Source organism: Glycine max, chromosome 5 (genome assembly GCF_000004515.6).
Source record: "Glycine max cultivar Williams 82 chromosome 5, Glycine_max_v4.0, whole genome shotgun sequence".
NCBI lineage: Eukaryota > Viridiplantae > Streptophyta > Magnoliopsida > Fabales > Fabaceae > Glycine > Glycine max.
The window spans coordinates 32,433,484-32,545,755 of record NC_038241.2 but is presented as its reverse complement, the minus strand read 5'-3'; the positions used below and the strand labels follow the sequence as shown (position 1 = coordinate 32,545,755).

General features: G+C 33.2%; 9 protein-coding genes and 1 pseudogene across 21 annotated transcripts in view; 6 read left to right on the top strand and 4 right to left on the bottom strand.

Annotated features, from left to right (window-relative positions):
• Nucleotides 1-1,459: 1,459 nt before the first annotated feature.
• LOC100798355 (ATP-dependent zinc metalloprotease FTSH 2, chloroplastic) lies at nucleotides 1,460-5,016 on the top strand. The gene is made up of 5 exons (XM_003524762.5): nucleotides 1,460-1,644; nucleotides 2,017-3,207; nucleotides 3,279-3,592; nucleotides 3,807-4,047; nucleotides 4,507-5,016. Exons 2-5 carry the CDS (start codon nucleotides 2,017-2,019, stop codon nucleotides 4,846-4,848), a joined length of 2,088 nt encoding a protein of 695 aa, XP_003524810.1. The 5' UTR covers nucleotides 1,460-1,644; the 3' UTR covers nucleotides 4,849-5,016.
• A 1,196-nt stretch (nucleotides 5,017-6,212) lies between these two features.
• On the top strand, nucleotides 6,213-8,551 carry LOC100794977 (pentatricopeptide repeat-containing protein At2g41080-like; annotated as a pseudogene).
• A 1,186-nt stretch (nucleotides 8,552-9,737) lies between these two features.
• On the top strand, nucleotides 9,738-19,445 carry LOC100794454 (potassium transporter 10). Of its 6 annotated transcripts, none has more exons than XM_014775640.3 (10): nucleotides 9,738-10,041; nucleotides 10,223-10,297; nucleotides 10,423-10,737; nucleotides 11,456-11,696; nucleotides 12,234-12,479; nucleotides 14,122-14,172; nucleotides 14,300-14,560; nucleotides 14,674-14,841; nucleotides 15,730-15,984; nucleotides 18,302-19,445. In XM_014775640.3, exons 3-10 carry the CDS (start codon nucleotides 10,612-10,614, stop codon nucleotides 19,342-19,344), a joined length of 2,391 nt encoding a protein of 796 aa, XP_014631126.1. In that variant the 5' UTR covers nucleotides 9,738-10,041; nucleotides 10,223-10,297; nucleotides 10,423-10,611; the 3' UTR covers nucleotides 19,345-19,445. The 6 variants fall into 6 exon arrangements, with proteins under 6 accessions (XP_014631126.1, XP_014631125.1, XP_014631128.1 ...); XM_014775639.3 differs by having other exon boundaries at nucleotides 9,738-10,057; XM_041015459.1 differs by having other exon boundaries at nucleotides 9,739-10,041; nucleotides 11,471-11,696.
• A 6,303-nt stretch (nucleotides 19,446-25,748) lies between these two features.
• LOC102669129 (uncharacterized) lies at nucleotides 25,749-26,364 on the top strand. The gene has a single exon (XM_006580775.2). It carries the CDS (start codon nucleotides 25,749-25,751, stop codon nucleotides 26,115-26,117), a length of 369 nt encoding a protein of 122 aa, XP_006580838.1. The 3' UTR covers nucleotides 26,118-26,364.
• A 6,530-nt stretch (nucleotides 26,365-32,894) lies between these two features.
• LOC100793933 (protein CHROMATIN REMODELING 4) lies at nucleotides 32,895-59,617 on the bottom strand. 3 transcript variants are annotated; one of them, XM_006579986.4, is made up of 12 exons: nucleotides 58,981-59,617; nucleotides 58,231-58,282; nucleotides 56,433-56,682; nucleotides 49,009-49,110; nucleotides 48,108-48,872; nucleotides 44,548-44,655; nucleotides 41,656-44,430; nucleotides 40,733-40,890; nucleotides 37,656-37,770; nucleotides 36,458-36,540; nucleotides 35,198-35,840; nucleotides 32,895-35,097 (listed from the first exon to the last, which is right to left on the bottom strand). In XM_006579986.4, the coding sequence occupies exons 3-12, from the start codon at nucleotides 56,664-56,666 to the stop codon at nucleotides 33,073-33,075; spliced, it is 7,008 nt and encodes a 2,335-aa protein (XP_006580049.1). In that variant the 5' UTR covers nucleotides 56,667-56,682; nucleotides 58,231-58,282; nucleotides 58,981-59,617; the 3' UTR covers nucleotides 32,895-33,072. The 3 variants fall into 3 exon arrangements, with proteins under 3 accessions (XP_006580049.1, XP_006580050.1, XP_003524120.2); XM_006579987.4 differs by having other exon boundaries at nucleotides 44,548-44,652; nucleotides 58,981-59,213; XM_003524072.5 differs by having other exon boundaries at nucleotides 58,231-58,279; nucleotides 58,981-59,213.
• An 8,481-nt stretch (nucleotides 59,618-68,098) lies between these two features.
• On the bottom strand, nucleotides 68,099-72,944 carry LOC100796746 (aspartate carbamoyltransferase 2, chloroplastic). Of its 2 annotated transcripts, none has more exons than XM_006579984.4 (6): nucleotides 72,794-72,944; nucleotides 71,450-72,004; nucleotides 71,233-71,372; nucleotides 69,183-69,356; nucleotides 68,603-68,839; nucleotides 68,099-68,518 (listed from the first exon to the last, which is right to left on the bottom strand). In XM_006579984.4, the coding sequence occupies exons 2-6, from the start codon at nucleotides 71,985-71,987 to the stop codon at nucleotides 68,411-68,413; spliced, it is 1,197 nt and encodes a 398-aa protein (XP_006580047.1). In that variant the 5' UTR covers nucleotides 71,988-72,004; nucleotides 72,794-72,944; the 3' UTR covers nucleotides 68,099-68,410. The 2 variants fall into 2 exon arrangements, with proteins under 2 accessions (XP_006580047.1, XP_040871392.1); XM_041015458.1 differs by lacking the exon at nucleotides 72,794-72,944 and adding an exon at nucleotides 72,608-72,733.
• A 5,974-nt stretch (nucleotides 72,945-78,918) lies between these two features.
• LOC100797824 (uncharacterized) lies at nucleotides 78,919-80,288 on the bottom strand. The gene has a single exon (XM_003524761.5). It carries the CDS (start codon nucleotides 80,120-80,122, stop codon nucleotides 79,160-79,162), a length of 963 nt encoding a protein of 320 aa, XP_003524809.1. The 5' UTR covers nucleotides 80,123-80,288; the 3' UTR covers nucleotides 78,919-79,159.
• A 523-nt stretch (nucleotides 80,289-80,811) lies between these two features.
• LOC100796217 (WD-40 repeat-containing protein MSI1) lies at nucleotides 80,812-84,866 on the top strand. Of its 3 annotated transcripts, none has more exons than XM_003524758.5 (7): nucleotides 80,812-80,962; nucleotides 81,161-81,220; nucleotides 81,671-82,481; nucleotides 82,582-82,734; nucleotides 83,370-83,494; nucleotides 83,585-83,680; nucleotides 84,403-84,866. In XM_003524758.5, the coding sequence occupies exons 3-7, from the start codon at nucleotides 81,810-81,812 to the stop codon at nucleotides 84,632-84,634; spliced, it is 1,278 nt and encodes a 425-aa protein (XP_003524806.1). In that variant the 5' UTR covers nucleotides 80,812-80,962; nucleotides 81,161-81,220; nucleotides 81,671-81,809; the 3' UTR covers nucleotides 84,635-84,866. The 3 variants fall into 3 exon arrangements, with proteins under 3 accessions (XP_003524806.1, XP_006580046.1, XP_014631124.1); XM_006579983.4 differs by having other exon boundaries at nucleotides 80,830-81,006; XM_014775638.3 differs by having other exon boundaries at nucleotides 80,830-81,009.
• A 1,917-nt stretch (nucleotides 84,867-86,783) lies between these two features.
• Nucleotides 86,784-94,347, bottom strand: LOC100795690 (glycerol-3-phosphate acyltransferase 9). 3 transcript variants are annotated; one of them, XM_006579981.4, is made up of 13 exons: nucleotides 94,146-94,347; nucleotides 93,693-93,861; nucleotides 93,401-93,458; nucleotides 92,226-92,344; nucleotides 91,568-91,667; nucleotides 90,546-90,641; nucleotides 90,349-90,445; nucleotides 88,450-88,537; nucleotides 88,282-88,378; nucleotides 88,052-88,137; nucleotides 87,835-87,954; nucleotides 87,626-87,724; nucleotides 86,784-87,025 (listed from the first exon to the last, which is right to left on the bottom strand). In XM_006579981.4, the coding sequence occupies exons 2-13, from the start codon at nucleotides 93,803-93,805 to the stop codon at nucleotides 86,977-86,979; spliced, it is 1,122 nt and encodes a 373-aa protein (XP_006580044.1). In that variant the 5' UTR covers nucleotides 93,806-93,861; nucleotides 94,146-94,347; the 3' UTR covers nucleotides 86,784-86,976. The 3 variants fall into 3 exon arrangements, with proteins under 3 accessions (XP_006580044.1, XP_003524805.1, XP_006580045.1); XM_003524757.5 differs by having other exon boundaries at nucleotides 93,693-93,815; nucleotides 94,146-94,345; XM_006579982.4 differs by lacking the exon at nucleotides 86,784-87,025 and adding an exon at nucleotides 87,165-87,502 and having other exon boundaries at nucleotides 93,693-93,815.
• Nucleotides 94,348-108,546: 14,199 nt separating this feature from the next.
• Nucleotides 108,547-112,272, top strand: part of LOC102661938 (uncharacterized) — a 6,316-nt gene continuing 2,590 nt past the window's right edge. The window contains exons 1-7 of the mRNA XM_041015293.1: nucleotides 108,547-108,806; nucleotides 109,368-109,535; nucleotides 109,610-109,714; nucleotides 111,330-111,381; nucleotides 111,472-111,645; nucleotides 111,784-111,890; nucleotides 112,216-112,272. The exon at nucleotides 112,216-112,272 is cut by the window's right edge and continues 275 nt beyond it. Of these exons, the coding sequence (XP_040871227.1) occupies nucleotides 108,547-108,806; nucleotides 109,368-109,535; nucleotides 109,610-109,714; nucleotides 111,330-111,381; nucleotides 111,472-111,645; nucleotides 111,784-111,890; nucleotides 112,216-112,272 (923 nt within the window). The remainder of the gene's footprint in view (nucleotides 108,807-109,367; nucleotides 109,536-109,609; nucleotides 109,715-111,329; nucleotides 111,382-111,471; nucleotides 111,646-111,783; nucleotides 111,891-112,215) is intronic.

Sequence of the window (112,272 nt, the reverse complement as noted above, 5' to 3'; positions counted from 1 at the left end):
CCACTCATGTTTCTGTTGATTAACAAATGTACTATTATGACTGACATGCTTTTATGAAATTTTATGTAATTTTCAAATTTGACCTTAAAACTTGCTTTATATGAATTAACTTTTTAAATTTTAATCCATTAGAATCCACTTATTGGTGAAAAGTTTAAATATTTTGTATAGGGACTTAAATTCTAAGCTTATTATTACTATTGTAAAAAAAAAAAAATATGTATTACACTTTTTTACTTTTACCTTTTTCTTTTTGATGTACAATAAATATAAAATTTTCTAAACAATGTCACAGAAGATACTTTAAAACATTATCCAAATGTCAATGAGCACCCTATTATTTATTCTTATTTAGGATTGGAATTTGACTCTTAAAAGAAGAAACATGTAGTAAAAGTAAAGGCAAAAAAAAAACAAAAAGTCCTGGGACAAACTTTAACTGTAGCATTAATCATTGTTAGTGAATATAGTTTTATGATTTATCTTCAAAAATTGTAACTCACAGCCATAAAATAATTGCAGTATATTGTCTAATTTGACGAAATCTTGATAAAAATAATAAAAAAATACAAAATATGCAAATATCATCTTATCACTAGAATGCGTGTTAAAATTAAGGTTAAATTAGTTTATTTTTCTTCTAATTTATTAGTTTAGTTTGATATGATTCTCTAATTTTTTTTGTTGGATTCAATTTGATTCTTTATTATTTTAAAAAAGTTCAAAGGGATAACTAGGTCAAAATTGAACTATTTATAAAAATTAGAGTAAAATTAAATTTGAAAAAAAAATTAAAAGAACAAACCGAATGAAAATAATAAATTAAAGCATCAACAAAACTAATTAAAATTAAACAAGCCATGGAAATTTAGCTACGTGTCATCATGAAATGACAATCAAAGTTGAAACCACATTCGTTAATTGTCAAAGATTTTTGAATGTTTATATGGCCAAATATTAACCAAATTCCGTGTGGATGACGTTGGACATTTCTTTAACGCGAACGTGCCTTTCTTCGGTGTAAACGCTTCTAATTATATTTTCCTTTGTTTTTTTATTTTTATTTTAAAAACTTGACAAAGTGATATAAAAAACTTATGTGATTTTTTCATAATCAATTGGATGCGATGTATAGACTCCGTGCACTGCTTCAATACTTGATTTATTAAATTTTAAATTTGAAGGTATACATATATATTTTAAACTAGTTGTGGGTCCATGCTAACAAGACGGATTATAAAAAAATAATGTGAAATTTTTATAAAAACAAAATTTTAAAAAATGACATTTCACTGTCTAGCACCCAGGAGCCAACACCTGAGCTGGACAGATTTTATAAATATATAGCCTAGTATTAAAATTAACTAAATAACTAACCAAAGTTAGACAGTGTTGATTTTTTATTTATTTTTGTAGAGAAGCAGTTAAACAGTGTTGATGAAAACTGAAAACCCAAGAATATCTCTTCATGTGAACTTGAGGGATGAATCAAACGTTAGGAAAACGCCACGTATGAGTCTCCCGAGCCAGAGCCACTCCTTCTAAAACCACACATTAACATCACCTTCCTATGCACCACCAATAAGCTCCAGACCTTCTAATTCTCTACTCTCTCACTTCTTTCTATCACATTTTACTTGCAAGGTATGTATGTGCATTTTTCTTTTTCTTTTCTTTTTTTTTTGTTGCATTTTTTCATGTCTTTAATGTTATGTCTATTCCTTGATTATTGTTTTAGTAACTTGATTGTTGGAGATGTTAATGTTGGACCCTTCAATCTAAAAGGCTAATATTTTAAGCATTATATATTTCCATCAATTGAATTGAGGCTTCCTAGTTCCTTCCGATTAGAGAAATTGTCGGCTTGATGCTTTTCAATCTAGAATTTTTCAAATGTTTAGAGTGTGTTTTCTCTGTTGATTTTTGTAATAAGAACTAAGAAATTACCTTACATTCACAACAACAGTATTTAAGAGCCCATGTTTTGGATTGGATTGGATACTCTTGTTGATGCAGATGGCAGCGTCATCAGCATGCCTTGTAGGGAATGGTTTATCTACACGGGGTAATAGAATAACTCTCAAGAAGGACTTCAATGGAAGATATCTCTACTCACCTTGGAGACTTTCATCATTGAACAATAAGGCATCAGAAGCATTTTCCATAAAGTCTTCCTTGGAGCAAAGGCAACAACAAGAAGGGAGAAGGGGGTTTCTAAAACTGTTGCTTGGAAATGTGGGAGTTGGTTTGCCTGCACTATTGGCAAGTGGCAAAGCTTATGCTGATGAACAAGGGGTTTCCTCCTCCAGAATGTCTTACTCCAGGTTTCTGGAGTATTTGGACAAGGACAGAGTTAAAAAAGTGGATCTGTATGACAATGGAAACACTGCTGTTGTTGAGGCTGTTTCTCCCGAGTTGGGGAATCGGTTGCAGTATGTTAGAGTTCAACTCCCTGGACTTAACCAAGAGCTCCTTCAGAAATTCAGGGAAAAGAATATTGACTTTGCAGCTCATAGTCCCCAAGAAGAGTCAGGTTCTCTTTTAGCTAACCTGATTGGGAATCTGGCTTTCCCTTTGATCTTGATTGGAGGATTGTTCCTTCTCTCGAGACGATCCGGAGGGATGGGAGGTCCTGGTGGGCCCGGATTTCCTCTTGCTTTTGGTCAATCCAAAGCCAAGTTTCAAATGGAACCGAACACCGGAGTGACATTTGATGATGTTGCTGGGGTGGATGAAGCCAAGCAGGACTTTATGGAGGTTGTGGAGTTTCTAAAGAAGCCTGAGAGGTTCACTGCTGTTGGGGCTCGCATACCGAAAGGAGTTCTTCTTGTTGGTCCTCCAGGAACTGGGAAGACACTGTTAGCCAAGGCTATTGCTGGTGAAGCTGGTGTTCCATTTTTCTCAATATCAGGTTCTGAGTTTGTTGAGATGTTTGTTGGTGTTGGTGCTTCTCGTGTTCGTGATTTGTTCAAGAAGGCCAAAGAGAATGCCCCTTGCATTGTCTTTGTTGATGAAATTGATGCTGTTGGAAGACAAAGAGGGACTGGAATTGGTGGTGGGAATGATGAAAGAGAGCAGACCCTCAACCAACTTTTGACAGAAATGGATGGGTTTGAGGGTAACACTGGTATCATTGTCGTTGCAGCAACTAACAGGGCTGACATTCTTGACTCTGCCTTATTGAGACCGGGTCGGTTTGATAGACAGGTATGATTATATTATGAAATGCCTCATGCTTTTGTGAATGAGTAAATTACTAAACATCATTGCTTTTTCAGGTGACAGTTGATGTTCCAGATATAAGGGGAAGGACTGAAATCCTAAAGGTTCATGCTAGCAACAAAAAGTTTGATGCTGATGTTTCTCTTGAAGTGATTGCGATGAGAACGCCTGGCTTTAGTGGAGCTGATCTTGCGAATCTCTTGAATGAAGCTGCTATATTAGCTGGTCGCCGGGGAAAGACAGGTATTTCATCTAAAGAAATCGATGATTCTATTGATAGGATTGTGGCTGGAATGGAAGGAACAGTTATGACAGATGGGAAGAGCAAAAGCTTAGTGGCATATCATGAAGTTGGGCATGCTATTTGTGGGTAAGAAATTTGGCTGTTGTTTTTGTGTTTAAGTAAATGTTTCAAGATTGCAATGGAAGCAATGTGTTTTGTCTTTATGGCTAATTATGTAACACTTAATATATGAGCTTAAGCAAGCAAAAGTACCACTGTTAAGTGGTAAAATTTAAAAAGCCGTTTCAGTAAACAATTCTCAAAAAGTTGTTCTAAAACATCTGTTTTTACTTGCTTGCAGAACTTTGACTCCTGGTCATGATGCTGTGCAAAAGGTAACACTAGTTCCTCGTGGTCAAGCTCGGGGTCTTACATGGTTCATTCCTAATGATGATCCAACTCTGATCTCCAAACAACAACTCTTTGCAAGAATTGTTGGAGGACTAGGTGGAAGGGCTGCAGAAGAAATTATTTTTGGTGAGCCTGAAGTTACAACTGGAGCAGCTGGTGATTTGCAGCAAATCACCGGTTTGGCAAAACAGGTATTGGTTAATTATGTGCTTTTGTGTTACAAAATATCTCCTTTTTCTTTATTTTATTTTTGTGTGGTGGAAAATGCCTAATATTTATGGTAATATTGTTGACTTATGTAATAATTACTTTAAATGTTATACCTATGATACTTTCAACAGTATAGAAATCTTCACTCTAACCATGCATTCAAATAAAGTGTATAGCAAAATTAATTTAAAAACTGATTTCATTTGGCAATATTTTGTCAGAACAATGGGAGTTATGTTGTTAGCTACTATTAATTGGTGAAACCTGCAAATAATACCGTCAGATGATTGATTTCTTGAATGCGTGAAACTTAAAACTTTGGCTTTATTTGAAAGAATGGTAATGTTCACTCTGAAGGATGAACTTTTAATTTTTCTTATAAAAAAATCTTTCCATTTAGCCTATGTTTCTTCAATAATTGTTAAATGATTCTCTTGCAGATGGTAACCACATTTGGAATGTCTGATATTGGTCCTTGGTCACTTATGGAAGCATCAGCACAAAGTGGGGATGTCATCATGAGAATGATGGCAAGGAACTCAATGTCAGAGAGACTTGCAGAAGACATCGATGCTGCCATCAAGAGGATCTCAGATGAAGCATATGAAATTGCACTAGACCATATAAGGAACAACCGTGAGGCGATTGACAAGATTGTCGAAGTCCTTCTGGAGAAGGAGACACTGACCGGAGATGAATTCCGTGCTATATTGTCTGAGTTTGCTGAAATTCCAGTTGAAAACCGTGTCCCTCCTTCAACTCCAGTACCAGCCACTGTTTGAATAGCCTATATGTAACATCTTTAATATGTATTATCTTAGAATACAGAATGCCCTCTACAGCCTGCTCCATATTTGTGAATGATTAAAGTTTCTACCTTACTTTTTCATTTTTGTAGTGTTGACAAATGACAACAGAGAGTATATATAAAAGAGAATTAAGTGTAAAAATTACTAGTTTCTTTACGTCTATAATACAGTGTAACTTTAATAAACCTTTAATTTTATGAGATGCATCGATTAATTTTTTTTTATCTGTAAGAATAAAAAATAAGCATTTGAGAGCTAGACCCCTTGGTAGATGCAATGTTTAGTTTAGAGTATGTGAAATGTGACCTTAGAGAAACTTCATCTGTAATATTAAGGATTTAAATCTTTAGTTGTCACTCTGAAGCCGGTTTGGTTACCTTTGCATCCATTTAACAGAATTCGTTAGAGTACTACCTTAGATTGGTTACATTTTGGGAAAATGTAAATTATATTAAACCCAAAATGATACAACAATAAACGGGGCATACCCCGCAGCTAGAGAAAATCAAAAGTCTCCCTAATACAAGAAGGCTTATATCAAGATGCTAAAACAAATGCAACAAGTGCGCTTGTCTATATATAAAAAACTTAATCTTGCTAATAACCTCTATTATAGAAAATTGATAATCTTTAAAAATCAGCAAAAATTGATAATCTTCAAAAATCAACTTATTTCTAGACAGACAGATGCAGTAGACCGTAATTGCTACAGTCAGAGTAATTTTCCTTGAACACCTGATGTGGATCTGCCCCTAATTAAAGAGTCAGTAATACGTTATAAATCACGAATGTGAATCCAAACTTGGAAAGATTGGTTACATTTTATTCTTATGTGTACTGGTTATCATTACCTTAATCCATTTAGAAGACATGTTCAGATCGAGTTTGTATGTTGGTTAAAGTACCAACGGAATAGGAGAAAAATAGAATATGTACCAAAAGAAATAAATATTATTTGTACAAAAAATTTGAAATAGAATATATTCATACATATTTCCATACACATAATTTCTATACCAATATAAATCCATTTACAAATTGTAGTTAGTTCTATCAAGACTTATGCATATTCTTATTCTTATTCTACTACCACCATACATACGTGAGGAGAGAAAGTGACGGGAAAAAAATACTTTCCAATTGAAGACAAATGCTTTGAGTACTCACTAAAAATAAAAGTTACTTCTTTTATACCGACCATAAAAAGAATAAATAGTCAAATTTATTATTAAATATGTGAAAAGCTATTAAATTGATTTTTAAAAGATAAAAAAAATTAAAATTTAATTTTAAATGTAAAAAAGTGTAACAAATTATTCTGTTAAACCGAACTCAACCCCATAAACACCCATTAGCTCATGTTTCATGCATGGGTAGGTTTGGTCTTTTTTCTGATGGCAAAGAAAAATTTGCCATCTTGTGTTCCAATGGGCACTTAAGAGAAGCGTTTGAAAGCTTTTTATCTGAGATATGGGCAAAACCCCGTTTGTTCTCAAACCTCCTCCAAGCATGCATTCCGTTAAAGTATGTTTCTTTGGGGAAACAGCTTCATTCCTTGATATTAACTTCTGGGTGTTCCTCAGACAAGTTCATTTCCAACCGCCTCCTCAACCTCTACTCAAAATTTGGGGAACTTCGAGCCGCTGTTGCACTATTTGATCGAATGCCAAGGAGGAACATTATGATCAAGGCCTGTCTTGAAATGGGAAATCTTCAGAGTGCCAAGCACCTGTTTGAGGAAATGCCCGAGAGAAATGTTGCCACATGGAATGCAATGGTCACGGAGTTGACCAAGTTTGAAATGAATGAAGAGTCTTTGCTCTTGTTTTCGAGAATGAGCGAGCTGGGTTTCATGCCGGATGAGTACTCAATAGGTTGCGTGCTCAGGGGATATGCACATTTGGGAGCTTTGTTGACAGGGCAACAGGTTCATGCCTATGTTATGAAATGTGGGTTTGAGTGTAATTTGGTTGTTGGATGCTCTTTAGCTCATATGTATATGAAAACTGGAAGCATGCATGATGGGAAGAGAGATATCAATTGGATGCCAGATTGTAATTTGGTTGCTTGGAATACACTTATGGTTGGAAAAGCTCAAAAAGGGTACTTTAAGGGAGTTATGGATCAATACTGTATGACGAAAATGGAAGGTTTTAGACCAGATAAGATTACTTTCGTGAGTGTGATCAGCTGATGTTCGGAGTTAGCCTTCCTTGGTCAAGGGAAGCAAATTCATGCTGAAGCAGTCAAAGCAGGAGCTATTTCTGAAGTTTCTGTAATTGGTTCATTGGTTAGTATGTACTCTAGATGTGGATGTTTGCAAGACTCTATCAAAGCATTTCTGGAATGCAAAGAGCGAGATGTTGTGTTGTGGAGCTCAATGATTGCTGCTTGTGGGTTTCACGGTCAAGGAGAGGAAGCAATCAAGCTTTTTAATCAGATGGAACGAGAAAATCTGCCTGGAAATGAGGTCACATTCTTGAGCTTGCTATATGCTTGTAGTAATTGTGGATTGAAGGACAAAGGACTCGATTTCTTTGATATGATGGTGAAAAAGTAATGAACTCAAGGCCAGACTAGAACATTACACTTGTGTGGTTGACCTACTAAGCAGGTCTGGTTGTTTGGAGGAGGCAGAGGCAATGATACGATCCATGCCTGTAAAAGCAGATGTAATTATATGGAAAACATTATTATCTGCATGTAAAATCCACAAGAATGCCGACATTGCAAGAAGGGTTGCTGAAGAAGTTCTTAGGATTGATCCTCAAGACTCGGTTACGTATGTTCTACTTGCCAACATTTATTCTTCAGCTAACAGATGGCAAAATGTTTCTGAGGTGAGGAGAGCCATGAAAGACAAGATGGTGAAGAAAGAACCAGGCATAAGTTGGGTAGAAGTAAGGAATCAGGTTCACCAGTTCCATATAGGTGATGAATGCCACCCAAAACACGTCGAGATTAATCAGTATCTGGAAGAATTAACTTCAGAAATGAAGAAGCGGGGCTATGTACCTGATACTAGCTACGTTTTGCATGACATGGACAATGAGGAAAAAGAACACAACTTGAGGCACCATAGTGAGAAATTGGCAATTGCTTTTGCTTTAATGAACACCCCAGAGGGAGTGCCAATAAGGGTGATGAAAAACTTGCGGGTTTGCAGTGACTGTCATGTTGCCATCAAGTACATATCAGAGATAAAAAATTTAGAAATTATTGTGCGAGATTCTAGCAGGTTTCACCATTTCGAAGGAAGATAAAAATAAAAATATAACTGAGTGATATGCACTAGAGATAATCTTTTTCCTCTGGAGAATTTCTTGCAAATTGGGTCAATCTAAGATGCAACTTTAATTGCAGCAGCATGTGCGTGGGAATTATTTGCATTAAGCCCACGGAGCATATTTAGCCTATCATTATATTTATTCTTGCCTACTCAATTATTTAAGGGCAATTACTTCCTGGCTTCTTGCACCTCCCTACTTGTTTCCTACTCTTATTTTGGAATGTAAAATTAGATTCTTCAATAGTCTTTTCAGAATGTAAAAATAGCCTCTCTCTCTCTCTCTCTCTCTCTCTCTTTTAATACACAACTTATTTAAGTTACTCATTTTTTTGGGAGTGGTTTGTTTTGTAAGCACTCTTTACTACAGTAAAATTGGAAAAAAAAATTATTTCCTCTTAAGTCATACAATGTGTACGGCACATTTAAACTTAGTTATGGATATATGTCTTTGTCATATGGCACGGGTAAAAAAGTAGTTGCGTCCACGTTAGCCATTGCTTTGATAAATTTCACTTTTTTTTTATCAGTTATATTGATACTACGAAGCATTTTTACTTTATTTTTCTCTTCATAATTTGGCCATTAAATTGAGAGATGTGGTTTGAAAGGTGTGAAAGTTAAATCGGAAATATGTTATTCTAGTGCAAGGTTTATAAATTCTAGAAGTTTTCAACTATAACAGCTAAACTTTTGTGGTGTGATTTTAAAAAAAATCAGAACTTTGTTTAATTATCTAATGGATACAATAAAGTGATATTTCGTGTTAAGGATGAATTCAAACTACATTTTAGGTTGCTCCAACCTAATTTAATCTCCTTTTTTTTAATAAAAAAACTATACATATTATTAATTACAAGACTACTTCTCTTAATAAATAACAGAACATATGTCATGTTTATATTAATACCATTTATTTAAAATATCATCAACTTTAGTTTTATATTTTAATTGTATGATTTACCTTATATTATATTATGTTTGTAAATCAGTTCCATTCCTACTTCATGTATTATTAAGTTATAGACTGAATTAAATTAAAAAAAGTAAATGTGCATTATTAAATTGTTGCTTGAATAAAAACCCAACTGAATGCGCCTTTTCAACACCCTTAATAAAAAAAAATGCATCAATAAATGTTCTGCATATGGTCCCTCCCTGCTTCTAGGGTGACGTTGCACATGATTAGACACCTATTATAAAAAGTTCCATTAGCAGTTACGATAAATTATGTATTGGATTCTAAGAATGATATGTATTGTAAAATATGTAACACGAGTAGTGTACTGTGGTTACATATACAACTCCACAACATGAAAATAGGTAGGAAATCTTTTCATCCAGCTTGGCCAATTATAGAACTTTTTTTTTTCCAATGTGTACCACAAATCTAATGGTTAATTTAATAACAGCATGGAGGACCCCCTAAAAAATAAAATAAACACTAAAATAAAATACTATACTAATAAGAAAATCGTGATAATAAAAGTAATACAAAAATAATAACTGAAAAAAAATAAAAAGTTACTCTTTGGGTCCCACATCCACATCTCTCTCCCTAGATTATAGTTTGGTTCTTCTCGATTTGTCCCTCTCTCTCTCTATCGCTCTGAGATTTTTTGTCTGCTAGCTTCCAAGAGAAAATAGTGCTCACATTCTTCTCATCTGTGTTTCAGTTCTGTTACGTTCTTCGTTTCCTGTGAAAACCTTGCATGTGTTCTTCTCATCTCTTAGTTTTCAACACTGAGCCTAGTTATGTGAAAATTCAGATGGGTTCTGGTTTTTAACCCCTGACTTGGAAGGAACCCAAAAAAAAAACGATTTTTTTGAGAACTCACTTTGGAACTTTCAGTGGCAAGTAGCAGATTATGCTACAAGAGGTGAGGCTTGCTTCAGGTAACACCTTCAAGCAAGAATTTTTCCTGTTTTTAATTAAGGGGTATGGTTGCATGGATTAAATTTGCGTTTTTGTGTTTCAAATTTGAGTGTTTTTTATTAGGGTATTTGGATGCTCAATATATATCTCTATTAATTTATGTTGTACTATGATTATCTATGTAGGCCTGGCAAAGTTTGACTCTTTTTATCCTAGTTTCTGATGATGTTTTTTGAGAGTGAGGCTGGATCAATATAAGGGTATAGATTTTGTGTTGATTTTTTGAAATTCGGTTGGACGAATTTTATTTTTTCTTTCTAATTATTATTTTTTTCATAGATAGCATGGACCTCAGTGAAATATTCAATTTTGCTTTCTTTTCCAGATATTTTTGGGTAGTTGGGATCCGTGGTTGCAATAGGCATGGATTTCAAGTGAGTTCAGATTGAAGGCCTGAAGGTTTTGCTTTGCTGTGTGTTTTTCTTAAGGGGTGGAGGAACTCTTGAAAAGGGAGATTATAAGGCTGCATAGCTGTTACTGCTTGGAACTTGCAAGTTATTGAACTAAGCTCAAAATGGGTTCGAGAGTAGATACTGATGAAGATAGTGATAACAGAGGTAGTATGTGGGATTTGGATCAGAAGCTTGACCAGCCTATGGATGAAGAGGCAGGAAGGCTCAGAAATATGTACAGAGAAAAAGTATGATGCCTCATCGCAACTTGGTTTTACAGTCTTTCTCTTTTTCTTGCTGAATTTGTTTTGTCATTACTGTTACTATTGAGGGAAAAAATGCAATTCATTAATTCTAATTATGGTTCTTAATTTGTACATAGATTAATTAATGTAGCTACTGTCAAATGTCACTCACTATTCGAAAAGATACTTGAAATTCAAGTTATGTAATCTATAGTTTTGATTTGCCTCTTCTTGTTTTTAATTTCAGCCCACTTAATTTGTATTCTTAGTTGCTAGCAGTGTCAAGGACTTCATTAGAACACAAATTGAACAAAAAGTAGGGCTTTCCTTTGAATCAAGAAAGATTCCCTGCTTTTAAATGCATTGTGGAGCATAGATTTGAAACAGCACAGGATTTAAAAAACAGTCTGCGACCGCAATTTCGACCTCAACATCAAGGTTTTTGGACTCTATACGGCCGCAATTGGGGCTGCACCGGCCACATTTGTCTGCAACATCAAGGATTGCGATAAAACTGCAACTGCAGCCACAACTGCAACTTGATACCTTATTAGTCTCATTTAAAAGATAAAAATACTTAAAGCAACTTGATACATAACTAGATGTCAATTTGACCAAGAAATTCAGCTCTTTCTGTGTTATACAAATTACAGAATATGGATGCATTAATAAGCTATTATGTAAGCTAAGGGATTTGGTATGTAATTCCTTGTTAATGCAGTTTTTACTTGTTCAGAAATCTTCAGCATTGTTGCTTCTGCGGCTAGCATTTCAGAGTCTTGGTGTGGTTTATGGAGACTTGGGCACTTCACCCTTGTATGTTTTCTACAATACATTTCCTAATGGAGTGAAAGATGAGGAGGATGTAATTGGAGCGCTTTCTTTGATTATCTACTCTCTTACCTTGGTGCCACTCCTCAAATATGTTTTTGTTGTATTAAGAGCAAATGACAATGGCCAAGGTATAGATTGTTTTTGTTAATTTTTGGTGTATATGTTTGAGATAGTTAACGTTGTACAAGGAAATACTTAGTACCATGTTGTAACTTTTCTAAGGGACAATCAGCTCCTTTAATCTGGTTTTAATGATATTTTCTGTCAATAAGATACCTACAGGATCCATTCTGTGTAGTAAATATTTGCATCCCATAATATTTGAGACATACAAATCTGAAATGAGACAGATATCTTAATACCAGAAAATATGCCCCTCTCTTCCTTTCCTGGGATATCTGCAGTATATTAGCATTCATAATTAAAATTCCTTATGAGTATATCAAATAAACAGTTTAGTACTGTAGAATGACAGTGTCTGATTTTTCACCATGTTTCTTGTTAATGATAAACTATCCAGTTTCCTTTCATAACTGTAAGTAAAATTCACAAGTTTATATATATATATATATATATATATATATATAGGTTGTATTAGATAGATATACTAGCTTCAGACTGCTGAGCTGCAATGAAGTTTTATCAAACTAACATTTCTGGAACAGGTGGAACATTTGCGCTTTATTCCTTGCTTTGCCGGCATGCAAAGATAAAAACCATTCCTAACCAGCATCGAACCGATGAAGACCTAACGACATATAGTCGGTCTACCTTCCATGAAAAATCTTTTGCTGCAAAAACCAAAAGATGGTTAGAGGAACAAGAATCTGCGAAAAGAGCCATTCTTATTCTTGTCCTTGTTGGCACCTGTATGGTTATTGGAGATGGGATTCTTACCCCGGCTATATCTGGTATGCCTTCTTTCTCAATCTGATCTTGTTTCCATTTTCTTAAAAATATTTTTATAAATTTTAACTTGCTTGCTGTTTACCAAACAAGTTATCTATCAATGCATGTGCTTCCGTATTATGTGTGCATATTTGTGCTGATTTACCAAACTGTGAAAGGTAATTACTAATTCATTTTATGGGATGATAGAAAAACACAATGATGAGGATATAAATTATTGGTAGATCGTAGAATGACCTTATATGCTACTTGTACCAACAGAGTCAGCAACAAAGATGTATTTAAAAATGAAGCTTGAGAGGGGCAAGGAATTCATGATATTAGTACACTACTTAGAAAACTTGTGTACTTTGTTACTTGGTTCATTACATCTTAGGAGTATGCCTTCCTTTTTGTTAGATGTATTGCTGATTGGCATGTGCCTAATCCAGTTTCCATGTAAGCTACAGCCATTCTAATATGTTTCCTGTATATTGTAATGTGCACAGAGTACTCTGCTCTATTCATCACTTTGGAGAACCATTTGTCATCTGTTTCTCACACCATATGTATACTTTAGAAAGGTCCTGGGAAAACTTAAATGGGTCTTTTATATGGATACAAATTCACTCAAAACCTGTAAGGTTGCGGACTTGCAGTATTTATTTTCTCTTGAAATACCATGCTGCAGCACAATGTTGTTAAACATGAGATTCTACCTAGGATCTGGAGGGGGTGTTGAAAACTTGTAACTCAGGGGTCATAATTGGGATCCTATGTTCCTACCTCCAAAGAAAATAACCTCTAAATCACAACATTAAACAAACTTAAATTGATAAATTATAGCAAAGTTATAAGATCCAAATAGTCAAATGCTATACATAACAAAACACACAATTCATAACACAACAGCTGTGAGTGAACAATCTAACTCACAAGGGAACAATCCGTTGCACTGAAATCATAGAACAATCCAAATCAGAAATGAGAGAACAAATTAAATCCCAAAGACTGAGCATGAGACTGTGAGAAGCAGTAGACTAGAGAGTGAGAATGACCTTCAGTTTACATGTTGCTACATCCAAAGGGAGGCACAATCGATGGCACAAGTGGCAGCATGGAGTGGAGGTCTGGTGGTTGTGAACAAAGGAGAGGTCCGGCAGTGCAGGATGAAAAGATTTGCAAATGGGTAGGGAACAAAGAAAGTCACAAATGGGTAGGAAAGGGCTTCATGAATGAGAAGAAAGGGACTCTGGAACTGGGTCATACAGATCCAACCTGGTTTTTTCAGCTTGCTCTGCCTTGCCGAGGATCGACTATCTCACAATTGCACGTGGAAGATCTCAATCCCACTCTGATCCTACCCACCGGCGATCCAGGCACGATTCAGCTTGCCCGGGTGTATTCGACTCATAGGATGTACGATCCTATGAGGTAAATCACAATTGTAATGCTGCAGGGCATTAGTCAGTCACTATTCATATTCCTATTTTTCTCAAACCAAATAAGCCCTAATTATTTCTTGGATCTTTTTCTGCTTATATTTTATGCATGTTGTTTGCTAAAGGCTGAGTTATTGTCTTTAACACACCTTTTTTCTTGAGTATTGTCTTTAACACATCTCCAGTTATTTCAAGAGATTCATAACCATATATTCTGTTGTAGTTTTATCAGCTGTTGGTGGCATCAAGGTAAATCAGCCTCGGATGAGTAGTGGTATGTTCCTACACTTGTAATAAGACATTTTTCTTCAATTTCTTCTGCTATGTGTGGAAGTATTTACTGTTTTAATTAATTTTAGGTTCATAGGTCTTGAAAAAGCTTCTTTCTTTCTGGGATACAGGTGTAGTAGTGCTGGTTGCTGTGGTAATATTAGTTGGGTTCTTCAGCATGCAACATTATGGCACAGATAGAGTTAGTTGGCTCTTTGCTCCAATTGTCCTTCTTTGGTTTCTCCTAATTGGAGGTATAGGTATATTTAACATCTGGAAGTATGGAAGCGGTGTTCTAAAAGCTTTTTCTCCGGTGTATATATATCGCTATTTTAGAAGAGGAGGAAAGGAAGGATGGACTTCCCTTGGTGGGATCATGCTCAGCATAACTGGTAAAATTTCTTATTGCTGTTGATTTCCTTCTTGTATTTCATAATCATTTGCAAATGAAGTGAATAGTTATTATTATTTTGTACTTGACATGTCTTGTAATGATTTTTTTCAGGGACAGAAGCTCTTTTTGCTGACCTAGCCCATTTTCCAGTCTCAGCTGTACAGCTTGCATTTACTCTAGTTGTGTTTCCTTGCCTTCTTTTAGCCTATTCTGGTCAAGCTGCTTACCTTATGAATAACTTGACCCATTCACAAGATGCTTTTTATCGTTCAATTCCAGGTCATTCATATTTTTCACTCTCTATTGAAATTGATTATGAAATTGTGGTTATTATTTGTGCAGATATGTAATTATTAGGAGAATATTTGTATTTTAGATAGTGATCTGTTTATTGGCCAAAATTTAGGAGTTCATTCCTTTTTAGTTTCTATTTTCTAGATTGACAGCTAGCTCTTTTGTATGTATATATTTTGATTGTTGATGATGGAATGAGGGTGTGATAGAAAATTATCCCGGAAAACCTCCGTTTCAAGAATATATTCTGATAGTCAGCAAGTATATTGCCACATTAAGAATAGAAAACGTGATGAATGTTTCTCTCTGTTTGTTTTTATTGATGCAATGTTTCTCTCTGTTCTTTTTCCCCCTCCTATTGTCAAATTTATGTTAACTAATTTATTATAATTCTCTTTCTATTCTTTACAATGCAATCATCCTTGCATTTTGCTAGACTGCATAATATATTTATCACTCCTTACCAGCTCAAATGAATTGAAGCTGATAATTCACATCCCTAAATGATAAATTCAAGCCTTAGTTATTGTGTGTGTACTGTGTATGTGTGTCATAAATAATGTTTTGGGCCTTTTTGTTCAAGTTAAGCTTTGGGATATACAGCCTAGTTCTCTCTGTGTTCTATCTCAAAGTGCACCCTCATTTACATATTTGCCTGAACTTCCATGGTATCTGTTTCTCTATGTTAAAGCCTGCATCCAGTTTGTTTGAATACTATCATTTTGACTTGTTTGTCTTACTGGTTAATTTTACATTTTATCCTTGGAGATAAACCTATTACAAGAATTGTCTATTTTTTTTGTTTGAATGATGCTGATTTGTTTCTTCATGTATTAGTTTATCATTAGATATTGATTCTCTATGGTTCTGCAGATAGAATATATTGGCCAGTATTTATTGTTGCAACATTGGCAGCCGTAGTTGCAAGCCAGGCTACAATAACTGCAACTTTTTCAATTATTAAGCAAGCCCTTGCTCTTGGATCTTTCCCTAGAGTTAAAGTTGTGTATACATCAAAGAAATTTCTTGGCCAGATATATGTTCCAGATATTAATTGGATCCTTATGATTCTTTGCATTGCTGTTACGGCTGGGTTCGAAAATCAAAACCAGATTGGAAATGCATATGGTAGGTTTTTCCCTTGTTGAATGTTAAGATAAATATTTCTTGCTTTTAAATATGCACATGATGTCATTTTTATTTTTTTTTAATTTTAGGCTTGATAAGAAGACAACTGAGAAACAATGATCTTAATGCCAAAATATCATGTGCAGTGTAAAACATCCTGCCTTCATCTGCATCTTTGCACTTTTGTAATAATTATAATAAAAGATTAAAACAAAAGTATTTTGTGATGATCCACATCATGCCATGTCTGAGGAAAGCACTCGATAAGCCTAGCTAAGTAAATTAGTTCTCTTTTTATTTGGTGAAAGTATTAGAAAGCAATTTCCTTTAGTAGCTTGCATCAACTAATAAGCACTAAACCTTGACCCTAACATTATATCCTACAACATCTATGCAGCTGCACATCCCATTTAAACATCTTGATATTGTCCAGCTGCCATGTATGTTTATTCATACACAAATGTCTAGCATACTATTTATGCTATGTTGCATCCCATTTAAATATCTTGATGTTTTTTGGTCCTATATGCATCCAATTTAAATATGCAAGATGGATAATGAGGGTGAGCCTTGGAGCAACAGAAAGGTTGCTGCATTGTGACCTGGAGGTCACAGGTTTAAGTCCTGGAAACAATCCTTCTGCTTTGTGTGGGGGGTTAAGGCTGCGTACATTTGCCCTCTCATACTAGGTGAGAGCCTTGTGCACTGGACTGCCCTTTATGTCTATTTGTTTGAAAATGTTAAATGCACAACAAACAATATGTTAGAGAAACAATTGAAAGAGAGAGAACTGTAAAATAGCCTATACTAAGATAAGGTCAAAGACACTGGTTATCATATTCATAAATTCCCTTGCAGCAGGTTCTTTGTAGCTCCTTTCTTAAGATGATTTCCGCTTTCTAGGGTCAAAACAAGCACAGAAATAAGCTTGATGTGTGCTCCCTATGCATGCTACGAACCATGATATGTTACTCACTGGGTCATACAAATTACAAACAGCTATCAAGAAATAGAGAATTGATAAGGCCAAAGGGAATTGACCACACCCACACAGAAAGAGTTAATTCATTCAGTTTTTTAAATTTGTTTTGTGATAAAGGGAATTACCAAATTAGAAATCTAAGGGTTCCATGTGGTGCTAGATCAAGATCTCATACCATGTTGGAGGGTATCAGAAGAGAGGGAGAATTGTAAAATGGAATTCATTATCACATATTGTCTCTCCGTGTTTATATTATATATGCATGGATTAGGATACATATATACTTGTACTTGATCCACCCTGTATCAAGATAATCCCCCAGTCAGTTTATTTTTCGTTAAATAGTAAAGGAAAATCTATTAGACAGAAAGAAAGGGAGACCACATGTAAAAGGAGGATAAGAAGTCCTATAAAACTATGTATGTAAAATACAGCAGATAAAAATAACAAAAACATGTAGCAAAATTGCTCAATCTCCATGTCTTAACTCAACAAGTATACACACGCACACACATGTATATAGAGAAGGGGGGGGGGGGGGGGGTATGTGAATATGGGGGCTAAATCTTAACCATTAGATCTATTTATCAGCATTTAAGATTAAAATAATCATGAACTTTTCTAAATGATCATGTGACTATTAAACAACTTTTAATCTTAACAATTCACATTGGGTTGTATGGTCAAGATTTACTCTTCTTATTTTCATATAAATAAACCTCTCACTAGATACATCATACATCCCTTGTATCTTTAGGGATTAGGTACCCACTTGGGTTTTAGAAGTATGTTAGCAAGTTATAACTTTGATTTTCTTAAAATACATCAAAGGTGTAATTTGCTAACATACTCCTAAAAAACAAGCAGTGTATGTTAGCACCCATGATTTCTAATATGCATCCACATGTTTTGTATATTAATTGGTTATAATTTTGATTTTCTTAAATACAGGTATAGCTTACTAACAAAAGTTGGATAGTAATCTTGAAACTTCTATAACAAAAGCTGAATAGTAATCTGGATGGTGGCAGCCTTATTTCAATGTTAAGAGAACATAAGCAACAAAATATTTTCCAATGAACAAATATGAGCTCTTAACAGATCGTTATGTTTGAGTAAATGCTTCAAAATAGCCCTATAACTATAATGTTCATTCCCCACCTTTTACATTTATATGTTTAAGCAGTACTACATTTGCATTTGTGTTTCAAAACAATACGTGGTTTAGGAAACTTTGTAATGCTCTTGGACATGTTTATTACTTCTGTTTTACAATGTCATCACAGCCTTTGTTTAAGCAGGTACTCAATTGTATGTTTATCGTTTTCATAACAGGTACTGCAGTTGTTATAGTCATGCTGGTTACAACGATCCTTATGATTTTAATCATGATACTAGTGTGGCGCTGCCATTGGATTCTCGTCCTCGTCTTCACTGGCTTATCATTGATTGTGGAATGCACATACTTCTCCTCAGTACTCTTCAAAGTTGATCAAGGTGGGTGGGTTCCACTTGCCATTGCTGGAGCATTTCTTATTATTATGTCTGTTTGGCATTACGGCACCGTGAAACGGTATGAGTTTGAAATGCATAGTAAGGTCTCAATGGCATGGATTCTTGGTCTTGGCCCAAGTTTAGGACTTGTTCGTGTCCCCGGAATTGGACTAGTCTACACAGAACTTGCAAGTGGAGTGCCCCACATTTTTTCTCATTTCATCACCAACCTACCAGCCATTCATTCCGTTGTTGTTTTTGTATGTGTGAAGTACCTTCCTGTCTACACAGTCCCAGAAGAAGAACGATTCCTTGTCAAGAGGATTGGACCTAAGAATTTCCACATCTTTCGATGTGTGGCACGGTATGGCTATAAAGATCTGCACAAGAAAGATGATGATTTTGAGAAAAAACTCTTTGAGAACCTTTTCACATTCGTTCGGCTTGAGTCTATGATGGAAGGATGTTCAGATTCAGATGAATACAGCTTATATGGACAGAAAATAGAGCATCCAAGAGATGGCCTTTTGCATAACAATGGAAGCACAGTTTCTTCCAATATGGATTTAACAATGTCCTCAGTAGATTCAATAGTACCAGTTAGATCACCGCATCACATGAATATTACTGTCAGGTCTTCTGGTCAAACAAGCAGCCAGACCGAAGTTGACGAATTTGAATTTTTGAATACCTGCAGGGATGCTGGGGTGGTTCACATACTAGGAAACACAGTTGTGAGGGCAAGGAGAGAATCAAGGTTCTACAAGAAAATAGCTGTTGATTATATTTATGCATTTCTTAGGAAGATATGCAGGGAAAATAGTGTAATCTTCAATGTCCCTCATGAGAGTCTCTTAAATGTTGGCCAGATTTTCTATGTATAGATAGCCCCATATCCTTGTGATTGCCATTTTTTGCAAAATGAGCTGAGTGTAGCACATGAACAACACTTAGCTTATGGTAATCAAGTGTTACAATTCGGAGATGTCTTAGAAGAATGGCTTTTTGGCAATTATCTCTTAAAAATTGAAAGTATTGCTCCCATATGGCTAAATAGATTTTCAACTCATCTTTATGTTATACTAAATCGTTTCACTCGTCTCCATTTTATGCTGCCTAGTTACTTAAGGTAAGGAACATGAATTTTTACGTAAACATTTAGCCCACCCATACAATTTTCGGGTTGTAGTGGTACCTCGTGGATTTAGTGAACACATCCCAAATTAGAGGTTAGGTAAGGTGAACAAACTCCAAACTATAGGAAAGTTTGGTATAAATTATAATAATTTTCCTAGTACAAACATGGGGTATAGTTTGTGGGGAATATAGGTATGCTTTTTGAAGTAGAGGGGGACAAGTTGAACAAACTCAAAACTATAGGTGAGTTAGGCACCAACCAACCTTTATTTTTTTTGTGTGGAATCTAAGTTGTTTCATGTGATGGGACAGTGGAGTGTATACTCTGATTTCTATTTTCTTTTTTCGTTTGAAATATTAAACCTATATTAGGGCACAGGGCATCACAAATGTTTGTGCATAACAAAATACCAAAGAGACATTCAATTTTCAGTTTTCACTTTCAGTGGTTGTAATTGCACGCGTAAACATTTGCAAATTTCCGGTAATAAAATGTATAATAAAAGTGGGTCTGTTTGAGTTTTAAAAGGAATAATTAATTCAGGGGTAACACAACCAGTTTATTTATTTTTATCAGCCAAAACAATATATTAATCATAAAGGGTATAAGATGTTCCCAAAGTTTACAAACAACAGAACAAGAAAAAGAATGCGCCTATGCAGCAGTAGTGGTTAAGTATTTGATCAATACCCTATAACCACGAATTAAACACAACCCAAATCAGTGGGGGTGTTGCTAAGTACATCATGTAAATACAAATTGTTGTACACCCAGCATAACTTGCACAACTAGTGGGGCGGATTCAAAAGCCCAGTTCTTATTTTCTTCTCTTCTCTTTGACTTTTCAGAATAAAAGAGGATTCTATTGACCCAAACAAAAAGGGATTTTAGTCTTTTAGATCCCTCCCCACCCTACCAAAAAAAAAAAATAAACATGATGTGAACAAGTGAATGGAAGACTAAAGTTAAAGGGACAAATATATTAAATTCCCTTTTTTTGAGGTGTATGGTATGTTTGGGAGTAGAGTTTCAAAGGAAAAGGGTGGGCCGGGGTGGGTAAAATTTTCATTTTTAAATTATATAAGTTATATATATATATATAAACCAAATATTAAGATATTAAGTTATGTTAATCTATCCTTTTTTGTTGAAAAAATATTAAATTAGGGAATGCTTATTAAACATAAAAATGCTGTCCTTCTTTTTCTTTTAAAATCTAATTTCCAACACACCATAAAGCAACTCTGAACATGAGCTAAAGCTCGTGAACATTCTGGCCATTTTCATGAATAAGAAAAATATGTAATTTGAAGGGTTCTTTTTATTGATAAATATTAATCGATAGTTTATTAGTTTTTGTTAAGACATTATAAGTTTAAATATTAACTTATCACCAGCAATAATTGGGTTATAAATGTTTTAACAAATTTTGAAATTAATACTATCAAAATCTTAGCAGGAATTTTTTTTTTATATAGAGGAGGAGTTAGTCTCTGAGAAATATTAAATTATCTCATAGGCATAGTTTTTTAATTAATTTATTGGTGACTAAAATTTGACCTGAAAGACTTAATTTAAAAGAGTCCAATTTAAAGTGACTTAAAATTTTTGGAGGAATTCCACTATTTAGATTTTCATTAAAATCTTCTAATCAAGTATTATTCTAATAATTCGAATTTGGTGTCAAAATTGTTTGAACCATAATAAATCAATCCTCGTTAGTGCACGTCTGCACCGTGCATGTTTGGTTTAACGCAAAAGAAAAGGTGTAAATAGTTTTGCAAACGTCATTTTGTTACAAAAGTCCGCATGAAACCCATACACAAAGATGCTCTTCATGTCATCTATGCTATTCCTTCAACTTTTTTTTCTCTTTCAAGTGATGAGTGTAGTATCTGACCCAAGTACGTGGGCATTGACGTTGAGGAAATGGACAAGTAGTGCCCTGCCCAGTTCTCTTTGTACTATTTTTTTTATAACCGTTATAAAGAGGACCTCCAGTCCATTTCTCACAACAGTCAACTCAAGGAAGATCTAGTTTGTGCATGAACTGCTAGGGATCAATTTAAAATAACATGAATCATATATATTCAATCTTAAATATCTTTTCACACAAAGAGTCTATCTTAATCGCTAAAGTATAGAGTCAAGCTTAAATACATATACATGGACCATAAAGATTTAAATTTAGTTATAAGGTTATTCTGTTACAAGTGCATCTTCTTACCTATCATGAACCATTAGGTTCATGCTTACATACCATGAATTATAAAGATTCAAGCTTAAATACCATGAATCACTAGAATTCAAACTTAAGTACCAAGCTTAGGTAATAGGTAGTTCTTAGAATAATTTTATATGCATGCATATTATAAATGCCCAAACATGTCATGAATCGTGACATTTTGTCATTTACATGTATATTTAATACTAGTCACACATTACATAACAGCTAGAGTCATTTACTCCATCTAAATTTTGTTGCAGACAATGTCTGATATGTATATGTACCGTACCATAGGCTGTGAAAGCCAAAAACTTCAAGGATGGCTATTATGTATGTACCGTACCATAGGCTATGAACTAAACAATGCAACCCTTTCAAACATGACTCAAAATTATGCACAGGATAAAAAAAAACTTCTTTACATAGCCACTAGACATGGAATTTAATTAGTAAAGTAAAAATGGGATTTTCTTTCTCAATTCAAACAAAACATCTTATAAGTACTCCCTCTATTCCTAATTATAAGATTCTTTCAATTAATTCACATCTTTTAAAAAAAGTAATTAATTTCATTAATCATATTAAATCTATCAATTATTTGTTTCTCATTAATATTTAGAAAGAGAATAATTAAATAATGATATGTAGGAAAAAAATAACTAATGCATGCATCTAAAAATTAGAAAAAAAATCTTATAAAAAGAGATACAAATTTCTGAAAAGTGTCATATAATTAAGGAAGGAGGGAGTAGATGAAAGCAAGAAGAAGATGGTTTTTCTAACTATCACCTTAATCACTTTAGGTCTTAAGTAAGGAGGGAGTAGATGAAAGCAAGAAGCATATGGTTTTTCTAGCTATCACCTTAATCACTTTAGATCTCCAAATTCTTTCTCATTTCTCTCTCGCGTTAATGATTCAATTCTCTCTCCCCCGGGCTCACTTGAAAAAATGTGTTTTGATGATGACAAATAAAAAAAATGAAAGAGCAATGGACATGCTATAAACATGTTCTTATTGGAATATTTTGTACCATGCATGATAATATCATGTGTTGTTATATTTTACTTAGCAATTATGCAATCTAAGATGTTGGATTATGAGTTTGGCCTAACTACGTTTTTCAAGTATGTAATCTTGGGTCGGATAGTTCAAGAACCAAGAGGGGGCACTAGAACAAGTTAATGATCTTAATTATGTGAGCTTGGTAAGAAGAATGATGATGAGAAGAACCAAGTATTTGGAAGATTGAAAAGAAGAATTTTAGAAGCCTAGATAACACCAAGAATCCTAAGGATGACATTGTCAAATTCATAATTTATAGTATGAATTTTTATATAGTTATTATAAAAATAATAAACTTTACATATTTACTGCTTACATTCCACCTAAGGATCCAATTCAGTTGATTGGTTGATTAGAATATGTGAATTATTATAAATTTTTACTACTTATTTTTAATTCTTATGAATAAAAATAAACTATTATCGTTCTTATATATAGGATCTTTTTAAATAACATTAAATTTATCAATAATTTATATTATTTTTAGAATTATTTTTCATTTTTCTTTCACTTAATTACTTTTCACCTAATTAATTAATACTTGGAAAGAAAATACTGTACATTCACTGTTCCTTTTTAATTGTGAAAATTTTGGAATATTTATATTTATATATGTCATTTTCAAATTTAAAATAACATTAAGTACTTTTTATTAATTATGTCCTCAATTTCTATCTAATTAATTTACACTATCACATTTGTTAATAGAACTGGAAAAAAAAGTTTTTTAAAAAAAACTCCATAGTTATTTTATTAGAATAAAAGAATTTGTTGTATCTCTCGGTATTGAAACCTTAAAATACAAATACAAAGGGTCTTATAAAAAAAATCCAACAATAAAATAAAAAATATTTTATAAATAAAAAGAAAGGTAGTAATTGTTTATAATTAAATTATAGTGTAAAACGTAATTATGCTATTATATTTATATATGTAATATTTATATGTATTTTTTTATCCTTATTATATGTAATTATTTATTCTTAATAATAGCGTTCAAATCTGCAATTTAATATGATCGTAGATATGGAGGGTTATTTAGCATTTTAAAAACCCATGCTCTAATCATTAACATCATTTAACTTTTTGGCTGCACATGCAATAATGATACACTGATCATAAAAGAGTAGAGTTGTCAAAGCTTGACCCTCCTATTAACAAAATAAATGTGCCCTGTAATGTAAAATAATGTTACCAAAACTGAATCTAAGACGCGAAAGGTCAAAAGAAAGATCTTCTATTATTTTAATACTCCGGTTTATTAAAAAATATTAATCCAAAACTTGGCAAAAAATAACTAAAACCTGGAAAAAAATTGATTTCGCCAAAGAAACTCAGCAAAAGAAAAGTTAAGGCGAAGAGTGGGACCCACTTCTATAGTTTTGCCTTCACGAGGCACTGTACTGACTGCAGTCAAATTGTCTCTGTACATTAACTAATAACCAAACTCACTGACTCGTATTAGGTTGATTGGAGTGTAACTGAGTTCATATATCCTAAATAAATTATCGAGTTTAAGTTTTCCAAATAAAAATACATAATTTAAAAAAAATCACTAAATATAGTTAATAATGCTTGATACTTATAACTAGATTTGAAAGAGAAAAAAAACTACGTAATACGAGGCTTTGGACCTGAAGGTGAACAAATAGCAAGGCTTAATTAGAGTCTAGAGGAAAAATTGTTAAACATGCCAACTTAGTGCATGTTTGTTTTTTAGTTTAGAGGTCTAAAAGTAAAATTGAAAAATATCTTGCTTAATTTTCAGTTGAACCTGATTTAAAACTGAGTTTTATTGTAATTATATTTTGAAACTTAGTTTGAAATTAATAGAAGTAAGAGGAGAGTTTTTATCCAAACGTTAGTTCCTAAACTGTAGTCCAAACATAGCCTTACCAAGGGAGTGGCCATGCTTCTCAGTTCTCACAACAAGGACTGCAAATTGCAATGCAATCACCACAACCAGGTTGTATAGCAAAGCACGTTTGGAGTTCGTTTCTAGGAACTGAATATCACGCCAGACATAGGACACACAAATCACATCAAATGTCAACATGTCAGTATATATATATAAAGTCAGACTAGAGAAGGAATTTTTCTAATTTATGTAAGAAATAACTATAATTAGGTTGTCCGGTTGATATGATTTTTCTCTTCATCAACTTGTTAGTATTTTGTTAATGAAAAAAAAAATTCATCCACAAATCAATCTTATATTTCTAATATATTTACAAGTATCGCATTCACTTTTATAAAAAAATAAGTACAATCATTAATATGTCTTACAAGTAATTAAAAATAGAAAATTTTAATAAGAAAATAATAATTCTATATTTTTTATAATTAACAAAAAAGATATATTTTTTTACTTTTTTATAGACCGGGGTAATATGATTTTTTTTTTTAACAAAATCATCAAACGCTACAATTTTTGTATAGTAAATCTATCCTAATTATAGTGATCACATGGTTGATGCAGACTGCAGTCAAGCAGTCGAGCCAACTTGTATATATAGTGATATTATTATTGTTGCTGCTATTACTTTTTATATTTTAGTTCACATCTATTAAAAGATTTCCACCAACATTATATATACATAAAATATTTTATGTAATCTTATTTTTTAATTTTTTTTTCTATATATATATGTAGGGTGAATATTTGTTAAGGTATATATATAAAGAATATTTTAAAATATAATATAATCATAAAAAAAGCGAATATCTAAGTTAATAAATTATATATATATATATATATATATATATATATATATATATATATATATATATATATATATATATATATATATATATATATATATATATATATATATATATATTCCTTTGCCATAAGTTACAAATGTGGCCTCTAAGGTCTCAAAAGAACAGCACCACCACAGTGAAGATGCAACATGAATCTGCCACCACCAATACCGTGGCAACAAAATCTCTGATCTCAACATGCCACTGTTGTTGTTTGGTGACAAAACTGATGACAAAGCTCAAGAGACGTGGCCGAACACTGCGACCAAAAAGTGCAAGTCGACAGGGTTCATTCCAATGCCGCTATGATCCATTGAGCTATTCCTTGAACTTTGACACCACTGGATGTGGCAGCTTAATGGATGAAGATTACTATAAGTTCTATGCTTTTTCTTCGAGGTTTCTGGCAAATCCAAGAACTCCATGCCCCATTGTTCAAGTACAAGGAACTCCCATTAACCAATAGCTAGCTAGAATCTCTTGTTTTTCTTTATTAAACAGTACTAGTTTCTTTTTTCTCGTTTTTTCCACAAAAATATTTGTGGGTTTCCCCTTCTACAAAGATGGGTATGAGGGAATCATCGATCTGCAAATTTTCATAGTGGAGGAATCTAATGTTTAAGAGCTTGTTGTACTGTATAACATATATGATGAATGATCCATTGTTAATTTTGTTTAGTTCTATATATACGAAGCAGCTTAGGTTTTGTAACTTTAAATATATTCACCAATTAATGATCAACAAGTTGTTAGTAATAATGTGTAAATCTGAATTTGGCCTGTTTCGTTAAGCAAGGACTTTAGATCAAGTCTTATAATAAAAAAAAAGTGATTACAAAAAAAATCTAATAAAAGTAATTAGTTAATATTTTTTAATAAAAATAATTATCAGTCAAATTAATGAATACTTTACATCAATATTTTAAGTATCCAAAAAAAATATTCACATGTAGTGTAGTCTTTTGACAAGCCTCATTTCAAGTGTTAATTTTCAAATTCGCAGTGTCGTCAAGATGGGCATGTTACTTATTCTCGTAAATCAATTAAAATGCACACAAATAAGTTAATGAATCTTTCTTTTTTAACAATGTTTAAAGGAGAAAAATTAAAAAAAAACTATTCAAAGAACAAGGCCTAGGACCTTGCGCCAAAAGATTATTTTAAATAGGATAAAAATATTAATAATATATTATGGATTTATTCGATTTGTAAGTTTGGAATAAAGTCAAACGATGTTAACGATTTTTGTCGTCAGTCAATATCTCAGAAAGCTTTTAATTTGCATAGAGCTCGTAATTAATTGATATAATTTTCTTATCAGCAAATTAATTTATATAATGTTGGCTAGCTCGGAGGATGATTTTTTCATATATAGTTACAATGTACCATTCTATATATTTAAAATGATACCATTCTATATATTGAGATGTTATACATAATATTATGTAACAAAAAATCGTGTTTTAATCATTGATTTACTCCTCTCGTGTATGTAAATATCTCATTTAAATTCTTCCACGGTTAACCAAATATTGGAATTCGTATCATTGGCTTGAAATGAAATACAAATAGCACTACTACTAGTCTACTACTATGCACAAGGTAAAATGGAAATGAGTCAAAAAGAAAGTCGCCAACGTCCAGTATAGGGATGTTCTACTAGGTTGAATGTGTGCACGGTAATGAATGTTATGTTACTACAGAAAGTAATATATTTGTCTACGTTAATATAAGATGTTTTAGAAAAAAAATATTTATTTTAAAATATATGATTTTATAAAATTAATGTTGCATTAAATTTTTTTTTCTAAGGTTAGTACATAAAAAGGATAAACTAATAAGAAAGATAAAAGATATATTTGAAAATTATCTAATTTTTCTTTAAAATTCAAATAAATTAATTATATTTTTTTGTGTAAAAATCTATAACATTATATATTTTGGAACGGAACGAGTGTTAAGTATTAGTAATTATTTTAAAACGAAAGTGTGAGAAAGTGCGATGAAGAGATGCTGTTTCTTGAAATGTAAGCAGCCATGTGCAGGTCAGCTACTTTCTCCGAGCATGCATAGGTTATTAGGGAAGTTATCAAACAAAATTCCGAAAATAATGGTCAACAAAATTAGCACCAGCAGACAAAGTCTGGGTTTAGCTAGCTATAAGACAGTTGTTAACTTCAATTGTTTTTTTTTTCTTCTTCTATATATATAATAGTACTACTACTCTAAAATTGATACAAATACAATAAAAAAAAATTTATACTAGTAACATAGTATTTTAGAGCAAAAGAAAAAGATAGGTAAAGAAGAGAAAAAATAAATCATAAATGATATAGTAGAAAGAGATTTATAAAAATGAAAAAATAAATTGCAAATATAACATTATTCTTTTTTTATATATCATGCATATTTTACATAAGATTAATTGTAAGTCAAGGTCAACAAGATGAACATTAACACCTATGGTTTAAGAGATACTCATTAATTATATAATTTGTATGTCTATTTAGTTTTCTAATCTTAATGATTCCATGCACAAAGATATAGGTGTGACAGCAAAATCCATAAGCTTCCAAACAATTACTTTAAAACTATTTTGAAGTTACGTATTGATCGTCGATCTGTTAATAAGTCCGTTCCTTAGATTTTAGAGCCGAGTTGGGGTGTATTTGATAAGTGTGCCTAATCCCATCACTGATATTTTTATACATGATTCACAGAAACTGGTAATTAGATTATTAGAAGTAGCACTTGACCACTTGCTTGTGCACTCCTTTAATTTCACTCTTCTGTGGCACTCAAAAAGATGGTTTTGCACAATGTGTTTGCTAGCTAATGGTGTCTGAAACGACAATAATAAATTGTCTGACAATTAGCTCTTCTCCACATTATCTCTTCTCAAGTGCTCAAAGTTCAAATCATATTCACATGCTATATGGCTAGCTTTTACATTGAGTTTGTATAGTAAATTGTCTTTCTTTATAAAAGTTAAAAATCTTTTTTTTTTTCTAGCAATTAGCTAGGGAGATCGTTAGTGGATGACGATATAAAATACAATTAATATGATTCTATTAGTTTCTATTTTTTATATCACTTCTGTGGCAAGTTGGAATTGGAAGAAAAGTTCATATCAATATATTCAATCAGTACAATGCATGGGTACGTAAAATTAGACGCCGATAGTTAATCACACTCAACTCGGAGGGAAAAGTGTACCCAATTGCTTTACATTTGTAAATTTGAACCAAAATTCTCCACATATTGGTAAACCATCACAATTTATATTTTATACCTGAATATGAAAGGAAGTCTAAACTAATGGTAAATCTTTCTAAGGATTTCATCAATCCATCTGAAAGCTCCTTCAGTGAGAATCCAACGACAACCCACCATCTCCAATGGTAGATTTTTTTTCGTGGGAACAATTTTTATCTGAAAATCTTTTAGCAAATAACATAAAAAATCTAATTAGAGATTCATATGTGAGGTCACAAATATCTCAGTATACCTCCCTATAGGTCACAAATTTACACCCTAATTGATGAAAATACAGATATATCCAATGATTCACAATTAATTTACTTGTGTTTGGTATTAAATTATCTACATTCTTGTGAACCCTTTTATGTAATTATTTTAACGCTAAAAAATAACGCAATAAACAAACATGTAATGTATGAATAGGGCGTATATAATTTATCACATGTTTAAAACCTGTAAGGATTAAAATAAAAGACAACAGAATTTATAAATATGAAAAAATACTACATAGGCATTGTATTATTTTTTATGTATGATCTATATATAATAATAATTAAGGTTTTAATCAATTAAAAATAATGTAATTTTTTTATTTATTTGAAAGAAATGAAAATATAATCATAAAATTATAAAAATTAACATATAAAACCCCAAAAATCATATTAATGAAATAAATTAATTAATTATAAAAATAAATAAATAGTTAAATATATATTTATAAAACTATATGAGATTTTAAAAGATTATTTATTATTACGGATCAAAATGTTATTATGAGAATAAAATAGTAAGTGCGCGTTTGGTTCACGTTAGAAATTAATTCTGAATGTTTAGTTTTTCTTTATTGAAGAATTCATAATTAATTTTGAGATCCAAATTTAGTAAATTTTTTGTTCATTCTTCTTAATTGTTCTCTCTGAGACTTTGCTTATTTTAGAAAACTTTTGAATATAAGTCTCGTTTGTGCTCGAGTTAGAAAGAAAAGCAGACCATGAATAATAGGAGTCACCAAATGACCAAGCACCAAAACGCGTATGATTCTTGGTCAGAGCTTCATACACAATTCCCATTAAAGTCTCACTTTAAGACAGAGTTGCCACTACATACCCATTGGAAAAGGCATGAATGACTCTTACACTTTTTTAATTGGGAGTCAGAAGAGAGAGATATCAATTTTGATCCCTCATCATCACTAATCTTCTATCTAATGCATTATTTCTTCATTCTGCTAAATGATGTTCAAATAACAAAGTCAAGCCAAGAAAATAGAAGTATGTACATGGATGCTGGAGTGGAGGATCCTTACTCCTTATCCAGTTATCCTCATATAAATCGTCTTACACAATTAAATGAAATTAAAACTAAATATAAAATTATTATCTTAAAATATAAAAATATCTATTCTTTTTACTAATAATTAGGAAAATTTATAGGAAAAAAAAGTGAGAATATAAACTAGAAGGGTACTAAGAATATAGTCTTTGATATATTTCTTTTAACATATTTTATATTATTGATTAAAATTCATTAAAAATTATAAAATTTTCAATAAACATTAAATACAAAGTGAATTAGTGAAACCTATAATATTTCTATAGAATTTCAAACTCTTTTCTATTGGTCAACTCAACCCAACTAATTTTTTTTCACATATTTTGCAGAAAACTCTCATAATTAGCTGAGTTTAAAACACATCCTTGAAGTATAAGTCATCTCATTGCAATCTTAGTTAAGTGTGTAATAATTAATTCTTCATAATCACAATCATATAGAAGAACTCAATTAATAGACAAATATAAGTTTAAGGATCTAATTGAAAAAAAGACTAAATTGTAATTGATCTCCTTTAACTTTTTATCTACAATTTTGATAATCTTTTTTTAGATTCAAGTCCATCTATTTTAAAAATTTATAATTTTGATCAAATTTTTAATTTTACATATGTTTTATCCCTGACCGGTGCATATGAAAAAATATTTATTTAAATATATCAACTTCTTAAATAAATTTTAATAACTCAAGAGATTAGTATTTGACACTCAACCAAGAGATACTCCTATTTGGTTGTAAATGATATATGTGATAATAATATAAATTGTATTGATCTACCTTAAAAAATATTGATTTATAATATATATACTTAAAAGATACATAAAAAAGTGAATAGTTTATTATTGTTAAACAATAATGTATAATAATTATTATATTTTTTTTGTTAAATTTATAATAAAATACTTTTATATACAGAAGTATAGTATTAATTTTTACACAAAAAAATAGTAACAATAATTTATCTATCAAACATGTATATTTCACATAATAATAATAATAATTGTTGTTGTATATTATATATCTTCTATTATAATAATTAGTTGTTGAAAACAGCCATTTATGTATCATGCTCATTTAATTTATTGGCAATTATTTTTTTACGGTATAAGTATAAATATTTATTATTATGGAAATTGCATAAAATTATTATATATTTCCTTTTTGTTCTATTTATAAGATATTTTTTAAAAAATGTCTCTTTTTATAAGACTTCATTTTAATTGCCTTGTACATTAATTAATTTTTTACTAAAATAATGAATTGTCTCTTTCGATCTCCTGTGGAGATTAGAGAATATAAATATGTTCCTAATAAATTTAAGGATAAAATTGAAAAAATATTATAATTATAGATAAATTTAATGTTAATAACTAATTTTCTTAATAAATATAGATGAGTCAAACTGACTTATAATTAGTGAAGAAAAAAAAATATTAGTGATATTTATATATTAATAGGTGGACCAAGTAATAAATGTCTGAATTCAAATATTCATTAATGACATGATTAAAATTCATTGTCATTTCTCCAATATCTCTAAATGAATGTGCATTTAAAATCTATTTTCTATTAAATGTATCATTCATTGATATAAAAAATGCATAAGTAAATCTATTATTTAAAAATTAAAGGCAAATGCTAACCAAAACCATGAGAGTATTGGTTGAGGAACTTAAAGTTGAAATACTTTTATTGGAAGGCAAAAAATTACGTTATTCATTCTTTATTTTTTTACGTTCTCTTATAATTTATATAATAAATATTTTTTATTTTAGTTCTTTAACCAAATGTTCTAAGGACACAAGTTAGTGAAACCCAAAATTAAACTACATAATTATACTTAGGTATATTCCATAAAAAAATATACATACACACAATAACAAATTAATAAATACATGAATTCACATTCATTTATTATATCATTAGAATTCATTATCGTTTCCCTAATATCTTTTAATCAATGTGTATTCAAAACTCATTTTCTATTAAATATACCATTCATTAATATAAAAAAATGTATAAATAAATACATTATTTAGAATTAAAATTCATAAATATACATAAATATAATAAATAAATGCATACTCATTTTGTCTCATAATAATCATCTTATAAGAAAAAAAAGTTCATCCCAAAATAATTATCATTGAAAATGAATTAATGATGATAAAGTTAATTTTCTAAAATTATTATTCTCTTTCATTCATTTAATAGTTTTTCTTAATTTATGTATTCAAATATTTTGCAATTTTATCTAGGAGATAAAAATTCAGAAAGCTTGTTAGTGACCCATTCATTCTATTAGAAAAGTCACAAATAACAAATTATCAATTTATCTACATCATCAGTCTTAAAGAAAATAATCTATATCATTAAATACAAAGTACAGTATATAATAAATTCACACGAACACTAATGGAACTGAATTCTTGGTAATCTGAAGATGGCTTGACGCCTTGATCTTCTAATTCCTGTTGTTGAATACAAGAACATTTACTATATATATCACTGCAGTACTATACTAACTAATGTTGCTTCCACCATGCTTTACAGTCCATACTAATACAAGTGCCATGCATATAATAACGAATTATTATATCTGATTCCAATTTGAAAAAATGCCATGCTAGACAAAGAGGACAACAAAAAATATCCAGCAAGCATATATTTCATTTCACTTGGAGAAAAAAACTTTACATGTTCTCAACAATCCTATATTTTTGCTAGTTCACTCACTGTCATACCTACAAAAATTCTAGCGCATTGATGAAAAGGCTTCAGCATCAAGAAAGAATATGGTTTCAATTTTTTTATCCAAAACACTACAGTTATGTTTCCTGATCTCTCACAGCATGGTCTGAGACAGTTCCTTCAGATGACACCTCCACTTCATCGGGCCGTTCAACCCGAGAGGGATCTGATTGAGTCTTGCTGGAATCTCCACTATCAAGGTCATGTACTTCTTGTTCTTGAGGTGGACACCAAATTTTTGGTGAGACCTGCCTAGGATTCTTATTTCTGAAGGCACCTTCGGAGTCTTTGAATTTGGCTCTGCCAACAGGCCTTGGCAATGGAAGCTTGCTGTCAAGAAAGTTTGAAGCACCAGTGATCGATGGAAGATGGGGGCCAGGAGCAACACATGATGCAACCAACTGGAGCACTTCAGGAGATGGAGACAGTCCTGAACTTGCTTTTTTTGAAGAGTGTGACGAGCTTGCCACTTTCAAATTTAGAGGAGGCAAGTTAAGGTCAGATTCAATCTGCTGAGTTCCTAGAGCTCCTGTATGAGAAAGTAGAGGCAATGATGGGCCCAATGGGAGTGAGCTTGAAGCACCGTTATCAACATGGTGGCTTCTGTGCAAATCCCTGCTGTTTCCAGCAAAATCTGGAAGACCCCGACTGAACTTGTGTGATCTTCTCTTCTTTTTCTTTTTGACACTACACCTCGGGTCCTTTGGTAGGGAGGGAGGTGGTCCAGGAATCACAAACGGGGGAATTGTAGGCTTATCTTCCCCGTATAACAGGCGAACTGATTGAGCAATGGCTGATACTGTGGGTGGCAGTTCAGGATCAGGAAGTTTGGCTGGGGAGCTCACAGCTTCTCGTAACCAATGGGGAAGCTTGTCTTTTGAAGTACTGCTTCCACCCACTTCCTCTCCTTTTGAGTGCAAAAGATCAGGTCTACTGGGGTTAGACAACAATCCAGAGCTAGTAGACTCACCATTTCCTACATTAACGCAATTATCACGCACATCATTGGATGATCCATCAAAAAGTACAGGCAACTTTCCACGCTTGGAATTTCCTTGGCCATCCTCCTTTTGATGTGCATCAATGCTGCCTGAGCAATTCAAGCCTAAAGAACCCAAAGTACTGGTTCCAAAAGAATTAAGCAGAAATGGTCTTTCAGTCAGTACACTGGAAGAAGTTCCTGGTCTATCAGTTGTTTCAGCAGGAGCACCTTCAGGAAATTTTGATCTGTTTTTATCATAACTCCAAGATGGAAGAGGTATAAAGTGATCATTTTGCAAACTAGGTCGGTCCAATGTACTAAAATGTGACAGACTAGATGCAGAATCACCTATCCCTAATTTCATGTCAGTCAGATGGTTTTGAAATTTTGGTGGCAAAAGAAATTTGCTCCCATGCAAGGCCCTTTCCATCATTCCATCAGAGATTGGAAAATGTGCCGATTTGGTAGATTTTGTTGTCTTGAATGATCTTTGTGCAGGAAAAGGTGGCCCCTGAAAGACCTTTACCTGCTCCTCTTCCCACCTCACTGATAAATCCTCAGATGTTTTGTACTTTGAAAACTTTAACTTGGGATCTCTGAGCATAGCATCCCAATTACCCCTTCCATGCCTACGAACACCAATCCAGAGGGAATCAAGTTCATCTTCAGACCACCCATCTGATCTTGACTTCTTTTTCAATAAATTACTTGATCCAGATCCAGTTCTCATCATTATGTTTTCAAGCACCTTCCTATGGTTTTCTGGGAAAGATGAGAATGTGGTTGGCCTTTGTCCTAAACCCAAAGTAGGGGGAACATCCCTGTCTTGCTGATTATATCTGAACAAATCTTCAGGGGGTATTTTGAAATTTGGCAACACTGGCATTGTTGGAAGGTCTTGCATAGATCCATTCAAAGATTCAAGTCTTCCTCCTATAGACAAACTGGGCAAGAGGTCCAGATGTGAATTTGGCATGCTCTTAGTTGTAAGAGGAAATCTGGCCAACAACCTTTCATCAAATGGCAGATTTGGCAAGGCCATCTTCTCCTGAAAATGAGAGAATCTAGCACCTGAATTTTCAAATGCATCAGATTCCTTTCCTTGCACAGACGGTGGAAACTGCAAAATAAATAAAGGAAAGGATACAAATCATAAGAACACATGTGTAAAGCCAACTACAATCGAAAATGAAATCCACAAATGTATTAAGAGAGCATACTGGAACAAATGGGAGACTGTTATCAGGGATGCTATTTTTGAAACTTGGTTGTAAATTTTCTGTTGATGCATCTGCCAGCTTGGTATTTGCTGCCACTTCCTTACTTCTGACCTCAGCATCCACGGAAGTCCCAGAACAAGGGGCAAGACTGAATGGAAACTCTTGTCTGGATCCATGTCTATGTCTCCAATTAAACTTCGAAATATTACTTTCCGATGAGTCTATTCGGTTAGCATTAGGAGCACAAAGTCCCAGTACAGGCAACAAATTGTTGGTGGGCATAGAGCTTGTCATGCTCAGACCCCCTTTAGGGTGACTTGGCAGAAAAATGTCAGGGAGAGAACGACCTAGATTACTGACAGAAGCATCAAAATGACTGTTCATTTTATGTTTTGAAAGCTTATCGATCCTTGATAAGGAGTCAGTGTTGCTATTCTTAGCTTCTGAAAGTTGTCTGTCCTGTAGGTTGATAGAAGGCCCCTCCTGAACTGAATGCATCGGTCCAGCCCCTAGATCCCCACCCATGGTAATGGCTGGAGAATGTGAAAGTAACTCATTACCTGGAAGTCCTTCAACAGGATTTGATTCTTTAATCGCTTTTATCCGGGCAAGTCGTTCCTTTTGCCGAGCACGGAGTTTACCACTGTTAAGCAATAGCAAGTGTAAATATTCAGCATTGAGGGCCCATTTAATTGTCAAGGCATACTAAATATACAGAATCTACCACTGCCAGAGACACAATATCTTGGTACATGAGTTCGAAAATTGCCAATTAAAATTTGAACCACAATTGAATAATCTCATCAGTACAGATAGAACTGAAGAGGGAATACCAATATAATATGTATAACTTAATTTGTTTAAAGGAAATTAATGCATGGATGTCCAAACTACCTTAAACAATTGATCAACAGCATGTAGGAATTGCTAAGAGATCTAGGTAAGTCATTTCAATAAGTTAAAATTAAAGTATCACAGGTTTATTTACATACATAACTACTTTACAGAAAAAAGAAGGAAAACAAACGAGGAGGAACTCCTTGACAATTTACCAGTGAAAGAAGCCAAGTATAACACCAAAAAGAAGTCATCATGACAAACCAACAGCACTGATGACAGATAGGCTCATTTCAAATATGTATTAAAAGGAGGGGAAAGAGGAATGATGAGAAGAGATTGGAAGATGAACATGTATACATCTCCCTTAACCGTATTTAAAAAACATGAAGTAATTCAGGAAGTTCGAAAAATAAATCATACTATTTTGCCTTGAAGGCCCGTCCTGCTGGTGTATATTCACGCTCAGGCTCTGGTTCTGGCTCTTTTTCCTCTTCACCACCACTCTGGTTGAACAAGCGCACCAATAGAAAACATTAACAAATAGACCAATAGAATTTCTAGAATTAAAATGAAGTTAAGCTTAAATACTGAAGCTAAAGTGGTAAAACAGCTGAACAAATATGAAAACTTTAATAATAAGCAAGTGACCCTAAATTGTGAACAGGAGCCTATTTACAGCCCTCCACACAAAAACCAACAACTAAACTAATACTGAGCTGAAAATAAACTGGGACAGGAATAGCCCTACACAAATAAAGAAAGAAAGTCCCAATTTACAAGAATAAAATCTCCATGTTAAATGCAGCACAACCATTCAACAATAATGCATGTTATTGTATGGGGTCACACGATTACACTGAAGAAATCAACAAACCAATTCCACCTTACCCTAGCTAAACACTCGAAGGGGCCAGAAATGCTTGAGAAAGTTGTGTGACATAGGTAGAGCTTTTTAACTTGGAAGGCATATATATAGAAAAATGTTATAGGTCCATGACTAATATCTTAAAAAAAATGATTTTACAAAGCCCAAAATAGTTTTTCCAAAGGCATTTGGTAGATCTATCCCAACCAGGATCACAGCGGGACAACGAAAAGAATATGAAAAACAGAGTCACCGCCATAGTTTATTAAGGGAAAACATACAGAAAAACTCTAAAAGAAGTCTTGAACCTAAATATGGATTTGGGAATTAGTTACGCGCAAGGAAAGAGCCACCCTATGACATCCATCATAAAGACGGTTACTGTTTAATCTAGCAGTTAAAACAAAATTTGTCTTTCCCTCTTGCTCATTAAGTTACTTACCAAACAATTTTTTTATTTGCATTTTATTTTTTAAAAAGAAACTATTTTTTATCTTATTTTAATCCTTTATTAATGAATTTCGGGGGACAGAGTTTAAAGTCTAAAACCCAACTTAACCAGTCTTTAAATTTGATTAGCTTATATATCTGATAAAAACACATGAGAGGATATTTTAAGATAGTATGAGAAACAAAACTTGGTCATCATCTTCTGCCAGTGATATTCAGAACCAAATACATAATACATAATTAAAAAATGTTGAGCATATTAACTAATAGGTTTTACTTGCGAACAGAAAGGAAGCAAACTACCTCATTCATTGTTTCACTTGGATGTGGAGCATATACTTCCCTATAAGAAACAGCTTTTCTCTGCCGCTTCCCTCGACCAAGAGCTGCTTCCTCCTCACTTTGATATTTCTCCCACCTACAAACCAAGGTATGACAAGAAAATTCAATCATATTAGTCATGCCACTTGATAGCTAACTATGCTGTCAAATGTATGGAAATATGAATTAAAAAAAATTGCTTTCATCACTTGTAAAGATAAGAATTATTCCCCAGGTTTTACTTAAAATATTCGAATTTTTAGAAAAGTGGTTTCTATTACTCATGCTCCTTTACCATCATATGCTCAAAAGAGTTCACTGATTGCTGCTTCAGTTCTTATAAATAAGTGTTAGTATGTTAGGATCGTAGCTAGGATTTGCATGGGTGTCTAAATCTTGTAGTTAGAATCTACACTGTCTGAAATTTTTGTATGCAAGAGTGACGTGCCCCTTCACATAATTAAGACCTAAGTGCAACTACTTCATGAGACTAAGGACCTGTTTGTTTAAGCTTTAAAAAAAAATTAAGCTATTTTTTTTTGGTTTTGTTACAATTATAAAAAAAATACTTGTGATTTTTAAAAGTAGCCATAATTATAGCAAGAAGCTACTCAAAACAGTCTTCAAAAATATCAGAAATCTGACCTTTTCAAGATTTTTTTTTTTTCAAAAGCCTTATCCCAGTAAGTGAGATCAGCTACATCACAGCGCCATTTGGCTCGATTATAAACCAAATCTTTAGAGATATTATTTACCACGAGACCTCTCTTCACAAATTCCTCCAATGTCTTTCTTAGTCTCCCCCTCCCCCTTTTCATAGGACTAAAAACCAAGCAATCTACTCTCCTCACATGGGCGTCTAGTGGTCTTCTTAGTAGATGTCTAAACCATCTTAACTGATTTTCTATTATCTTTTCTTCAATCAATGTCAAATCAATATCTCCAAGTATACAATCATTTCATATACATCCATCTTAACATTTTCATTTTTGTTATTCCCACCTTTTTCTCTTTTTTTTTTTTTTGCACAGCAAAAATCTGATATTATTAATAGATGATCAGCACTAGGTGTACTGAAATATATCAAAATATACAAGGCAGAAATCTGCCAGCCCCAATTACATGAGATTTAACCACAATAGGTGGATACCCATACAACAAAAAATTCCCACCTTTTTCTCTTGTTATCCCTTTAAAGCCCAACAGCCAGAGTATAGTCATGCGTATATCAATACAATAGAACTTCCCTTAAATAAACACAGTAAAAAAAATTAGAAGTGATTTTATAAAAAAAATAGTAATTTTTTCATGAAGATAGCTAAAACAAATGGGCTATAAGTGAGTCTCCTCCAGCTGTCAGTTAGTCATGACTGCTAAGTTTGTGGATAGTTAGTCAGAAAGTTGGTTAGTGTGCCAACAATAACTCCGCTGTCAGACTGTGTAAGAGAGCTAGTAAACCTCAGATGTATAAATACCTACATTTGTACTGAAACTATTCAGATATAATATCAAAAACACTTTACATCCTCAAATTCTCTCTAATATTTTCCATTTACTTTCTTGCATTTTGTGTTTCTATCTGGTTTAATTTGCTGCCTTTCACTCTTATATGGCATTAGATTGTTTTCTGGGCATGATGTTGCTGCTCAATCCATTCCATTCCACTTTTGATCCACCACCACCAGGGAAATCTTCTTCCTCTCCAATAATGTTCCCAAACACAACCTTTGTTTGACTAGACAATCACCATTTCTTGCTGCGAAAACAGCAAGTAGAAGCAGTGATTAAAGCTCACCGTCTTATTAGATTAATTGTATATCTGGAAATTCCACTGAAATTTGATGAGAATTGAGAATTAGGATGAGTCAGCAAAGCATGCATGCATGACCAAATGCTGTTCTCATAGTTGACATCCTCTCTTTCCAAATCAATGCTTACCTGAGTGGTTCACTGAGTTCATTCTTGGCAGGTATGGAAAGAAATCCATACCTATATTTAGTGCGTCAACAAGAAGTCCACAACACAGAAAGGCATGCATCCTATATAGAGTATCTCCTTTGAATCAAAGCCCTTGTTGATTCAATAATCTCAATCAGTGGTCTGGTGACACTCCATGATCACACTGATATATCCTTGAGGTATTACCTGAGGATATGAAGCTTTTGTCACCTCAGTCATCCATTTGGAATCTCACAATGTTCATGACATGGAACATTTGCTTCTTGACCATGAAGCAAAATTTCAAAAGCACAGGCAAAATACATTATCAATGTCCTCTCCCTCTGAATCTAGATCAAGGCAATCCTAAGGAATCTGTTTCAAATCAACATAACCAACACTCTGTGCACAGGACTAAGTACTAGTCAGCTTGCATTTTGACATTTGACTTTAGACAAAAATCACAAAAGGGATTTCATGTGAAGGACATGTTAAAATATATCCAATTCCTAGGTCTTCTTCCTTCCTTTAAGCAGTTACTAGACTCAGCAGTAGTAGCTAACTGACTCTTACAGATTCTGTTAAAGTCATAACAGACTAGAGCAGTTACAACAGTGAAAAACAGAATCTAATCAAACAGTAACTATTAGTTCTGCAACTACATGAGCATATCACAAACACCTAAAAATGTACCCATGTCTGATATATAAACTTCCTTAAAAAAAGCATGAACACATACATCCACAAAAAATATCTAAGCCTTATCCCATTATGCACGGTTGGCTAGATTAACAGAAACCTACACAAACAAGTAAAACAGTTCTATCAAAAAATTTGTTTATATTTCAGGTCATTTCAGACAAGGAGGGAGTGATCTACAGCAACATTGTCTGTGTGTAGGGTGCCCCCCACTTCCATCCTGGGGTGCTAATGGGCTTTTGTTTTTGGACAGAAGGCAGCTATCACCACTATGTTTCAAATTCTTAATGTCTCTTGAAATGATATTTTTATTCTTATTGAATAAGTACTTTATGCAGACAATAATCAGTAATTTCACAGAACTTGCATGTTAAAGTAATATATGACAAAAACAGAGGAGAAAACAAATAGAATCTACTTACCTCGCACGCAGTAGTTTGTCCCATTCATTTTCTTCATTGCCATTCACTGCATTATCCTCTTTCTTCTCAGAATTTTGTGTACACACATCATCAGTCCCATGAGGAGGAGATTCACCCACTACATGTTCTTCAGTTGGTTCGTCATTCCATTCAAGCGCCTAAGTAAGAAATTTTCAATCACAATAAGGGGCAGAGCACACTATATCTAACCGCGTGTAAGAGCACAAAGATACAATTTAAGAAAAAATAAAAGTGGAAACTTAATCATTCAATTAACATGATAGAATCAGAGTTTATGGGAGAAAGAAACTTATAGAAAAAGGGAAACCCAGTGCACAAGGCTCCCAACTAGTGGAGTTCGGGGAGGGTAGGTCTACACAGCCTTAACCCCCACAAGCGAAGAGACTGTTTACAGGATTTTAACCCATGACAACCAGGTCAAAAGGCAGCAACCTTACCATTTCACCAAGGCTCACCCTTAGAGAAAGAAACTTATATCATATTAAAAATAAATGGAACGAATTTCCTGAGGCACAAGGGGAACAGAGCATCAACAAATTCTTTGTTTAGATTGTTTACATATTAATCACAGAGGCAACTTCAAAGAACTACATATAGAACCAAGTACAGCCATTAATGACAGAACTGGAAAACTTAAATCATCATAAGCACACAAGCTACAAGACAGTTTCAAATAGCCAAGGTACCTAAGAAAGGAAAATAATAAAAGCCACAAGAGAAAGAAAAGGATAGGGGCATGGGGGTATGTCGTTGTCTAAACGCAAACAATCCAAACAAGATTCATGTATGTCACAAAAACACACCATATGACTAAGTTTATTGCCTTATTGGTAATATTCTAGCTTCTAGCAAAAGTTTAAAGAAACAATACTGTATCAACCAGAGTTAACCAATTACTTCACCTTCACTGAGCCCAGCATATCATTCTCAGAATCCCCTTCAGCATTATCAGTTGAACCATCTTGAAGGTTTGAACGATCAAGCAATTTTAAAATAGCATTTTCATCCCACAGAATCTTGCTGCTGCTATCAGTACACTTATCCTTGTATACATCTCCCAGACCACCAGTCCTCTTCCGATGCTTATGTTCTATATCTGCTACCGCCTCATCTTTGCTACTATTGTTATTTTCACTCGTGTCTTTCCCATTCAGTCCAGGAGAATCGTTGAAGAGTTCCTCAGTTCCCCATTTTAAAATATCTTCTACCTCTTTTTGAGATCCAGACTTATTTACAAAAAGCTGATCAAGCATCAATTTCTTCTTAGCAAGCTGCAAGATGCGCTCTTCAACGCTAGCACGAACCACAAGCCGGTATACCAAAAGTCTATTTGATTGTCCAATTCTGTGTGCTCGATTCATTGCTTGGATATCTGCATGGGGATTGAAATCAGAATCATAGATGATGACAGTGTCAGCAGTTGCCAAATTTATCCCAAGTCCACAAGAGCGAGTGGATAACAAGAAAACAAATCGACTTTTGTCTTGGTTAAAGCGTGCAATAGCTGACTGGCGATCAGCAACTGAAACAGATCCATCCACTCTCTCATACGTTTTAGGCCCAAATTCTATATTCAAATAGTCCTCCAGGATGTCAAGAAGCTTGGTCATTTGTGAGAAAATAAGAACTCTGTGACCTTCCTTGTGTAAAATCTTTAGCATAGAATGCAGAAGAGTCAACTTAGCTGAAGCCTTTATTCTCATTTCATGAAGGAACTCAACAGAACCAGATTCAGGCTCAGTTCCTGGTATGAGGTATGGATGATTACAGACCTTCCTCAATTGCATCACAATGTTCAGCATAGATTGTTGGGCAACCCCTTTCCCAATATTCCGCAATACTTGATAATTCTTTGTAAGCATTGCACGATAATATTCAGCTTGGATGGATGACAACTCAACAGGAACCATTCTTTCTGTCTTAGGGGGGATATTTTGCATGGCATCCTTTTTAAGTCTACGAAGCATGTGAGGAGCAACAAGTTTTTTCAATTCATCAACTTTCTCTGCAGTCGTAAGATCATTAAATTTCTCCTCAAATAAAGATAGAGAAGGAAATGATGCTGGCTGCAAGAAATTAAGCAAGTTGTACATCTCGCCAAGGTTGTTCTGGAGAGGGGTACCTGTCAACAGTACACGATGTTGAAAAGAGAATGTATTTAACAAGCTGAAAAGCTTACTTTCTGAATTCTTCAGTCGATGGCCCTCGTCAACAACAAGAACTTCCCAAGGAACTCCACGCAAATGAGAAGAATCAGCAAGAACCATTTCATATGTAGTTAAAAGCACATTAAATTTATAGGCTTCTGTTTTCTTATTCAATCCACTTGGATTATTTGCATGCCATTCATACTGGCGAATTATTGCTCTTGCTTTAGCACAGCCATGATATTCTACAACATTCACATTCGGAGCCCATAGTTCAAATTCAGCAAGCCAATTAGGCATTGTGGAAAGCGGTACCAAGACCAAGCAAGGAAGTGAAACTTTGAATTCAAAATACAATGATGAAATAAAAGCACAAGCAGATACTGTTTTCCCAAGCCCCATCTCATCAGCAAGTATCACATTTTTGGACTTATACCAGCATTTACGCAACCAGTTCAGTGCCTCAAGCTGATGGGGAAACAAAGAACCACCTTTTAGATCCTCAGGTTGCTCTGTAAGATTAAAAATATCATTTTGATGGTCATTGCTTTTCCTAGTTGAATTTTCCTTTGATGAATCCCTTTCAAGAGTGAGAGTTTCAAGCTTATTGAAAAGTGTAATCAAATGAGAAGAAATTTGAAGCACTGGTTCATCTAAACTTTCCCAAGTGCATTCATCATAAGGCAGTCCAGTCCATTTTATAAATGCTTCAGATGTTCCATGTTTGGAAGTTCGAAGGGCAAGCACCCGCTGAGGCTGCTTCCAATGCTCCTCACAAATATTAATTATTGTCATCCCATACTTTGCCTTGTAATTTTCTAGTTTTCTCTTTGCAAGAACTTTTAACTGGGATTCAGAAATCCAACTATTATGAATATGAGACTTTCCTACCCATTTAACTAAAAATTCATAGAAAACTTGCTCTCCATTTGGGCCTGCGCATTCAACTACGTTAGCATCCTGAGCTTTATCATCAATACAGCCACTCGTTCCCTTCTCTGCATTCATTTCTTTTTGTTTTGTTTCAAGAGAGAGATGTATTTCACAATTTTTTGGAATCTCACTGTTATCCTCACTTCTTAAAGCAACATTAATGATCTCCTCTGTCTCCACCTTGTCAGTTGGTTTTTCCAACTGTTCAGCAGATACAGCAGAATCATCCTGATCTTTACCATCCCCATCACAGGGACCTAAATCATCAGTGGCTTTACTCAATGAATCTACAGGATTTCCTTTCTTACTTTCTTTTGTTATTGATCTTCTGTATACATGAATCCCTTCCACTCTATCAGTGTTTTTCAGTATTCCTTCTTCATCAGAACTCTTGACATTTTGACGATCATCAATATGATTTTCAGTTGATTCAACATCCAAATCATTAGCACAAGCAGAATTCTCATCTAGTAGTCTGGACTGATTTTCTAATATTACCAGATCACCAGAAGGTGAGTCACCCACAACATTCAAGGACAAGTGACGTGATGAATTTGCATTCTCACCTTGAATTCGACACCCTAGAACCCGATCAACCTGTCAGAAGGATATCCAAGTACAGTAAGTCATGATAATCACATAAAAGATATCAGGGGAGGCATTTTCTTAAACAAAGAAATGTAAATCATCTGACAGCTCTTTCTAGATGGTTACCTGCAGAGACTCAACAATAGCACTGCCTTCATGCAACAAAGTTTTGTCCACACGGCTCTGTGCTTTATCAACTTCACTTGGGGTATCTTTCATTAGCTGAGAGACCTTCTGCATCCAGGCAAAAACAAATCATGCTTACAGTGTAATAAAAATGCAATAGCATCTCAACAACAACAACAAAGCCTTGTCCCACTAGGTATAGCATCTCAACAACAATAATAAATATATGCTAGATAGTATATTAATATAAATCAAGGATCTTATAGTAGGATTAATACATTGAAATAGCGAGTAACATGCCCTACCACACTATACTGTTCTGATACATTTTTTTTTTTGCTCAGCAAAAGTAAGTAGTATATATATAGCCTCGGCTGTTGGTTTTCTGGAAGATATTTTTTTTTTTTTTTTTTTTGCTCGGCAAACATAGATATGATATATTAATAATGAGTACCAGTGGTACTGAAAATACAGATTTTAGGGGCCAGCTGGTTCCTATGATATAGAAGGAAACAAAGCCAGCACCATAACACCCTGCTACCTAACCCATGCTACAAGAGTCCAGCCCCCAAACTCCCAAGCTAAGTATAGAAAGCTAGTGTTAGATTGGAAGACCATTGATTAAAGTGAACTGAAAAATCTTTCTCGTTGGACTTGAGCCAAGACCAAAGTAATAGCAGAGCATCATCCATAACTTTGCTGCTGTTGAAACCTTGATTTTGGAAGACTATTCTATTTCTTTGTTGCCAAATGGTCCACGTTACTGCAACCCACCAACATTTCCACCTTGTAGACTTTGTGGTCCCAGTAACCTGATGCCCATGCTGCATAAAGTGCTCCGCTGGGTGTTGAGGAAGTGCAGTGGCTATACCAATCCAAGATAGTGATTCCCACCATAAAGGTAGGATCTTACTGCAGTGAAAAAACAAGTGGGCAGCATCCTCCTCATGACTACTGCAGAATGGGCACGTCGTGTCATTCACCACCACTTGCCTCCTACTAAGGTTCAACTTTGTTGGTAATCTATCCTTAATTAGCCGCCATGCGAACACTGAAGCTTTAGGTGGAATTTTAAGATTCCAAAGTTCCTTAAGGTGGAATTGAACTAAACTTTTTCTGGAAGATATATCACACACTGCACTCCAACAATATGCAGCAGACAGCTGGGTATGGAAACCTGAATCCAATGGATACTATTCTTCTAAGAGCGCCTACATTCTGCTGCAAGGGAACTCAGAGGAGGGAAACATGGATGATACATTCAAGGAATTATAGAAGCTAAAGATCCCAGCTAAAGCATCAATTTTTGCTTGGAGGTTAATTAGAGATAGATTACCGACTAAGTCTAATCTGCGGAAAAGGCAAATTGATATAAATGACAGCCTGTGCCCTTTCTGCAGTATTAAGGAGGAAACTGCATCTCATCTCTTCTTTGAGTGCAGCAAAACACAGCATTTATGGTGGGAATCCCTATCATGGATTGGTACCTCGGGGGCCTACCCTATAAATCCAAGGATCCACTTTCTGCAGCACAACAATGGGATGAAAGGTGGGAAGAAATACAACAGGTGGAAGTGCTGGTGGGTTGCTCTAAATTGGTCTATTTGGCAGTATAGAAATAAGGTTATTTTCACGAATGCTCCATTCAATGGCAGTAAGTTGCTGGAAGATGCACTGTTTTTGGCATGGACATGGTTCAGAACAATGGAGGAAAATTTTACTATGCATTTCAACTTTTGGTCTAGCAATCTACCAGCTGGTTTTATGTAAACTAGGGTAACACCAGCTGTGTTTTTGTAATTTTTGCCGCTTTGTACTAGGCTAGTAAGCTCCTATCAGTCTGTATTCAGTCTGATATGAGGATTTACTAGCCTTACTTACATTCTCTTGTATTTTCGGTACCTCTGGTACTCTCTCTTATATCAATATATATTATTTTTGCTGACCAAAAAAAAATATAGATGAGTACCAGAGGTACTATAGATACAAATTGAAAATGGGTATACAGCAGGTTCTGAGTGCTAGACTAAACACCAAATATTAAGAACCTATCTGAACCCAAAGTAGGAATTATAAGTGCCCTGCACAAATTATTGATATTCCTGCAGCTACCAGCCTTTCCTAATTACAAAAAGCTTCTTTGAGATGAGTGGACCAGTGACTGAAGTGCAGTGTGAAATCCTTCTCCATAGCCTTAAGCTATGTCCATAGTAAGAATAGTGCATCAACCAGCACTTTACTTCCATCGAAGGTTTGGTTTTCAAAAACTGTCCCATTTCGATGCTTCCAAATGGTCCATGTTAGCAAACCTTGCAAAAACTCTGATACATATAAACCACACTATTGGCATTCCTAATCTAACCGAATGTATCAAACCTTGCATACTTTGAGAAACACTTATACCTCATTTTTCATCTTTTTCTGCAGACTGTAATACATCTAAAAAGAATTCTTACAAAACATGTCTAAACGCGACAATATTCAAAATTTCTCTCCTAGTAAAGGAAAACGTATTTTCAGTTTTACACAAATCATCTAATTCAATAGTTCTTTTCTGTATCCTAGTATTCAGCCAATAGCTAGATCACTGTAAGCCTGCACCATTATTTCTTATTTTCGTATTCATGTTTTACTATTTCCTAACTGTGAGCTTACAGAAGGCTAGGAGATGGGGACAATACATACATACATACATAGAAATGAAATGTAGGTTGTGAATTAGCAATTGAAATTAAATTTGAGGATTGAAGGTGAGTTATGCCATTTATGGACATTACAGTTGCAAAACACCACACATAAAAGACCTCTACTGTAGTCCATCTGAGTCACCGTAATTTAAGGCTACAATAATTAGACCCTTTATCATTTAGACATTACAAATGTATTTGAAATGAATTTCCAAGATATGTATAAACTGTAGAGAGCACTAAACCATTATGATAATTTAAAATAGTCATGCTTTAACGTAGTATACCATGGCCAGAATTGATGTCAAGAGAGACAAAAAAGGGCAATGCTTAAAGTCAACAATTTTTAAGAAAAAGTGGAAACTTGAAATTTTAATATCAATCAAATCAAATGCTAAGTTGGTAATAAATATACTAACATTTTGACTCCATAAGAAAGGACAATGCTTAAACTCAACAATTTTAAAGATAAATTGGAAATTTGAAATTTTATTAACAATCAAATCAAATGTTAAATTGGTAACAAATATACTAACATTTCGACTCCATAAGAAAGGACAATGCTTAAACTCAACAATTTTTAAGATAAAGTGGAAATTTGAAATTTTATTAACAATCAAATCAAATGTTAATTTGGTAATAAATATATAAACATTTTGACCCCATTAATAAAAATGTCAATATTATTATGCCAGGATTTAGTCATTGTAAATTTTAATAAAATGATATCTACATTTAAACTAACAAGTAAAATGAAGTATCTATTAGAAAATGCAATAACTACTTATCCAGAAGTAACAGGTTAAAGATAAAATGTTCCATTGGTTATTAAAAGTAAAAATAAAATAAGACATTAGAGAGCAGAACAAGTACCTCATCTTTTTGTTGGGCATTAGAATTCTTGTTCCCAACATCCTCTTTTGATACAGATGCAGAAATACTATGGGTTATAGACTTCTGCTTCTTGTGTACTTTGTTATTCCCAGACTTGGACTTTATAGAAGAAGGATTGACAATTTTTTTCCCCTTTTCAGTCTTTCGTTTCTTTTGACTAGTATTATCATTAACAACTTTATTCTTCCTTTTTCTCACTTCCTCTCCACTAGCAGCAATAGCAAGAACAAGTGTTTTCCTTAAAGGAATCTTATTGCAAGATAAATCAGTTTTTCCCTCCAGCTGTTCATCATTTGCTTCTAAACTAGTAATTTTAGAGAGCGGTTCATCTTCCTTGGCAGGTGAAGTTGACTTCCTGTCCATCGGGGATTCTGTTGATGCCAAGCTCAATTTTTTTTCATCAGCATTCACACCTGATGAAGTTCCTTCCATAGGACTCTCAAGAGATGGGTCAATAGGTTTGTTGCTACAAGTTTCATCAGCTGGGGAAGACAATAAATTCTTTCCAAAAAAATTGGCTCCCATGCTTGAAATAGGTTTTCCTTTGCTTGAGGACCTTTTCTTTGAAATAAGTTTAGTTCCAAAAACTTTTTCAAGGTTAAGTGAGCTAACTTGATCTTTTGATTTTGTAGTGACAATCTTTGTCCTTGCTCGTTTTGAAATGGGATCCAGGTGGTTTATGGGCATTCGTTGATCTTTTCCTTCAAAGCAACTTGGACATTGCCACTTCCCATTAGGGATGCGCTTCAAGAGACAAAATCCCAAATGATTGAAAGCAAAATCAGATAAAAAAAATCCCAAGAATCGTGACTTTGTAGTTGATAGATAGCCCAAGTCACCAAAAAATGAAAGCACAGCATAAAACCAGATTTGAACATACCTTAAGAGGAGGATCAAGACATTGTAAATGATAAGTGCGAGGACAACTGTCACAGCACAGTAAGTTGCCACCAACATCACAGATCACACATTCATAGTAATACTGAATCAGAAGTTTCATTATCTCAAGTTAGAGCAGCCAAGTGGAAATAATGAAGAAAAAAAATCCTAAACTGGAAGCATCCCAAAATATTGTTCTTAAAAATGAAGAAAAGAAGTATGAAGATTGAAGACAGAGGATAAGATATGCAGCTAGAAAATAAAACAAAAGACAAACAATATTATTGAGATCAATGAGATGACAATGTATAGAGTATACTTACTCGGTGTAACTCTTTCTTTTCTTTTAGTCATGCTGTTAGTCTAACTACAGTTGGTTAACATTAGTTAGGCAGTTAGTTAGGACAGCTGTCACTAACTAACTCAAGTTAGTTGACAGTTATAGTTATATAACTGCTATATAAACTGTATTGTACTAAGTTTCTCTTTCGGTTGAATACAATCAACAATTTCACCTCACTTTACTTTTCTGTAAATTTTCTTTCTTAGATTCTTTTATGGTAACAGAGCAAGTTTTCAATCCATAGTTTTTCTTTCATGGCTTCCACTTCTAACAATCCTCCTCCTCCTCCTCTGCCGCCAGTAAACAATGCAGTTCCGACAAATCATGCGAATCCGGTGAATGCAGACGCTGCTACGCAAGTCACCGCCACTTCTTCCACCACAATCATAAAAAATTTCTTGCACTCGATCTTGGAAAAACTCACAAATTCCAACTATTGGTTGTGGTGTCAATAGGTTGAGCCTGTGATCAAAGGACATCGCCTTCACTATCTCCTCACGAATCCACAAATTCCACCGCGATATGCATCTCTAGTGGATCACAATGCCAGAAACATCTCTTCTGAGTTTCTACTTTGGGAACAACAGGATGAACTCTTGCTATTGTCGCTTCAATCCACATTTTCCGGCAAAGTTCTTCCTAGACTTGTCGGTCGTAAGTCCTCTTAGCATCTCTCGGATAACTTCATTCCCACTTACAATCTATATTTGTGCGAAGAAGAAGCAGCTTCGTAATGATCTTCGTAATATTTTGCTGGATAATCATTCAATTTCTGAATATCTCCTTTGAGTCCAGACCTTGATCGATTCGCTTTCATATATTAGAGAATTAATTCCGACTAATGAACATGTTGACCTTATACTTGATGGACTTCCAAATGAATTTGAGTCACTAGTTATGTTAATTAGTTGTGGGTTTGAGCCTCTCACAATTGATGAAGTCGAAACTCTTCTTCTCGCTCATGAGACTCGCATTGAAAAGTCTCACAAGAAATTGATTGCTTCCATCAATCTCATTGAAGCTTCTAAACCTAATTTTAGCCCCAATTCCTGGGAGCGGATGTCCTCAATTTATAAAAAAACTGCAGAATCTCAATTTAAATAAATAATAATAGTTGGATTAAAATTAATGGTTAGGATAAATTTTAACAAAACTCACCGTTTCATTAAAGTTAGAAACAACTCTACAGCCCTAATTTCATTCCACTTTCCCAAACCAATTTGACGTAACAGGATAACTTAAAGAAGGTTGGCAACGAGCAATTGAAAGAAAACGTCATAACCTCGGTGTTGTAGTGGCTCCTGTGACCGAAAGCGAGACTCTACAAAGGTTAGTGGCAAAGGGTGAACAAGTTTGCGAAGAAGACGTGATAACCTTGATATCTTGGTGGCTCTAGCGACCAAAGAGTGTGACCGGCGGCGGTGACCAGAGAGCAAGAAAGGCAACGACAGAGAGCGACATCGACAAGACTCCACCACGAGACACCAACAGCGGCGACGAGAGAGTGACCAGAGGGCATGCCAAGCTTAAAACAATACATCTCGTAAAAACCTTGACTTTCTTTTGACATCGTAGTCACTATTCCACCACCTATGTTTTAGATGATCACTAGTACAGCACGATATAAATGGTGAAAAAGAAGAAACAAAGCATCCATGAGGTGGGAGATAGAGAAGGAACTCAATAAGCCATGTGTGCCCTTCAATTTCTTAGCTTGGAAGCCATAGTAAGATAGCGGGAAAGAAGTTGCAAAAGGAAGCAGTGTTTCGGTTCCAGGAGTGATGCATTTTTTTTTTTTATCAGCAAAGGTAAACTATATATTGATTGGAGTACCAGAGGTACTGAATAGTACATAAAAGGACCATACAAATGGTTCCACAATCAGACATTCATATTCTAAAAGGAGTGATGCATTTAATGTGAGTTAAAAAATATGTGAAGTAAAACTGTAAAAGTGAAACGGTGAGTTTTGTTAAAATTCATCCTAACCATTAATTTTAATCCAACAATTATTATTTATTTAAATTGAGATTCTTCAGTTTTTTATAAATTGAGGAGATCTGCTCCCCCAATTCCTCGCAGCAGGTATGTTCCAACACTACTCCAAAACCACAAGCCAATGCTGCTCAAGCTCAACACAATGCTGCTCAGAACAATGATTCGACCTACAATAACTACAATGGAGGTAATCGTTTCCTCAACAATGGCCGTGGAGGTGGCCACCATTTCTTTCGCGGTGGTCGCAATGGTGGTCGTGGCTATGGCAATGGCCGTGGGGATCATGGGGGTCGTGGTGGTAGATTCTCTAACATTCAGTGTCAAACATGTCATAAATATGGACATGAGGCTTCCTATTGTTATTACAGACATGACGATAACTATATCCCCACTCAACCAATGCCATATCCAAATCAGAATCAGTACTCCAACTCAAACCAAAATCCCAATCAACGTTGGTATTTTAACCAACACCCAAACCAATACCAAAATCAGTATCCAAACCAGTATCCTACTAATCAACATTCAAACCAATATCCCACAAAATCTTCCAATTTATATCCCTAATCAGCCTCCATATCAAGATGCTCCACCTCAATACAACAATCCACCACCACAAACTCATCTAACCAGTGCTCAGTCCTCTTCTTCACAAAATTGGTATCCAGATTCAGGTTCATCTCACCATGTCACAAGTTTCTCAGAATATTCAACAGACCACACCCTTTGAAGAATCAGATCAAATTATTATTGGTAATAATGGTCAGGGGTTAAACATTAATTCCTAAGGTGTAACCTCTTATAAATCTCCTTTTAACTCTTAAATTCATCTTGTTCTTAATAACCTGTTATTTGTTCCTTCTATGACCAAAAACTTGATGAGTGTCAGTCAGTTTTGTAAAGATAACTCTGTTTTTTGAGTTTCATTCTCAATTTTGCTTGGTCAAATCCCAGGTATCTAAAGAGGTCCTTCTTCAAGGGTTGGCTGGTGCTGATGGCCTTTTACCAATTCCCTAATTTGCTTCAGTCATCTAGACAGAAACTCAAGTCTCAGTTCACTGTCAATACCATTTCATCTGATGTTTCAGAACCCGTCTTCAGAGCATCTTCTTCAAATTCTGTTCACAATCTGTAAATAGAGTTAACAATGCTTCTGTTGTAGACAAGTTTCTAATAATTCTATTTCTTTTGCCACTTGGCATTCTAGATTAGGACATCCTACTGTTGATACTATGAAACTTGTATTCAAACTTTGTAATCTGCCTATTATCAATAAAACAGGTTCTGAATTTTATTCACATTGTTGCATTGCTAAATCCCATAGACTTCCATCCTCCCCTTCTCTTAGTGTCTATTCCACTCCTTTTGAACTTATCTATACTGATTTGTGGGGTCCTTCTCCCATTTTGTCCAGCACTGGTTACAGCAACAATTTCAACAGTTAGATGTCAATCATGCCATTTTAAATGGCATCCTTGAAGAGGATATTTACATGTCTCAACCTCCTGGTTTTGAAAACAGTAACAACCAACTTGTGTGCAAGCTGCACAAAGCCATCTATGGCATAAAACAAGCCCCTAGAGCTTGGTTGGACAAACTTAAGACTACTCTCCTTCAATACAATTTCAGGTCAAGCAAATGTGATCCTTCCTTACTCATCTACACTGAATACAGCACTGTGATCTATATGTTGGTATATGTTGATGACATAATTGTCACAGGCAACAATCCTACTTTCATTAAATCATTGGTTACTAAACTTAATTCTGAGTTTTCTCTAAAGGATTTAGGAAATTTGGATTATTTTTTGGGTATTGAAGTAAGACATCAGCCTAATGGTGCCCTCATTCTCGCTCAGTCCAAGTATATAAGGGACCTGTTGACTAAAACAAGGATGGATGAAGCTAATTCCATCTCCTTTCCCATGGTTGGTGGCTGCAAGTTAACCAAGTCCGGGTATGAGTCCTTTTCTGATCCCATCCTGTACAGATCTGTTGTGGGTGCTTTGCAGTATGCAACCATCACTCGACCTGAAATTAGTTTTCCTGTAAACAAGGTCTGTCAATTTATGTCTGATCCTACTGAACAACATTGGGCAGCAGTAAAGAGTATCCTAATATACTTGGCAGGCACTGTTAATTTTGGTTTAAGCTTTCTCCCTTCCTCTACTGGACCTCCATTTTCTCTACATTTGCTTGCGGGGGATATAGGAGTATACTTACTCAGTGTAACTCTTTCTTTTCTTTTAGTCATGCTGCTAGTCTAACTATAGTTGGTTAACATTAGTTAGGCAGTTAGTTAGGACAGCTGTCACTAACTAACTCAAATTAGTTGATGGTTACAGTTATGTAACTGCCATATAAACTGTATTATACCCAGTTTATCTTTGGGTTGAATACAATCAACAGTTTCTTTTACAATGACATCCAAATCCAATCTCAGATCCAAATCCAACAGTTTCATATATCCGAAAAGATATTTTACTAGAAGAGATTATGTTAGAATAACAGAACAAAGACAGAAAGGAAAATATTAATATTAGACTAGACAAATAAAGTAAAATCAGGAAAGCAAGCTGATTATGGCACTACATATTAATATTAGACAAAGACCCCTTTAAAGAACCCACTAGCTCAACTTCATAAAAAACAAGGACAATTTTTCCCAGATAAGAGGCAGCAGTATATATTTCTCCTTCAAATATTATTGCATTTCATTCCTACCATAAATACCAAATAAATGCATGCATTGCACATTAACACATACATCTTACACCAAATCTGCCAAGCTACCACACAATGCAAAAAGTGGCGGCTATTTGTATCAGGCATATGAGCAACATGATACAATCCTATAGAAATCAGAGAGTATGCCGAATTCTGCATATCTAGGTAGCACATTGATCTCATATTTATAATATAATTACAATCAATTAAGAAGCAATCAAGCAGCTGATTAGGATCTATTCAATAATTAATTAACAATGATGGTAACTACAGGCAACCATATATATATATATATATATACACATGCTATATACCTAGATCAGTAAGTCTAACATTCCTTTTCAAGCTAGAGCATATATATCGTATGTCCTAAGCTTGGTATCAGTAAAATCAACCCAAGGCCCTCTATGTGACTTGGCAAATAACTCTGCTAATTGGTTTCAGGTGGTGACACTGTAGGTTATATCCAGATCTTTATTTTTCTGATGTGAGACTTGACAATGGCGGAAGTAGCTCAGATGTGACACTGTAGGTTATATCAGATTTCAGTAACTCAGATGTGGCAACACAGCAGAGGTCCATTAGCAGTAATCTTCCAGTAGTTGAGTAATTTGAGGCAAGCAAACAAAATAGTTGGATCATTCTGAGAGAACAAAACACTCATGATGTGTGGGAAGAGGTCAATTCATGAGGCATAGGAGAAAGTAGCCAAACACTCATGAAAAAGAGAGAAAACAAGCTTAGCCACTTATTAACTGAGGAACAGAAACTCCAAACAGCTGCAGGTAGGGGCTAAAATTAAGGTTCCAGTGGCTAGAATTAGTGTACAGCTGATGAGAAAGTAAGAACCATCAGACAGTCACCATGAAAGAGAGCTCTACAGTATTGAGAACTCAGCAGTGGAATAGTGCAAGAGTATGTCACAAAGGATGGTATTGCTTTCATACCATATAAAAATTTAGAGTATGATGATGTGTATCTAGGCTGAACACTGATCTCTTATTTAGTATAATTGAAAATTAGAAATCAATAAATGAACTAATTATTAGCTGATTTGCAACCTATCAGTGACATGTTTACATCAACCATCAACGCTTTAGTTTTAGACATGCTAAATCTAACACTTCTTTTTTTAATTACAAGCAGAAATAATCTCATTGCTTACCCCTTCAGACATCGGAATGCCCCTCAATGGTGAAGTTGACACAGCAAACATGAGAACAAATGTAGCAAAAATAGTATAGACTCTCTAATTATTAGGAAATATTCAAATTCTCAAAAACAACACTCTCTGATTAGCCCAAGGCTTACAACCACTATTTCAGTAATAAAGCAGTGGTTACCAAAAGGAAAAAATAAATAAAAGGCTAATATAATCCTATGACATCCTAAATTGTAATAAAATCTAGCTCGCAAAAGGACAGCATAAATAAAAAGCTAGCATAATCCCATAATATCCTAAATTAAAATAAATAACCTAAAATAATGTGCTGGATATAGCCTAAATTATGCCTTAACCACTTTGACAACCCCACAATAAATTTCCTCCAAATATCTATATGTCCAGATTATTCTAGGTCAGAAATCATTTTCATTTAAATTGCATTAATAATACAAAATATTTGTTTCAAGTCGGTGATCCACAAAAGGCTTTCTATGGTTCTCTAATTGGGAGATGTGCAGCCATTCATTATCCCTTTATCCAATATCCATCTGCTAGATGTTTGCGGTATAGACTCTTTGATATTGTTGATAATGCAGGGTATGTATTGTCCATAAGGAAGAAATTTTGAGAACTTTCTCACATATTGTTTCAGGGATTTTGGGAGAAGTAAAGATGGAAAGGCTCATTGGAATGTGCTGTATATGCTATATTATTAGGTGCTTATGGACGGGGACAAATGCCACATTTTTAGGGACAACCATACTGGCTCTGTCCTCTTCAAAGAGCATTACTTCTAGATGGTTTGAATGTAACTATGTCAATTTCTGGTATTTCTTCTATTTTTTTCTATATTTTGTTCTTCTATCTACTTTTCAAGGATGTCTTGTCCTGACTGCTATACTCTTCCATTCTCATCAATAAAATTTCTATTCTAACAAAAAACATAAAAGACAACTTACATCACTCAAATTATCATAAGTAACTACCATGATATACATAATGACAATTCTACAGACCACCCTTTCTCTTCATAAGTTGGATTTCCGACGTTTCCATTGGAAAGGAAGTATTACAAACATGGAAATATAAAAGAATCTCATCCCATGTCACTTTTCTTATTTCCCCTCTTTTTATTAAAGAGCTTAGATAAGCTTGCATTATGTAATAAATTAGGCTCATAAAAGGTAACTCACCCCATCATTTCCTTTCTTCTTAGATGAAATTTGATCAGTAGCTACTTCGGTCTTTAGCACACGTTTAGCTGAAGCATTTCTAGAAGATTCAGATGTTAGTGAATTTTCTTCTTTACCATTGGATTGCTCTTTACCAGATGACTGATCTAGTCCTAAAGGAAGTTTTCTCCGCTTACGCTTTAAAACCCAGTTCCTGTTAAGCATTTTAGGTGCTGATGATTTGTTTTCTTTCATTGTTCATATATGCATCCTGCATTAGCAATCAACACTTCAACCATCAGCATGTCATGCGAAAAAATGAAAATTCAAAGAATTATAGCTTTTAAAACAGCACTAAACATGTCTGCCCATTAACACAAAACAATAACAGGAAAGTAGTACAAGTAAATAATGCGAAAGTAAAACAGAAAAAATGAACAAAAACTAAATATTGAAATAACGTTGGTAATCAATAGTGTGTCTCATAATATCTGTAACCAAAGTTCAACCATTATCAAAAAAGATTTTAGATGTGTACCCAACTAGAGAAAACATTCTTTTAATCCATTCAAAGTATAAACCATCATTGTATTTTTTTTCGGGGGATAAACAGAGAATTTATTAAGAAAGAAAGGAGAGATACAAATGCATGAGGATACAAAATCCTCAAAAACTGAAAACTACACCAAGAAAGAAGGAAAGAAACATCGAGACTAAGAACATGAAACATTTAGCACTACATGCCAATATCTCTAATGATCTTTCAAAGACATTCCGTTAAAGCATAACACCACAAAGAAGCTAACATGCATTCAATTTTTTTAAGAGATTCATGTAGTCCTCATTCTTTATTCACCATACCATAGACATTATTCATGATCACCTAATATCGCTCAACATGGAAAGCAGGCAAATTCGATTCAAAAGAGAATACGACACCACATTTCCTAATCAATCTCAGCAGGATTCAAAGTATCAAGTTTGCATTTCAAATTTTCAATCTATTCATCTTTCCGCAACTGCAATTACCAAAGACTGTATCTGATAAAGTATCCATCAGCTGGTTGGACAAAGTTTGTCCTCTTTGAAAACCAAACCAGCATAAAAAGAGCTTTTTGCCTCAAAAGGGAAGGCTTGATGATAGCTAAAGGGAAAGTCCAATACGTTAGTCTTGGGTTGAAGCTTCAGAACTCATGGTGATTCAATACATTTGCTAAAATATTTCTATGTAGTCCTATCTTTAGTTCACCATCGTTACAAGAATTCCATACTTCATTCATTTGAGGTGTGACTTATTCCAACATCTAATGAATTTGGAAAATCCAGCCTACTTAAGTCTTGAGATAGGTCTTAGGTAAATCTGAAACCTGAATGGTTGAAGTGAATAACAAGGTTGCTGTCAATAAAAAAAGTAATTTCTACCCGCTACTTGCTAAGGTAATGAGTCCTTTGGATGCAAAAATCAATTGCCTCATACAAAAAATTGTGAGAGTCTGTTTGGAAATCATGTTAACATCAGGTAGTAAGGTTTATCAAAGAATATGACAATCAAAAAAGTCAAGCAGTAGTTTCATGATGTAATAATGCAAAATCAAAGCAAATGAGATATTTCACTTAAAGAATGAACATTTACAACTACCTAACACAACAATCAAGCCTTTACACTTAAGAATGAACATTTCAGGACCAAACAGAATAACTCCCCCTCCGAGAAAAATATAAAACAAAAGCGAATTTGTCAGCATTTAACACTCAGAAATATTTGCATTTGGTACACAACATATCTTCGAGGATAGAATAACATGAATAACAGCATCACCTTGTATTATGGAAAGTTAGAAACGTAGAATCAATAGCCTGCACCAATCCTGCTGCAAAAATTAGCAAACGTTACTCCCCCATTTGCAACCACATTCATGTAAGCGAAAAAGACATCCAAGTATAAGACATGCCAGTTGCCCCTAAACATAAACAGCTAAACAATGATAAATTTCCTGAGATACTGTAGGATTCACAACTTTGTAGGCATACACATTCATTCCCCAATCAAAGCAAGATCAGATAATTCACATGAACATAGACAGACTACTAAGCAACACTCTCATGTAGAAGCTATTAAACACACCGAATCTACAGAAGCATACACAATCTCCATCAAAAAGAAAAAAGCAGCAGCATATATAATGAACAGAAAGTCAGTGTATGTTCCAGCACACCACAATCAACAATCAACATCCACAACCAACAACCGGTGAAGCATTCTGCAGATTCAACTAACACAAAAACCCTTAATCCCCCCCTCCCCCATCAAGGGACTAAATGACTCAGCTCAAAATCCAAGTAACAAATCATGCTCATTAAACCAACAAAATCCTTAAGCAGGAATCACAATCACAGAGCAAAGTAGGTTGAGAATCAACGGACTCACACACAACACAACACAAAACAAAAGACCCAAGTGAAATTGAACATGAACAACAAGAAGAGGCAAAAAACTAAAAACCCCAGAAGGCAAATTGCAGCTAAAACCGCAAAGGAAGAGGCGAAGGAGGGAAATTGACAAGCATACCAGCGTGGGCTATGGATCAAATAGAAGCAGGGAGAGGGATTGCATGAGAGGAATGGAAAAGGGGGAAAGAGGGTATGCAGAAAAGGGTATTAGGGCATGGATGCAAGGAGATGAGAGATACGAGGAGAGAGAGAGAGAGGGCAGACAAATGAATAAATAGAGAGAGAAAAAGAGATAGCTGTTGTTGTTTGTTGATGTTGTCATGTAGAGAGAGAAAGAAGTGGTAGAGAGAGAAAGACACACAAATACGGATTCGCCGGGGTCATAGGACGGGGTTACGCTCTGACATGGCAGGAGAGAGAGAGAGCCTTGTTGTTGTTGAAACCCCCCAAACCACTCTTCCACTCCAACCATGCCACGTGGCATCAGCACGAGCCTTTGCCTCTCCTCTTGTTCTTCTTGCACTCACTCTCCTTCTTCTTCTTCTTCTTCTTCTTCTTCTCCTCTCTTTCTCACAATCACAACTCAACTCAACTAGTTACCATCATTTCCATGCTTTTGCTTTCTCAAACGCACTTCTTCTCCTCATCACACCCGCCATCTATTTTGCTTCCCTGCTGCATCTGTTGTTCATGCGCTACCTCCATTTTTTTTTAAATATCCTTTAAACTTTTTTTATCATCGATCGGGTGAATCAATTCATGTCAAATTATTTTAGATTAATCGGTAGTCTCGTGTTGAAGTATTTGATACTTAAAAGAAAATTTTCGCTGCTAACAATTCTATCGGATTAGAAAAAAAAATTGCTTCTGAACCTAGAATATCACGTAAAATTGCGTCAATTATAAAGTCGCTGTTTTATTAATTTTTGTTAATGAAAATAGGAGTTTAATTACTATTTGCCGTGACAAGAATGAAGAATCTATTTCAAACAGTCAATTAATGCCTAATATGCTAAACGGCATTCAACTCCGAATTCAGTTTTAGAATCCAACAACTATTCGTGTTTACATTTTTCAACGTGATTTTTCGTCTAAATCCTTATGCGCGGTAACTGGTTTTACTGTTTGATGTAAATCACTTTATTACAAGATACCTTTTCTCCAGGCTAAATTTAAGATTCTGAGATGAATTTTACAAAATGCAATCTAATCAACACGTATTTAAGGTTTAATTTAATACAAGAAAAATTAAAAATAAGAGTTATGGCTTACTAAACATCCCACTAATAACAACTATTCATGTCAAGCAGTGAACTATAGGCAGAATCATGTAAACATTTTCATTTATTGCATTTATATTCTTCATAAAATCTATACACATAATGGATTTCACTGAGGAAAGATATAATGTATTAACGAAATATAGGATTTAATCTATTAGAAATATGTTAAATACAGAATTTACAAAATATATTAGAAATATGTTAAAGCCTTCTGAAAAGATATGTCTTCTTTCTAAAAAGATAAATCTAATAATTGTCAAAAAAAATCGTTTGACAATGAATAATAATGAAAGAAAAAATTTTAATGTACTAAAACTATTAAATTCGCGTGCCTTATTATGTTGATTTCCTTCTTAAATGATTTAATTTAAAATGTTATTAAATCAATAGTATATAAGTAATGAAATCAATGCTTAATTAATTTTTTCATTTAATTTTTATATCAATGCAAAAGAGATTTAGGAAATTTTGTAAAAAGGATAAGAAAATCATTAAATTTTGTCTTTTCTATTTTTATTTAGTGGGCTATTTATGGTAAGACCAAACGAAACAAAAACCCTTGTGGAACGGTATATAGAATTCACAAAAATATATTAGGAATATGTTTTAGATCCTTCCAAAAGATTTAATTAATAATTCTCAAAAATATATGTTGAAAAATGAATAATATTGAAAGCAAAAAGTTAAAAGTAGTAAAAAAATCTGAATTCGTGCCATATTATATTATTTTCCTTACTGAAAAAATTTGAGTATTATTAGATCAAACCAAGTAATGAAAATAACATTTGATTTTTTAATGAATTTTTTATTATAAATGCAAAAAGAAAATAGAGAAAAAATAATAAATAAATAGTAGTATTATATTATTAATGAAACGTTGTATAGCCGACACATGACAACAGCTGAACAGTTTTATGAAATTATTGATGAAAGAAAAAAAATTGAAAGTAGTATAAATATTAAATTCAAACCCTTATTAATTATATTGATCTTCTTCCTAAATAATTAAGAGTATTATTAAATAAATAATAATTAATAAATTAATTTTATTGATCTTCATCGTAAATAATTAAGAATATTATTAAATAAAGAATAATTAATTAATTGATACTTAAATATTTTTCATTTGATTTTTATTATCAATGCAAACAAAAATTAGGGAAAAAGAGAAAAAATATATACATTTTAAGCTTTTGTGTTCAACCATAACCACAATAAAAAATTTTGGTCATACATAGTCTCAAACAATATTAAAAAAATCAACAGCATCCAACACATATATATTTTCAATGAATACTTCTAAACTCTAATATTACAAAAAAAAACATTTTTTAAATCATTCACATAACCATTTAATATTCAAGAGCAAGGACATATATTTTCATGCTTTGGAATAAAAGTCTCAAATTTTTAAAGAGGATTTTCATCATAAACTTAAATCACCATCATTTTCAAACTAAAAACAAAGACCAAATGGGTCAAGAAACCAAAATAAGTCATAAAATAGTAGATCCGACATTTTTTAAGATGATTTCAGGGAATGTAAAAGTAAAAGATGTGACTAAGCTCTCTTATCCTTGAAGATCACAAACTTGGAAGCTTGAAGAAGTTGGTAAGTGTGAAAAATTAAAGCTTTTAGACTAATTTTTACTAATTCTGAAAACAGTGCTAACAAAACATATTTTTAAACATTCACATAATTGCTTAGTATTCAAGATCAAAATATATTTTTTTATGCTCAGGAATAAAAGTAAAACATGAAGTTTTAAACATTTAAGGATGATTTTCATCATAAATTCAAACTACCACCATTTTCAACTCAAGGACAGAAATCAAACTTGTTAAGAAACTATCATGAAAAAGTAGATCTGACATTTTAAGAGAGTTTTAATGGATGAAAAATAAAAGATAAAAGTAAGTTCATACACAGATCTCAAAGTTGGAAGCCTAGAGAGAGTGAAAATTTTAATCTTTGAGGTTAGCTTATGCCAAATTCAAAAAGGGTGTCAACCAAACATATTCTTCAACTTCCACAAACCCACTTAATACTCAAGATAAAAAAAAACATGCATTTTCATGCTTAGAAATAAAAATAAAAAACACAAAGTCTCAAGGTTTTAAGAAGGGTTTCCACCATAAACTCAAAATACCACCATTTTTGAACCAAGAACAACGGTCAAACTTGTGAAGAAACCAAAATAAGCCATAAAAACCAATAGGTCTAGCATTTTAAAAGGATTTTAGCATATAAAAAAGTGAATGATAGGGGTAAGCTCTCTTACTTTTAAAGATCTCAAAGTTGGAAGCTTGGAAAAGTTGGGAAATGTTGAAAAGTTCAAGCTTTTGGGCTAGCTTCCACCCAATCGGAAAATTGTGCCAACCAAAGGAGTTCCCATGAAGCAAAATCAAAGAGGTGAGTTAGGAAAAAAAATTGTTGGACAAAAAGAAGAAAAAACTATAAATAAAACTCACCAAAATGCTTAGAACCAAAAGATGACACGGGACAAGAAGACTTCGGTGAATGAAACACTTAATCTTTGATCTCTGTGGGCTTTAAAGTAGTAAAAAGAGAGGACAAAAGAGATGAAGACTTCGGTGGATGAATCACTTTATCCTTGATCTCTGTAGGGTTTAAAGGAGTAAAAGATGAGAAAAATTAAAGAAGAAAGGGATTGTTGCTCACAATTTTGTAAGGGCAAAAGGGGAAAATAAGAGTTGGCTTCTTTATCACATATGAGGTAGGAAACTTTATATATAAGTTAGGATTTTGAGGTTAGTTTTGTCATTAAAAAAATTATTTCCCCCACCTCATTTTCCAAAGGTACTTTGGAATAGCAAAGGGGAGGGATCTTTAATTTCTCACGAGTTCAAAATAACTGATGATGCCAAATAAATTGATAAGTGAATAAAATCATAGTTAACGAAAAAAATTACACGTGATTATTCTGTTAGATTTTCTAATGACGTGACAAGTCAATTTGCAATTATGTCATTAATTAACGTTGTTACTAAACAACAAAGATTAAAACCAAATAAAAAAAATAGCAAAGGGTGTATAAGGCACAATTCACAAAAAAAAAATGCAAAGGGTATAAGTAAAAGGGAAGGGTGTCCAATGTTATACATAGAAAAATAGGATTTTTTTGTAAGAATACAAAATGAAAAGATATTAGGTGTAATAAGAGAAAAACATAATAAGATGATGTGTAATTTACTATATTAATTTTCAATAGTCTCTCTCTTCACTATTTTAAAGGTGTGTTTCATATACTATCCTAACAAATAAGCAAAATAATTATCTCTTGACAATCTCAGGTTATAATTTTTCTATCTTTATTTAGAAAAAAAAATCATTTTGATTATCTAAAGAGTCTATCTCATTCAAACTACCATCATTTAACTTTATCTCCAAATTGAATTTGAACAATTTTTTAAAAGAAGTTGTCAATAGTTAAAAATAATACTAAATTATCCACATGGTCCCTTATACTTATTATAGTTGCACTTTGGTCCCTTAAATAATATCTTGTATAGCATGTTTCTCATGTTCAAAACATTGTTTTTAATTTTGGGGCACAATTTTAAACCTTTTTTTTATTGATTCTAAACATGAAACATGTCTTATTAGATTCACCTACATGAAAATTATGAAATCCAACTAATGTTAATTTGGATAAAAAAAAGGGACATAACACATGGTAACATTGTGTGAAAAATGAGTCCCACTCAATTTTTTTTGTTGATTTTGAAAGATTTTTCAATGTGAATGACAAAAAAATCCTTTGAAAACTATATTTAAAATGATATTTTATATGTTTTTAGATTTTAATAAATTATATCATCATCAAATAATAATAATAATAGTAGATAAAATATTCATGAGTTGTGGCAAATTCTAAATTGGAAAATATCAAAGAGTTAAATAAAAGAAAAAAAATTGACTTTTTTAAATTAATATTTTAGCTCATGCAATACATGAGCTTTGAGATATTTATTTGTCAAGTATGCAAACAAGTTTAAACATTCAAAAGTGAAAATGAATAATTTCATATCTTCAACGTGCCAAAAATGTTTTTATGAAAGTGAAATTTAACACGTTTATCAATGAAAGCATTCAAAAGTTTTTAGAAAACTAATGCACTCAATGTTTTACTTAGTAACATCCAACTCATGTTTTTTATAAAGTCATCCAACACGATCATAAAATCTAAGTTATTGTTTCTATGTGTTCATTACTTTATGGTTTTACATGAATTGTATAAGGATTGATCTTTTTCCTTCTATAAAACATAAGTTAAAATCCTTTTTAAAATGCTTTAATGTTTAAATATCTTAATGAAAAATGATATTTTTTTATTATACAAATACACTTTTAAACCAAAGCTAGTCAACTTATCAAGGAAAAGTACAAAAAAAAGAAAACAATAGAAAGAAAGATCAAATGAACAAATTTGCATGAGAGAAAAGAAACACATTTTTGGTACAAATTTATACAATTATTTTTTCTCTCTTCACTCTGAACAATATATACACACTTGAATAATGTAAAAACGATCTTATGCATTAAATGAAGCATTAAAACAAAAATTTGATTTGAAGTTCTATCTCACGACTAAAATTTTCTCAAGAGCCTATATAAAGGAGATCTAAAGATTTAGGAATTGTTGGTTAACATTTTGAACATTCTTGCATTATTCTTAAAGTATCTCTAGATGATTCTTTTACACAATCTTTTGCTTTCATATCATTTACTTAATTAGCAAAGTTCTATATTATGCTTAAACCTTCATATCCTTACTAAGTGAGTAAATCTTAGTAAATAAACTTGTATTTTGTTTGAAAAGCCTAGAAAAACCTAGTGTGAAAGAATACTTGGGTGTAAAGTGATATTGGGATAAGATCATGATTGTTTTTGCCTAAAGAGGTGTTAAATACTTGTTTGTAATTATTTTTGTGGGTAAAAATCCTTCTGAATCCAAGGATTAGATGTAATTTTAATTATTGAGTGAACAAGTATAAATTTGTGTTTTTTTCTTTTCCTCACATTTTTACAAAATATTGGATGTCTTTTTATATTCATATCTTGCTGAATGTATTTGATATGGTATTTTTATAAATGAAAGGTATATATTTATACACATAATTTAGTTTGAATTGAATTTCAAAATTATGTGTAAAAAGTTTAGTTTTCATTTTTTTTAACTCCTTGATATTTTTTTAATTCATAGTAATTCATAAATATTTTTATCCATTATTATTAGACGATGATAATAAATAATGAACATGTAAAACACATAAAGTTATTAGTTTAAATCTGAACGTTAAAGGAATCCTACGTTTTGGTCGAATTGCTTATGTGATTTTTTTCTTGTCTTTTTTTCCCTCTATTTAAATATGAGCTTTTAAATGTATTGGGTGGTTGACACTTTAGCTAAAGAGAGTAGGAGAGAAAATCTCGTTAAAAAGGATATAGAGGCTTCACTATAAAATCAAACGAAATAACAAATAACATTAATAGTGTATAAATTTTACAAATGTCAAGGGATCTAAGTTCGATTTTTACAAATAAAAAAAGTATAAATTTTACAAACATATATTAAAGCTTCATATAGTTTCATGTTGCTGGTTGATTCGATACCATACTTTTCAAGTAGAACTTGCCACATTGAGGAATAGCTAATGTTAGGATCAGTCATAATTAAGCTCTCAAGTTTCTGTGCAATCCATTTTGAGTTAGCATCAGAGTTCTTTGTAGTTCTGATACAAGTACGGCCAGAATAAAATTGTCGTAGTTGGAAAGATTCTTGTTTTACCCGAATCATTTTTTTACTACATTATACCTGAATCTATAAAAACATGCGAGTTAATAATTCATTGTTCAACAATATCAAATAGCCAAAATGGAAAAAATAGAGAAAGATAGAGTCTCAGAAACGTTAGGTAGATTGAAAATGGCCCATTTGTTATAAATCAAATGATAAAGTTCATGTGATTAGTTCACAAATGACCACTAATCTTTTCTACTATACCATAAATGATTGATTCCCATTATTGGAAGTTCTTGTGATTATCTTATCTAGTGCTGAATATGGAAGTATTATAAAAGCATATTTAAAAATTATTAAAGAAACAAAAAACTTAACTGCATAACATTATTAAATTTTAAAAGTGCTAGGCTGATTTACTAAATAAAATAACCAAAAACTTAACAGCATAACATTATTAAATTTTAAGACTATATTTTAAAAGAAAACTTATAAAATGAAAAGTATTTTTAGATTTTTTTATAAATTCAAATTTATTGTTTTTGACAAACATGTATAAATAAGCAATTGATTTCCACGAGTTCATAAGAAAATGGTGTTGATGTTTGGTTAGAAGAAAATAAGGATAAATGATTATTTTGATTTTTAAATGTGTAAATCAATAATAAAACTAACGATAATAATTAAATTAACACTAAATTATCACTTTTTTATATATATTTAGGAATTAAATAAAAAAATTTGTTGTCTTAAGAACTGAATTGTTATCAATTTACACATATATAGAATAAAATTATTATTTATCCAATAAAATAATTTGAAAGGTAGAAGAATTTACAAAAATTGGACTTGATAATTGATATTTTGTAAATCCAAAGAAGTTAGGATATAAGAGTTCTCCTTTATAAATGGTAACGTACTTCTTAATAAACAGAAACATAGTTGAACATAAGAAAGACGACAGTAAGATATAATAACCAGAGTTGATACATACACTCTGCCCTCCCTTGCATAAGCCACCGATTCACTTCTAAAATTCTGTTATGCTACTCCATTATTTGTCCTCTCTGTGACACCTACCTTTGTGATTTCCAAACAACATAATGAGGAAAAAAAAAATAAACATCACAAACATCATAAGTTCATAACTACTAAACTACACAAAATTTTAACATCTTCAACACACTTAGCCAAACATGTACTCATGTATATTTATGAAGAAATGAAGCCAATATCTTTTGGGGCATTGGGCAGCATTATATTTTATCCATTGCTCATCAACCCCATAAGCATTTGTTGATGCTAAAATATTATACTCAAGCACAACATATAAACAATGAGTTTATATAATTTATTTACATATTGTTTCATGATGAAATATTGTGAGCATAAGCAATGAGTTAACTAAGCTGATGAAATTTGATCATAACATCAAGTATAACAAAAAAAAAAAAATGTGGCATAGTGTAGTTGATTTATAAACATATATGTGATAGGCAGTTCTTGACAGACAAATATAATGTCACATCGAGCAAGCTGCTTGCAAACTCGACCTTCTTGTCCATTTCAAAATTCATCTCAGATTGTTTCTTTTTCAAGCTTTTAGGCATCATACAGTTCGAACTGACCAATCACTTATTGATGATGGTTGATACTATATATATATATATATATATCTTCTTCTTCTTCTTTTTTTAATTTCTTGTTCCTTTGTCAATTTTGGATGGCAGAATTGTCAAATGTCGACAGCCACCGTAAGCAATTCACTCGACTATTAACTGTTGGGTTCATTCTTGCCCTTGAGACAAGGGCTCTGTCTCAGGGAGCTGCGCATCTATTTGTTTTTTATTTTCTTGTATTGTACTTTTGAATGCATATAGCCATATAGAAGGTTTAAAACTAAACGAGAGAAGTAAAAAAAAGAGCTAAAGTGCAACTAAAGCGACTCAAGATATTTCACTCCAATATCAAGTTAAACTCTTAGTATAAAAATAAACGTACAGTTAAATATTCATTACATCTATTTTGTATTAATAGATAATTCAATTCATTTTTTTTAATCCTCTCACTGTCACCAACTAGTGTCATACTTTCGTTTCTAAGTAAATCTTAAACCATAATAATGAACAATAATTCTCTCTTTTTTGTCAAAAAAAAGAATAACTATTTTCATCTACTCAAGGCAGAGTTGAAGTAATAAGTAAGTTGAAGACAATCTTTTACAGTGGATATCAAAATGTAAAATTGGTAGTAAGCTGTCTAGAACATGCAATATAAATATTTTTGCTAATGTCTTGCTCCCCTTTTTTTCTCATTCTAACTACTATAACTTTATAAGATTAGAAAGTGCAATAAAAAACAAAAAGAGAAAATTTAAAAGAAAGGATAGGACAAGCAAAAGCATAAAAGAAGTTTTGATGTTCAGCATGATAAGACAATCAAAAGCAAAGGAAGTTTTGACGTTCAGCATCTTCCAAACGTTTTGAAGATGAATGCAGGTCTACCACCCAACAAGCAAGAGTTTCAATAGAGCCATCCGAATATATAGACCATATTTGGCCTGCCTAAAGTAAGCAGCCCTTGGATCAGCATCAACATCCACAGTGATCTGCATGAAATCAAGAAACAATGATGTAAATAAATTGTATAAACTCATTGCTTATGCTTACAACATTTGATATAGCATGCTTACTTCATCAAGTCTTGGAAGAGGGTGCATAACCACAGCATGTCTCTGCATCACATTGAGAATACCCTGATTCACAACGTACTTGCCTCTAGCCTTTTCATAAAGGTCGATTCTTTCGCCAAATCTTTCCTTTTGAATACGAGTTTGATAAACAACATCACACTCTGAGGCCACTTCTACTAAATCAGAAGATTCTTCCCACTCCACTCCCTTTGATGTCAAATAGTCTTTTATATCATCCTATGAATGTATAAATCAGTAATGAGAATTGAAGGTTGTGCCTTGTAGCAATACAAATTCTAAGGTTAGAAATAGCAATATATCTAGACTTATATGTCCAAATACATTGTGATTTTTCACCTCTTCCTATTTCAACGGCTTCTTGGAATGAAAATAGGAAGGTGGAAAGTGGAGAGATGGAATATGGAAATGTAGTTAGACTTATATGATATTCAAATACATTGCCATTTTATCTCTATGTATTTTCTACCTACCAATTTTCTTGTCATACCAAGCACAGTCCTAATTCCCAAACTCATTATCTTGTCATGATGAGTGAAAATCAGAATGTTCAACAATTTACCTTCATTTTTACCACATCAGGAGAGACAAAATAAATTTTCACATCCTTGAATTTAGCAAGCAAGTATGCCAATGAACGAACAGTCCTGCCATTAGCAAGGTCTCCCACAAGCCCAACTTTTATGCCATCAATCTTTCCAATCTCTCTTTGAATTGTATAGACATCTAAAAGTGCCTGAGTAGAGTTTGAAAAAAGTAGTAAAGCTTTGAACTCAACATATTACAGTAGCTGATAAATTATAGACTCTCACAAAATAATACAATACCTGAATCTGTACAAACATAAACAAAAGGTACTTAAAAACACTTAGACAAAAAGTCTATAAGTTCACAATAGTTCTAAAGTCTATAAACTCTAAACATAAGATTGACCAGGCTAGCAATTCAGTCCTCTGTATTATTAAAAGTAGGGCACATGACACTCACCTCATACTATGACACTCAACCTCAGTTTTCTGTCAACATTACATACCACCCCAATTAACTATGTTTTTTTATAGGCAGCTCAGTTGACTAAGTTGACTAATAGCACCCATAATTATGTTAATGAGAACATTCCCTTTATCTCGGATTTTATAATGATTAACACAAACATTTGACCAAGCTCAAACAATCATAGGGAGATGATTAAATGTGACTGGAGGAAGCATTCTTTGCTGTCCCTTTGTATTTGAATAGTTTATGAAAGGGGATGGGATCAAAATGCCAAGCATGGCAGAAACAAAAATATGTTCTGTGTATTAGACATGGACTGGGCTTAACTCGGCCTAAAAAACTAACTCAAGAGAGAAGGATTGTGCATGTTCTATTTCTTGACAATTGTTTCATATGCAGACTGGGAGTGTGTTCTGGTGTATATGGAGTGGATTTTTATAGGATGTACTGATGCTTGGAGGGTGGGGTTTCTTGGGATAATATGGTTGTGTCAGAAAAACATCATAGTATGCATCACAAGTCTTATGTTTGGGACTATATGGAGCAACAGCAATACCATTTTCAGTATATAGTTAAACAACATGCAAAGACTGTGCTAGTACTGATAGGTAATAGTGGCTGTCATCAAAGAAGCTGGAGTGTGCTGATGTGCAAAGGCTTATTAGTATCTACATGGTCAGTCATATATTATTGGCAGTGTTATCCTGACAGCACTTTCTGTGGCAGATAGCAGGCTAGAGCGTATCAATTTGGGGACATTTTCATGTGTTGAATTAGCTTGGTTAGCAGGGTCCATCAAAGTCCACTTGTGGTTTAGTTTGCAACTTTGCAGGTGTAGGAAATGTGAATAAGCATTCTTATACTTTGGGAATTTTGTTTTGTAACCAGACTATGGATTAGGAGGTGTGTCAAGGGGTGTCTATCCAGCAGTATTTTTTGGAGGATTAATTATAGGTTCTGGTTTTTGTACTTTTGGTAGTTAGGTGCAGGACACATCTTGTGCTGATTGCTACTCCGATTCAATAAAATTTCGTTTTGCATTTTTAAAAAAGTGAATGCAAACACAAAGACTAATTGCGGTATGAAACACGGACACCCCAGTTCCTTGCCGTGTCCGGTGTCCGACACGCGTCCGTGTCAGTGTCCGACACCGACACGACACCCGTACTACGTTCTATATTTTGGACATTACAAGTGTCCACGTGTCTGTGTCCGTGTTGTGTCCGGTGTCCGTGTCGGTGTCGATGCTTCATAGATTGTGGTTCACTTGTACAACCTAGACTCGGAGTCTCGTACTAATTTTTGAAGGCAAATCATTATGAAAGAACTGATCACACACCTCCAATAACTTTTCAGCAACATTTATTTAAAACAGAAGAACAAAAGGCATTGTTAATAGAAGTGAAAGTAGAACGGACTAGAAATTAGATGGATAACCCAAATCAGTATCATCTAGCAGAATAATCTATCCTATCCAATCTATTTGACATTCTCTCTGGAAATAACTGTTTTTCCCAAGAAACTCTCTCATGAAGTTGCCAAGAACAAAATAAATTGATTATCCCCCCCCCAAACTTTGGTTGCAACAGAATCCATCATGACTATTTTAGGCATACCTGAGTCGGATGTTGTCCAGGACCATCCCCTGCATTGATTATTGGAATGTCAGATGTAGCTGCAGCTCTTCTGGCAGCACCACTTTCAAAATGCCGCATCACAATTATATCAGAGTAACCCTCAATTGTTCTGATTGTATCTGCAAGCAAACTATAATGAGAAACCTTTTAGGAAAAAATCTACAGCAAACTGGAAAAGGAATTAAAGGGAATTCACCTTCAAGTGTCTCTCCTTTAGCTGCAGATGAAAATTCTCTCGCATTTTCAGTAGTTAAAACCTCTCCACCCAGTCTTCTCATGGCAGACTCAAATGAAAGTCTAGTTCTAGTAGAGGGCTCATAAAATAGGGTAGCCATTAGATAACCCTTTAAAAGCTGGTTATCAGGCGAATCCTTTTCAACATTCTCCATATCCTGTGCAACTTCAAAAATGGCACTGAGAATATCTCGATCAAACTGTTGAGCTTCAATAATATCATTTAGTTGAAATTTCTGCCCCACTGAAAAGGTAGGTGCACGTTCAGTTTTCAAAGCACGACAATGGAATGCATCTCTTCGATCCATTTGTTCCCATTTTGATGACATATTCATACTTAAAAATCTCGAATTAGGACAGCATACTTGTTTTAAATAATTAGGTTCCATATAGGAAATTTTGCTATGACAGCATACAAAATTTTGGGGGCACTTTGATGTCTTTGGAGCAAGCATCTCCCTATGCATTGAAGAGGAGAAAAGAGAAGAAGAAGCTGCCATTGCTGATAAAACCAAACCTAGATAAGCAAAAACCAGTTATCAGCCCACGACATAAACTATACCATTACCAACCCACACAAGTGCCAGCCATAACAAAATTATTCATACTCCATTCCAAATCTATTATTGTCTTTTAAGGGTGCTGCACATTGATTAAGAAATCATTAATCGATATCTCATTATCTATAGTTCTAGAGTGGAAGGGAGTAGTAGACTATTTCAGGCACCCCACGTGCCAGCTTGTAAAATTCTCCTCAAAACCATGAACTAATTTTGAAAACTATCAATCATTGTGTCCAAAAAGAAAAAAACTAATTACAAAAAAATCAGTACTGACAAAATTTAAATATTTCTTACGATTATTTGAGGTACCCCATATGGTTGATTACTTGATTACAAAATTCTCCCAAACAAAAGAAAATTGAAAACAAAACCAATTTTGAAAAGTATCATTGTTAGTGTCAAAAACAGGATCTCTTAACAACTAAACCGGAATTCAAATACAAATAAAATAACTAATATGGGAATAACCAACGAGAATCCAATGCACTTTTGAACAACCAGCACGTGATCAAGCATTCCGAGTTGTGCACAAGAAAGGAAGAGTATAAGAATTTTACATGGAAGAACCATCATCACTGAACACAAAGGATAGATCCATGAAACACACAGAAACGAGCCTTTAGCAAAACACCCACATTAAAAAATTCAAAATTTACAAAGCATGGAGAAAAAGAAAAGAGAGAGAGAGAGCAGAAAAAACAAGTGTGAAGGACAAAAAAATTGCACATAGATGCACTATATACCTGTGTTTTCAGTGGCAGTGCAGTTAGCTTAGAACAATTAGAGCTGGTGAAGAGATAAACATCTTCTCATAGGATGAAGATCAAAGGAGCTTTTGTAGCTTCTTTTTTAGGCAGCGAATAACTGACACAAGTGAAAAACTGGAGTATCAATACACAAAAGAAATCTGAGCCATTCAATATAGTATTTATTTAATGAATGGTTTAGATTACTTCATTGTTTTCAAAATTACAAATTGATATGTGCTCTATCTAAAAATATTTTCATATCAGTCCTTCCTTTCCATCTCTGTTTATTGCCCAGTTGCCTTCTTTAGCACTCACACATCACATCAACCAAATAAATAAATATTAATGAGTTATAAATTATAACTAAACCCACCAAAAAGGTGGGGTGTGGGTGTTAAGTTTCAAGTAAAAAAATATTATTTTTTTACTTTTTTATTTATTTAACTTTATGTTGAAGTAGGTTTTAGTCAAAATATAGATGCTTAGTTATTGTAGATAATATTGATTTTATCTTCAAATTTTGATTTTACTAAAATAATATGTAGTAGCTTTTGTGTCAAGTTAAATAATGGATACTAAATTTTAAAGTAAACTTACTTCCATGATAAAAAAAATATTTAAATATAAATCACTTTACTTCAAAATTAATTTTAATCAAAGTGATTTTTTTATAAAATCAAATTCATTCAAAAATTTAGTATATGTGTAGATTTTAGTTGGGAGAACTCAAAGTTATTTTTATTCTCAAACTTTATTTGTGCATTGAAATTCAGTATTGTGTATTGAAATTTTGTAAAAATACTTTCTCAACTTCTATCCAAAAATAACCGTAAATATTTTGATTACCCATTTTCAATATTAATTTCTACAAGGTTACTTCAAGTCTAATAAACAAACTATACGTGGTGGATAGTTTTTTTGTTTACTATCTCAGTTGAACAAAGCTAAAAAGCTTTTTGTAAGATTTTGATGCATCTTTATTACTTCTTGTTGCATTCTCATTGTGTCTGATGAATACAATCACTGGCATAAGGCGTGAGTCCAAGGCAGTTGTGATGGTTGCAGAGTTGAGAACTTGAGATGGAGTTTCTGCCAGCAATAACTCTATGCAAGCAACAACTTTATGAAAGAAAGGGGGATGAATGTTTCAAATATTAGATTTATATAATACCCTTTTTGTAAAATGTTGGACGGATTGAAAAACTAGATTTTAAAAGTTTTATAACCTGCAATAGAAGGTAGGATTGTGTGTTCTGTGTAGTACACAATTGTTGGATTTATGTACCTTGCCTTTTTGTGTACGGTACGTATCCATCATTTTGAGGTTAAGAATTAAAATTATTGAAAAATGTTTCTTATGGATTTAAATTGGCAACTGATGTAATTTGATTACCATATATGTGAATGTGATAATCTTTTGTAATAGAATTTTGGACGTATAATGCCATGTGCCAATCTTTCAGTTTCAGATGTGATTAAAAAAATAAAATAAAAAGGCCATATGTGAATTGTGATACTATGCCAATATCAACACCGAGAGCCTTACTTGCCTCCTTAAACGTAGTATTTGTTTTGGGTGAAATGTCAAAATTAATTTTTTACTGAGAGTGATTGATTTCATTTGACCGGGAAAGAGTAACCTCAATTTTGGCTTTGTGATAAAACAAAAAAAAATAAATCAATTATGAGGTAAAGAGTGTGTTCGATCGATTATGAGATATTAAAGACTAGGATTGGACTCCTCTAAAGTGCAGCACTTTAGAGATGTGAGTCTTTTATTTTATTAACAACTTAAATCGTTTCATGTCATTAAAAATTTCCAATTTGATATTTTACAAAAAAAAACACATTAAATTAAAATAAAAATTAAAAAATAAGAAACCACACGCATTACATCGAAGTTCTTGAGGAAACTACGTTCACCACTTACAACCTATGTTATACGATGTATGCTTCTGTTCCTGTGCTACAGGAACGAACGCTTCTTTGCATCTCCATACATACTGCACTGCACAAACACTTCCTTGCATCTCTGTTTCTGTTCTTGAAGAAACAAATCTTGTGTTCTCTGTTATGCAGGAGATCCTAGGTTAATTAACTTCTCTGCCCTCCTTATTTCAATAGAAATTAAAAAGTAAGACTATGGAGACTGAATTTGGTCATTTCAAGCATAAATATCTATACCTTATTCGAAATAATATTATTAATTATTTAGATAGAAAGCTAGAATTAAAATCCATTATAAATTAAGCAATATATAAAAAAATATTTGTTATCCACGGCTGAATTTTATTATCTAAGCTTTCTTTCTAAATATGCATAATGTAAATTCTATCAAATGTTTGGGATAAATTATTTTGAAGAAAAAAAAGTAACATTTTAAAAGTCGTAAAAATACAAGGAAAAAAAATAAGTCATATAAAATAATTTTACATAATCATCTAATTATAATGTGTAATAAATTTATTGATTATTTTAAAAGTCATATCAACGATAACTTATGATTAAATGATATTATAAAATTATTTTATTTTATTAGTACATAACAATTAAATTTTACATACATTTTTAAAAATAAGTTATGAAATATATTTTTAATAATAATTATAAAGTATTGTCCTGTTCTCATTATTTTCTTTTCTCTACTTTGTATATGCATATTGCACTAGTCTCGCAATTATCAAAAGTTATATTTCTTAGGTATAGATTACCATCCTTTTATCTTTATGAGTATATTTGATCATCTTACCTTTAATTTCTTTTAGGATATTTTGATACACATCAAGGTAGAACAACACAAAACAAACTTTGATCATCTTAATCATTTATTTCTTTCAGGGTACTTTGATACACATCAAGGCAGAACAACAAAACACAAACTTTTGAGTTATAAGACATCTTTTGGTTCCATATATTCTTTGGTGAATAATGAATAGTACAAGCAAAATAATGTATAATTTATCCTATTGTCCTTTTGAATATCAATAAAATTTATATTATGTTAATATAATTTATATTTATTATTGTAAAAATAAAATATAATTATTACTATAATAATATATATTATTAAAACATATATTAATAAAATATTATATATATATATATATGAGTACAACTCTTGTGATAATAATATCTTACGTGAAAACATGAAAATAACTAATAATAAATATTAGATCAAGATTAAAAATAGTATATGACTAAGATTAAAATATTTATAAATTAAAATTAAAATCTAATATAACCATCAAATTTATAAAAGATTCAACAAACGAAAATTAAATCTATAAAAATTATTCCATCAATTATCATTTCTTAAAAGATCCCAATTAAATTATTGTCATAATTGTCGTTGTCATTGTCACCACCTCCGTTGTTGACCATTGCCACCATGACCATCTTTGTTGCCCCTACTCGTTCCACCATTGTCTCCATGATCGTCGTTGTCATCATTGTTGTCAACCATCATCATTGACCACTACCACCATCATTGCTGTCGATTACTACCACCTTAGTCGTCATGACCTTCGTCGATTTTAAGACGTCATAATGGATATTTTTTATACATTTAATTTTTATTTTGTGAATCTTTTATAAATTTGATAGTTATATTAAATTTTAATTTGAATATATATATATATTTTAAATATTTTAATCTTATCCGCTTATTAGTTTTAATCTTGATCTGATGGATGTTATTAATTATTCTTATGTTCTCCCGTAAGAAAATATTCTCACAAGAATCAGATTATATATATATTTTCACTTTTTTAATTTGAAGTTAGCAACCAATCGTTCAAAAATAATAGAGAGTGGAGGAGCAGTTTTGAAATTAAAAACCATGAAAAAAGAATCCAACAGTAGAGGAGTGGTTTTAAGTCATAGTTCTACCTTATTTTGTTTTACAAGTATCATACACAACACTCAATTCTCATCAAATCAAAGAAAATTATTTTGAGCTGCAAAACTTTTCCTTAAAATATGTAATTATATTACATATTCCAGAGTCAAGACTTGAACATGAACTCAAAACCTTTAAACTCGAACTCAAAACTTGTAATTGAGCTGAAACAAATTGAAATCAATTGAACTCGGTAGTCTAATTCTACTTTAATTGGTTAACTTTATAATCCCAATTTGGTTTGTTCATTTTTATGATACAACGTGGTTCATAATCTATTCATACGTGGAACTGGGCTTCTGGCCCAATATATGTGGACCCAAATACAAGTCTTAGCTACATTTTTCAATAAGGATTGATAATCGTCACAATCACCAACAAGAGTTAGACAAGGGGCGAGTAAGAGATGTAGACATTACCCCTTTAAATTATATCCTCAGCATTAATGAGACCTCCATTATAAGGTAGTCATACTTACTAAGAACACATGACACAGACCTAGCAGAGCTAGGCTTTGAACTTAAGGCTTGGTAGGTTAGAGTCTGGTTTTAATATAAAGATTAATCAAGCAATCATGTTTTAACCCCTACTAAACTAGTAGTAGCGACTTAAGAAGAGGAAATTTTTATATCACTAGAACACTGCTAGCCCAATTACTTATTTTTTTTAGTTATCCAATAACTTTCTCAAATTCTTATATTGTCTTACCAAGCTAAATTACATGTTTTGATGATTCAGGTTCATTTTATATAACTTATCACAATATAATTTTGTGATATTATACATAAAATATGAAGTTATTAGTATAAGATGAGAGCAAAATGCGAGAAAATGAGATAGCAAAAAGTGGTCAGCTCAAAATACAAAACCAACAAAAGAATTCAAATCTGTGATTAGTAAAAACTTGAAAAAGTCATTAAATCAGTATATCAGCATTGCAGCACAGCAGAAGAGAGTATGCCACTGCCAAATTCCCAGCAACAGTTTGCAAAATATTTGAAGCACATTGAATCTGTCAAACATGGAAGAACCTACTACCATCTATATCATTCCCAAACAATCATGCAATTTTCTTGCTAGAGTTCTTGACTAAGGGGAAACAATTTAGGAAATGACAACAGTATGCTGAAACAAGCAAATAAATAATAAGTAATGTGGTCATGAAGATGAAATTCATCTAATATCTGGATACCGCTTCCATCGTAAATCTCATCCCCATCTATGCACTAAATACTTAAATATTCACACTACCTACTCGCAAATTATGTCTTCAGTACTACTGCTCTAACCAAAATGCTCCAAGCTTCTATGCAAACCGTAGTGCTTCTAAACCACACAATTGATTGACACAATAAAAAAGGCTGGCTAATAAGTAACAATGTTACTTCACACTTAGTCACTCACAGACATTCAAGTAAACAAAAAGCGATGCCCTGACTAATCAATCCCACTACGGCAGTTACCAAGGGATACTAATGATAGCAGATGTGGCTCAAGGCATAAGAAGACATAAACCACAAATCAAGATCAACAGTTTTGACCAGTTACCATTTAAACTTATGATATGTGGAAAGGTGGATTAAGATTTAAGATAGCAGAAGCGAATAATCCAAATAAAAATAACTTTGCATTTCATTAAAGAAGATTAAAGACATTATAAAAAAAACAAAGAAAGAAAACGTAAAACCAAGAATCAGTTGTTTTATTAGAATTCCAGCAGCTTCTCCCCCAACCCTCTCTCTTTCCCTCCCGATAGAATTGCCTTTGATGAAAGTAAAAAAAAGAGCCCCTCATTTAAGAGTCTTAGCTTTAAAGGCTAAACACTGAATACTCTGATTGCGTGCCTTTTCCCTATTAAGAGGGTCACTGAGCAAACTGATTTGCAAAGCATCACACAAACAGAAATTTTGATTATAAATATCTTCTAGTAACCAATCCCACCACAAACAATTTTACCTTGGACTACATTACACAAGCAATTTAACCTGGTAGTTATAAAAGTTGTTAAAACATATATTCAATCTACATCATTATGCAAAAGAAAAGAGCTTACGAAGGCAAACACCTATTTTGCTTTCAATTCAACAATAATTGAAGAACTTGTGTTTATGCGCCAACAATATGTCAATGCGACCATACCATAAACATGCAGAGGAATGAGCAAAACACTACTGAACCGAACCGAACCGAGCTGAGCTAGTGTCAAACAAGGATAATAGGATTGGTTCAACTTCACAAATTGCTTATTTAAAGCAACAAATGGAGACATCACTACTATTACTACTACACAAACACAAAAACTCTAAGTACTCAGCACACAATCTAATAGTGTCATTGATTAATTAGTCTCCCAACATTGTACACTATTCCATGAATTTTCCATTACACGACCACAACAACAACACAACAACAACAGAGAAACCAAACTTACAAACAGTAATTCCCGTGGCGTGCGTGTCGTGTCATACATCCAAATTCTCCATCTGAATGCTGCTCTTAAGAGGCACGTATTCTCCAAGGTACCCACCAAGATGATCATGCAACGCGCTCTTATCAATACCCTGATGATGATAACTCTTGCAAACATAGTAAAACACACTCTGCACCAACAACCCCACCAAGTTCACAATCACCAAAAGCCCCACAAGGAACCCTCCCACCACGATTCTGGTGAAAACCCCATAGTCCTCCCCACCGTGCACCACAACCACGCTGAAAACACCGGAGATAACCCCGCAGGCGACCAAATAGGCGGAGACGAGGACAGCGGCGAACCGGAGCCTGCCCTTGAGGAGGTGGTAGGACTTCTTCATGGCGGCGAGGCCGTAGACGGGCTCGAGGACGGAGACGACGGAGGCGAGGTGCCAGAGGGCGGTGATGTAGACGTGGGCGACTAAAAAGAGAGTGAGGACGATGAGGATAGCGAGGAAGAGGAGGAGGGAGTTGTCGGTGTCGATGGCGAGGATCATGAGGACCAAGGAGAGGAGGATGAGGGAGTTGTAGAGGATCATGAGGAGGGTGACCCATAGGAAGGTGAGGAAGAGGCGCTTGAAGACGCGGGGGATGGCGGAGAGGGTGGAGGAGAAGGAGACGGCCTTGGAGGTGTAGAGGGAGGCGACGGTGAAGACGGCGGCGGCGGTGGAGAGGAGGGAGAAGGCGAAGAGGAAGAGGAGGTAGAGGAACTGGATTAGAAGAAGGAGGGTCCACTCGTGGGAGGTTTGGGAAGGGTCGTTGAAAGGGGACTGCAGCTGGGAAATAAGGGGGTGCGTGAAGAGGGAATGAGCTAGAATCGCGAAGGAGAGGGGGAAGATGAGGCTGAGGGTAATGAGGTAAAATGTTTTCGGAGAACGCTTTGGGATTGAGATTGATTCTCGTAGGATGTCGGGGATGGTAAGGAATTGAAGCTCTTCTGGGGCAAGATCCATTTTCAGACTAAGAGGATGTGAGATGTGAGATGTGAGATGTGAGAGATTTCAGAGCAACCAAATTCTACATTACTCTATAAATAATATCACTTTTTTCTTTTTCTTTTTAAGCGCTCTGCTTAACCGATGCTGATTGTTGACCGCTCCACCACTCACTCTTGCTCTTCATTTATTCTCCTTCTTCTTCCCTCTTTCTTTTATAATTTAATTAAATGCGTGTTTTTATGTGAGATTGTACTAATCTTTTTTTTTTTAAAAAGGAAGGTGGTACTAATACTAGTAACTATAATGTGCTTATATTAATACTATACTAAACAATTAATATATAACAATGATAAAAATAAATCAACAAGTTAGATGACTAAATTTCTTATAGATGCATCTTATAAGTCATGAGATTATTTACTGTTTTGCATATACTCACGAAGTAACTTTTTTTATAAATATTAAAATTGTGTTTTTAAATAATTATTATTGATATTAAAATCATGTTTATTTTTCTTCTTTTTTTATTTTTAGACAAAATTATATGTTTATTCTAGTTCAAATAAACATTTAAAAAAGGACGTGTGGAGTGAGAGGAGGAGACGCAAAACCGACAATACAGCACAGGCCTGGATTTGGGCCGGCCTGAGAATTCGACCCGACCCATATAAAATTCTTACAATTTTAACTTATTACATTACATATGGTCTTAGTCCCAGTATTAAGTAGTGAGTAGTGAGAGAGGCGCGCACATCACCGGCACTTGTTTTCATTTTCAGTTCATCTTAGGGTTCAATTCTCAATATCCTCATTCCCCGTTCCCTCGCCTTTGCTTCCTAGTTCCTACTGTGACCTGTGAGTCTCCCCTTCCCGGCCTCGCCAACGGGAAATTCAACGGAGTTGTGTTTGCGAATCGCCTTTTATTATCTCATTTCTCTTGCCATTCACACACTTCTTCATTTTTGCGTTTCTCTTTTCTTACGCTCTTTTGCTTTCATTTTCATTTAAGCTAACCGCGTTTTTTTTCTTTTCTTTTCTTTTCGTTTTCCTCAGTTAATTCTCGTGTTTCTTCAGAGCGAGCCGAAGGACTTCAGCATCGGAGACCGAATCGTTGTGAGTTTTAATTTCAATGCTTCTTTGTTAGGTCAAATTGTTTTTAGGAATCTGAATCACATTGAGTCCCTCGTTGAATAACACTGCTTAATGTGATCTGGTTTAGGTGTGCGATCTAGTGTTCTGTCTTTAATTCTGCTTTCTATATAGATTTTATTTTATGTAGGCTACATGCAAATGATTATGGGCTTCTCATGTACTGGATTTTCTGCGACATTGCTTTATATTCAATGTTTTTTTTTGTTTGCGCATTTACGATACTTTTTTCCTCATCGTCTAAACCTGTTAGCTTATATTGGATGCTGATGATGATGCCAATGCTGAAAAACAGTGGGAGTAAACTTGTAGTTAATTAGTTACTAATTATGTCTATTTTTAATTCATGAGTGTCTTTACTGCATATGAATTTACGGTGCTAACTGAGTTTTATTTGTTTTTAATGTATTGCAGAGGGTGAGGGGAGTAAATAAACAGGGTGAACCGACTCAAGCCCCCATGTTGAACGGATAATTAGTTGCAATTGCAAAAGATTGTGATTGTTGGGATTGCAGAGAGAAGGGTGGTTAGTGTTAGAATAGATTGAGTGTGGATGGGGAAAGAGGAGGAGGAGATGAGGGGTGAGATTGAGGAACGACTGATAAATGAAGAGTACAAGATATGGAAGAAGAACAGTCCTTTCTTGTATGATCTGGTCATTATGCATGCCCTCGAGTGGCCTTCTCTCACTGTGGAGTGGCTTCCTGACCGCCACGAACCACCTGGCAAAGACTATTCCCTCCAGAAGGTCATCTTGGGCACCCACACTTCTGAGAATGAGCCCAATTACCTCATGCTGGCCCAAGTCCAACTCCCTCTTGATGATGCTGAGAATGATGCCCGCCACTATGACGATGATCGCCCCGACATTGGTGGCTTTGGCTGCGCCAATGGCAAGGTCCAGATCATCCAGCAGATCAACCATGAGGGTGAGGTTAACAGGGCTCGCTACATGCCCCAGAACCCTTTCATCATTGCCACCAAGACCGTTAGTGCTGAGGTTTATGTATTTGATTATAGCAAGCATCCCTCTAAGCCCCCTCTTGATGGTTTCTGTAACCCTGATTTAAGGCTTAGGGGTCATAACACTGAAGGCTATGGCTTGTCCTGGAGTAAGTTCAAGCAGGGCCACTTGCTTAGCGGTTCTGATGATGCTCAGATTTGCTTGTGGGATATTAATGGCACTCCCAAGAATAAGAGCCTAGAGGCAATGCAGATTTTTAAGGTTTGTAACCGCACCTCTTTCTGCTTTCCGGTTAGGTTAATCAGTGATTTTAATCTGTGGAAGATTTTTTTTTTTTTTTTTTTTTTTTGTGTGTGGCTAGGTTCATGAAGGTGTCGTGGAAGATGTGGCTTGGCATTTGAGGCATGAGTACTTGTTTGGTTCTGTTGGTGATGATCAATACTTACTTATATGGGACCTTCGAACGCCGGCTGCCAGCAAGCCTGTCCAATCTGTTGTTGCTCATCAAAGTGAGGTGTGTTGTTAATGCAATGAATTGGTAAATCTTTGTCGAAATTTGTATAACCTGTGGAGGAGTAACTTTCCTGTTTTATGATCTGCATGTGTTTGATATTAAACAAACTTCGCAGAGGGAATTGGAGTTACCAGTTTATATTTGGTCGTATCACCATTTACTTAATTTTTTTTTGAAATCTAACAAATTCATGAGAAAGTTTGACCTGTCTCACTAATCACAGATATTAAATCTAAAGGGTGTCATTTGTTTAACATTGATGACATATTGAAATCAAAGACTTAATTATGGGTGGTGATAGAAAATTCAATAAGCTAAACACATGAATTTCTAACTGTGGCCAAGATTAAAGAACTGGTCATTACTCCTCTCCAGTTGTATGTTGATACTATTTTACTTCTATGGCTTTTCTTTTTTTGTTTGCTTGGAGACCTTTTGAGCTTACTCAAATTTTCAGTCCAGTCTGTATGCTCTTGTAATGCTCTCCATTATGCTTTAGTTGCTTGTATCTTTTTAACTCTGGTATGTTCACCATATTTTGGTGGGTTTTCAATGTTTTAAAAATGCTAATACTCTTATACTCAATATCACACACTGATAAAAGCTTTTTTTTCCTTTCTTGGATATCTTGCCAGGTTAACTGCTTGGCTTTCAATCCCTTTAATGAATGGGTTGTTGCTACTGGTTCTACGGATAAAACTGTGAAATTGTTTGATCTGCGGAAGATCAATACTCCGCTGCACATCTTTGATTCTCACAAGTAAGATTCTCATAAGATTTTCAATAATTGCTGTATTTGTACTTATATTTAGCAGTTATTGATCTGGATTGCTGTTCTTTGGTCCAACAGGGAGGAGGTTTTCCAGGTTGGCTGGAATCCAAAGAATGAGACTATCTTGGCTTCTTGTTGTCTGGGTAGGAGACTCATGGTGTGGGATCTTAGCAGGTATTGCTTAATAAAAGCATTATCATCTCTGGAGTTTTTAGTGGATTTATTTCTTTTTGTTGTCCTGAAATGTATATTAAGTCATGGTACCCTAGTGGAATTGTTATAGGTGTTGATAAATCATAAAGCATATCAATGACACTTCCCCTAAAGTTCAAGTGCTTGCTATACTTTGTTCTATGGCATGTTTGATCCACTAAAATATCAGGGTAATGTTTTGGATGGGTTTGTACAATGTCTAAAGTTTGAGGTCTCAATCAATGGCTTTCACATCAGGGGATTTGTTAGGAATACTGAAATCTATTCCATGGTGTTACAGTTTAAGCCCTTGAGATAGTTGAATCCTTGGCATGCAGTCTAATCAATTCTTGTTTCTTTTGGGGGGAAAATGCTTGCTTAGAATTTAGGTTGCTTTTACATGCTGATTTGTTAAAATTTATCTGTGGATTTTTCATCTCTTCTGGCGAATGAGGTCACACTGCTTGAATGATAGCTCCCTCTCTTTCCAGCAAATTGGATAACAATTTCTCAGTCTGAACCCTTGGACTTAGTTATAGTACGGTTTTATTAGATATCAGGTCAGCTTTAGCTTGTAGCTCAAATGTTAAATGACTATTGAGGATTGATTAAAAAATACCTATAGTTGTTAAATCATATCATGATAAATCATAGATATTCCAAATGTTTGCCTTAATAACAGAGTTCACCCATTTTTTCTGCAGGATTGATGAAGAGCAGTCACCAGAAGATGCCGAAGATGGTCCACCAGAGTTGCTCTTTATTCATGGTGGTCATACAAGCAAAATATCTGACTTTTCCTGGAATCCATGTGAAGATTGGGTTGTTGCTAGTGTCGCTGAAGACAACATACTTCAAATATGGCAGATGGCAGAGAACATATACCACGACGAAGATGATCTGCCAGAAGAGTCAACAAAGGCAGCAGCATCCTAATGTAATTGATGGACATGATAATTAGTGTAGTGTTTAATTAATACAGGTTCAGTGTTGTGGACTCGGGGAGCTTTTTCCATATTTTAAATTCGTGCTATTACTTCGTTTTTCACCTTAGTTGTAGCTGTGTTTTTGTGAGGTATGAAATATGATTGCCTTCTCCAGTAGCATGCTGAACCACCGAGACCTAGTGTAACTTTCGATGCTAAAAGGTTTCCCATTTATCATGACTGACTGATAGTGTTCATAATCCATTCTAGTTACAGCTGTGTATTGTCCCAAAAAATTAAGTTTTTATTCCAGTTTTAAAAATTGCTTTACAAAATGCTTGCGAAAAATAAAACAGTAAAAGACTGAAATATTTTTTTAACTCAAGAATTTAATTGAAGATTTTGCGAAGTGAAATTAAAATGATTAAAATTTAAATTTTGTGGTATTAAAGTTTTTTTCCCCTTTTCTAATTGCAACTTGCAAATAGTTGGTGCGAGCCTCTGTTTTTTGTAAGACACTCAGATACCTGCTTATCCTTAGTCAAAGCCAAGTCAATCTTTCAAGCATATAGATTATTTCAATGAAATTAAACTGTTATTTGGTTGCATCAATTTATAAAAATAACTAAATGAAACTTGTGAAGTGCCAGCAATCAGGCAACTCGCGGTATCGCCACATATATAACCTCGAGGGATGTTGCTTCTTACACTTTCCGGATCCACTTTCTTTTTTACTTCTGGAATGACTAATCAAAAGAGAAAAAAAAAATAAAAATTCTGAAAAGAGTACAGGAAACTTGGGAAGAAGCAACAACCTAATCTTGAATACGTAAACATCAGTGATTGACAGGGTTTATGACGGAGCAAAAGGTTTGAGCTGATAAAATGCCATTCATTTTTTTTTTTAATTTGTACTGATGATTTAACATGAAATTTTACTATTTTGTCACATGCATAATTTGTCTATAACACTCGTTGTGTTTAATAACTTTTCAAATATTCACCTGTAAAATTCGTCCACACTAAAAAAACTTTGATTAACTGTCACGATTAAAACAAATTTATAAACTTTTGTTTTCTCCGTTTTAATCTTCTGGTTATTTTACATTATAACTACGTCAATCCTCGTGATTTTCTTAAAAGAATAAATAATAACAATTCAATCCTCATGAACCCATAATATTTTGCTCGCTAATAGAAAATTCAAATGTAGAAATTATGTATGCATCAATTTATCGTACATATTTCATACTTCTTATCCTCGCACATCCTTACTTAAGAGGGAACTTTGGGTAGAGAGAAACTTTTAGTTTCTTAAAAATCTTAGGCTGATAATCTGAATTTCACATATTTGATATTTATTTTTAAAAAATAATATTCTTGGAAAAAAAAATATTTCCTGAGAAGATTTTTTAAATATTTTTTCATAAAAACTTTTCCATGAGAGATAATTTTATTTTTGTTTAATTTTTTTACTACATTAAAAATATCATATTACTCTTGTTATATTAAAATAAATGATAAAAATATCATATAATTCTTTAGTTCCTAAAAAATTTATCTAAATATTTATAATGATCAACCAAACAAATTTTGTTTATTCACAAGATTCATGATTCTCGAGTATGAAAATGCCGCCCAAGTATCTTCGTTCTTTTTCATTCATTCTTTATCATTTATTTTATGGCTATGAAAATAATCTCTTTAGTGACATGCACAAACAATAACTAATCTCCTGAAAAAAAGACCTGAAAACAAGAATGAAGCATTGCAATAAAGGATCTTATTCTGATTGTAAGGTGAGTTATGTTAATTTATTTTACAACCATTTATTATTACAAAAGATATAATTAAAAACATTGTGTTATTGTATAAAAATTAAAGCATGAATTGTAATAATTAAACACAATTTAAATTAATTTTCTATTAGTCCGTTTTATTTAACTTGAAGAGCTTTGGGTTTGGAAAAGTTTAGGGTTAGATGTGTTTTTTATTAGTCATAACGAGTGCCTTAATTTAGAGTGGTTCTAGATTACGCAGTTGCTATGAACGAATTGGATGAACCAATTCGCATTAGTTTTTAAGGGCCTGCTACTGTAGGATTGGATAAATACTAAAATAGTAACAATTTGGATAGGCATATTGAGATTCAAATTGCCTTCACTGCAAAAAGTTTTCATGCCTAAAAATATATAGTTCCTGTCAGTTTGTCCATAAACAGAGCGCAACTAGTCATGGAAAATTTTATCAGGCAACCTCGTGTAAGATCTTTCATGTATATCATAATGGTAAGTAGTTGAGTACAAAAAGGGGTTGGAGAAAGGCATTATTGAAAAAGTAAGAAGGTATACATTATTTCTCCTCAAAGCGCCGCAGCACAGACTCAGCGAAGATTTGTTGCCTACAAAATGATTATGATAATCAACGAGGTAAGTAACATGATTCAAATTTCTCATGAATGGGAAATGTGTGAGCAAACCTAACATGGTGTATGACTGGTTTGGTTGGTACAAGAAAATTCTAGCACACAGAATTAATTGCAAAATTAAGAAGTTTTAAATTTTAATATTATATTTAACAAATCCTACACGGAAAAGTAGATACATGAAATGCTGCCAATGCTAAATTTCATGTATGACTAAGGGTGCGATTGATTTATGGAAATATTCTGTGTTTCAATTATTACACAAATGTCACTTAGTTTTCACTTAATTATGCTACCTAGTAACCTCCATTATATTCTAAAAGATTATACACCCCTTTTTTCCTTGAGAACAACGTGTTGCACTTTAGTCTATTTTTAATGTAAACGAACTTCTTAAGGACATTGTCTCTCTTCCTCTGCGATTCTCAACATCATTGGTAGCTACTCATAAACCTGTAGTACTATTGACTTCAGGACTTGGAACAAAAATAACTGACATGCATAATTTTAAATATAACACCTACGTCATAAAGACTATAAGATAACATAGTTGAGAGATTGGGAGATTGAACTTACTTTCCTTCTCTGTGCTTTGGACTAGGGCGAGAATACTTCAGATATCCATCCCAAGGAACCTTTTTAAGCCCAGCTCGATGTGAGATTATGTCTCTAACCCTACACCATTGAAATAATAGATACTGTTTCAATGCCTTAAAGCAAAATGTAGACATTATGTACATGCTATCACTGCATATTCCAAACAATCTTGGACAGAGATCTGTTACCTCTCTGCAAATTCAATGGGTGTCTCCCCTGGCTTCAAATTTTGTGGCTCCAAGTACCAAACATCACAAACTACAGCCCAAGATGTCATTAATTGCAAGAGATGAGTTGTGAATGATTGCCTGCAAATGTAGGAGATACAACAACTCTTATCCAGCAATATAAAAAAACAATGAATGAATAGAAACAGTAATTAACATGTAACAAGCATCTTCTTACTTTCGACTATTCCAAAAAGCATCTACGAAAATTTTGTTGTACTTGATTGCAACTGGGCAAATTGTGCAGCCAAGTTCAAACGCACCCTAAACATCATTAAAATTAGAAGAGGCTTCAATTTAAACTATCAGACAACAGGAATTAGAATACAAGTCAATGGAAAGCCTAATGTATAAATAAAAGTGTAAAACTCAGCATTTCACATAATGCAAATGCAAATGATCCTATACCTTCTTGAACATGACAGAGTAGTGATTATTTACACAAGTTCCTTCAGGAAATATAAGAAGAGGGTTGTTGTTAGCTCCCAGGACATGATCCCTCAATCTGAAATATGAAAAATCATGTAAGAATAAGATTTGAGGTATATACTTCCCAGCATTTTCAATTATACTTACTTCCTTGCCACAACTTCTCGATCCTTTGCCTCTGTACGGTTGAACCAGATACACCCTACACTCTCCAAAATGGTGCTCTGCAATAATCCTGTGATTGAAATGCAGAAATGCATCAGGCATAACTTGTAATTGTGAAGTGCCCATCAAACTTGAAGGAAGTAGAGCTGGATGATTAGAGAGTTTAGTAACAAATGCACAATGTACTACAATAGAAACATGCAGTAGCCCCTATTGAGAGGTGACAAAAAATGGTCTAGCATAATTAATTTGGCTGTGTGATGGAAGATAATTTAGATGAAATGGAAGATAATCTGATTAAAAGTGAATCCATGTACCTGTAGCCAACCCCAACTAGGGCCCCCTTTTTAAACTTTTAAAAGAAAATGATCTTACCTATCAACTAGTCATTTTCTCGACAATTTACCCCCACAGCTCTAAGATCGGAGTTCTTACACCAGTTGATAGAAACTGGATCGAAATTGTAGAGAGAAAAGCTTCTATTAACAGAAAGGTGTACAAATCATTCCCTAGACTTTTGAGAGGCCAGGATTCTCCCACAACAATCTGAATTCTCTCTCAAATCACAAGATAAAATCTCCCTCTCAACCCCTTTTCTTATTTATAGCCAACATGCCTTGTTTCTCCAATTATCTCAGTCCCCAACTAGCTAACTAACTAACTATGGTGGTTACCTATCACATGATCTCCCCTCATCCATTGTTACTAACCGCAATCAACTCTTTATGAGTAGTTTTTTGGAGGAACTGTTTCATAAGGCGAGTACCCAACGCCGGATAAGCACTGCTTATCATCATTAAACAAACTGGTAGACAAGGTGGTAAAAAGATGTTTGGAGGTTTGTTTGCCTTGCTTGACAGGTACAAAGCAAAGACTGGTCATTGCATTTAGCTTGGGCTGAATTTGGGTTCAATACTAATTACAATGTGTCCACTAAGATGTCTCCTTTCTGAGCCTTGTATGGGCAAGACCCTCCTTTATTATTGAAAGGAACCACAATAGCTTCCAAAATTAAGGAAGTTAATCAACTTGCTCAGCAACAAGACACCTAGCTGACAGAATTGTGCAAGAGTTTGCTTTGAGCACAAGAGCAAATGAAAAGGGTATGCTAACAAGAAACCTTGGAGATTGACCTCACCTTTCCTCAATTCCACCTTGAGGACAATGTGCCACTTATGGCTAGGCGTTCTATTGTTTCTCCAATACTAAGGTCTATGAGAAGAGAAATAAGAGAAGGAGTAAGGAAGGTATCCCATGTAACTAACTTGATGATTGTTATATAGTTTGTTGTGTAAATAACTAGAAGGCAGTTAGTAAGAGCTAGTTATCAGGTTATACAAACTATAAGAGTGGAGACTGGACAGTAAGGATCAGGAATATTGTAGGCATCAGTTTGGAAGGGGCCAGGTTTCTCAAAATAAAAATAGCTGGGCATTGTGTTTTCTGTAACTACTTCACTTAGTGAATAAGGAATCTCTCATCTCTCTGTTCTGTCAATCTTTCTCTTCTTTCTGCTATATTCTAATAGCAGTTCAATCAGTTCATCATGTACACCCTTCATCTAAATGACCATTTAAACTGCTCAATGGTAAAGGATGAAGTGCCTAATAACAAAAGGCATTAATCCTAAGTTTTTTTTATTGTTGTATATTTTGCACAATATTCACACTCTGACTTGAAAACAAGCTTTCATTTTGATAAGAGTTTGTTGTGTAAATATCGGAAGAAGAGTGCAATTGTGTTAGCACCATAATATTCTTAAAAACTAATTCACCCAGAGATGGTATGACACAAGCAAATAAAGATAATAAAAAAACTGTATTGATGATAAAGACAAGGCTTCTTGTGTATTTAAAGCCACACATAGCACTATAAACTTACCAACCCATCCAGGATGCTTCTGCATAATAACAGCAAATGCAGTCATCTGTTCTAAGATAATGAAATCAATCATGGAAGTATGATTGGCCACAAAAACCTGTTCAATAAAGGAAAATGCAGATTATTAATAAATAGCATTCACATTTTGATGGATATGTGAATAAGAACATGGAAGCATCAATATACATCAGACAAACCTGTTTTGGTCGGATACTAGGTCTTGGCCCATGGTACTTGACAACCCCAGTCCATGATGCAACAAAGAAACTGCACATCATCTCCACCAAACACCTCTGAAAGAAACGAGAATTGAGCAATTTAGAGTACCTTGGTTTGATGCAAGTCAGTATATTCAAGTTTCTATTCATCAAAGGGAAGGAAAATAGAAAGAGTAAATTAGAAGTTGTATACATCTCATGCCATGCACTCATCATCCGTCAATTAAGTAAATAGATATTTAAGAAATAAAGGGCAAAATAAATTATGTCCTCTAGCGAATTGGCCAAAATTTGTTGCATTCATCAAAGATGATAAAAATAACAGATTTTATCTACTTATATTTTTATTTTTCAACATGTTCTGATTCTTCCAGTTGTCTTCCCATTAAAGTTTTACACGTAATCATCCAACAATTTTTCTTTTTCCTATAGGGCCACTAGGCTGACCAGTAATTAGATTTTAAAAATCAGGTTCCTAGCGAAAATCCTTCAAATATGATAGTAAAATTAACAGAAGTTAAAAGGATAAAGCATATGACAAAAGCAATGCTTTTCATGATAGATGAGGCAACGTAAATTGACATCAGATAATAGGTGTTTAAAATTAAAACAAATGAAGTGAAGGCTTACTAAAACACTAAAATAAAAGTGGATTAACAGCAGTAGATCAATTCACACCAAGTCTCAAAACTCCTTCGTAGTGATAATAATAAGGAAACAGAATACAAACAATATGTATAACACAAACAATACCAAATATTTGGACATTATATGCCTTAGCGTTGGAAATATCATTAGCACATTACCAGAAGTTCATTTTGTGTTTTAAGATAAGCTAAATCAGAAACTTGAAGCCTCTCTTTTACTTTTTATGGACTTGGTTGAAAGTTCAAAGAAGTCTTAAAATAATGTTATAACAGATAGTAAAATTGCATACAACAGAAATCTATGTTAAAAAAATTTAACTGGCGGAAAATAGCAAGGATAATCTGAATTGATACTTCAATCTTTTTCCTCAAATCATCATTTCCTTTCAGGAGGGAGTGCACTGGAATGAAGGCTGAAAGAAATATAATCCATCCTAATGTCAACACTAGAATCCTGCAGAGTCAAATAGGACACATCAGATGGCCAGGAAAAGATTATAGTAAAGTATGACATTAACATGAGAAGCATAAAAGAGAGACTAATACGCCAAACACAAACATTACGTCTGAAATCACAAAATTTGAAAATTCATTTGATTTTCAAAAGGAGTTGCTTTGATTTTGAAATCTTTGTGATTTTAGTTGAGTACATGCAGAAATCTGCTCAAATTTGGTTGGATTTGATTTAAGTTTTAATTATTTAAATTGACAACATTGTTCTCATTATACTTTTGAGAGAGAAATCATATTATTTGAAGGTAAAAGAGAAAAATTATCAAGATAAAATGAATTTAATTCATTTTTAATGAGTTCCAAACATGGGGATCGGTTTCTAAATCAAATTGGTTCTATTTTTTAATGATTACAAACACGAGGAAAGGGAAATTTAGTTTAATTAAAACTAAAGTTCAAATAATATCCTAATAACTTTTTTTCTATGATTGAATGATTTCAGAAGTGCTATCACAACATGCATAACATGTAAGTATGTATAGAAAAGGAATAAGCTAACCTAATAGGGAACAAGATCAAATATCGAACCACCACTCCACAGCACCACAAAGGAAACAAATAAACATTCCAGTTCCAAGGTTCTGGAGGATTTGACTTGAAGCACCTTGTGAATGTATCCTATCCAACATAAAATTCAGAGTTAGTGAGCAAATTTGAAAGATATTTAAAAAAAAGATCATGCCTGATGGCTTCAGGCTTGGACAGAATATGGGAATAGCAAAGAAATATAAACATAAGAGATAAGACAGTTCAGTTCCTCTCTGTGCTGGATTGCTCTTGGGATTGGAAATTTTGGGATTGGTGTGAAATTGCCAATCATACCCACACGTTCGTGGGATCTGTGGGTTTTGATGTTCCAAATTTGTTTGATGCAGCTGGGTTCATGGGTCTGGTTTTGTGATCTGGGCTGAAAAACAAAACCTCATTTCATTCCCTCACTTGAACATCACTCTCTGCGTATTTGTACTCTCTAATCTATCCTGCTCCCTCACTTTCTGTTCTCCATGGCCTCTGCCTTCTGTTTCTGCATTCTAACTTCTGCCTTCATTGACCATCATCTGTGTCCTGTATTCTACATTCTGGACTCAATTTCTCTGTTCTCTCTGTATTCTGCCTTCAGTGTTTGTACAAAAAAAAAATGTCTTCAAATGCTAGTGCTAGTGGGGCTGGTGGCAAGTGGCAACAGTAATGAGGCTGTTGGTAGTGGACAGTTCTCTCTTCCAATTTTTGTGTTTTAGTACTTTCAGTTATGTTATAAAAAATTATTTTGTGACTTATTATGAGTTGTATGTTATGAATTTTCAATTTTAGTTAAATGTTGTGATTTGAATGTTATTTTTGTTATCTAGGTTATTTTCTATGCATATGAATGTGTTTAAAGTATAATTTTACATTTTCAGCAGGATCTTTCCATCCTTGTTATGATCCTGCAATTTACGACCTTCCATCCCCTTCCTGATCTCAAGTAGAATCTCAATTTTAACAACATCAAAAGACAGTCTATTGCGGCAGGTCAAGATTTAGTTTTAGAAAAGGATGAATTTATCCATCATGTTTGACCTTGAATTCTCTCAACAACAATTTCATCATCAGTGATTTTCTAAAAGATAGTAATTGACATAGTGATACCACAAAGCAGAAAAACTACAAATAAAGGCAAGGTCAAAAGCTCACATCTACAATGGCACGTGCTGCCTCAGATAGACTAGGAGAAATGTCTAGCAAATCACACCTGAAATATAGAAGTGGTAAATCTGAAAACTGCATTGTCAGGAGAGAAGGGGAAACATTTAAAATGACAACTAAGAAAACTGAAAACTCTTTTTGAAAAGAGTAATCAAACATGCCCTTAATCTCCATTCCTCAATTAGATAATGTAAATTAAAAAAAACTACTCCATTTTCACTGCCCCCTAATTTTCAGCATCTAAGCAAGACATGGAAATGGAAATGGAGGATAGACATACAGGCGGAGCTTGCCATGCCGTTCTTGTTGAACACTGGATCCAGAAGGCAGGTAATCTTCAATGTGAAGGTCCAATTCAGAACTCGACGATTTGAGTTTCCCAATGCCATTCATCCTTGTTACGCTACCACCACGACCAGAAAAGTGTGATTAAGTTAAACTTTTCGATCCTAAAATACGTATAGTGAAAAATTAACTGATTCAATACAAAATTACAAATATTTAAAGAGTTAACAGATTTCACCATTAGTAGTAGCAATTAATTAATTAATTGTATCATTGAATTTCATCAAATTGGTTCAATGCAATTAGATAAAAATAGAAAACCCTGACAACCGAAGAATCTAGGAAGCGTAACTGTAACAATGTACGAGATCGCATTGGTACCTGGGAGGAAATCCCAAGAAAGTGAAAATTAAAGGAAAAAAAAAAGTGACGAAGAGAAAGAGCTCACCGACGAGGGAATAGAAAACAGATTCAGGTGACGGAGAGGGTGAGCGATTGCATGGGAGGTTGCAGAAACCAACTCTAACAAGGAGAAAGAACGAAGAGTGGTGAACAAAGTGGCATGACTGTAATTTTCTGAATCGATTGAGGGTAATTTTGTCCCAACGAAAAATGGATTCATCCGAGTCGTTTGGGATATGTCTACCGCGCGTAATTGTTTTCTTGAGTGGTTCGCTGCTTTTTTCCCCAGTCAAGTGAAACAAGATTAACTTGGGAATTTAATTAGAATGTTTATTTTTATTGACGAATATTAAGAATATACTTATAATAAGATTAGTGATTTTTATAATAGTTATCATAAAAGTTACATTTTTCTTATAAAAAATATAAGTATTTTTTTAATTAATAAAATTTTGTTTATGAAAAAGACCAAATTATAATTTTTGATTTTTTAGTTGGATAAATTAGTAATTTTCATCCCTTAATTTTTAATGGTAAAATTGGGACATCTAATTTTACTAATTTGTGATTTTGGTATTTCAGTTATTTGCTATCGTTAATCTTCAAATGTTGATCACGTCATTTATGAGGAGGTACACTTATGTGTTTGTTATTAGTGAATAATTGTGATTAGAATGTTAATTAAGTTAAGTCTTAAATAGTTAAAAACTAGAGATAATGTTGCAGAGATTCTCTCCGACGTTGCAACTCTTATCTCACCGTTACTACCCACAACCCACGTCTCCATTGTTGCAGCACAATAACAAGTTGAAACCATTCAACCCATTTGCATATACAACCTTGAGTTCACGCAGTCCGTGGCTGAAGATCTTAAAATTACAATTTTTGCTCTGATTCATCAGTGATGAAGAGGGGCCTCAAGGGAGGTGAGGAAGCAGAGGAAGAAGGTTGCAGCCGTGAGGTTGGAGAGTGTCTCGAAGTCGTAGAAAAGGACCACCGGTGGCATCGACGGTGGCGAGCATATGGATCCATTGCACCAGTGGGTCACTTTACACATTTCATGTTCATTGCGGCTCACACGCAGAGCTTCTTTAACACCTCCAACGTTGTCACCAACGGCGCGAAGATAATCGCGATGCCGGTGGCAGCGACACGTCGACGGAGGCGGGGATGTTGTCATAAGAGGATATCACCAAGAAACACAAAAGAACCCGAGATCTGCAAGGGTTAAGGATGATTCTCATCCTCTCTATTAGCGCCGCCTCAACCTCCGTCGAACCCTAACCTTGTTTTCATTTTCTTCTTCTTCTTTGTCTTTGTTATAGCGGTGGTGGTTCATCACCGATGCCGAGAACGAGCAAGAGCATGATGACGCAGTCGACGGCGACCAGGCGCGGGGAAGGCTTCTAACCAATGCAAGACCCACTCAAATGAGTAGGGTCAACGTTTGGATAGTAATGGTCAACAATTGCAAGTAAAAAATTGCAAATTAGTAAAACTAGAGGGACTTAATTTTACCATTAAAAATAAAGGGAATGAAAATCTTCGATTTGTGTTAAATCTGAAAAATCAAAATCACAATTTAATTTAAAAAATTACATTTAGAGTTATTTTTGATTAGTTGGCATTGGAAAAAAATGTTTTATTAAAAATATATAAAGGTTAGATTTGAGATTGATTTGATTTCACTATAAAATTAAACTAGGAAAAAGAGAAAATAAAAGTATTTTTTGTTATTTAATCAATATTTTAAAATAATAACTTATGTAAGACTAGTGTAATCTTTTTTATTCTAATGTATAGTTTTAAAAATCAACTTGAATCAGTTGACTTAAATGGTTGAATCGAGAATCAGTTATCTAACTTGTCTGAGTCTCTTATTAGATTGAACAAACCATGCATCAATCAATCAACTCAGTTAATTCATATTGAAATAGCCAGCTTTGCAATTGAATCTTGCGCTTATATAATGTTTTTCACAATGATACACACACATCGGGACATATATTATGAAAATCTCTTATTCTTTTTTTTTAATAAATGAGAATGTCTTTATTACTAAGAATAAAAATGATTAATTTTAATTGTTAAATTAAAATACTTACTTAAAAATATATTAAACCTCATGTAATATTAAATTTTTAAAAGATTAACAGAATAAAATTAAATATCTAAAAAATAATAATTATCAAATTTTAAAATATCTTAATCATCACACCATTCTTTTAAGTGTTGTTAAACTATGATATCACAGTGTTGTTGTGGCAATAACTATTGCAACCATTTATACAATAAACCAACTAGTAAAGTTACTACTAGTTGGACAAAAAAGTTTCTAAGAATCACAATTTTACTCTTCATAATGTCTATTTTTGTTTGTTGATAAAACCATAATGCCGCTTTAAACCATTGAAAAAAAATAGATAAAATTATTGTTTTTTATTAATAGTTTTATCACAACTAATACAGCATGATGCCATTATTATCACACTCAATAAAAAAATAGCGTTTTCTTAAATTAAAATAATGCAATCTTTTAAATTACATATACTTCAATATTATAAATTAGGATTCTTAATTTATAGAGTAAGAAATCCACCTGATTGATTTAGTAGTGAGGGAGTTTGGATAATATAATTAAGTTTAATCTTCGTTGTTGTTACTATAATCCTACAAACTTAGAATAAAATTCATTTTCTCTTGTCTGCACTCTCTCAATTAAATATTAAATATTCTCAACCCCTCTCTCCTCTTTGAGAAATAATTTTTCATAGTGTTCTATTCAGGGAGATTTTGTAGATATTTCATTCTAAAAGAATGTCTTTTGAAACAATTGGAATTTTTTAAAGATCAGATACAATTACTAATTCATGATTTTGGATTCTACAATCATTTTTATAAAAATGTTTCTTTTATTTCACTTCGATGAAAGTTTTATTTTCTCAAAATTTATTCTAAATTTTGGCCTAATTCTTTTCTTCACGACTAACTAAAAAAAATATCTTTATCTCAAATTAACATTTTTTAATCTTTATATATTTATATATAATTTTTTTATTGTCTATCCATTTCAATTTAAAAATAATCTGATATCACATTTAAAATAATTTAAATATCAGTATTAATTAATTATAATTATACAGAAATAATGATTTATTTTATGCTATAAACAAACTAGTGAAATTTAATGCACAAGTTTCAGTGTAATTTTCACAATAATTTCGGTATAAATTACACGGAAGAGGGAAGGCATCTGCGCAGGGATGACCCGCCGACCGCGTGTGCCAGAATTGGGCCATGCTTCTTAACATTTTAACTCGATTTTAATTCAAAGACGGATCTTTTCTTTGATATTTCATTTTAATTTATAATATTGCGTGGCATACTCAAATAATATAAACATTTCCGCCTCATGACTCATGAGATGGATGAGGAACTGATCAATATAAAAAATAAATTAATTTGTTACGAAAAATTAGTATAATAACAAGTTCATATTTTTAATTTTTTTAAATTAATATAAAAAGAATTGTGCATGTTGATCATTTTTCATTTTTCTTCTTTAAAATTTAAAATTTAAAATTCAAAATTAATTATGTAATTTTTATAATTTTAAATGTTTTTATTTTTAATTTAACTTACCAAAATTCATTCATACAACAATTTATTTCATACAATGATATTTTTTCTTTTATTTCATGTCCGTTGCATCATCCATTACTTTGGCCTTTTTATCTTTTTCTCATTGTTGTATATTTTATTGTATAGATAACATTATTCTTTATAAAATCTCATTTTATGTTCGTTCTGCATTGACATAGGCTTCTCCTCTGCGTGGAAAAGAGTTAACGTGAATAGTAAAAATATCAAGAAAAGAAAATGCAAATACATAGAGGGCTTACAAGGCCACACCCCACGTATATACCAATTAATGGCTACAATTGATATTTTCACTATTTTGCTATCTCCGTGGCGCGTAATGTTCAATGTTCAAATATTTGACAATGAGAGTTTTCATCACGGTTTCTACGTATCAAAGACTAACTTGGTTGGTTGTAAAAAAAAAGACTAACTTCGTTATGAAGGCACTTAAACAAGGGGAATGCATGCCTATATCAATTACATGGCAAGGTTGGAATAGGTCTTGGTGCCAATATTTCACCGCAGATTTCTTCTTGTGCCACAAGCTACATATAAGTTCAATAGTACTTTACTTTTCTTTATTTTTCCTTCTTTTGTTCAGTCCAAATAACGTAAAAAGCAATGTAAATCCAATTAAAATGCTAGGTAATGTCAGCAACATTTCTAATGTAACTCGGCGAAATGTAATTACTAGCCACGTCTCTGCATGATGCGTTATAAATAGAGAACAATATTGCCATAGTTTTCATTCCAAGACATCGAAACAATTATATATATAGTACAAATCAATAGTATTTCACTGAGAAGATATATTTGCATTGCTTTAATTTATCAGAATGAGTTCCAACCCGAAAGACATCTCGAAGAGTTTGGGCGAGACGAGGCAGTCTCAGCAGTCTGCAAACAACAATGGTTCCAACCCGAAAGACATCTCGAAGAGTTTGGGCGAGACGAGGCAGTCTCAGCAGTCTGCAAACAACAATGGTTCCAACTCTAAAAATGGAAACAAGAAACAGACTCCTCAATCCGGCCTTGCCTATAGCAATAAGAATAAATGAAATGCCAACAACTGCATGCAAGGGGAAAAAGATTCAAACAAGGTAAAATAAATTAGAAACAACCCCTCAACACCACTTTCTTCCACTCACACTTTTTGTCAATTAAATTTCTATAATTTTTTTGTATTTTTTTTCTTTTTTACACATTTAAAGTTAAGTTTAATAGTTATGTATTAATGATGTAAAATATTTTTAAATTGTTGTTCAACCATAACTCTTCATTAATATAATTATAATAAAAATTAATAAACTTACCCTACATAGAATTGTGATTTAATCACAGGATAAAAAATTTATACTATTATTCTATAATTGTTTTTCTCTTTTAAAAGTTATATGTTACTAATAATACGTGAATCATAACATTTTTCTGTTCGCCACTAGACACTAGTTTGCAAAATCAGCCAGCTAGGAAATACAACTATTTCATTCGTTCTCACCTTTTTTTTTTTTTTTCATTTATTGTCACGGTTTTTGTATTCCTTATTCATTGTTTTGATTTTGTTGCAGGTGATCATGTGGAAGTGGGAACTGTGTATGAAGAACTTTTAGAGTAGCTGAGATTGTTATAGTCATTATTTGTTAATTTCTTTATATTAATTTGTTCGTTTCATATAAGCCTTTATAATTTACAATTTTTAGAGCTAGTACGTAGTAATATCCCATTTCCATGTAAATTTATAATAAAATCTAATAAATCTGAAACTTTTATATGTTATGTGCAAGCTCCTTGTGAATATATGAAAGGATCGGTAATTCACAAATAGCCTGTTAATTCCCACAGTTGGTTTTGCCTCCTTTTAGGTTTAATTAGTATACATAAAGATTAGTAATATACTCTCATTATTGGGTAAATATTAGGAAGATCTTATTAAAAGAAGAGTGAGATTTTTTCGTGGAACTTCTTCTTCGATCTTCAAATATAATTTCTGTAATTGTTAATATTTTTCTCATTTTTTTTTTGCTTACACATCTTTTTCATCATTAATGTAATTTAAATTTTTTTCATATTCGTTTTTGAAAAAAAATATTTTAGTCATTATAAATATATTTATTTTATTTTTCATTCTTAAATCATTTTAAATAACATTTTTCAATGTTAAAAATATTTTATTATAAAAACATTATCTAAAGTGCTTAAAACAAATACATTCTATAAAAACTAAAATAAAAAAATATTAAATTTGAGAGACAAAAAATATATTTAAATATTTATTTTATTGTTTAAAATATTATCTAAAATATTTTAAAAACATAAAAAATAAATATAATTTGTAAGAATTATAAAAAACAATTTAAAAAATAAAAAAATACTAAATTATAAAAATTAAAAAGATATTTAAATTTATTAACAAATAATATTTACCAATAAAAAAAATTGTGTCTACTCTTCACTTACCACATTTGTCTTGTCTTTTGCTGGTTGCTAGTATCTATTTACACCCACAATAGGGGAACCTGCCTTCATTATTCAATTAATGCATGGAACTTTCTAAGTGATTGATGGTAGTACACGTAGAAATTTCTACTATTTTTCATGTTTTACAAACTTTCAAATCCAAGGGGGTTTGTGTAAGATATCATATATATAATATATTTAGCTTGCTGCATAAGGAGATATCCGCGGTGAATGGGCACCAATTAAGCTTATCCCTACCTTTTCATGTAATTAATTAATTAATAGGTATACATGTTTATGTGATTTCAGATAACCAAGTTAGTCTCGAAAAAAAAAAGTTAGTCTCGAACATATAGAAACCGTGACGAAAACTCTCATCGTCAAAGTTTTGAACTTTGAATACGCACCATGGACACACAGCAAACAACCATTTTCTCCCCCTTCGATCCCCTTCTGCATTTGCATCTTCATTTCCTCTACACTTTTCACATTAATTAAGTCTTTCACGTAAGACATTAAGTCCCGTTAATATAGGCGTGTCACAATATTAGTGTCTTGTTTTTCTTCCTAATCCTAATTTTTTATAGTTTGGAATTTGGTTATAAAAAAATTACCAAGAGTCAGTCTCGTGCACGGATTTTTATGTGACAAAAAAGAGGGAAAAAAGAAGAAAAAAAGAGATAAAGAGAGTAAAATAAAATAAAATGTTAAAAAATTTAAAAAAATGTAAAATTATCCTGTTGTTGACACATGACAACAGCTGAATAAGTTAGTTTGAGCGAAACTGAAAATTTTCACTTTTGGATTTAAGTTTTGTGATCGTAAAAATATAATCGGAAAGGATAACATTTTAAAATACTTTAAAGTATATTTTTTAAAATTTAATTTACAAAATGTTTCCCAATGTAAAACGCGGTGACAAGCGGGGTCTAATTAGGTGGCTGCTACCCGGTCCTCCTTATTAAAGCTAGGCGGTGTGATTTCATAATTCATTATTAATTTTTTTATCATATAATTGATTATTATAGTCAACTGTATAATTATTATTTGTAGGTATCATTTTAAACATTGGCATTTAACTTTTAAAACTTAATTCTTATTTATTTTAATTTTGTGATATTCTTTATCAGTATTTTCCCAAGCTTCATTAAGTAAATCAATTTTATTCATTGTAAAACTTGTTGTGGTATCCATGAATTACATTTAAATAATAATTATGAAACTTGACGGATATATTATTTTCAGATATTTCATTTGACAGATACAGCTGAATTGAAATAAGGAATTATATTCGATGGCATTTTGGTCCTTTCAAAGCAGATCATCTCTACCTTTGCAGTTTTGGGTACAATTAATTATGTCCTGAAGTAAGGTTAATAAACTTATATCTCAAAAAGTAAAAGTAGATCATTTGCATTTGTAGTTTTGGCTACAATTGATCATGCTCTATTAATAAATATTGGTGTAGTTGGTATGAAATAAATTTGTATCCAAAGAGGTTGTATGTATGATTTTTACCGCCGCGGAGAGAATTTTGTTAATAAATAATATATAAGTATTCATTGATTTTTGAGATTTATTTTAATTGTGAAGAGTCTCTAAAATTTAACCCACTTAAATTTTCTTACTACAAAAAAATAAAACTGATCTGGAATGATTATGTGAGTTATATATATATATATATGTGTGTGTGAGATTTTAATTTGAAATCATAAGTTAAATTGGAATAATCTCAATATTTCATGTGCTCAATAATTTTCTTTCTAAGTGATAATATCTGAAATATTATTTTGCTAAATAACTATTTACTTGGATGTCTTTATTTTTTCAGTTTCAGTTCATATACATGATAAAAGTTAAGGTTTTTATCCTTGTCGATCGTTAACATCATTAAATATGGTGTTGTTAAAACTATTACAAAAACTTTTTGGCAATATAAAATTGCTGCAAAATTTTCATGAAGGTAAACTACAAAGAAAAATTATTATTACTAAGGTTTTTATCCTTGTCGATCGTTAACATCATTAAATATGGTGTTGTTAAAACTATTACAAAAACTTTTTGGCAATATAAAATTGCAGCAAAATTTTCATGCAGGTAAACTACAAAGAAAAATTATTATTACTGACGGAATATTTTCTGTTGAAAATATCTTAATTATTTACAGAATTTACCGACGGAAAGTATTTCATGCGAAAATGCTTGAATTTCTTACAAAATTTATCTACGGACAAATTTTTCATCAGAAAATATAAATTACCGATGAATTTTTATCCATTGATTTAATTCGGTCAGAAATTTAAATATTATTGACAAATTTTTTCAACAGAATATGTTTCCGCCAGAAATTAAAAATTGTACTCAAAATTAAAAGAACTCAACCCTAACGAGGGATTCAGATCCACCGTCGCATCCTGGTTCTACGCATTTCGACACCGCACAACAATTCTATGCGGATAACTTCTTTGCGCTTTAGGTATTATTTTGTTCTCCAATTGTTTCCATTTCTAAGGTGAAAAGGAAGAAAGGAAGAATGGAATGCTGAAATTTAAAATATGATTAATGATTTATAGGAATTATATTTGTATTAAACTTTACTTCTTCTGTGGAGACGAAAAAGAAGAAGAAGAGAAGGGTTTCACTCGAACTGTTAAGCTCCAAAAAGACGCTTTAGGTTTCACTCCAATTCCTCCTCTATTTCATTTCGTCATCTTATGTAGATCTAATCTCTCTCATCATTTTTTAAATACTTCCGTTTGTTCCTTCCTTCATCGTATTTGTGCATTCCATTAGATGTTGCAATACTCATTTCGGTTTATAATTTTAAGCCAGCACCGTCAAGCGTGCCCTAGAATTTTATTTTTTATTTTTGTTATTAACCTAGCAATTTTTTCAGAATTGAATTGCTCCTGCAATACTCATTTTGCCTTTTTCATCAATAAGGTTTTAAGTTTGTTTAATTTACTTTAACAAATTAGTTATGTACGTCTCTGTGTATTTAATCTGTAGAATATGATCTTTTGCTTTTGGACTTTCTGTATATCTTAATTGAAAGGAGCTTCAAAGTTTTATCATATATTCCTAGACATGCAATATTAATTACTTATTTATTATTGTTAGTTAAGAGTTCTTTTTCCTTATAACTACTAAGTTGTAAATGACACAAATTTAGTTATATATCTTGAAAGAACTTTGCTTTTAATGTCTGTTTGAGGGGTTCAAAACACAAAAACAAATTAAACACACTTTTTTAATATTCATAATTTATGATTGATTAATGATAAAAATAATTTTATATTATTATGCATAGTTACTAATTTTAACTAATAACAAAGTCAATATCATATAAAATGCTTAACATTATATTTTTTCGTACATGACATTTCTTCGTGATCAATAAATTAAACAAATACAATAAATTAACAAATACAATAAATTAACAAATGCACTGGCTGAGCTGATTTGTTCTCCGATCCCTAGATTGTACACTACTTTCATCCTTTTCACCTCCAACAAAGCTCCTAATTCCAACTTCATTATACATCAATCTGCAAGATTCGAATTGTTAAATGCTATAAGCAAGTATGTATATGAATAAATAATAATTAACCATTAATATTTATTGATAAAAAAACACGTATGTACATAAATCTATATAAGCAAGTATGTATATGAATAAATAATAATTAATCATTAATATTTATTGATAAAAAAAAAGCTCCAAAAATGTTTATTAATTTGGATTTGGTGTAAAGGGGTAATTGAGAATTATAACTAACCAGTCATGTAACAAACATGGTAGAATCATCTCCTAGTAAAAAACCTTTTGGATTGTGGGCAACTTGGTCCCAGAGGTTGGAGGTTTGGAGTTACTACCCTTAGGAGGTGGCCTTGTTGTAGGGGCAAGAACCTTCTGAATGGTTATCCCTCCAGTGCTGGGGGGTTTGGAGTTACTACTCTTAGGGGGTGGCCTTGTTGTGGGGGCAAGAACATTCTGAATGGTCATCTTTCGGGAATTCATTGTATAAGATGGCTAGCTAGCTAGCTGGTTCAAAATTGGTGTTGTTTTTTGTGTATATATGGATACAGATACTGCTTCTTGTTAGTTGATGAAACATGCCAATGTGGCTTGTATGTATTTATAAGAAAACATGCATACGCATGCCTTCATAGAGTTCAATTAATGCATGGAAGTTACGTAGCAAGCGATTGATATGGTAATATACATAGAAATTTCTGTTATTTCTCGTTTCAACTATTGAACTTATATGTAGCTTGTGGCACAAGAAGAAATCTGCGGTGAAATATTGGCACCAAGACCTATTCCAACCTTGCCATGTAATTGATATAGGCATGCATTCCCCTTGTTTAAGTGCCTTCATAACGAAGTTAGTCTTTTTTTTTACAACCAACCAAGTTAGTCTTTGATACGTAGAAACCGTGATGAAAACTCTCATTGTCAAATATTTGAACATTGAACATTACGCGCCACGGAGATAGCAAAATAGTGAAAATATCAATTGTAGCCATTAATTGGTATATACGTGGGGTGTGGCCTTGTAAGCCCTCTATGTATTTGCATTTTCTTTTCTTGATATTTTTACTATTCACGTTAACTCTTTTCCACGCAGAGGAGAAGCCTATGTCAATGCAGAACGAACATAAAATGAGATTTTATAAAGAATAATGTTATCTATACAATAAAATATACAATAATGAGAAAAAGATAAAAAGGCCAAAGTAATGGATGATGCAACGGACATGAAATAAAAGAAAAAATATCATTGTATAAATTTTTGTATGAAATAAATTGTTGTATGAATGAATTTTGGTAAGTTAAATTAAAAATAAAACATTTAAAATTATAAAAATTACATAATTAATTTTGAATTTTAAATTTTAAATTTTAAAGAAGAAAAATGAAAAATGATCAACATGCACAATTCTTTAACGGAGTAGTGTAAGTTAAGAGGTTTATAACTCGTAAAGAATGAACTTTAATTTTTTTTTATATTTTATTATGTAATACTTATGTAGTTATGATAAACAAATTTGAAGTTAGTGTCATAAAAAATAAATAGATATTTGATCAATATCTTTTCATTAACATTAATGATTTGTTTGGATTAGGAATAAAATAGAAGACAAAGAAATAAGAAAAAAAATGTAGAACTGAGTGGAAAATATTTGTTTCGATGGAAAAAGAGGAGAAGAAAAGAATTAAGGAGAAAATTCTTAATGAAAAAGAGAGTGGAATTGAATAATTAAAAATTATGAAAAAGATTTTTATATTAATTTAAAAAAATTAAAAATATGAACTTGTTATTATACTAATTTTTCGTAACAAATTAATTTATTTTTTATATTGATCAGTTCCTCATCCATCTCATGAGTCATGAGGCGGAAATGTTTATATTATTTGAGTATGCCACGCAATATTATAAATTAAAATGAAATATCAAAGAAAAGATCCGTCTTTGAATTAAAATCGAGTTAAAATGTTAAGAAGCATGGCCCAATTCTGGCACACGCGGTCGGCGGGTCATCCCTGCGCAGATGCCTTCCCTCTTCCGTGTAATTTATACCGAAATTATTGTGAAAATTACACTGAAACTTGTGCATTAAATTCCACTAGTTTGTTTATAGCATAAAATAAATAATTATTTCTGTATAATTATAATTAATTGATACTGGTATTTAAATTATTTTAAATGTGATATAAAATTATTTTTAAATTGAAATGGATAGACAATAAAAAAATTATATATAAATATATAAAGATTAAAAAATGTTAATTTGAGATAAAGATATTTTTTTTAGTTAGTCGTGAAGAAAAGAATTAGGCTAAATCTCAGAATAAATTTTGGGAAAATAAAACTTTTATCGAAGTGAAATAAAAGAAACATTTTTATAAAAATGATTGTAGAATCGAAAATCATGAATTAGTAATTGTATCTAATCTTTAAAAAATTCCAATTGTTTCAAAAGAAATTCTTTTAGAATGAAATATCTACAAAATCTCCCTTGAATAGAACAGTATGAAAAATTATTTCTCAAAGAGGAGAGAGGGGTTGAGAATATTTAATATTTAATTGGGAGGGTGGAGACAAGAGAAAGTGAGTTTTATTCTTTAAGTTTGTAGGATTATAGTAACAACAATGAAGATTGAACTTAATTATATTATAATATTGAAGTATATGTAATTTAAAAGATTGCATTATTTTAATTTAAGAAAACGTTATTTTTTTATTGAGTGTGATAATAATGGCATCATGCTGTATTAGTTATGATAAAACTATTAATAAAAAACAATAATTTTATTTATTTTTTTTCTATGGTTTAAAGAGGCATTATGGTTTTATCAACAAACAAAAATAGACATTATGGAGAGTAAAATTGTGACTCTTAGAAACTTTTTTGTCCCACTAGTAGTAACTTTACTAGTTGGTTTATTGTATAAATGGTTGCAATAGTTATTGCCAAAACAACAGTGTGATGTCATAGTTTAACAACACTTAAAAGAATGGTGTGATGATTAAGATATTTTAAAATTTGATATTTATTATTTTTTAGATATTTAATTTTATTCTGTTAATCTTTTAAAAATTTAATATTACATGAGGTTTAATATATTTTTAAGTAAGTATTTTAATTTAACAATTAAAATTAATCATTTTTATTCTTAGTTAACCTGTTGATGGCCCAACATTTGATGTCACTGACATGTCAGGTTTCTCCAAAGACATGCCTGCAGTTGATGAGGACCAACAAGAAGACGATGTGCATGCAAATCGTACTGATCATGACGAAGGTTTATGGGAGAACATTCCTATGTAACTTCGTAAGCACAAATAACCATATACCTATTCCCTGTCTGATAGTTGTAATGCATACATTTTGAATCAACTTATTTTTTGACTTCTAACATATTATTTAAATGTTAATGTGGTTAATTATATTCTTGTATATGCGCAGGCTCATGGCATCACCCCCACCGTCGCCCAATGCTACAGATAATCCTCTGAAGGTAACATCTAAGAAGACTAGACAAGCTACCAGGCTAAGAAGGTTGACTACTAGAAGTTTAAATCACCCACGACTACTTGTTAGCGTCAACCCTGCCACTGGAAGAGGATCCGGGCCCCATAAAGAAAAATTTCACAGCTATCTTGGGGTTGTCGCACGGGAAAAGATTCCTATTGTACACGCCACCTGGAATGATGTGCAGGATGATCTTAAGAAGTTAGTCTGGGAAGATATTTTGGTAAGCAGTTTTAATTTGACATATGTTCGTGCTTGTGTTCAATTGTAAGTTTATTTCCTTATCCTTGACTTACTCTGACATTCTAAGTATCATGTTAAGCGTAAACTTGACATCCCTGAAGGTGAAAATGCCAAAAAAAAGGTCATGTCGACAGTCGCAAGTAAATGGAGGCAATTTAAGTCTCATTTGACTTCAAAATTTGTGTTTGCTGACAATGAGGGCCAAGCAAGTAGTGAGCCGACAGTGAAGCATGGTATTGATCTAGCTACTTGGGCGGAATTTGCAAAAAGCCGCCAAACCCCAAATTGGCAGGTTTGTCAGATTTGATTGTATTTGTAAATTACTTAGTGAATTGTAATTGGTGACATTTAATACTCGATAATTGTTGCATGTCTCGATAAGGGAGTACGCAAACGGGCGCAGGAGATTCAGAAATACAATGATTGCCCCCACGCCCTATCTTGAGGGGGGGTATGAACTGCCAGACAAAAAGCTTGTGGACGAGAAAACGAAGAGGCGGGAACAGCTCGCAGAGTTCATTGAAAATCCTTCATCGAGCATCGACCCCCCATCCCCTGTATCGAGACAAGAAAAGTGGAAGATGGCCCGCACAAACCGTTATGGGAAAATGTCCTCTACGGTAGCAAAGGAAATAGCAGACAAAATTGTGAGTAACTTTAATGTTTCTTTGCACTGTTTGTTCAATATTTGTCTTTCCCCGATATCCATTGTTAAATGATGAACGCTTTGAAATGTCTTTTGCATGCAGGATTCTTTAGAGCAAGAAGCTACGCAAGGAAGCTTTGTTCCACATGGTCGCGAAGACATTCTAAACACAACTATTGGCAAACCTGAGCATCCATGACGTGTTCGTGTTGCTGGGACGGGTGTTACAATTAGCCAATACTTTGGACAAGCGTCACGTGGGTCATCAACTTCGTCGCCATCAATCACCCAAGCACAATTAGCTGATATCATCATTGGGATAACGGATCAGGTGCGAAGACGGGTCGAAGAAGAACATCAACAGAGGGAAGATGCATGGCAAAGGGAATTTGAAGCACAACATACATGCCAGATTGAGATGATGAAGAAAGAGCTACAAGCGTCAATTAAAATTGAGGTATCTCAAATTGCATCACATCAACCAGTACCCATCGAGTCGGCACTGATACAGGTATTAGGTGCCCGAGTTAGCACAAAGGGAAGTTGCGCTGAACCTCAGGCACAAGGATTAGCTAAAGACCCTTCTGATGTTGGTGTCGAACTAATGGGGTTGTATGTAGTTGATGGTGATGGTACTATGCTAGTGGCTATGGGAATATCCCTTATGCAGATGACATGGTTAGGGTGAATGTTGTTAGAATTCTCATGGGGGACGTTGAGGTCCCTTTTCCTACATCAGAGGTTCGTTTTGTGGACCAGGCTGTTGGCACATTCGTCGCATGACCAACACATCTTGTTAGAAAAGTAACTAATGAGGTAAATTTTTCCCCTATCAATCCATTTTTTTTGTCGTTAGTACTTACATGTACACAAATTGGTATGATTATTGACCATGTAGGATTCACAAAAGCCTCCCCCAAAGTCGATTGAATAGCCTGAAAAGGGCACTGGTGTGGCAAAAGATAATGTCCTGGTAGAGTTGGTTAAGAAGCTGTATGTGGTTTTTGAAAAGCCAATGGAGTTGTCATGGGACGGAGCAAATTTGGGCTGCCTAATGCCAAAAATGGGTTTTTCATCACACATGCAGATGTGACTAAAATCATTCCAGGGAATACGTTTCTAAACATATCTATACTACAGTTGTGGATGATGTAAGTAAATTATTTATCGTTATGTAAGTCTAAGTAAATTGTCCTTACAATATATGGCTAACAATATTGTTTACCGTGCATGAAATAGGTTTATGAATGATTGTAGTACAAGCAGAGGATTGACTCCAGTTTATGGTTTCCTTGAGCCCCAGGCAATACACTGTGCAAAGGACAAACGTACAAAATGTGAACAGTACATCGCCAACTGGGTCAAGGAATCACATCGAGAAGTATACTTAGGACCTTACTTGAATCAGTAAGTGAATCCATGAGACTGTTATCAATGTGTTTGCATTAAAAGTAAAATAATTTGATTTTGTTGACTTTTAGGGCACATTGGAAACTTCTTGTTTTGTGTTCACGAGACAATATTGTACTTTGGTTTTGTTCTTTACGGAAAAAGCCTGATGTTCACATTAAGGCTGCTATTAACAGGTAATTGGCAAGCTTATAAAATTTAGCATTGGTCAGCACTTGTAGTTTAGCAGTTAACATATTACATGTCATATACGTTATTTGTTATTTTAAAACTTCGTGCAATGAAGAATATATCCAGTACTTTCGAAGGTAAGGAGAATGGACATGCACCTCAATGGATTGAACCAAAGGTATGTCGTTATTCTCGTATTGAATGAAATTTCAAATAAGTAGCATGTTCTACCTACAAATGACAAAGCTTAATTGGATATTTTCATATTGCACGTAGAGTCATGTACAAGCTAGAGGGTATGAGTGTGAATATTAAGTCATGCATTGGATGTGGTGCATAGTCAGTGGCGGACTGAAGAATGAATGGAACACTGTATGCATACTATTAAAATAACTATTGAATTTTTTTGTATGGAATTTAACCTAAATGTTTCATGTACTTACCTTATATGTTTTTACAAATTTGTAGTGGTTTTTTGATGGATCGCCATTAGCTATATATTTAACCTAAATGTTTCATGTACTACAAATTTGTAGTGGTTTTTTGTATGGAATTTAACCTAAATGTTTCATGTACTTACCTTAACCCATGCAAAAGAGCCATAAGCTATATATTTTTCATTGGTTAAGGAAGGCTAATCATTTAGCTACTTGCACACTTAGCAAATAATAGGATTTTCCCCACAACTACCATCTCGCAGTCTCAATCAATATCATTGTGATAGGAATAGCCCTAGAGAGGTTCAAATAGGCTAGAAGATTTAGATATTATCCTTTAATAGATTGTGCCACTTGTATGGTTGGTATTCTTTGTAAAATCCTATTTAATAGGCTATGCATTATGTAAAGAATCAACAATGAAGAATATCAATTTTATGTTTATTCCTTTTAGTTGTAGAATTTAGGAGTAGTGTAGCATAGAGCTCTTTGAGCCTAGCTATCACATTGCACTCACAATTGTTGGTCACATTTGAGGTTCCATTGATCTTTCAACCAACAAATAAAAATAAAAATTAACCGTAGCTGTTATATTCCAAGCAATTAATTACTGTATTTGAAGCAAAACATGAACAATAAAACCTCTATTACCCCATTTCGTGGACACACCAAAGTCATTCCTATTCTCTTCAACCAAAATGATCTTTCTGTTGAGTATCACATCACTGGAACCATAGTTTTTCGGGCATCATTAACTAGCATCATGACTAATGGAGGGATTAGGAGTTTAACAACTTTAGTTGGTTTAGATTGCTCTATTTCGACATTCTTCCCCTTCTCTTGTTAAAACTGCTTGAACCTCTCCAAGAATGAACCGTCACTAACAAAGAGGTTACACAGCTAACAGACAAAATGAATAATGTAGCTAGCAACAACTCACTGTTTGACAAGTAAACTTAAAAGCTGAAAAAATGAAGTTAAATTTAAAGCCACGATATGTTTCTTTCGAATACATAACATTTAAAACTTCAAAGAGGAAATAGTGTTGTATATTAAAGTACTAATAGAATATTAGAATATAGGTCATTAACAAAGTGAACAAGAACAATAAATAGAAATATCAAACTGAACTTCATCAACAAAACAGGTTTGCCATGATTCAAGATTAATATGGCCATTGAAGCTTTGTGGCTTCAAATTTCCCAGCTTCACTTTTAAGAATTGGTTCACGGGAGGTATATCCAAGATTACTACATGTCACTAGTATTTTGGGGAAAATTATTTTTCACCGAGTTTTACTTGGCTTAAGGTTCTCTTTGTGGCAGTATAAATCAAAACATGAGGGTGACTTAGTGGCAAAATGTTACTTCGCTAAACATAAGCTTGTTTGGGAAGTTCTTGAAGGTGAACTAAAGAACAAAATGGAAATCCAATGGTCAGATATCATGGCACTTAAGGCAAATTGTCTTGATACTGGACCTAGCTTATTGACTGTAGTGGTAATTTATTCTCATATTTTTCTCTATATATAGCTGCTATAATAGTTCTTTAACAATACAATGACACAAACACCTATGCATGGGTAACTGTTCAGTTTCATTTCCATTGAATTATTGGTGAGTTTCTGCATATTGCAGCTCGCTAGACAACCTCTTCTCTTCAAGGAGACTAATCCTCAGCCTAGAAAGCATACAATATGGCAACCAACATCAGATTTTACTGAAGGAGAGGCTTGCAAACACAGGTATATTCTTTTCACAGTCCTCTGATATGTGGATGTGGTCTCAACTGTTTTGCATTGGTATAGATTGAAAAATACTATGGTTTTGTTGATTTATAGTTAGCTGGGCAGGAGAACCAGCATGCAATAAAAACCTTTGTCTGAGTATATTGTCAGAATAGAGCAAGATAGCTTATTGAAATAATTGAGGAAGAGAGGTTGAGTTGCATTTGATGTAGTATTTGCTGGCTTTAGAGGGCTCTTAAATGTACATTTTAGAGCATTTCTTCCTATGATCCTATATGTACTAGGCCATGATGTTCGAGAACTTAATGTTGTGGTTTTGTAGGCAGCATTTTTTGGAATTTCCACAAGGCTTGTTAGCCAAGCATTTTGAAAAGCTTAT

Bases quoted from the DNA above. Each gene is read 5' to 3' on its own strand.
- LOC100798355 (XM_003524762.5), top strand. From the start codon at position 2,017: ATGGCAGCGTCATCAGCATGCCTTGTAGGGAATGGTTTATCTACACGG. The intron at 3,593-3,806 runs GTAAGAAATTTG...ACTTGCTTGCAG, and splicing joins GTTGGGCATGCTATTTGTGG to AACTTTGACTCCTGGTCATG. The intron at 4,048-4,506 runs GTATTGGTTAAT...ATTCTCTTGCAG, and splicing joins TCACCGGTTTGGCAAAACAG to ATGGTAACCACATTTGGAAT.
- LOC100794454 (XM_014775642.3), top strand. From the start codon at position 10,612: ATGGGTTCGAGAGTAGATACTGATGAAGATAGTGATAACAGAGGTAGT. The intron at 11,697-12,233 runs GTATAGATTGTT...TTTCTGGAACAG, and splicing joins AGCAAATGACAATGGCCAAG to GTGGAACATTTGCGCTTTAT. The intron at 14,561-14,673 runs GTAAAATTTCTT...GATTTTTTTCAG, and splicing joins GATCATGCTCAGCATAACTG to GGACAGAAGCTCTTTTTGCT.
- LOC102669129 (XM_006580775.2), top strand. From the start codon at position 25,749: ATGTGGCCTCTAAGGTCTCAAAAGAACAGCACCACCACAGTGAAGATG.
- LOC100793933 (XM_006579986.4), bottom strand. From the start codon at position 56,666: ATGAAAGAAAACAAATCATCAGCACCTAAAATGCTTAACAGGAACTGG. The intron at 37,771-40,732 runs GTAAGTAGATTC...CTTGGTTTGTAG, and splicing joins GACAAACTACTGCGTGCGAG to GTGGGAGAAATATCAAAGTG. The intron at 35,098-35,197 runs GTATGCTCTCTT...TTTATTTTGCAG, and splicing joins ACAGTCTCCCATTTGTTCCA to TTTCCACCGTCTGTGCAAGG.
- LOC100796746 (XM_041015458.1), bottom strand. The intron at 68,840-69,182 runs GTAAATTGTTGA...ATACATTCATAG, and splicing joins CTGATGTGGTAAAAATGAAG to GATGATATAAAAGACTATTT. The intron at 68,519-68,602 runs GTAAGCATGCTA...GATTTCATGCAG, and splicing joins CTCTTCCAAGACTTGATGAA to ATCACTGTGGATGTTGATGC.
- LOC100797824 (XM_003524761.5), bottom strand. From the start codon at position 80,122: ATGGATCTTGCCCCAGAAGAGCTTCAATTCCTTACCATCCCCGACATC.
- LOC100796217 (XM_003524758.5), top strand. From the start codon at position 81,810: ATGGGGAAAGAGGAGGAGGAGATGAGGGGTGAGATTGAGGAACGACTG. The intron at 82,482-82,581 runs GTTTGTAACCGC...GTGTGTGGCTAG, and splicing joins AGGCAATGCAGATTTTTAAG to GTTCATGAAGGTGTCGTGGA. The intron at 82,735-83,369 runs GTGTGTTGTTAA...ATATCTTGCCAG, and splicing joins TTGTTGCTCATCAAAGTGAG to GTTAACTGCTTGGCTTTCAA.
- LOC100795690 (XM_006579981.4), bottom strand. From the start codon at position 93,805: ATGAATGGCATTGGGAAACTCAAATCGTCGAGTTCTGAATTGGACCTT. The intron at 90,446-90,545 runs GTTTGTCTGATG...TTTATTGAACAG, and splicing joins CTAGTATCCGACCAAAACAG to GTTTTTGTGGCCAATCATAC. The intron at 88,138-88,281 runs GTATAGGATCAT...AATGATGTTTAG, and splicing joins ACTCTGTCATGTTCAAGAAG to GGTGCGTTTGAACTTGGCTG.